This window comes from Cyclopterus lumpus, chromosome 9 (assembly GCF_009769545.1).
Source record: "Cyclopterus lumpus isolate fCycLum1 chromosome 9, fCycLum1.pri, whole genome shotgun sequence".
NCBI classification, from domain to species: domain Eukaryota; kingdom Metazoa; phylum Chordata; class Actinopteri; order Perciformes; family Cyclopteridae; genus Cyclopterus; species Cyclopterus lumpus.
In genome coordinates, this window is record NC_046974.1 from 11,182,965 (window position 1) to 11,293,893 (window position 110,929).

Genomic DNA, 110,929 nt, shown 5'->3' on the forward strand with positions numbered 1-110,929 from the left:
ATTCATGTCTCTGAGAAGCTTATTTGAATTACATTTACTTCTTCAAAAATAAGTATATTAATAAGTTTAATATTCTATGCTATTTTATTACTCTCTGTTAGTCTATTCCATTACTTGTTGTATATTCCAATCTACTCTATTACAATTCTTTATTATCTGTAATGCGGTATGTTCTATTCTGCTCTATTGGTTACTCTTTACTATTCTATTCAACTCTGTTCTATGCTATCACTCTTGATGCACTCTGTTGTATTGTTCTCGACGCTATTCTATTTTGCATCACTCTGTACTTTGTTTCCAATCTATTTCTCTCTATTCTGTTCTATTATATTGTATAACCCCCAGGGATATTCTATTCTATTCTATAACTCTCTATATTCTATTATATTGTTATTACTAACTACTATATTCTATCCTCATACTTTATATTATATATTATATTATATAACTTGCTACTCTGTTATATTACTCTTCACTCTATTATATTGCTTCCTATTCTATTCTATTACTGCCAACTCTATTCTATTACGTATACTCTATTCTATTACTCCCAACTATATTCTATTACTTATACTCTTTTCTATTACTCACAACTCTATTATATGACTTATACTCTATTCTATTCTATTCTATTCTATTCTATTACTCCCTATCTGTTACATTCTATTAATTATATCAAATCTAATACTCTATATTATATGCATTGTATTATTATCTAATATGTTCTATTATGTATTTAGTTTAATTTTACTTGATTACTCTCTGGTGTTTTATGATTATGATATTATATTATTTTCTATCCGATTAAGCTAAAACATATTAGATTATATTCTGTCACTATATTTTATTCTATTCTATTGTCTTTACTCCTATATTCTTCTCAGATCTATTCTTATTCTATTATTCTCTACTATTGTAGGCTTTACTCTCTTTTATTGTGAGTTCTATTACTCTCTTATGTGTTCTATTATGTTACAGTCAGTTATATATTCCATTCTAGCCTGTCCCTCTCTAGTATGTTCTATTATATTGCTCTCTATCCAATTATACTAATATGTTCTATTATATTGCCGATTATATTATCTTCTATTATATTACTATTATATATCTGCTATCTCTCTCTACTCTCTTTGTTTATATTCTAATTACTAACTGATATATTCTACTATATTATATTTCGCACATTTCGATCCGTTTTGTTATACTCCAATCAACTCTATCTCTAATATTGTTGTTTTGGTCTATGGTCTAGTTTATTCTACAACCCTCTACTAGTCTTTATTCAAGTCAATTCCATTATATTACTCTGTATGTTCTATTCTGCTATATGAGTTATATTTACTAAATGATCTTTATATGCTATGTATGCTATCACTCTCTATGTTGGTACTACTGTTGTTTTCTATTCTATTAAATTGATATCCTGTATCCTCAGTTATATCCTCTTTGCTAGTTATTTTCTATTATGTCATTCTCTACTGTATTCTATTACTTACTAAAATATTGTGTTTTATTACTCTCTCCTCTATTCTATTATATTTTATTACTCTCTATCCTGTTTGTGTGTTTCTTTCAATCATTTTATTTTTAAATTTTTACCTCACATTACTAGACAAAAAAAACAAAAACAACAACAACCAACTATACGAACAATCAGACAAGGACAGAAAAAACACACACATATCCTGTTTGTTTCTATTACTTTCTATTATGTTCTATTCTATACATCTACTTTATTCTATTCCTTTCAATTATTCTCTGTTATGTGCTATTCTATTCTATTACTCTTAAGGACCTTCTGTGCTTTTGTAAGTATACTATTGTCTACTCTAATCTACTCTTGTTCCTCCTACTACTGTAGGTTGTATTCTAATATTTGCGTATATATTATTTTACTCTATGCCAATACACCCTTGTATATGTTTTCTTCTGTCCATTATATTACTCTAGCATGTTCTTCTCTATATTCTGTTACTCCCAATGCTATTTTATTATATTCTGTCACTCTCTTCTCTATTAACCTTTTAAGCCCCATGGCGCCCAATTGGGTGCCTATTTACACATCATAGTTAGACTGTGTAAAATCTTACAATAAACATGAGCAAATATATTGATGTTGTACATCAAATTAAACAAGAGAACTTGGGCTACAAGACTCAGTAAGCCATTTCCACACAACTAAAACACCAACTGAAAGAATTATGAAAATATCCTAATCATCATTTTGTCAGGAGTCAGCCCACTCAGCATGTTTCCGGAACTAGCAACCCGTAGTTCGGTGCTATCAGAAAAAGCCAGAAAGCAAGAGGACTCCACACAGATTCTAAATGTCTTTTCAAAATCCTTCTGCACCAAAGCATCTCTGAGATATGAGCCAAAGAACACAGCAACATGAATCGATTTAGTGCTTACAGTCACAAATGTTGCTTATTTTTGGCTTTTTTTTGGGAAAAAATCATTTTTCTTCTTCTAACCAACAAAGACTGCTATATTTGGATGTATTCAACACTATAAAAGTGAAATATATGGTTTGGTACATGAGAAAATTCAAATTGCCCAAATGCCCATTTCGCCTAATTTATCTGTATTAAAACCTCTCTAACTTGGTTCTGCTTTACTTTTTCAAAGTCAAACCTTGCAGAGAGACTGATCACATGTTGTGCTATGATCTCTGATGTGCTTTTCTGTTTCTGTGCATCTTTCAAAGAGATAATCATCCTGAAAGTGCTTTTTTTTCTAGGCGAACCTGGAAATTCAACTTTTGCTGTCTTTCATCTTTATTTACTCTTAACCAGTAACATATATACTAATATGTACACATCTTAACAGAAGCCCACATGTGTTGCCTTTATTATAACACCAACATTATTCAAATAGCCTTTGTGGTTGCAGAGCTACACCCTTTTTAGTTTGGGTATGTTATTTCGAGCAGAAACCTAGAAAATGGCTTGGGGCTTCCATTGCAACTACTAACTGTTGTGTTCTATTTATTTGCTTTCACACTCTACTCTATTCCATTCTATTAACTATATCTTCTACATGACTCCTCTGTGTCTATTTTTTTATTCCAGTCTACTCTAAAACACTTTATTATGCTATATTCTGATCGCATTTGTTCTGTTACTCTCTCATATGTTCTATTGTGTTCAGTTAGTTATTTACCACATTATTTTCTAATCTATTATATTACCCTCTATTATATTATACTGCAATTACTAACTACGTTCTATCTATTCTGTCCCACTCCTCTTTTTCTATTGTATTCCACTCTTCTCTTTTCTACATGGAGAATAATTGTGGTGATTTCTGTCTGCACTGTGATTTAAAAAGCCCAGAACACATTTAGTGAAATGCAGCATGTCCGCTCCTACGTGCATTCTGATTGAGGCTTGTAGTGATATTTGCGTATAACAGAAGCACCGCCTCCCTCTCATTGGACAACGGCTATGTGAGGGCGTGGCAAGGAAAGATGAGAGTTGCAAATCCATGCCCTTACTGGGAAGACATGGAGCGCTATGGACACAGTCTACACGAATCAAGTAGGAATCTCAACTAAAGACATATTTCTTCAGTGAAGAAACAACCGGTTTGAGAGGCTGAGAGGAAAGAACGGGTGGCCCGGTTGAGGATGGAGTGTGCATTTGAAGCACAGAATCTGATCTCCATTTCTTTGAGAAAAATCCAAAGCTCCAGGACGCAGAGAGGAGGCATCAAGCTCCACAAGAACTTACTGGTAACATACGTACTGAGAAACGCCAGGCAGTTTTATATGAGCAAAAACTTGCCGCAAACGCAAAGGACGCATCAATATGAGGATGTAGCGGCAGTCCGTGAAAGGCAAGAATATTTTGAATTGAATGGGAGCTTAACGGAGTTGTCCGATGACTTCTACTGCAACTTTACTGGGGCTGAGTCGGACACTTGGCACTGCGGAGCGCACCAGCCCAACGGCCAGCCCACCGAAGTGGCGCACCAAGACGCATCTGCCTGCGCAATGCTTTCACCAAGTGACTCCGACCTCATGGTTCCCGAAGCCTGTTGGAGTTGTGCAGACAAATCCTCCTGGGAGTTACCTATCCCAAACCTACAAGCCAACCAAAAGACTGTCCTGGACTTGGACACGCATGTGGTGACTACTGTCACGAATGGATACTTCCACTCAGACTGTTGCGCGCAGCCTAAACAGCCGCAGGGCGCGCAGTGCTACACTAAGAAGCGAAAGATGGACACAAGTTATCATATTGTTGATCCAGAGTTTTATTTGTCAGACTTTGGGCCAATGCCATGTAAAAGGATGAGGACTGAGGATGATTTACATTCAGACTCGGACCAGTTGGACAGCACAAACATCTCCAACCTGATCTCAGTGTTGGGTTCAGGTGGACTATCTGAGTTTGTGAGTTGGCAGCAGACGGACCTTGAGCAAATATTCGCCGCTCAAACAATTTGTTTAAAACATACACTGTTAGCAGGCAGTGGATGGACCAGAGCAATTGAAGCATTTTGATTTGTATGATTGTTTTTCTTTGTATTGTTTTATGTTATTGCTTTCAAATAAACCATGACACGACTGCAGTTCCCTCCTCTGTTATTGAAACATGTTGTTGAAATGTGATTTTATAGAGCAATCGTGTTAATGTTTGTAACATTTCTCGTGCCAATTGATATCATTTGTTCACACGGTATAAATGAATTGTACCTTTCATTTAAACCTTATTTTTTGGTGATTCATTTGGGGTGCTGAAGTTTGTTTCTAGCCTATTTCCTGAAGACACGAGTTAACGCTGTTTCTCTGGAAAGACGTTGGACGAGCTCCATCACGTGGCCAGTAAAGATCTGTGCAGCCTCGTGCACCATCTCAACGCAGAATGTCATTCTGTAAATGTATTATTTATTTCAGGGACTGCTTTTATTAATCAATAAAACCAACATCATTTAAAAACACACACACACACACACACTGATGTATTGGCTTTAAGTCGCGACTTCGACTCATGATGAAATATATCACTGCATGTGTTGTGTGTGAACACGAGTGGGTGTATGATAGATATACATCTGAGGCTGAGGGTTAAAATGACCTTGTATTTTTTTCTCCATTGCTATCATTTTATCAGTCGTGCGTGTTATCATACAAGCTATCTGTCATGTATGACAATGCATTGACTACAACTAGAAGATAAATATGAAGGGTACTTATGGAGTAGGACTGTTTTCCTCCCCTGCTAAAATAAACACAATGATGAAATAAGGCATCTTATTATTGCTGATTTTTTTGTGTACACTATTTTTGAAATGGCAGGAACGCACGTACCTAACTGCACTTGGAAAAAAAAAAAAAAACAGGACTTTTAGTGGAGAGCTCTCTGTTGTCTTTGCTCGGTGGGTCCGAGGGGGGCGGATCTCTGAATACACAGCGAGCTTGTCCTTGAGACATGACTGCCCGAGGGTCTCCCAGCTATATTCCCGGGACAGACAGACACTTTACCGCTTCTGTTTGACAAGATGTTGGGTATTTTTGTCAAGGCCGCGGTGAGTCTATTGCTTTGCAGCCTACACGCATTTAAACTGCGTATCAACAAACGCAGCGACGTTCCGTTTGGTTTTACGGCATCAGCCTGAGTGACGGTGGGTGGAGCGCTGTCCAGGACAGCAACAATATGACAGTATAAGTTAAAATATAACTCGCGTTTCACGAACGTTCACTGCCCATTTTCTCTGGTATGACACTTGTTGCGGAATAGTGTTAATTTAAAGTGTCATTTAGACGTGAGCGTGATGCGTAACGTTGGCCTACCTAGCCTAACTTTAGCCGTTAGCATAACGGTGCCTTGACTTGTGGCGTAGCAGACATCGTTTTATTTGCGACAGAGTCCGCTTCAGTGTTTATATCCATCTATTTATATCCTTTGTTGGCATGAAGTGTTAAAACACAACAACGCTGCAAAGCATGGTATTCACAGCGGTTTTATTTTGAAAGCGTCTACCGGAAGTTCGTCGTTGTATGCCCAGAGATTTGACACAAATTAAAACGATGTCCATTAATCTGAATGATTTATAACATTATTTCCGAATGCCTTCGTATTACCACTGTTAGTTTATAAACACCCATGTATACATCTGATCGGAATCTTATCATGAATATAGCAGATGCCTATTGGTAACCACCATGTGGGCACAGATAGGCTGATACATCTCGCTCTCGTGTGTGTTTAGTTTGAGCTACCATTTCAAAGGTTCAACTGTGTCAATCCTCTATTTATAACCTTTTTCGAGGTGACACCCCGGTGTCCAAAGAAATAGTTTGGCTGTTTTAGGGTTGTTTTGGTGTCCGGTTTCACAGTTTAAATCACCTCACTGTAAAGTATATGCCTTTTTAAAAAAATAATTAGAAAAGTTGTTCACTACACTTAATCCTCTTCTAACTTAAAAACCATTGAGTCGTTTACTTTTCGAGGCTTTGATCGCATGCATCTAATAGTTCACAGCATGTTGACACATTGATTTGTGAGGCACCATCAGTCAACGCCGATTCATGTTATGGTTCAACTAGAGAGGTTATCACTACAAACTTTGACTTTCATATCAGGGCAGCAAGTCTACAGTGTGGCCAAGTGGTCAGTCAAAAATATTTGAACAAAGAGCATTTGTGACAATAATGGAAAAGGAGAGTTTGTGCTCATTAAGATCGTGTATTCCAGCTGCGGCCTGGCATGGTGAAGACATGTCACCTGGTCAGACCAGTAACACAGATCCCAGAGAGGTCCATGATGCACCAGGAGGGTTTACCTAAGCTGCCTGTGCCGCCCTTGAAGCAGACATGTGAACGATACCTGGCTGCTCTGGAGCCCATCGTCAGCGAGGAGGAGCTGGAATACACCCGGGAGCTGGTGAAGGAGTTCCTCACGGGTGGTGTTGGGGAAAGGCTGCAGAAAGCCCTGGAGCGACGGGCAAACAAGACAGACAACTGGGTACATATCCGGGTGTATTTAGCTGAATATTTTGGTTTACAAGACATCTTTTTGTTTGTAGGCCTTCCTTTTTAATGGAGAACTATAGAAAAGCATTTGATATCCTGCTTTCTGTCTACTGCTTTTTTAGTTGTCAGAATGGTGGATGCAGTCAGCCTATCTAGACTGCCGTATGCCGGTGGCGGTCTACACCAGCCCTGGGGTTGTCCTGCCTCGCATGCGCTTCCACGATCGACAAGGACAGATGAGGTGAGAAACAAGGATCCACTGTAACACCACAGTGACTACACTGTTTGTCTCATTAAACAAATCAAATTGTCCAATTCTAAGCACACTAATAAAGTTGTTACCGAAATTGATTTACCGTGTGTTGAAATACAGTGTAAACAAGCTCATATGAAACTGGAGTTTCAAGCCGACCTTCGCGCAGGGCTGCGTCCACATGCTGGCTATTTAAAGCTCTTTAGCCACTCATAGCATTGCTCAGCTGTTTTTGAATACTGTGACCTATGGGATATGCAATGGACATGGTGGCCCGAAAATAAATACTTCAGGGAAGCTAATGGCAGAGTTTAAGAGGAGACAGGTACAGTAGGCTCACAATTGGTCAGCCAGTGACACTAGTAGGTCATATGAGATTACTTGTGAATTTCTCCATTCAGAGCTGACGACTGATAATTGTTGTTCAGAATCACCACATGTTTGTTAACAACACAATGACATCTTCTGTGCAGGTTTGCTGCCAAGCTGATTGCAGCGGTTTTGGAGTTCAAACAAATGATTGACACGTGAGTTTGCCTGAAATCCCCATTACTTTCAGTTGATTTACAAAACTGCAGATGTATAATATGAGGTGCTGTGTCACAGTGATACCCTGCCTGTCGAGTACCTGAGTGGGAAGCCGCTGTGTATGGACCAGTATTACCAGATCCTGTCCTCCTGTCGTATCCCTGGTCCAAAGAGAGACACTGTTGTTAATCACACCACTGGGAAAACACCTCTCACTCATATCACTGTGGTCCACAACTTTCAGGTACTCTAGATGGCACTGCTGTTCTTCTCCATCTTGTAACACATGTTGTAGTATCCTCATCACTGGTCCAGTGGCTAAATATATACTGGATCTATGGCTGAATTACCTTGACCCGGTCTTTCCCCCCCAGTTCTTTGTCTTGGATGTGTACCACAGCGATGGCGCCTCGCTGACCGTAGACCAGATTTACATGCAGTTGGAGAAGATCTGGAACTCCTCTTTGCAGACCAACAAGGAGCCTATTGGCATCCTCACATCACAGCACCGCAACACCTGGGGAAAAGCCTATAACAATCTGATTAAGGGTGAGCAGAGCGGAAACCCAAACTTCCAAGAACCTGTGTCGAAACGCTGTGTTTTGATAGATCTATTATCTTATTTAGAATAAATCAAGTCGTAGAATCTCGGTGAGTATTTGGGGAAAATGTTTATCTTACACGCGGTTGTTCTCCTCCTCCTCAGATAAAACAAATAAGGAGTCAGTCCGTGCCATCCAGAAAAGCATCTTCACAGTTTGTCTGGATGCTCCGATGCCGCGGGTGTCAGACGAGCTGTATCGCAGCCGTGTGGCCGCCCAGATGCTGCATGGAGGAGGAGCTCGCTGGAACAGCGGCAACCGCTGGTTCGACAAGACTTTACAGGTGAGTGTGAGACAAATGACTTTACATTCAAAATGATCACCTGCACTGTGGTAAGGGTTGAGCATTTGAATGTGCTTGTCAATCCTCCTCAGTTCATTGTTGGTGAAGACGGCACAAGTGGACTAGTGTATGAACATGCACCTGCTGAGGGCCCACCCATTGTGTTTCTCATTGATTTCGTTGTTAGATACATGTAAGTTTCTTTCAATTCATGGATGAGTGTTCGCCGTTTTTAAACAAAAATGGACTAAATGTTTTGTGTATTCTCAATAGGTCGAGAACTGAAATAGTTCGCACTCCCATGGTTCCCCTGCCCATGCCTATGAAACTGCGTTTTAACATCACACCTGAGGTCAAGAGAGACATTGAGAAAGCCAAACAAAATATGAACATGTATGTAAAGTGCAGTTCTGATCATTATGATTGTCTCATCATCCGTGTCAGTCATTTAGTTTAACTCACTCTTTTCTTTGTTTCCTCAGGATGGTTCACGACTTAGATGTCAAGGTGCTTATGTTTTCTAATTTTGGAAGAAAAACCCCCAAACAACACAAGCTGAGTCCAGATGCCTTTGTGCAAATGGCTCTTCAACTGGCCTACTTCAGGTAAGAAATCACTTTTCATAGTTGCTGAATCATTTTTCAAATGATGCTGGACATGGACATATGAAAAAGTGTGCTTTCAGTGCTATAGGGGTTCAATTAATAAGACAGGCGCTAAAATAGAATACATGTATATTCAGTCAAGCAGTATGAGACAAATAATGTACTTTTTGACCATTAAAGCATATCATCATGTTCTAGTAGAAACACCAGATATAGGTATGAACCTGAAACCTGAAGCATGATATGTCGCCTTTAACTGTATTACATCCTATATTCAGAGTCTTGTTTCTTTTATCCTAGGATGTATAATATTTGCTGCTCTACCTATGAGAGCGCATCGTTACGAATGTTTAAATATGGGCGAACAGATACAATTCGTGCAACTACTACAGACTCGGTTAAATTTGTCCAGGCAATGCAAGACCCAGCGAAACAGGTACTGTTAAAACACCAGAATTCATAATAAATGTATTCAATAAAAAGCCGGTTGACTGAACAGAAAATACTGTCAACAGAACGCAGAGAGGCTGGCGCTGCTGCAAGCGGCCGTTGGGACACACAAGGAGAACATGTACAACGTGAGAGTTGGAGTTTATCGACATAAAAGTGTCAAAGTTTTTTTTATTCCACCATTCGATTAATGAAATCTCTACACATTGACATTCAACTTAATTTCAGGCAATTCATGGACAAGCCATAGACAGACACCTCCTTGGACTGAAGATGCTGAGTATTGACGAGCTGACCTCCATGCCTGAGATATTCATGGATACCTCGTTTGCCGTGGCTCAGCATTATAATCTCTCCACCAGCCAGGTACATCTGTACCCAAGAAAATCAACAGTATTATTACTGAGCAAATAATTGTTTGTGGTCAAAATTTGTTTGCTTGCCCTCATCTTTCCCGTCTCTGTGTCCAGGTTGGCTCCAAGACAGACTGTGTGATGTGCTTCGGTCCAATGGTGCCAGATGGCTATGGAGTGTGTTACAATCCCATGGATGAGCACATCAACATCGCCATCACGGCCTTCAACAGCTGTGACGAGACGAACGCGGCCAAGTTTGCCCAGGCTGTAGAGGATGCTCTGTTGGACATGAGAGCTCTCCTGGAAGACACAGCTACGGCCGAGCAGTGATCCCACACTGGAGGCTGGCATGGTGCTTTTGTCCTGGCGGGCTGCGCGGGAGCTGGAACTGAACCGGTGCGGCGAAGTCGCTGGCAGAATGCCACGCTGACAGAGACGCACAGTGTAATGGGTGTGCTGGGGCTGAGGGGGAACCTGTCATCAGAGGGTTGTGGGAAGTGCAATGCGTGACTGCCTTTGTGATGAGAAGCAATTCTTTATAATGGGAGTTCTATATTTTAATACATTGTGTTATAGCTACATTTTTAATTAATATAAGTTGTTGATTTTAATAGAATATAATTTATTCTTTATTTATACTTTACAAGTCCCTGGTGCAGTCTTCAAAAATAATACTGTCCTCGCTTGACTTAAAGATTTTTAGTCTTTCCACTAACGAAATAGATATTAATGTTTGTTCAAAAACATGTGAGTATTGTAAACTAAAGAAATGTGGAAATCTGTTCAAAATATTTATTATCAAAGACGAAAAAAGGAATATTCGGCTCTGAAGCTCCCTTTGGAATGCAGGTAGTCTCCATGAAATTCAATTTCAGCCATATTTCCAGAGGAGTGCCACTGAAACAGCTGACGGCCTTTAAACACATTGGTTTTTAAGACGTCCATGTCCCGGATCTGAGTAAGTAACACAAGGCAAAAGTAATGCAGCAGTTATTACACTATAACATAAAAACAAACCATTTTGAAACGATGGCAAACAAAAGATGTCCGCACCATGATGTATGTCGACTGGGAGTTGGTGGCGTTGAATACTGGTCCTATGTGTAGCGCTTGGATTCTGATCTTGACTGCGGGTGGGGCGTTGATGAGCACTCGACAGGTGTGGTTAGTGTTGGACGTTGTTGGATTCTCAAAGACACCAGTGGGGGAAAACAGCTGAACGTCACAATCTGTGGGGCGAAGCCATAAAACGTTTCATCTCAACGCAATAGTATGAACGCCTGTCAAGTGAAATGCAATCCAATGAAATGGCCAGGCAATGAGTATGACATCTGAGAAGCTCAAAGATGTAACTTTTTGTTGAGATTGTGTCAGATGCTCATTCTTCTTAAGCAGTTAAAAGTGCTAAAACAATTCATAGTTCATATACGAAGTGAGAGGACCAAATAAAAGCACAGTACAATACAAACTGTTGCAGCTGTATTATATATTGTTATGACGATATTTTGGCTTTACTGTAATTATTGCAAGGCTCTTGTATTGGATTGCATTACACTGCAAGTGTTCACAATATTGCGTACTCTCTCTGTCTACTTATAGTTTTGAACCTTTATGTTGCAACATTGGGCTTCATGGACTTATAGCTGCAACCATTCAAAAAAGCAAGTAAAGCCTCCTCTCATCCGATCTTTGGAGATGAAGTACATGTCGGCCATTTGGATAACAAAGAAACACAAAGCCCTCTTACCCTGGTGGTGGCTCTTCTTCAGTTTTTTGTGTGAATTGTAGGTAAACACAACTCCGTTCCCGGGGGTGAGCATTCTTTGGCGCACCAGCAGGACGTTGGTTCTGGTTGTCAGTTCACTAGCCCACTACCTGCTCGCGACTTCATCACCAATGCCATGCGGTCAACAAATGCGACATACTCTTCTGCAAAAACATAGAGTGACGGGTGTTTTATTAAGCTGCAATAGTCCACGACATAGCAAATATCCTCATTTTATATATTATATAAAACATACTTTTTCTGCAGTTCAAAGAGCCAGATTCCACTTTAATGTGAATGACCTCATCGAGGGGGCGACCTATGGATACCAGGCAGCGGCCAGTCACGTCTTTCAAATCCACCGTGCCCGATTTCTCCAAGAGTAGCTGTCCACATGCACCTGGTGAAAAGCAGACACTGAAATCATATTCCTGCAGGGCTGCCTGCAGCGCTCACTGAGCATGGGGGTAGTTTATGTGTACTAACTGGGTTTAGATTGTTGGGGTGCTTGTTGGAGTGGCCTGTGGAACGGGTATTTGCTCTGTTGGACTTGGAGAAAGATGATCCAATGGGTGCTGCGGCGTAACTTTAGTGGTGACCTCTGAGGTGGGCAGAACGCAGCCGCCCAAATAGCAGCCCTGGATGGTGATGGGTTTAGGCATGTGCATACAAAACAGAGGGCTGAGGGGCTCCGGCTTAGAGGGGCCCATGCAGGACACGGCTCTGGACTGGATCCCATATCCACACGGTACTGAGCACTGGATCAGCAAGATATCACAATAAACCTGATTCACATGAACATGACTGGGAACAAGAAGAAGAGTTCTGTGTCCTGGGAAAGAAATTGCTCATAAAGAGCCAAATCCCTGTGTTTGCAAGTGCATTTATATAATAGGCAGCTATTCATATTTTGCATTTTCAAATTGTTTTTGAAAATTCCAGATAGCAATTCGTTTTCAGTTATTTCCACACAATATGAAAATCATTTGGTGTTACAATATCATTGCATGGTAATGCAGTTTAAGTGCAGACTGATTTGAAAAGTCTTGCATGGCCCTTTAAAAGAAGACTGTCTCAATATTGACTATGGTAATAAGTAACACATAATTACATAATAATGAAAGTGTGTAACACTCATTTGGCTTTGTTTGAATGTTCTATTATTAACTCTTTATATTAAGCAGTGCTGCAACTGGTGATTCCTTTCAATGTTGATTAATAGGAAGATAATCATATTCTGTATAAAATGCCGATACAAAATAGATTCTGATTTCTGCTTGACAAATTAATACATTCATCAAAAACGTTACCCATTCATTTTCTGTCAATTGCCTTGTTGATTGATCAACTGATTGTTTAACCTTGATTCTAATCTAGTCGTCACAGTCCGGTCCGTGTACCTGGCTCCATGCTTTCACCTCCCATCTGAAGGTGCAGACCTGCACCAGGCAGGGCACTGTGGTGGCTGGTTTCACAGCTGCATAGCAGCTTTCCTCCGGCACCGCACTCTCAGTGCCGAGAACAAATTGGACACAAGACACAGTCCTCTGAGCTACACCCAAGTCACAGGACGCTGAGCAGGGCGATGCACCGAACTTCTTCCACCTGGACCAATTACAGTATTTTAATAATTTTACCTTTGCAATAAAAAATATTATAGACGTGTGCGTTTATGTGTGAGTCACCTTGCTGGGGCAGCTGTGGTTGTTACATGAAACCACTGCTGGTGGGTTTGGGAAACTCACTGCACTCTGAATCCTCCACCACCTCCTCCTCCACTTCTGTTTCCACAGCACAGTACAGCACCCTGTTGGCCACCCCTCCTCCACATGTTACACTGCAGACTCCTTGCTTAGAGCGCCACCTGGTTGTTAGAAAAAATACTTTGCCGCTGTCCTAATTTTAAACAACATCATTTCTTTCTCTAAAATGGATACACATCAGACTACATACTGAAGACAAATATGAGATTCCCTTCTTTATATTATTATTCTATTATATACTGCATGTGAATGTCAGGTGTAAGTATAGTGTCTCACAGGGGGGGGCAAGGAGATGTGTTGCAGGTCTCAGACTGAGGAGGAGGTTTGGTAGAAGCATCACAGTGGATGTCCGTCACCCTGAGTCTGGTCTGGTGGTCCACGCAGGAGAACCACACCTGCAGGGTTCCTACACGAAGCATCAAGCTTTGTTGACCTTATCTGATGAGCCTGAGTGAAGGTGAGTACATGTTTCACTTACCATTGCCACAGGTCTTGGAGCACTGGCTGATAACAGGACTCCAGACATACACAGGAGCCTGTTTAGAGCGTGGCGACACACCGACTTTAGCACTTGGTTTTTCCTGGTCAAGAAAGACAATGTTCAGACACCCTTCACCTTTTCAAATAAGAGAGAAACCTTCCGAAACCTTACTTTACCTCTGCCTTAGATTGCCATCCAATGGGACAAACATCAACAACACAGGGCACAGAATCAGTCGGTTTGATCTTCAAAGAACAAACCCGTTGATCCACTTCAACATCTTCACACATCTTCTGGCCGGACACATGACACGTCGCGTTAGCTTCTCCTGGCCCGCACACTGCCGAACACTCCCCTGGCTCCGACGCTCCGCCATCTGGAAAGATACATTAATAGAGTTCCTTTGATTTTGAATATTTGACCCATGAAAATAATGATCATTACAGTGTAGGCTTCATACCTCGCAGGGCAGTGTTGCAGGTTACATTTTCAACTGTATCTGGAGGCGTGTCAAGGTGGGCATTCAGAATTTGAAACCTTTACCACATCTGCTCCGTGTATTTGAACACATCTTACAGGACGCACACGCTCTCCTTTCCCCACAGGAGGCACTACAAGACCCAAATGTCCCCGTATCCAGCTGTAACACAGTCAATTATTAATGTATAACCATTTGTGCTCAGCGTGTGTGTGTGTGTGTGTGTGTGTGTGTGTGTGTCACACAGAAGGAAATAAAACAGCATTGAGTATGAACCAAACCTGGGGGGACAGGGGGACAGCTGACAGGTTGTGTTGAAGCAGTACGGGCGGGAGGAGGTGTTTCACAATTGTGTTCCTCCAAATGGTTATTGGTGTCTTCATCTACACAGACATAAACCTGCTTCTGTACACCTGTTCAGAAAGTTAATGTGTAGAGAGAAAGTAATACTTAGTGAGATTTGGGGTGATTTTTAAACCCAACATTTTAAAATATTTTTGCTTTTGTTCTATTGTATGGAACCATTAGTTAATCAGTTCAGTTGACATTCTATGGTATTTGCCTCTGAAAACTTGTGCGAAAGAGAACAATAACAAATTCATTTGGCATATTGAACACTGCTTGTCCTTATAATAGACAAACACTGTAAGTATGAGATAAAAGCTTGCTCAAAAAGGTCAATTTTGGTGCACATTATCATACAAATGCCTCATCTCATTTGTAAAACCCATTGGCTCCTAGAACAAGGGAGCGAAGACTATAATGTGCAATCAGCCTATGAATTTCTAATGACATCTATCATCAAATACATTATTATGCTGGCTTACTTTTTGGTGTTTTTAAATATGACTCGTGATTAACAGTTAGTTACCGGATCCACAGGAGACAGAGCAGGGTGTTGTGAAGACAGCCCATTTTCCGTCCGATGAGATGTCTGTCAAGTCGCTGTTTCTGATAGGTACATAGAAGTGGTAGCTAATGTTTGGATTAGTTTTCTCTCCGTATTCTTTTCCATATTTGCGATAGACCTTCAGAGACAAACACTCAGATGTTGATCACACAGTTTTTCCCATTTTATTTAGTATTTGTTCCTTATGTTGGCTAAAAGATGCAGCCTACGAAAGTTAAAGTTTTCAGTTCTCAAAAGTTCACTTCTTGAATTAATCTAATTATTTCTCAAAATGAATGTTTTTCTCTCCTGACCTGCACGTGTATTTCTTCTGACAGCGGTCCCGGCAGCAGCAGCTCCTCCATCTCAGGCAAAAGGTCAGGGGTCAGGTGGAGGTGGTACTCTAGGTGGTTATCATCCAGTGGGAGGGGTGGGTCGTAGTCAGTGCCATGTTGCCCGTCCCGGACACAATGTACCGATCACCAACCATGACCGCTGGGGACAGAAACGCCAAAAAACAACTCAAGATTAGTACCTGTTAATTCTGTTGTAGAAATCGCTTGTAAAGTGATGACCTCACCCATGTGAGTGAAGAGAGGTGCCCTGTTGACAATATAAACCTGCGTGGCATTCACTGGCAGAGATAGGAATGGGGTATACTCTGAATAGGACAGAAATAAGAAAAATGTTTTTCCTTAAATGAGTAAACAATTACCAAAATGAATTTTCTGTCAGTGAATGTGTTCATTAGTTATACACTGTTGTTTGCTATACCTCTGGCCTGACCGCTAGTGTAGGAGTCAGCGGTCAAACTGCAGGAGGATGCATCTCCACCACACACCCCGCACACATCCCTCACTTTCCCAGAGTGCAGCACACCATCACAGCCAAACAGCTGATCAGAGACAAACAGTGCATTTAAAAGCTGTTAGACTGAGTGTGAAGGAGTACGATTGCATCTGCTTTGTCATCTACTCGGTCTTCTTTACCTGGCATTTCCCTCGAAGACAAGCAGCTGTGGAGCCAAAGTGAGGTGGGCTGTCGGTCTCACAGCGAGTCCCATCAACAAACTGAGAGCCACGGCTTACTATGAAGTTTTCTCCTTTTGACTGGCACATATATCTGCACTGCTCATCCCCTGGTTATGATGAGAATGAGTGTTCACAGACAACAAAACAATAACAAACGTTAGACATTAAAGTTTTGCTTCTTTACATATGGGAAAGAATAATATTTCGGCCCACCTTGTGCAAAACCTATAGCAGGGATCCAGGTGTAGAAGGTGGCAGTGTTTGGTAGCAGGTAGAGGGGGTGGTGGTCTGTTTGGGAACACTGCTCTGCCATGAAATCCAGCTGGGTGAGCTCACATGCCTGCAACAACATGTGTGGTAAGACAAAGAAAAGCATTTTGTCTGCCCTGGTATCAGTTTGCCTCCTCAACCCCCAAACCACGAAGAAAGTATTCGTGGCTCGCTTTGACCCAAGCTCAACGACTTCTTTCCATCTAATTCTCCAAGTTGTCCCATCAGTACTTATGTTTCTGGAGACTTGTAGGCTGCAAACTGCCAATACAAGATCAACAAACAGTGGGAGGATTCTGGGTACAGTGACCCACTAAGTCAATAGTATTGACCTACTGTATGGAGGCCCAATGTAAATAGTCAGAACATACTTGCTGGTGACAAAGTCCAGCCTCAATATCCGATCCCTCACAATCATTTCCACCAAAAGCAGGTCTGAAAAATTAGACATTATACACTTTCAGAAAGTCATCTAGAAGCTGTTCACTTTGAAACATCAATATCTTCAGCTCTGACTATGACTGATGCTTGCATCACATGTGTTACCTTGGGTTATTGCATTTCCGTGTGCGGTGAGTGACTCCCCCACCACATGTCCGTGAGCAAGGGGAGAACTCAGACCAGTTGGACCAGGAGCCATGCACCACCACAGAAGAGCTGAGCTCATCTAAGGACACGCAACGCCCCTTCAGACACCACTGGAGGAGAGGAATGCACCTCATGAACAAACATGCTTGGGCCTACTTTGACTAAAGGACACTCGATGGTTCAATGGGGGAAGGGTTGCACCAAAATGACTCCCTAATAACAGAGCAGTACCTGATTAGGTGCACACTCTGTCCCGTCCAGCAGTGGGACCAGGAGGCGTTTGCAGGAGCTGTTATCATCGGGGTTAATGTGACAGGACAAGACACGACAAGCTGGCTGATGAAAGAAGATCAAAAATGACTTAACATGGGTGTATTTTTGATGTGGAATGCCACCTGGTGGTATCAAGCTGCTAGTACAGGTGACTAACCAGGTCAGGATTGGTGAAAGAACAGGCTCTTGCAGTGCTACCAAAAGCTATACGACACTGGTCATCAACTCCGTAGTATAGACCAGGCTTCCAGTCTTGTAGGGAGCCTCCCAGTGCTGGCAGGTCCTTTACACACTCAGCTTCACCGTCACTGGGAACACGTGACATCTCATTATCATGTCCAGACTCTGGCAGGTTTGTTTCTAAACGACTCACAATATATCGCACTGAGAGTTCCTATACTTAAGATGTAGTAAAGTTTTAATGAATTTTAAATCAAAAGCAAATATTACTTTATGAAAATGTGACAATGCAATCAGTTAAAACAACCTGATGTTAAGCTATGACATTCAAATGAGTCCCAGGTCTGCATGGTGAATGAGCACAGCTGCTCAGAACTTGTTGGCCCACCTGAAGAATGTGAGCAGCTCCTGTCTGCTGCAGGAAGACCAGGTCAGATCCACACTGTTGTAGCCGCCATCAGAGGCCATTATGAACCCACTCCTGCTGCAGGTGTTTCCTACTCCGTCATGGTAGAGTCCAAAACTGGATGAAAGTCAATTGAATATGTTGAATTTACTTTATTGTAGGAATCCTTTAAACGTCTCCATTGTGATGCTTTTATCACGAAACATTCCGAATGCAGTTCTCAGTCCAGTTTGGGATGCATGTATATGCATGTTACCTTCATCTTGACTCTCAGGATCTGCTATATTAAAACCATCTGCCAAACGGGGTCCAGTACTGTTACTGATCTACAGTGGAGGGCTCAAAGGGATTCACTTAGCAATTCTTTCAACAAAGCTGCATTAAATTGCACAATGCAATTACATCTTGGGTCTCTAATTTTCTAAATTACAACACACTTATATTAACTAATATACTAATTATAAGGCCTCGAAGGAAAAACAAAACCTTAAAAAAAAGTAACATGAATTTATCATATATCCATTCTTGGACACATGTCTTTAATTGTATGCTTCCAAACAAACTTGAAGACTGACCAAGTTAAGGCAGCAATTATGTTGAATACATTAATTGAAAACGTACCAATTGAATACTGTCCCCTCTTTCCTTACAATTAATGCCAAGTTACATTCTTCTTTTGAGGAAATTCTTGGAAATACTTTTTGAAATTACAGACCTTCAAAAGAAAGTGTCACCTAATGAGGTTTATTAGCTGTGATGTAACTTTAAAATATATATTATAGATACTGCAGATTCCTTGATGATCCTATGTGTGATTCTGCGTTACCTGTGGCCAATCTCATGAGTGATGGTGATCCCCAGGTCAAAGCCCGTGTCCTCTGTGATCACACAGCTCCATTCACTGGAGCAAGCACCACCCAGCTGCGCTACACCCCTGACCAGACTGTTCCCATCAGGCAACACCAGGTCGTACCTGTTGGTGATGGTAGACATATGGTAAAGAATGGTTTCATAAATTATCAAGAGAAAATCTACCCGCAATGCAACCAGCTACATGTAACACACCGTGTAATGTATAACAGAAGATCAGCGTGGAGTGGGTCTGTATCGTTTGAGGGGTTAATCCTTCGGCCCCAGTCACACACACTTCTGAGGGAGGAGGTGATGTCGGGAGACATTTGGATCTCTGGCTAGAAGAGTGGCCACAATAACAAAAGGTGGTGTTTATTGCTCACACTTAATGTCACTCTGGATAACATGAATGGTACACATGTTGGAGCTATATGTAGTTACTACTTCTGAAATCTGTTCAGTTATGAAGTTGATTCATTGGACTTATAACAGGGAGCCAGTTACCTCTGGCTCTGACAGGATGATCATGCGGACCAGGTGCACCCTCATATTGGCACCCAGGGCGGTGTCTCTCAACAGCTCTGAGGCCTGTGTGGAAATTGGAATAAAAGTCAGATGAATACACAGTATTTCAGCAGGATGTTCAGAGTGTACTGAGCCTATAGTATTGCAGTGCACTCTAAACGTCTGGATATGTAAACACTTCAACAACTGAATGGATTATTTTCCCCATCTTGTGTTGCTTTTACTTATCTTCATCATGTATTTATTGCTCATCATTCAGCCTAACAGTGGCATTAATAGTGTTGGCTTAGGTTTGTTATACCCATGGGTGGAAGTAACAAATCACATGTACTCTCTTTACTGAAAAAAATTAGTATTTCACTTTTACGGAAGGATTTTTTATTTATTTTTTATCTCAAGTGTTGAACTTTGCTACCTATTTCATAGGTTACAGAGTAAAAACAAGTCACATGGAAAAGTCCTGACAAACTGTGTGAGCATGAAACATAAGGAGATATAAGATAAGAGAAAAGCTGCAGATTTGTCTGCGGCCGCATGAGGCCAGAGCTCAGGAGAGGACGCACTGGGCTAGCAGACTGAAAAACTCGCTCAGGGGCAACGTAGCTTTTTAACAGCACAACAATTGTAATGGCATGATCATTAGGCCTAATTATGTCATTATGGGTCAAGGTTTGTAGTTGAAATAAACTAAACTAAATGTTGCATCTATCCTCTGCATCTATCTAAATTAATCACTTGATCCACACAGTTAGCATGCCTGACCCAATTCAAACACACAATTTATACGTGGCCAACAGGTGCGTGCTGGGTCAGCAGAAATGAAAAATCGTGTTGGTTTGGACAGAAGAGTTTGATGTGTAAACTACAAGTTGACATGGTAATCCACTTAGTTTTGTAGTGTAAATAATATTTTGGATTTAGTAGGTATAATTATGTGTTTCCCCATTCCCTGTTTAAATATGTAAGGCAGTAACATCAACTTTAAAGTACATCTATCGATAGAAAGTAAAGGCTGTTGTGCTCAGTCTTACGATGTTGAGGTTGGTGAGGATGTAGCGTTCTGTGTCCTGCTTGTGGACCTGCTGGACATCAGGCCCGACCACTACCAGCAGCTCCAGATGTGTGATATCAGGCATCAGCGCCCAACGACGCAGCCGCCCATTCCCTGTGGACAAGGAGAAGGAGACAGTACAGACAGACACCAGTAGTTACTGTATCACAGAGAGAACACATTCATTGCATTATGGATGAGTCTTAAAACTGTTTTACAGTTCAGCTAAAGAGAGACATACCTGAGGCATCAGGAGATGAAACTACGTCTCTTTGACTGGGGGGGTGATGAAAATGCTTTAGGAGGACACAAACGTTTGATTTGGGGTTATTTTTAAGCACCATTTTCATTTTATTTTTTAAATACAGCTTTAAACCTGTGTAACCAAATTTAGAAGACACACAGCTATTTCAGAGCTTTGTTTTTTGTGTGACTGCCGTGTAAACCCAGTTATGACAGCTGTCCGTGGGTTTTCACAGGGTGATAAACAGTTTAAAGTTGAAGAGTTCAATGTACTTTACAGAAGTCCCGAGCAGTGGAAGCACGAACCGCAGTGCTCCTGTTCACCCACAGATGTCCACCTACCTCGTCCAATGGAGAATTCATTAGAGCGGCGAAACCAGGCCGCAGTGACAGCAGACAGAGCAGGGTCGTAAAAAACATGTTTCCCTCTTCCTGTGGGTCGGCCTGCTCTGCTTTAACACCAGGACAACATGTGATCCTCCTCTTCAGCAGGACAGAGCCCAGCTCAGAGGCTATGAGTAACACGTGCTTATGTAAACATAGGGACAAAGTTGATGGCTGGCATACGTCATTTGCTACTTTGTGACCAAGAGGACAGATCTCATTGATTGGGTTTTCTTTTTTTGTAGTATGACTAGTGTGTATATTCTTGCATTTCATAACTGAACGAAAACTATTACAATCCATCAGACTTTTTGTGTTTCCGACATGATTTGATGATAAGAGATAGTCAGCGATGGCAGCTGTATTCTTTATTTAGTAACCAAAGTCCACCTTTAAATAAAAGCCCTATTTATATTTAGTCATTCACCGCTGCAATCACTGCTCCATTAAGCCAAATATCATAAATATGGTAGTGTGTTGTTTCCTGTGTTGGCCTTTAGAGGGCAGACATGATCCTGTGGTTGGACTATATAAAAAGATGGGAGGAAACAAGCACACACACTCCTCCACAAGAGTGTAAATAACATCCCTTATGTCCATGGCAGACACAAAACCTTGTGTAAAGCTTGTTTCTTCATTTGGAAGGCATACGATTCATACTGGGAATAATATAACAAAAACAATAAAGCTTAAACTGACAAGCTTTATCCTCTGGGTCACTGCTAAAATCATTATCTTGTATTCCTTAATCTGGGCCAGATGATGGACTATTCCCTCTAGATTAAACAATTAGTAGATATTTTATTTTAATAACATGTTGGCAGGAAAGACATGTTTAAATATATAATTGTACTATTTGCTTTTGATGATACACATACTGTATACAATGGGCTCTACATATTTTAACACAGCTTGAACCCATTTTCCCTGCTTTGATTATAAATGCTCAGATATAAAACCAGATTGATGTTCACCTTTTCAGGAAAGAAGATTCCAATGTTGTTGGACCATACTACAAAAAGGGTTTGACCCTTCTGCTCCTTCTGCTCCTCACCATCCCCTTCCTTCGTGAGCAGGGATAGTTTATCTCCATAAAGCTAGGATTCAAGCCCCATCTGCCATTAGTCTGCCAGATATCTGCCAGTTGTCAGTCTGAACTAACAGCTGGGTGTCACAGGCATTACACCAGCATCGCTGCTCCACTAAAACCTCAATGTCCTGTTGGACTTATCGAGCACAACAGACTGCGATAAGTGTTGTTGGATCCTCATTACCCATGTCTGTTCAGAGCAGGGTAGGGATTGTATATTAATGGTCCTAAATTATATATATCTAGCCATATGGGATACTCAAGTGGGCACAACAGATGACGCCTCGGGAAAGTGCTGTTTGATTGTGGTTATTCAACAAGGAGGAAGTTCCCATGGAACAAAGTTCATTGTAGAAAATCTTTGATCTCAGTTACTCTGTTAGTAACTTTCCATTTTTAATACGTTATTGTTGAAATCTATAGTTAACATTCTTTAAAAACTTATATTTTTATAACCTTTTAGACAGACATCAGGCAAACTACATTTTTAATCGTGGAGCCCATTGTCTCAGTGTTTCATGTTGAGATGCATTTAAGTAGAGAGAGAAACATAAAAGGATTCTTGTTCATCTGCTGGCCTTTGTTGTCCCTCCATCTGTCACACTGTTGTAAATGATTCATGTATGAAAAAACTAGAAATGTTCACCTGCCTCTTTGTGACAGCCCATCACCTCAACTATTTTTGTTTGGATAATGTATGGAGGAAAAGCATCGTGCTAGAGGAAGAAAGAAAAGTATTACAAATGTTAATTACAGTAGCTAGCATAGGAATATTGCTTTCCAAGCACTGAGTGATTAAAATAATCGAATCTCTTGCTTTTTCTTATCTTGCAACATATCAATTGTCTCGGTTAAATCCAGCACGCCTTTCATGTCTGACTCATTGAAGCTGCCCTTTTGTAAGGTATGCGACTATTTATAAAACTGCCAGAGTGATGGATCAGGTGTTGAATACAAGTTACAGCCATACATAGAAATATCACCATCAAATGGTCATAACATCCGTTTTTCAGATATATGGATGTTCCTCTCGTTATCTTGCTTTGTTTATGTATGAGTGGCTCTGTCTTCATGCTGCAATATACGAAAACCAGTAAACTCTAGAGTACTTCCTCCTGCTGATGGAGTTGTTACTACCTTCTTGTGTTTTTGCTGCTAATGAAGACACATATTGTGTTGATGGTACTGATTGTATTTGCACAGTTTACCAATAAACATTATGTCCAATATGTCCAATGATTTAATGATCACAGTGTCTGATCTCAAATAGATGGACAAAAATCTCCCAAGTATTTAAACTAAATCGTTAAAGGGAAAAGTACTTTTTGTAATGTGCACTTGCATGATAGGAGAGAAAAAAGAGAAATCTTCAAAGTCTCTAGAAACTATGTTTCATTTATCAGTGATAAGCTTTAAGCAAAATCTTAGAAAACAGCACCCTAAGTGCCCTAAGTAGTGACATATAGTTAATTTGTTTGATGACTGGAAATAAGATAGATATTGGACATAATGTTTATTGGTAAACTGTGCAAATACAATCAGTACTCTTAGTTTAGCTCAGTTTACCCACCATCTATGACAACAACCCACAGAGCTGGAGTTGAAGATAAACTATGTTACTACAAATATTCACGCCTGCTATCATGTCTACAGCATAAAACGATTAGAAAGCTTACAATAACTTATCCCATTTTGTTCTGGCCTCTTTCTCTTGTCCTCAGCCTTGTTCTCTCTATTCCTATGAGACTACTGGAACTGCAGTTGACTGTAATAAGGGACTGCAGGGAAGAGCACTGAATACTAAAACGGCCAAGCCACACAGCCCGCAGTACATTTCGATCCAACCCTCCCATGACTGGGCAGACGGCTCCTGTCGGGCTATAGAATGATAGTGGAGCAGTTATTAGTGGATAAATGCTATTACTGAACATCTGTCGGCATGCCGCGTATGCAACCATCATTTTAATAAGCTGCTCATGACAAGGTCTGATTGCAAAGTTTGGACTCAAGCACAAGTAACACAAGTATAAGCTTGAGTACCCAATGAGACTCGAGGGAAAATGACTTGTTCTTGGATTCTTCATCTAGCAATCAATATCTGTGAAGTCTGCAGAACATTCATCTTTTGCTTTGAACCAATCTGAATGACTTTCCTTCTCCTCTAGCAGGTGCAGTAGTATGAAGTCATTTTTCCTCATTCTCATGCTATAATGTTTCTCAGCTGGCCTTGTGCTCTCCAAATCAGTAATTTTAGCAGGCTATGTTTAGATAAACTCAACCTGATTTTTCCTGCTATGCTCTCATAATTTGGTATCCCACTGTCAAGCTTTCTAGACTTCTCTTTAAGTCTGCAGACTTGCTAGATACCTTTTAGAGATTTTTTTGAATGGCGACCAAAATAATTTACAGCAAACCTCTGAAATAACCTAAATTACATCACTCTTAAATCTCACATCAGTTTCATTGTGCTGTAGAGAAGAATGTCTTGTGTGGCTCTGATGGAAAACTGTTGGGAATGGAAAATGACCCTTAAGATGCCATCATGTGGAGATAATGATGTCATCAGGGTTGTCTAAATGATACTTACAGTCTTTGTTAAGACCTTGTGGGTTAGGTTTGAAAGACCTGGGAATTTTACAAACTGAGTCTCCTTTACATTGCATACTAACACGATATTGTGTAAATGAGAACTGAACAGATGTATTAGCAATAATTAGTGTGAGATTTGCTTACTAGACATAATCAACCTCTCCAAATTGCATTGCAACTTCTCAGACTGTCCACTGACCTTTAAAATAATTAACCTTTGTATAAATGTATTCCAAAAGCATAAAAATAATACTGGAAAATATTGAATTGAGTGAAAGTTGTCATTTGAATTTACAATTGTGATAAACGACTTTATCAATTAACAGCAACTCTGATCGGTATCATCGTGATGACACCATCATGTGATGTAGAGAAGACATATTGCTTGAGTATACTTCAGTGTGAACAGCCTGCTGGTAATGTAATACTTAATATTGAATACTGGCAAAATGCAGTATGCAGTTAGTGTGGAATTTTAAACACAGGGTCAAACTTTGAAGATTATTGTGTTGCATTATGGTAATATGTTTGGAGCTTGACCCTGACTAAGGACTACAACTCAGGATACCGTAGGCTGATAATGATACAATGTGTATAGTTGTGACATTAAATATGGCTGTCCGCAACCTTAGTCGACTAACACTCATACGATTTTATTAACTAACCGATAAGTTGATTTTTGATTGACAGATATGTAAATCTGTTGACTAAGGCCAAAAGACAAAATAGTCGACTCATCTTCAACATTAGCTACATTACATCCATACAGCCCTTGTCACATACCCTAATCATGAAGTCCAATTTGTAAAATAGGATAATAGCTTGATCAATAACATAAATAGGCTACACAGGTGCTGTAATTGGCTACGTTAAAAAAAATGCCTCAAGCCACAACATAATGAGAAACAAAAATAAGCTATTGACGTGATAATAGATATCACGTTAGATATCATGTTACAGAGGGAATATATATATATATATATATATATATATATATATATATATATATATATATATACACACATATATATATATACACATGTACCATATCTGCATTTAAACTGTCCCAAAAAATGAGACCGCGCGTTAAAAAAGTGAGTTTGGGCACAACTCACTTCGCCGTTCCCCGACGTGACACGTGTGGAGGCTCACGCGGCGCACAAAGAGTCCTTGTGCGACCACAGCGACGTCAGCGTCTCTCGGGCCCCGCGCCGAGTTGGTCGGGGCCAGCAGCAGCAGCAGCAGCAGCGACGTCACTCCCCGGCGGCGGCGGCGGCATCAGAGCACCACGGACGGCCATCCGCGCAGCAACGAGTCGCTCCCGGAACTCGGCGGAGGAAGACGGCGCTGGTCCACGGCTCTCCGCCTACGAAGGGACCGCCTGGACGGACTGCGACTTAGCCGCCTCTGGAGCTCAGGTACACCGGAGACGCTTTCACGTGGACGCGGTTTGACTCATGTCGAGGAGAGTTTCATGTGTTTTTATTTATTTATTTAAATAAAAATGTTGTTCGTGACGAGGAACAGCGTGGGGAACCAAACGTCGCGAGTACAATGAGTAGCTCCCCGCACCGCGGGACGCTACTGTGTTGCTGTGGCACTCGCCAGGCAACGTCCCACCTGCTGCTGTCGCCGCTCTGTTTCTTTTACTCCTGTCAACCAAAACAAAATACGAAGATATGGAAACGGGGCGCTCTGTCATTATGCTTTTAAATTCAGCCATTCATTTGTGTCCTGATTTTATGTGCGTATGTGTTTTTTTAATTTTTTTTAGCTGTGCTGTTTTTTTTTAGCATTGCTGAGACTTGCGCTCGAGTCATTTGCATTGTGCTTGTTCACAGCAGGTCACTTTGATAATAGCCCCTGCCCCTCCAGTACCAGCACTCCACACTGGGCCTTGTCTGTGGGCTATGTTCGGCTGCTTTAGCACACAGTAGAACGGTCCTTGTCTGTTTTGAGTGTTTTTCCATTCAAGTGCTCTTGTGTGGCTCTCATGACAACCCAGGCCATTTCCACTCAAACACAGTAAATGCTTGTCATTCCCTTTTGTGACTGCTGTCTGTCTGTTTGTTTTCATAGTGTCTAAGTAACACCCAGGACCACCAGGCTTGAGCAAACACAAGATGGTGATGACCAGTGTGGCATCCCTCAGAAGGACATCACTGGCCATGGACACAGAGAACAGATGTTTGCAGTGAAGGTGCCTCGTGCATACTTTCCTATTTTGTGGCTTAGACAGCTGCTGCGGTTCGGCATCAGTGCATGCCATCGCTAGGCTGGTGATACAAAGAAATTCCATTATCCCTCTCCTGTCTGCTGTGACAGGGAGGAGGAAATCACCATACCATGCTGTTGTGAGAGCAGGAAGAAGGAGGGGGAATTATGAGTCAGAATGGAGAAGAAAAGAAAACTGTCACTCTTCAAATCCGCCTCTAAGCTTGGTAGACAGCTCACACTTATTTTAAGACTACGACCAGATCCATTTTCAGCTGGCATCTAGAACTGTAGCACTATGTGGAGACCTTGCTTCTTTTGGCCTTCCATCAATTATTGCTGAAACCGTTTTACCTTTTCTCAAACGGTTACGTCTGTATACATTCCAGGGATTGGAGTTAACATTTTGAGTGCAGCGAGGTGCATCCAAGGCATTGTTCCAAGGCTCTTTTCATTGTATTTTAGTTAACACATCTCCTTATCTCAGCTGTCAAGAGGGAGGATTCTTTTCTCCAGTAACTTACTCTGAGCAATAGAGATGGTGGTGGGAAAAGGGGGGGGGTGGGAGGAGTGCGAAGAACAGAGAATGACTGTGAGGGAGTGAGCGTGTTTAAAAACGCAGCCACTGAGTGACTCTTGTATCCAAGGACGAAGGTAGCAACGCATCCAACTGCCACTCTGCACCCACGGACTGCTCTGAAGAAATGAGGCAAACACATAGGCTCTCAGCAGCGCTCATATAGACACTAAACAACTTGCCGGCCCTTCTTCACGGGGCCCCCCCGGGGTTTGACTTGCCTCTCTGGAGTGCCAGGGCTGATGACTGAGCAAATCATGACAGCAGCTAGAGTGAACTACACAGAATGTTAGACGCATTTGGCTTGGAAGGGCGTTTCCTTTTGTTTGTCTGTTTTTTTACAAAACAAACAAAAAAGCTTCTCTTGTTTCACCGGCGTCTTTGCACCTAAACTGGCTTGCTTTTGTGTATGTTTTTGGCCGAGGAGCAGGCTGGAGAGGAGGTAGTACCGGGTGCTGCGTGCCAAGGTGGACCTGGAGGTGTGGAGGAGAGCTGAAGATCATGGGTAAATCAAACAGCAAGCTTAAGCCAGAGGTGGTGGAGGACTTGACAAGGAAAACCTACTGTGAGTACCTTCACATCTTTTTCTTTTTGCTTGTCTTTAGAAACAAACTCTTTTCATCTGGCCTGTATGAGAATAAAAGAACATTGTGACCAAAGGTAAAAGACTATATATTGTGTGAGGAATCCATAAGATTAAGACTAAAATATCAGCTTGGAATAAGCTCCCCGTTTTATTTTAAATGTGTCGCGAATTGTGATTGGTTATGGTTTGGCAGAAGTTGCAATAAGCATCTTTAGGAGGGATATATGATATAGGATCATGGAGTTACTTAGTTTGTTAGCAGCTATCGGGCAGTTTTTTTTAGATGAGGATGTGGTTTTATATGCATATCGTGGATCCTCTGTATTATGTGAGTACAGAGACGGAGATGGATAGATTAAGTGAATTGGTGTGATCGGATCGCAAGTACACAGATTTGTGTTCTTGTCAACTTGTCAGGACATTGCGAATTGACGGCGCTTGATTTCCTCACCTTTAGCACTAATTTAGTTGACGATCTTCTGCTTTACGAAGACATATTCTTCCCCTCTCCAGTTTTCAATAACATTTGATCAAAAATGATCAAAATGATCTTTGCTCGTAATACACTATATTAATCATTTGTGTGTTATTTCTGGCATACAGCATTATTATTATTTGAGCAGTACAGTGTGCAGGTGGGGGTGGGAGTTGACATCCACTGGCTGCCTAATGACAGTGTTATTTGTGTGGTGGGTCTCTTCAGAGCAGAACCTTGGAAGGCTGTGGTGGCAGGAAATTGCTGTGGAGGAAGATTGGGCTTCGTGCTGGGCTGCTTATTGCTGTCCTCTACTCTTTCTTTTTCTCTCTCTCTCTCTCTCTCTCCCTCTCTCTCACCCTTTTGCCCCGTCTCCTTTGCTTCATCCCCTAATTGCCCTCTTTGAGCTGGGAATGGAATAGTATAATTAGTATCTTATCTGGTTAGCATCGCTGAGAGGGGCACCAAGCTAGGGATCATTTCCCTTTCTCTGTTGTTGCCTGACTTGAGACTCTATCATTTCTGCTTTCCTTCATTCTGCTGCCTCTTTCTCTTGCTCTCCCATGAGACGCTTTTTCTGCAATTTTAGTCCATGCTTACCTCCTCTTCTTGACAGATTGGGGACTACGTCAATTTAACTGTGCCTGTGTCTTTTTCTTTCTTTCAGTGATAGAAGAGTAATGTTAGGGTGTTTCCCCCCCCCCCCCCAGCAAATGATCCTATCTGTGTTGACAGGCCACTAACAAGGCCAGGCCCCGAAATATGACCTGTTCAGTTAAACATTGGGCTGTACCAAGGTTCTGGCCAGCTGCTGTTTTTCCTGTTCTTAGTGAAAAATGGTTGCAGCCTCACTTGTACTTAATCCACACCAGAAAAGCTTTCTGTTCTGGCATCACATGGAAATGCCAGCAGTCCTATTAAAATGTCTGCAGGATGTAGGCTCGGCCCATGTAATGGCATGATGATTTTGTAAGTTGTCAAAGTGTTGCAGAGTGCAAGCTGGATGTGTTCTCGCAGACCCTACAGGGTCAACCAGCTGAGTGGGCTCTCCTGTAATGGTCTGATTGCATTATTGCCCATCGCTTCCAACTGACTTATGTAATAAAATGTTTTATTAAATCGTAGCCATGAAAAATTGCCTCAATATTTGGCTACATTGATTTTTGTCGCCAATTTAACGGTAGCTCGGCTTGGTTGACAGCCAAGAGATTGACCCTGACATTCATTGCCCAGGAAAGGGTCACATGATGGGTTTATTGGGGAAATGATGAGCAGAGCAAATAGAATCCGTAATATATGCAGACAAGCGCCACCTGGCCTGGCCTTCTTATCGATAGCTCCTATGATTCTGCTCCAGCGCTGCAGTCGTCACATTATGGAATAAACATGTGGATTTCATGGTAAAGCGTTGACTATATTTGGTCATGGTTACCATTTGCAGTAACCATGACTATGAGCTGCTCACGGTTAAACATTACAGTAGAATATATTATCGATTAACTAACTAGCTGTTTGTTGTCTAAATATGGCTGTTGCTTTGCCCCAGGATGAACAGAAGTGGTACAGTAGTAGACGGCGTCTATCCTCAGACTTACCGTGCCATGAATACACAAAGTCTCTCAACCTGGTTAAACTAATGTAATTGATTTTCAGTCCTTGTTTTCATTAGCGACCCTAGGGGCCGAGAGGCTGAACATTGCTGTGGTTACTTGTGAGAAAGTAAAAAGCCGAGGGAAAGCCATGAGGGATTGGTTGATTAGATCCTGGCAGATAATGGTGTTTGTGTGGGAATGATAACACATCCTGTGTCCCAAACTGTTCTCTAAATCTGTGGCTGACCTTCATTCCCTCAGTCTTGTGTTATCTTTGTGTGGCTCCACGGGGCTTTACTCATACTTGTCCTCTACTGTCCTGGCCAGCAGATCATATTTTACATCTCCTCTGATTGTATGCAAGAATCAATGATAATTGCACGTTGACACCGAGTGTGAATATGTGAGAAAATTGGGCCATAATGATTAACAATGCAGCTCCTCTAACAGCATCGTGCTTCTTTTCTTTTTCTTTTTTTTTAGGGCAGCTAAAGTTTTCCTTGAAGCTAATGTCACTCTTTATTTCTCTTGCAGTTACTGAGAAAGAGGTGCAACAGTGGTAAGTGTGTGCATTCATTATTAATGAGATGTGTTTTCCATTTGTGATGTGAGGTGGGGGTCTTTTCTTGTGTGAAAAATTGCAAAACCCACATTAATATATTTTGCCCAGGATTTGGTCCCTTGAGTTCATGGATATTGTATTAAAATGTGATTTGAAGCCATTTCAGTCACTCTACCCTGAAGACGGATGCGTTCTGAAAACAGTGACTTGGAAGCATTACTGAGACTGGATGACTTTGAAGGCTGATAGCACTGATGCAAACGCATACATGTTGCATTCCTCAACCCCTTTTCATCTAAATGTGAAAGGGATGTCTGATAACAAAGGAATGGCCGGATGCATACGGTTGTTTCACTTTAAGGCAGTTAATCACTACATGGCCACATCGCCTCCATAAGGTTGCCGATTAGTAATCCTCCCTGTCGGATTCTCCACCACTTATTATTATTATTATTATTATTATTATTATTATTATTATTATTATTATTCAGTGTGACCTGCACCGGCATCCTCTTGCAGAGGTCTCACCTTTTTGTGTGATCCCAGCCTGAACTCCCAGCGCTCTAACACGTACTTGCATACCTCAAAATGAAACGGAAACGCCTCAGATCGCGATAAGTTGCACAACTGAGGTGAGAGTGATCATTACTGCGAAGATGTGAATTTCTGACAGTCACTGACAAGCGACAATGCATCTTCATTTACAGAGACGATTGAAGCATGAGCGTGGTCATCACCATGTTTTTGCTGCGTGCTGCTCTTGGACTACTGTTTCTTTGGAAATTAAAAGCAAAGAATAGTGTACATCGGAAGAGGGAGCACTGCAATGAAGCAATTACTCTTCCATGTTCACACTTCAGTTCTCCTGTTCAGTTGGTTTTGCATTTCATGGCCAAATTCTGCATGCATGAAAAGAACTCTGTCTCCGGAGATAGTCGCAGTCTTTGTCCACGGTTAGGGGACAACAGGGTGAAGGAGCCACACTTACAGCCTAGCAGCAGTGGCAGCAGCAGCATTATATATCACTGTGCATCGGCCAGTCAAGAGCCTCCTAGGTGGCCTGTCTCTGGGGCTGACTGCACTGGGGCGGAATTCCCCCCCCCCTCTCAAACCTCCACCACTCTGGCTATGCAGCCAGCTAACTCACCATCAATTTCTCACTGTCTTTCACAGCAGAGTCCTCACTTGAAGATCACCAGCAATCAACACGGCTGAGTGTGAAGGATGGAAGGGAATTTTACCAGGGGAAATGCCAGATGGCGTGTAATTAGAGCGCAGACATAGAAGAATTAGCGGGGTTAGATAAATGCCTGTGTTGTGCATTAAATTTGTCTCCCTTCCTAATTTTCCTCTAAGGAAACATCATTAGTATGCTCGAGGCTCACCTGAAGTAGTAGCAAGAGAGACATCCGGCGCAACTCTTTAGCAAACCACTATGGCAGATGCCGAGGAGTAGGAGCCAGTGCCAGTAATGCATACTTAAGCTTCATGCTGGCCCCCCACTGTGATCTGATGCACTGTCACGTCTGCTATGTTCCTGCAAGTCCAGCGCGAGTTGAACTTAGAGTCCAGTCTGTGTATGTGTCTTAGCACCAGTGTCACCAAGTCAGATTTCTTGGAACATGATGTGTTCTTGGCAAATGAAGGTGATATTATAACTCCACTGCCAGTATGTTAAATGTGGTAGTCAGCCTGACATGTTTATTAATCTCTGACCGGCCTGTTACGTTGTGGCTAATGTATGCACCAGGTTTTGAGAAGTCAGAAGAATGTGTGGAATAAAAACAAGACTGGTTCTTCTGCATCAGTTTCGGTAAAAATTTAAAAAAAAGTCTCCATCCTGACAGTTATAGAAGTGCAATGCGTCCATAAGGTGGTCTTAAATTAGTAAAGACTGATCTTCAAGGACTCTCAGCAAGGAAATAAGTCCTATAAGTGATCTAGTATTGAACCATAATGTTCTGTGACTCTTAATAAGCAGTATAAATATCAATATTCCCCTATTTAATGACAGCTTTTTGTTCACTGTGACTGCACCTTTGACACAAAGAATGTGTCTTTTAAATACTATATAGATACACTGTGACAAACTAACCCTATGCTCTCTAGCTATGCTCTACACTGTATGTTTCAGTAGCCGTTTATGTTGGTTGCTGGATATAATATTCCATAGTCACACATTAAAGTGAGTGAAGAATTCAGGTGACATGGGTCTGTATTGGATTATGATGTGTATTGTGTGCTCTGCACTTTGAATTCCAATTAGATTGCATTCTGCATTATAGTGGGGAAGGCTTTAACTGTACTACACATCTTTAAATACTTCGTGTGACATTCACATGGTTTTGCTGAACTTCTTCTCGGCATCTCACCATCCCTTTGACTATATGAAGCTGGCTTCATTATCTCGAAGGCAGATTAAAAGTAAAGAATTTAACGGGAGTGAGGAGCCAGAGAGTGAGAGGAAAAGATCTGCCCTGGCCTTCATTACTTATCCAAGCTCTCTCTTTCTTTCTCTTTCTCTCTTCTTTTCTCTTTTCCCTCTCTCTCTGGCCGTAATTACAGCCCAGCCTTATTCTGAATCCGAGACGAACATGCAGTGCTCCCTCGTGCGTCATTTTTGCTGTTGATCAAGAGCAAAAGCTTTTTGCGATGCTTTTTATAACTAGAGTGTTATTGTGTCCTCCTACTTCTCATCTAGCATTTATTTTTGTTAAGACCAACACTCACTTCCTCTCTCCCTGACCTGATACGGTCGAGTTAGACTTCGTGGCTGCTGTGTTCCTTTTTATGAAGACGCACGAGGAATCTGCCTACCTCTGAGTGACGGCGCATGAAATCGCTTATGAGATGCTTCTATGTATAGGCTAATAGAGATATTAAGTCACTCTCTAGATGTGTCGTTTCTAGGCGTTTCAGCCTAGCATATTATCAAAAAAGGACTAGAGAGTAATTTGATCAGAGTTAACCACTCTTGCCTTGCTATTGGATTCGGGCGATCGTCTTGGCAAATGAGGCAAATGGATTTTTGTTCATCCACACTCTTTCAAACTGAACCGGCATCTTTGGTTCCACTCTTGTCTTGATTATGTATTTTCGTCACATTATGAATGTTATTTTAATTATTTAAATGCTATATCTGCGTCCTTTTCCTTTTTGTTTTTCAGGTACAAAGGCTTCATTAAAGATTGTCCCAGTGGGCAGCTGGATGCTCTCGGCTTTCAGAAGATATACAAGCAGTTCTTTCCTTTTGGAGATCCCACAAAGTTTGCCTCCTTTGTCTTCAATGTCTTTGATGAAAATAAGGTTTGTAATCAATTTCATATGTTGTATTGTCCTATGACAAAGCATAACATATATAATAATAATACAATATACAAATATTATTAATAATAATTAAAATAGTCAACTGACTTTGTTACTTCTGTCTGGTGTTGCTGCTAGATAAGGAATATGAAGGTAGTCTCAAGGCCCTTGTCTCGGCCACAGGTTACACAGAATAAAAGAAAAGAACAGAATAACAGAATCTAGAATAAAAGAGCAACATGATATAATATATATTTATTATTCCATAGCCCTTTTTGCTTTTTTGAGTGAAAGGAATTGCATACTATCAGGTTCATATCAGAACATGATTATTTATTAAATATTTGTGTGTTTCAGACACCTAAATTGTATTGAAATTCTTGGCCATTGTGTTTGCTAAATATACAGTATAAGGACTTGTTGGACATTCCAGGTTTAGTAAACTGTGTTTAGCACTAATGTAATATTATTAGTGCAATCAAAAACATTTTGTGACTCTGACCTTAAGACGGGGCAGATATTGGTAGGTGATGCTCACTTTGTGGTGCTATCAGGGCCACAGTCCATTCTTTGTGAATTCGCCCATCAGCCTGGAGCCAAATGATTGCGATATTTTTGTGCTTTGTATATTTTATCAACTGTAAGTTTAGTAGACAGAATTGTAATATATTTCTCAAGTATTGAAGGATTTTTATATCAAAACACTTCTTAGATCCTTTGACAATTTGTGAGCAGATGCAAATGATTCAGTCCGAAAAAAAATGATGAGTCATTACATTAATAGTAACACATTGTAACTTTAGTTTTGTGCCAGAAATCAGTTTCCAAGAGTGTTTGCCAATTTATTTTTCTAAAATTGTATATGCATGTTTTCTTTCTTTCTTTTTTTTATATTTGAAACTCCTGTTTTATGCGGGCGCATCTTTTAAGGATTTGAAGATATGATGAGGGAGCACGTTTGAATGAGGCCTGTTGAAACTGTTAAAAGCAACATTTGTATGGAATAATCCACCCCATTGCAGCAGTATGAGATTATTCAAATTGTGTTTAGGAAGACAAACTGTGGATGAACAGCTCCTGGGATGGCGGGGAGCCCCTGGAGGTTTATTGACTCCGTTAACAGGCGTTGTGTCAGGAAGATCAGACAACCCCTCCGTCTGATGTTTATCTGTGACCTTCATTAGCGTTAGGCACCCCATAGTTGGAGAATGCATTGATCTTAAAAGTATTTATGACTTATATAATCAGCCATGCATAACTTCAGCATTGTCTGGCTGGTCAGATGTCTTGTCGAGATAAATTTGTCTGACCCCAGGCCATGAAGAGCGCTCCTGTCTTCTGAAAGCAGATGCTGCACTTGGTTACAGGTCGGCAGCTGCTGTCGCAGAATGTTGGGAAATCTTTTTTTAATGCAACACAATCCTTTAGTATCTGAAGACTATATGAATTGACCAAAGCCTGAAGGCTCCGCTACCAGGACGTTGATATATAAACATTGCTTGTTATCCGCAGGCGGTTTTCACTGTGTGACTGGCACGTCTTTTATGCAGAGCCTTTTAAGCATTTAATTTGAGTAAGTCTCATGAGGTTGATGGAGGCTGGAGGTCATAACTCGGTGAGTTGGTCTGAATTGGCAGCGTTTGAGTCACTTTGAGCCTTTCTTTATCCATGTTAGCAGACATTTCTCTCCACTGCACAGAGTGTGGCCTCACAGGAACGCTGAAGGCCACAACGTTGGGAGGGTAATTCAAAATGTTGAGCTCCTGTGGTTCCATGCAGTGCGTGGGAGCTCAGAGGAAATAAGTGTCAGAGTATTTTCTACCTTGTCAGGCAGAATGATCTGCTATGCCCTTTCATGATGTTCCCCACTAGTATATAGTGATTATTTGTGTGCTGTAACTTTAGGTCGATGAGCCAGTTGCATCCATCTCACTAATGACCAGAGGTGACAGGTTTCTGCCTCAGGAGAGAGCCAGGTGTAGGGCTAAAATAGCAACTGACTTGGAGCAAACGTCTGGCCCCGTTTTCAGAAGAGTACAGCTCGGACATCATGAAAGACCAGCGAGGAAATCATGAAAGAACAACGATGTGTGAAGAAAGATCCTCATCTTGTCTCTGGGCCATTCTCTCTCTTTTTCTCCCTCCCTCCCTCCTCTCACTGTAGGATGGACGCATCGAGTTCTCTGAGTTCATCCAGGCCTTGTCAGTGACATCCCGGGGGACTCTTGATGAAAAGTTGAGATGTAAGAAGATGCACCCTGCTTTTGACATTTAAATGACATGATTCAGGACCGACTGCCATGCATTGCATGTGAAGGAGCACTGTTGGTTTTAGAGAACAGCAAATAGGGGATTGTAGGCATGCAACGGTCAATATGTTGCTGACCTTTTTCTAAAAATACACCGAAAACTTGCAACTTTAGCTGTAACCCTAAGTTTTAAACCTGAAACAAAGTGTATATAAGTGTGTATATAATACTGCGGTCTCTTTTGAAAGGGTAACAGCCATACAATGCTGCTGCCTGTCTTTCACCACTTCCAAAGTCCTGTTGAACACGTGGGCTTGGTCAAATTAAAAACGTATTGTATTTTAATGTCACAGTAGCTTCCTGATCACAGTATGTGCTCAACTATCCTAATATATTTTAACATCTTTCTCGTTACAGGGGCTTTTAAACTCTATGACCTTGATAATGATGGCTACATCACCCGAGATGAGATGTTGAACATCGTCGATGCCATATATCAGATGGTGGTAAGTTTTACCAGACATCAGACATCTAAATCCAAAATGTTTGAATGGTACAACGTGTAATTATTCAATATTGTAGGGGAATACTGTGGAGCTGCCGGAAGAAGAAAACACACCAGAAAAGCGAGTGGACCGCATCTTTGCAATGATGGACAAGGTTAGTATTTCATTTATTTTTTCAAGATTATTTTTAAGGATTTTATAAGAGCATGTTGAGTGAGATGTGATAACCTTGGCCGTTGTCAAGGACTCTCAACCAGGTGAGCTTGAGGTCACCCTCACATTAGTATTTTAATATCAACATGCTATCAAAAGACTGATGTGATAGAAAGTGATAACGCCCTAGTTTCTGTACCATTTGATGTGACTATAGTATTACATCAAACTTTGACTGACTGAAACAAGTGCAATGACTAGATTAGTTTACCTTTTTTAGGAGGACTAAGTCTGCCTTTGTTGCCACCCTCAGGGCTTTGAAATGAACACTGTTAAGTTAGCTGCGGCCATCACAGCGTCACTAACACCGCCTGCAGTCTATAAACATCCCATATAGTCTCTTCCACTACTAGCCCTCGGTGCTAATGCCCATTCCCTCAGCTCCAAGAATCTGAGTTTAGTGAAAGATGAGATGCAGCGTGCATGGGTGTGTTTGTCGGCCCATTGGTCTAGCTGTGCAGCAGCACTTAGTGATTTGTATTGGCAGAGAGTGGCTACCATCCGAGTGCACTGAACCAGAGATCAGTATAGAACAGAAGTAACATGATTTAGCTGTAGAGACTGTTTTGCCCCCTGCTGGTAATTCCATGCTACAGCATTACGGGGCTTCAGTTTCATTGTCTCTTGTTCCTCTTCCAGAATGCAGATGGGAAGCTGACTCTGCAGGAGTTTCAGGAGGGTTCAAAGGCAGACCCTTCTATTGTTCAGGCATTGTCTCTCTATGATGGACTTGTGTAGGAATGTAAGGTGAGTGGGTATTAATGAGCTAGTACATGCATGTTTCTCTGCTTGGGTGTTTTTTCAACCCCAGGCTGTGCTTCAACTCAATGTGGTACTGTCTAATTCTTAGTTCATCAGAGGAAATAATACAAGAAAGGAAATTCAGTCTGTGGGCTGAAACCAAAGTGAAGAAACTACTTTCTGCTCACAGTTTGTTTCTATGAATTATTTAAATGGCCCACTTGTTTGCTGGCAATCAAATTGTCTTGGAGTGCAGAGTGAAGAGCGAAACAGCTCTCACTGCCTAATGTAATGCACCGGCCACTGCCAATTGTTGCTGACATCCTGCTCAGCGTTTTGTCAACTGCGAAGTGAGCTTGTAAAGACATATTTTAGTAATGCAGTAGCTCTGTTTAGGGATTTGTCTTGCATGAACACACCCACGTGTCATGACACCACTTACTGTCATCTATTCAGTGGTGATCGTTCTTACGATTTCTCGGATGGATCCATCTCTGCAGCCACACGCCAGTCCCACACCATCACACCTGCCTGGGGAGGAAGCCACATTTGACCTGCTTCACCCAGATGTGGACTGCAAACCTTTTTTGTCGCACGACCGTACGGCATTCGTGTCAAGTAGCTGTTAATCTACATTTCCGGTACAAATGTATCCTCTGATGTGACAGAAGTCCAACATGTCGGCAAAAACCCTCATTTATCCGTGCTTCACTTGGCACCGTGTGAGTCTTGTGGACCGTGTACGAGCGTTTCTGCAAACGCAGTGTTGTGGTTTCCCCGTGGACGGTCTGAGGAACTGAATGCCCCCGAGGTGTTGGTGTGTATGCGTCTTGGTCACATACTGTAAACCAGGGGATGCACATGGACCGCTCAGAGGAGCTCTGCTGCTGCTCCTCCACCAGATGCAGAGACTCTAAACCCGGGAGAATCTGGAAGAATGTGTGACTCTGTGATGATGTGTACATTGTATAATGTAAATAGAATGGTAATTTATTTTCTGCTTTGCTGCATTTATGGGAATTTCCTCACAAGAATGGAATGAAGTTTTATTTTTTAATCCAAGTTGTTGAAACGTATTGCACTGTATTTTTCCTTTTTATTGTGGGATGTATTTTTTTTTTTCTCCCATACCGAGGTTTCCTTTTCCTGAGAGAACAGGTTTTTATTTGAAGAGTGTTTAATGAGCCGGGAGTTTTCTATGGTTCATTTTACTATGTTTGCAGTCGCTGCATCCTATTGTGTTTTTACTTCCCCGTTCCACTTGCGTCTAGTGTCTGCAGTGTTGCACAGCCGCATCCTGAACGACATGACCAACCAACACTGCAAATTCTCACAGCTTGCATCTGAACCGAGGCTCACTATTTCCTTTGAGAGCATCACACTGCCCTCTCAGTCGGCACACACAGAGCTCTGTTCATTGAGAGGCACACACAGACATCACTTCTGGTTGTAAAACTTTTATGCAAGCTTTGTGGTTGCAATTGTCTACTTTCCCGTGTCAGGCCAGAGAGCATGTAATGATGCCATTTGTTTTTTTCAGTCTTGAATTGTTTTAGTTCCAGCATTTAAGATGTTTTATCAGCGTCACTGATTTGTATGCCTTATGCAAATGATAATTTACTGAATGATAAATGTCATCTACTTGTTGATTAACAGTATAAGAGCACAAAATAAAATGTATTTAAGTGAAACACTTTTCTATTACTGCATTCTTGGTCTTTGAAACTGATTAAAAATACTCTGGTTTATGTGTTTTATATCACTTCTCAAGGCTATAATCAATATTCCACACACCTGGTGTTCATTAAAAATCATCCCTCCCGTATTGCAGAGTTGCTTCACGTGTGTGTGTGTGTGTGTGTGTGTGTGAGAAACTTTGAAACACAGAATCTTAAACTTGCTCTTTGGTGTAATTCTGTGTTTGTTGGTTGTATTATGAAGTACATAACACATGATGTCAACCGGCTTTCTGTTTTTTTTTACTTTCTCGAACAGATTCAAGTGATATCAAGAGGAGGTCAGGAGGGTCCAGAGCTTTGATTCAAGCCTGCTCTGTCCTTTGGCTACATCTTTGATTTACTTGGTATTTTACTTTTGTGGTTATAAATGTCCCTGCTAACTTTCCAGCAAGTGGAGAAGTTTTGAAGTCCCACATATTCTGGGTCCCTTCCAATTAAACTTTGGAATAAGACAGTGCATTATTTACATTAATACAATCTGGGCTGCCTTCCTCTGTGTGGTCTGATCTCATATGCCACAGCGAGTCATCGAGTGCATAATAATCAATAATCCAAATCAGCAACACAGTAAAAAAACACGTCAAGCTATTCCACCCATTCATTTGCCAAGGGGAGATTTCTCAGAGTGGGTTATGTATAAAATTAGATTGGTGTCAGCTGAATATAAACGATGGCTATTTATAAAAACGAGGCTGTTACTGAGACAATGTTCTCGGCGGGTCCAACATACAGCCTCCAGCTTCTGCTGCGAATGTGCGCAAAGCTGTTCCAACCCGCGTCTCTCGGGGCCCACATCGATTACGGAGAACATTGGATTGAAGGGCCATAAAGGGTTAAACTCTGGAAGTCACAGTGGGGTCGAGGTACACTCACACAAGCACGCGGTCTCAAACAGAAAATCAGGTTGAGTCTCGGGAACCTTTAATACCCATCTCCGCCCCCGTTTGAAGCGTCAGAGCACCAGCTCTCCAGGGGCTCTCCAACACAGAGCCAGTCCACACGCTCCTCCAAACTTTACGCACGGATGTATTCCTCTGGAAGTATTTTACTCTGGATCTTCACTTGTTTCAGCTGAGCCGTATTGTTCCACACATCCTTTCTACCGATTGGAAGCAGTTCCAGACTTTTAACAGCTTTGAAGTTTAAACTTTTAAAACTTTCCTGAACTTTTTTTAAAATTTTTTTTATGTGATTCGCCTTATTCCAGCAGACATATGCAGTAAATCTATATTACAAAATGACCGGTGTCTTATTAAAGTGGCTAGTCCTGGCGCTGTGCATCGGCGCGCACAGGCTCTTGGCAGTCCCCCGGGCTGAGGAGGAGGATGGATCCGGTGACAGCGCCTCGACCCTGGCCTTTGTGTTCGACGTTACCGGCTCCATGTACGACGATCTGAAACAGGTGATAGACGGCGCCTCGCGGATCCTGGAGAAGACCCTCAACCGGAGGACCAGAGCCATCAAAAACTTTGTCCTGGTCCCCTTCCATGACCCAGGTACTTTTTGACCAACTACACTTAAATATAATCAGCTATCGTTGAGTGTTTAATCTTGAATCGTAATATATTGAATGCTGAATTAATGCACGTAATTAAGATTTTGCTATTGAACAAATCAGCCACAAATGGTCAGATTGTTTTGCCAAGTCCAAGCAGCACAGCAGCCTGTAGACTTCTGTGTGAATGATGACAAACTCAGCATGTAGGGACATTAACCCAACTTTTTTGTAGCTGTCATTTATAGAGTTTTACTTGAAGAGATCACAGCAAATTGCAACACATCTCAGGACCTGTCACACATGTTGTAGCTGTTTCACAATAAGTACACTTGGGACACAGAGCAGCACATTGAACTCAAAGACATCCAGCAGGAATATATATATATATGTATATATATATATATATATATATATATATATATATATATATATATATATATATATATATATATGTGAGCTTTTAGAATGAGGAGTCTGTGGGACAGGTAAGGCTCTCCACCCCCGGCATCGACCCTCATATGAGAAAGCTGCAGCTTGAAAATAAGAGTGTTCTAATGGGGGAGGGTGTTTGAGCACTGATGAGAAGCATATGCTGTCTGCTTGTGTGTAATTACCCCACTCACCCCAGCCCTCCCTCAATTCCATCCAAGCCTCCGGAAAACCCTCGTAGCCCCCCAGTTTACCCAGTCAGGGGGGTAGGGGGGGGATGGTGGGCTGCACTAATGCCACACATTTTGTCTGTGTTTAATGTGCGATGCCCTTGAGGACCTTGTAAACTTCCAAGATTGCAAAGAAGCTACAGTGGCTGACGAAGAAGCGTGACAGTGTTTTACAGTCACTCATGAGGAGGAGACAGGGACTTAAAAGCCTCCCCTGTTGGAAAATAGATGAATGAGTTAGAAATGTCCTCAATGTGACACATTGTCTGCCAGCTCAGTATCATTTGTCTCACAAAGAGACTTCCAAATAGTATTTGACAGTCAGAATAACAAGCGCAGACACACACAGAAATCATGAGGCTCCACCCTACCTGATACGGGTCTTGTCTGTAATAACTTTAGTGAAAGGCTTGTGTTTATAGACAGCAGTGTTCTATAGCTAAATCAATGCGTCCTCTGTGTATTGGTTAATGTTTACTGTTCCAGGATTTGGCCCCAGAAGGCCTCCAAGTAAGTGTCAGGCCCCGGCAGGTTCTTATCCATCATGTTGGAGTCTGCCGCTGCTTGAAGAACACTAAAAGATGCTGACTACAGCTGCAGAAAATTGTTATCCAGCATGATATTCATGTCTTGCACGAAAGCTACATGGCATCACTCTGGTCCTGATAAAGTAGACACATTTGGGCTTTTGATGATGTAGATGTTTTGTCTCTGTTCCCAGAGGCAGAACAACTACATCCTTTGTTCTCATATAGTTGATTTGTTTGAAGCGTTAGACCACTTTTCCGGCATATGGTATTGCGTAGCAACCAGAACATCTTTCTTAAGCTGAGCAGATTCAATGTTGTTTAAGTCTCTCTTATGATATACATTTCAAAATCTCGCAGAAATTGGCCCTGTGTCCATTACCACCGACCCAAAGAAGTTCCAGCAGGATCTGCAGGAGCTGTTTGTCCAGGTGGGAACCAGAATGCATGACATGATTATTATATTGGACCTGGGACCATTGTATTGTTCCACACTAATCCAAGCTACAGCTGTGTAAACTGCCTTTGCTTCAAGTAAGCCGATGTAACTTCTACTGAACAGCAGCAACCGTGTCCACCAGGGACAATAATGTAATAATGGTATAACGTAGTGAAGAGGAGAGTCATAAAGTCAGCCAACCAGCTCAGGAGTATCAGTTACACAGCAATATGTATCTTAAGTTTGGTAACATTAGCCACCACAAGCCACTGGCCACACCAGACCAAGTAAGGCTGGAGTGGTAAAACTCCCAAGTGAATTGCATTGAGCAAGGGTGTGCTTTATTTTATCGTGTATATGACGTTTTCATTTCTAAAAGGCATATATATATATATATATATATATATATATATATATTAATTTTTTTTTTTCAGAAGTTACTTAGTGTTGCTTAAATGTTTTAAACATGTTAATGTTAACCATGCCCTGTGTCCCACCTAAATGGGACGCTATTCCAAAAGCTGAGGTTTGACAGAGAAGTTTGCGTATGAAATCAGTATAAATGCAGTTTAAAATGAGCTATTTAGAGTTTATTTCTTCTGGGGGTTATTTGATCATGTGTGATTCTGTCACCCAGGGTGGGGGGGACTGCCCCGAGATGAGCATAGGAGCCATAAAGAAAGCCTTGGAGGTTTCCCTGCCTGGATCCTTCATCTACGTGTTCACTGATGCCCGAGCCAAAGACTACCGCCTGAAGAGAGATGTTCTGCAGCTGGTGCAGCTCCGCCAATCACAGGTGCAGTCCTAGAAAGTGAAACGGGCCGTGAGCGTAGAGATGTTCGTTGGCAGTTTACTATCATTCATTACACATATGATAGAGGTTCTTCCTTTGCAACAGCTACAGCACAAAAAAACATGTATGCAAACATTTCATTGGTCTTGTTTAACTCTCCCATAATTATCTAAATGCTGTTCAGGTGATTTTAGCAGGAAAAGGGTTAAATCTAAAGGTTTAAAAACAAGTCCTGGCCTACAGAGTGTTGAGTATCTTTGCATTTATTACATGCTGTAACAAAAGGAATACAGTTGCATGCTGGGATAGATCTACATTTCAATGAAGCTCCCCGACCCTCAGCTGAGGAGGGCAAAGTCTCTTTAAAGTTACTTTAGTCTCAGCCTCTACATGAAGCATGACAATGAGCATTAGCGTCACTTTAGAGTCGACTGAAAAGCGAGATCTGAGAAAACAAACACTTAGCAGTAGTAGTAATCCTCTTAACTCTTCCTGCCCCCCACCCCACCCCACCTCACCCCTCCATTCCCAGGTGGTATTTGTGTTGACTGGGGATTGTGGAGACCGCTCTCAGCCGGGCTACAGGGCATATGAGGAGATTGCGGCCACTTCCTCAGGACAAATCTTTCACCTGGACAAGCAGCAGGTCAACGAGGTAAGGGCAAGGCAGTGCTTCGACTGTTACCTTCACCAAACCCTTGTACATGTATTGTGCATCTACAGATTGAATTAGTATCAAATACATTAGAATCAGAACCTTTTATTGCCAAGTATGTATCACATCCAAGGAATGTGTCATCCTACTGGTTCTACTAATATAAAGTATAATACAGTTGTTTATAGGAATAAAGCATATATCTACTATAAATGGCAGAAGACTGCTGAAGAGAAACAAACCTCTATTTGACCCACTAATGTATATTCATGATAGCGATTTCATTTAGTGTAACAAAATGATTACAAAGCAGATATTAAACTTCCTGTTCATGTGATACGGTTGAGTGACTGTTTTATGTTGGAAGAAGACCTGTAACAGAAGCCCTGTCTAAGAAGCCAAAGACAGCAGGGCTCACTTCCCCGGCAGATGTAAAAGAAGCCAGAGTTTCCTCTGGAAGAGACACTGGTATCCTACATGTCAACACAGGAGATGGCTAGGCAGCGTTGCGCTGGAGCCAGCAGCTCTGCACACTGGTGGCCCACTGAACCTCTGAACTCAGATGTGTTTAAGTGTGTGTGTGTGTGTGTGTGTGTGTGGGGGTCTGTTTCCTGTTAAGTCATGCATGCATGTAACGATACAATGCCAGTGTGTGGGGCAGCTCGGTTCATTATCACTCCATAATCCTGCCAGCTGTTTAAAGAGTATTTAAATGTGATATTTGTGTTGCTGTATTAAGGAAATAGGAGACCGTATTAAGGGAATAGGAGACCAAACTCCCTTTTGCCCTCACACCACCATCCCAGATGACTTTGTACGAAAAGTAGCCTTTGACATGTTCTTAGTGTACTGTTACATGTAAACATGTGCATACTTATGATTACATTTATCTTGGATCCACATTGAATTACTGTATACCAGTGGGTTTTCTCGACCTGTGTGATTATAGCTCTTGGGTGGCATGCTTTTAACAAATTAATGCAAATCCTTTAATCCTTAAAAATCTCAGAAGTACCCCAAATCTAACCAAAATATTCCCTCTTAATAGCAGTTTAATAAAGCAGTGGCCAAATAAAAATATACAAACTCTTTTTGTGGTCTCTGGGGGAGAGGGTGGAGAGAAAACAGACTGCTTATTTGACTCTCTAATCCCAGGATACGATCTGTCACGGCTTCCCTCCTTCCAACACAGCTGCCCAGTGCAGTTGCTTCCAAGTCCTTTAACAACAACTCATTGTCAGTTCTAAGCATCGCCCTCGTTATGCTCTTTTAAATTTGACCGTTTATGATTAACCAAAGGACCCGCTAACGAGCGTACCCAAAGCCTCACCAATGTGCTGTCAAAATTCATGCTCTGTGCTCCTCGTGGTAATGATGCCATCCTGAGATGATGTTTCAATGATGTGATGTTTAAGCTTCCAGATAATGTCTCTTGTGATGTGAACGGATAAACAGGGTTTTAAATATCATGTAATGTAGATGCGGCTTATATCCTATAAGCCGCATATTGCCCATATGGTTTTCTCATTACGTGTATGCAGTAAGTTTAGGGACTTGGAATGCTTGAAAGACATGAAATCAAGAAGCCCAGGTAACATTTATCCTCAGTTAAACCTGAGTGCGCTAAACAAAGGCCCCGTTTATGGAGTAGTTGCCTTCTCTAAAATACAGGCCACTTCTGACGGGCAAAGCCTCGGCAGGTGTGTCGAAACTCCCACTGAGAAAAGAGCAGGGGTCCATCTGGGGCTGATTCACACTAATAGCCTTGATTTGTAGAAAGACATATTTCTGCAAAAGTCGTTGCGGTGTTTAGGCCTGAATAAAGACTAAACTGACCCCACGCGACGAGGAGTTCTGGAGTTTAACTACTGCACGGCCACGTTTTTCTTGAGCAGGTAAAGCATCTGGAAGAGTGAGGGGACTACAGCATCACCCCAGCCTTAGCTAACCCGTCTTCTCTGGCCCATCTGTCATGCTTCTATGAATAGCAGAGGGGGGGTCCTTCCTGTAACAGCCCTGTAAGTCTGCTCAACTGAGACATGCCGGATGAGGTTTCACAGGATTTCAGATCCTCTGCATTCCCAGTAGTTGAGACGGGGAGTGGCTGCAGAACTCAGCGTGCCCCTCCAGACCCACCACGGCCCGGTCAGCAAGTCGTCCCATCTCTGCACTCCACTTCCTTTTATCTGTGGTCTGTAATGCCGACTCCTCTCTGCTCTCTTGGATAAGAAGTGGTCTCTATCCTGAGGCAGATGTAGGTCACTTCTTTCGCAGTTTCCTGCTCGGCTGGTGATGGCTGCACATGTGGCAGACATTACAGCTGTTTCCAGTTGTAAAACGGCGAGAGGAACCAGCTGCTGTCGGCACCCAGTCGACCTGATAGACAAAAAGCAGAGGGCTGATAATTAAGGCTTTCCATGTTACAGTCTTTGCTCGTTTTTGTAAATGTCTTAAAATGTGTTGCCGCTGGCTCCGTCTCCAAGGGTTCGCTAAAGACGTGATTCCAGTTTGTTTCATTACATACGCAACTCAGCCATAATGCCTCTCTAGCTGAGGTCAAAATAAATACTAGACAGCAGTTGCTTGTTAAGCATTTGAAGATGGAAGACTTTTGGTCTAATGTGGCCTCTGAAATGAGACTGCGAAATATCAGTGGGCTTTTCTGCTTCTGTTTTCATTTTAGAGAAAACAAAAGAAAAACTGTATTCATACTCAAAACAATGGTAACGATTATCCCTATTGAAATTCTGTATTGTCTGATATTTCTCTGGAGAGCCTCTGAGGGACATTTCAGGACTCATAATTGTTTTTGCCAATAAATATAATCAAACTGTCCACCATTATTCCAGAGTTTGGGTAATCTTTGCTCTGAGTTTTGGAATGACTCATTTATTTATAAACTAGCAAATCTCCTGCAATCCTAACGTATCGCTGTCTGGCTTTATCTGGCTTCTTTGACCGATTCAACAGAAGAGCTGTGAAACAGCCGTTTCTGTCCATAAATTATCCTGCACATGAGTCCGGTTTATACTGTGGCATGTACAGTTTAAGTGTATTTCTAAAACAAAGGCACCACTGCTTTCTATTCCGAGGAACAAGCCTCATGATTCATGAAATCTGGGTTGCAGGAGAGGGGTTGCTGCCTGACAAACTTCCACAGTAAAAGACACTCCTCTGGGAATACATGCTTGAGAGTGCAGAAAACTGTATGTTATCAGTTTGACAGTTGAGCTGTTTCACTTTTCCTTTGTTTAGGCAAAATCCCCCTTAATATTTTTGCGATGAAAGAATAATCCAAAGACGAAGAGCCAGCCTTCTGCTCGAGCAGGGAAGGGGGTTTGGGGGGGGGGGGGGGGGGGCACAAGTGCGTTCTTCCTCCCCTAGTCCTGTCTTTAAGTTAAGAGGCGATCCCCGACAGTTTGCATTTGATGGATTCCAGCCTCTCCCAGTGATGAATGTGTCTTCTCCAGCGTGACATGTCGCTCTGTTTTTCTCCTCCTGTCAGGTTTTAAAATGGGTAGAGGAAACGGTCCAGGCCATGAAAGTCCACCTGCTGTCCTCCAACCATGACAGCGCCCAGGAGAACAAGTGGGAAGTGCCCGTTGACCCTAGCCTTCGAGAGGTCACCGTGTCACTCAGTGGACCAGCACCACAAATCGAACTCAGAGATCCCTTAGGTAGACACCCCTTTATTACTGTTTTCTTTCTTGCCATATTGATTAACAATACTTTCAGTGCACCCAAACAAGGGAAGACAATATAACTTTGAAGAGCTGCTGTTGTTGTGTACTAGGTCGTCTAGTTGGTGAGGAGCAGGGCCTGAAAGAGCTGTTGAACATTCCCAACTCTGCTCGTATCGTTAACCTGAAGTTTCCCAGACCCGGGGCTTGGAAACTGAAGGTACTGCTCTGCTGAATTCTTAATGAATATGTTTCTTTGACATTTCATGACAACGGCGTCATTTAATGCTTTACTTTCTTTCTATAGGTGAGCTGCGGTGGGCGTCATACTCTGAGGGTCACAGGAGTCAGCAATCTAGACTTCCGGGCCGGCTTTTCCAGTATACCTGTTTCAGAGTTCAACCTCACCAGAGAGAGGCCGATAAAAGGTGCCGCATATGTTTCTTAGCTTCTTCATTCTTATTGAACCGAGAACACGCACAGACGAAGACTTCACGACATGCTCTGCCTTTTTCTCTCAGGACTTCCAGCCCATGTTTTGCTGAAATGTACAGGCCTGAAGCCTCCTGGTCAGCTAAGCCATATGGAGCTCATGTCAGGCTCAAGCCGCTCCCTTCGCACGATCCCCGTGCCTGTGCCCTCTGATCTCGGCCAACATGGACTGTGGAGTCTCCCGGAGTTCCGTACCCCCTCGCAGAGCTTCTTCATCAAGGTCACGGGCAAAGACGAGGAGGGGTACCGCTTCCAGAGGCTGTCCAGTGTCTCCTACACCAACATCGTTCCAGGCAAGACATCCCCCACCCTGCAGACACATCTCCCCAAAGCCTCTCAGTAGTGCCGTGTCTCTCACACCTCATCAATCTTCCTGGTGAACTTTATTCTTGGTTTCCTCCCTTGTGTGTAGATTCCCCAGCTGTGAGCATGCCTGAAGTGGTGAAGGGCTTCTACATGCTGCCCGCTGTGATCGGCTGCTCGGTGGAGAGTGACATTCCCTACAAGCTAAGATTCACTAGAAGTGGGATCACACTGGGAGAGGAGAAGTTCTTTCAGTGAGTCTTTGCTCAGTTCGCTCAGCACTCTCTAACATTTGGCACACCTTTCAGATTCAGATTCCTTCAGATGCTCCAGCTTAATTTGCCCAGTACCTGCTGTAAAACCGCTAATTAGGTCACTCACTCCTCTCACCAGTGAGCATGTCTGTAAAGCATCAGTGCTGCTTGCTGAGTTCTATTGGCTCATCAGGAAACATGTAGACAGTCAATTATGTGAACATTACATATTCGATTGTGTCATCTTACAAAATTAACAATGCGTTCTATTATTTCTCTGTGTTCTCTGTGTGCTTTGAATTAGATTAATGAAGTGAAGCTGACTTGTGGTGAAAGCATTTTTTTGTTTGTGTGTGTGTGTGTGCCAGTGATGTTAATGAATGTGATGTTTCTTTGTATCAGGGGTTCTGCCATGGCATCATGGGAGATTGCCCATGCGTCAGCCGAGGATGAAGGCCTGTATGAGTGCATAGTGCAGAGCAGCGCAGGACAGGGACGTGCCTTAACACAGTTGACTGTTAGAGGTATGTCCCACACACGTACAACAATGCAAGCACACACACCTCCTGAGTCGTCTTGCTTGTATGCATCACAGTCACAGCAAGGCTTTGAAATAAGTTCCAGCCATTCTTTATCTCAGATCCGTGGCTAAAATACCGACATGACCGTCAATTTGTATTTAAGAGTAAACTCTTTCTGTGCTGATAACACCAGTTTGATGTTTTGGTTGTGTTTCCGAACTAAAACAGAGCCTCCTCCGGTCTTGAAGCCTGCAATAAATGTGACTTCCTCTGTGGGAGGCGTGGCTGTACTGTCCTGCCAGGTGGAAGGCTCCATGCGCCACAACTTGACCTGGAACAGAGCAGGTCATACCATCTGGGCCCGTACGGGGAGGGTGAAGTTGCTGTCCGACACATCCCTGCAGATCAGCGGGGTGCAGACTCAGGATGCCGGGGAGTACCACTGTGTGGCCACCAATGCCCACGGAGACAGTAGTATCACCGTATGGCTTGTCGTCCCAGGTACGGCAGGAACAATACCCTGCAGGTCATCTGCTTAAACACTTAACACACTGAGGGCCTCATGGCTCCTCTCAGGCCCCCGTCATCTGTTTTCCATTATTGGCTTAACCTCCTCACTGTCGGATTGAGCCACTTCCAAGTCAAATCATCAGACAGATTAATGCTTGTATACAATTGTGCCTTCTACTGTGGACACAGGCTCAGATTTGTAATAGACTTAAAAAACTGTTCCAATGATGTCAGACATAGTAAGGGCTGGTAATTGTATTGTAGCACAAATCAATAGCAGTCTACTGTTGTAAAACATGTGATAGGGAAGTTAGAAATTACATCATGCAGCACTGACAAGGCACTGAGTCATCGAAAGCATTTTGCCTCTCTTTGCCTCCAATTGTAGAGGCTCCTTCTGTAGTAGTTCATCCCCAGAGCCAGGTTTTCTCCCGAGGGGACGAGATCCGCCTTGTCTGCTCGGCGTCCGGCTTCCCTCCTCCACAGCTCTTCTGGAGCCACGGAAACATGTTCCTTACTAATCGGCCGAGGTAAGGGAACTCTCAGGCCACTCAACATCTTCAGCACACAGGACTCAGAAAGTCATTACATTCCACTTTAACTACATGTGTAATTGCCACATCTTGTTTGCATCACTTTGGAGGTTTACATCCACTAATGTGAAATATTTTTTTCTAAACCACAAGCACTTAATATGCCTGTGTAAAATACATATTCAAAGACATATTTCTCTCATGATACCCAAGACTAGCAGAAAGTGTTCGAGATTAATTGCCGTTTTAACATCTGCACATGTGATCACGAAGAGTCAACAAACAAGAATTTTGTGGATTTGTGGATACAGGTTGAGTCAAGACCAACATGGAGTTCTGGTCATTAGAGGGGCCCTTCCAGAGGATGCTGGTGACTACACATGTTTGGCAACCAATGAGGCTGGCACTGCCTCTCAGTCTGTGTCACTTATATTTGCAGGTAAGTCAAGATATTGCATGTTGAGGGTGCCATTGAGAAGACATGCTGTTGTTGGAATGATAATACCATTTGGAGTCTCTTTCTTTCATTTTTTATATCCGTCCTGAAGAATAATTCCTGGTGGCATTAATTTTAAGACTTTTTGTCTGTGTTGAAGCATTCGTTTTGAATCAATGTGTGAATGATATCCAGTGTGGTTTTGGCCACATGCTGCTCCGACTCACACAATAGGATATTTCTCTTTTTGTTTTGTGAGCGCTGACGGTTATAGGCCTGACGTTTCAGTCATGGCATGTCAGTTCGTGGTTGACAGAAACCTCAATGCTGATGGACTGTGGCAGCCTCTTCCTGGGTCTTACACACACTTTTGTCTCTGAATGTCATTTTTAAAAACATTGATCTGTCAAGGCAGCGAGAGCCTTGTGAGATAGATCATCTCATCCTCTCAGCTCTTCTGTCTGCCTGCTCCATAGAGCAGCATGTGTGTAAAATGTAAGCTTAGTTTTTATATTTACCTCAGGTCTATTCTGCAGCCTTTATTGATTTAAGCCAATAATACTTTAGCTTCGTAAGCTTTCTTTTCTATCCCCCAGAGATGCCTAGAATAACAGTGGCACAGCAGGTCGTACTTGTGTCTGTTGGTGGGGATGTGACTCTGGAGTGCCAAGCCACAGGCATTCCCCCTCCTCTCGTCCACTGGTTCAAAGGTAAGTTTAGATGAAAAACAATGTGTACATACGAACAAATGAGGAAATATCCACGAAGAGACCAATAGGCTTGTTTTATGTGTGTTTCCAGGTGAGCTTGAGGTGGGCTCTGCTCCTTTCGTTGTGCAGGATGAACACCGCGGGACCCTGCACATTAAAGGGGTGCAGGAGGTCGACGCTGGTCAGTACAGCTGTATGGCAAGCAGCTCTGCTGGAACCTCCGCTGGCACCATCAGTCTGGAGGTTGGAGGTGAGATCACACCTTGGTGTTCCACGTGAAGCTTATTTTTCTCTTAAAAATTTACAAAAAAGGAAAACCCACTCTTCCCTCCACAGCGGGCCCATTGTTCTCGGAGGCACCGGTTGACGTTACAGCTAACGTAGGGGAGAATATCACCCTCCTCTGCGCTGCCCGAGGTTTCCCGCAGCCGATGGTGACCTGGCGCAGACAGGACGGCAGGCAGATTCTCACAAGGACAGACAGCCACAGTAGAACAATGCAGTTGGAGAGCGGACATCTTCTAATCCACAGTGAGTTATCCATGAAACACTAGGCACAGAGCTTTGGTCTGCAGTGCAGGCTAAAGCAAATTCATGGTTGCCTTGCACGGACTGGCATGACTGAAATTGCCTGAGTGATTATATATAGAAGAGGTGCAGTCTTTCATATTAAATTCAGCTTTTCTTAAGAGAGCGGGGCAACAGGATGTCATTGCCATGCCAAAAACACTTATTTAGGTTTGTGAAAGCCTTACCTGAAAGAAAAAGTGCCACACCACCTTGATGCTGTTAATACTTCAGCAAAAGGAGGTGTCCCTTTGTTCAAGTATTTCTCCTTCATTGTGGGATTGTATTCCCATCAGGGCAAGGATTTTAAGTTGTGAACTCTAGAGGCCTTTCTGACTGCAATATGACTAATCTTGGCCACTGAGATGATCCTTTGTGCTCCTGGGACTAAATGTTTATAGTGTGCATACTAGTATATTGGAGAGGAACAGACATACTCGCATGGGCTGCTTCTGTCACTGTTTCCATTTAAGTTGTTGCCTTCTGACCTAATTACCTCAATCTGTTTCAGATTACTTTTTTTTCTTACCTGCCATTGTTTTAGAAAATGTCTCTATCCAAACTCCACCATCCCTCGCCCTTCTGCTCTTCACTTTTTGCTTTAATGCTTAATGTCTTTTCATCACCTATTTAAACAGCGGCCTCACTATCCAAACACCAAGTGAATCCTATGCTGATGTTCCAACATGTGAACTCGAGGGAATTTACAGAGTGTGTTGGCAGGCTGGCAGCTGAGGCAAACACATTAATCCCGTTATTTTCTATTTTTAACTCTTAGTTAATAACATTAAGACTGGGCTGTAATTGCTATTAACATGGACTTATGTTTTTCTTTCTCAGTAAGAGTAGAGGTGCTATTATCTCAAATGTAAAGAGTGTGCTGTGTTTCTAAAGAGGTTGATTTGAGTTTGCTCAGTGTTGGTTTATTGTGTTTGACTACAGGTGTCTGGCTAGATGATGAAGGGCTGTACATCTGCGAGGCCAAAAACCAGTTTGGAACCATTAAAACGGAGGCTAGAGTTGGTGTCGCTGGACTGGGTAGGCTTGTCTAAACTTTCTTATCTTTCTGCATTACCATACATTTTAGAAACAATGGCAGCAATTCCAAATATACTGTGGCCTTCAAATATGTACACGTTCTTGCTATTGTTTAGTATTTACTGTATGTCCTGACACTTCCTTTTCCTGCAGAGCCCCCTCTCTTGGCCCAAGGTGCCCCAATCATCACCACTGGCATCGGTCAGTCCTTCAGTATTCCTTGTATGCTGTTGGATGGCATACCTCTTCCAGAAAGACGCTGGTCCCAAAATGGAAAACCTGTAAGACTGACTAGAATTTCACTTTTAAATCTCACACATATGCTCTATGTTCCTGTGTAACAGCAGTTGTTTTTCTCCTGCACAGGTTCAGCTGAATGGAAGGATGTTCCTGAGGAGTGATGGCAGTTTGTACATTGAAAGAGCAGTCCCAAGGGATGCTGGGACATATGTCTGCACTGCGGTGAATGTAGCAGGCTCCGTGAACATCACAGTCAGTCTGGAGGTCCACAGTAAGAGCACATGTGAAAGGATCTGTCAGACATGTTGAGATTTTATTTGCTTTCTTGCTGAGAGTTCAATAAAGAGCCAAAGCAAAACTGGAACATCCGGGTTTTGTTCCCAAGAAAACTTCTCTCATTGACATTTATTACTAATCAAGCAACTACAAATCTGTGTCGTGTGGCTGAGATCAATACCTCCCCCACGCTGGAGAGTGGTATCAATCTTTTCGTCTGCATATTTATGCCTATTTCCCAAAATGTCAAACTATTCCTTTCTGTTCCCATTCCTGAATTCAGTGTCTCTAGTATTGAGACCATAGATTATGGTTTGGACAGTCAGGTCAACTATGTGCTGACTCAGCATGGAAAACAACAGTATGTCTATAACTTGACCACCTGCTGTCATCATAGTGAGAGGGTTCATTTATTGCGTGCTTTGATGAAAGGGTCATTTTGTTCATGGGCGCGTAATGACAGGCCAGATTACGGTTCATCATCAGTTTGTAATGAAGAAATGCCTTGAGCGCTGACACGACTGGATGGCTAAGACCAGCGATAATTCTGTGGGCACGCTTCTTCACGGCCAGTCAAACAGCTGTGCTTTGTGACCTATTTCTTTCACAGTGCCCCCTGAGATCAACGCTGGTCCATACCACTACATAGCCAATGAGGGTGTAGCCATCACACTGTCATGCGAAGCCAGCGGAGTTCCCAAGCCAAAGGTTGTCTGGTCCAAGGTAGGATGTCACACTCGAAATCTACTTTTCTTGATGATTGCTTTGGCTGCATCCCATTCACCCATGCATGACTAATTGGGTAGTTCTTATTTCCACTACATTATCTAATGAGGATCACACTTGGCATTCAGGCCTGCAATGTGATGGGAACTACAGTTTTCCACTGGAAGTGTTGAGACAAACAAGCTTTTAATGTAATCAGCACTAGCATAATCACAGTGATGGTAATGGCAAATATAATCATTTAGTAAAGCATTCTCTTAAGATTTACTACATAAACCTTTTCCAAAGTAATGTCAAAAAGGAAAAAAAGCAGGTATCTGTGGCTGTAGCAGGCCTGTAATAAACCCATCCAATCATTTAATTCCGCTTGCATGAACTTATTTGATAGCTGCCTGTGCACTCAATGATGTACAGTAGTCGTATATCGTTTGCGATGACGGCACTCTCGTGGACTCCAGCAATAGTCAGGCAGTGGGCATTCATGTGTTTTTGAAGTGTTTGAATGAGGTAACACAAAGGAGATTGAGCTGGGTGTCTGGAAAAAATCCCAAGCAGTGATCTTTGGGATGTGAAATCCAAAAACATACCTGCAATTACCACTTATCGCAATAGGTGCCGCGAAAAAGATCAAAACAGAGGTCCTCAGGGTAGTCACTTCAAGATAAAATGTTATAAAAAAAACATGATCACATAAAAAAAAGATGTATATACATATACAGTATATACATTTTCATCTTGGCATATTGATGCCACAACATGGTTTCTCCCTCTGGCCTTATTTTCCTCAAAATACCACCAACAATAACACTTTGCATTTCAATCAAGATTAGACCAGGAATTATGTAGCCATGGCAACTTTACCATATTGCTGCTTGACTGTGAGAAATCACTCAGGATTGTGTTGCACCTGAAGAATCTATTTAAAAACCTTTCTTGCAGCACCTTCCAGTACAACAGTTGAGTAAAATAGAATCATATCACAAGGAGAAATTCTCAAAGATGATATGCCACCAGACGGAATCGGTGCAAAGTCAACATGTTTGACCCACGCAGAATGCAAAATGAATGAGCCTGTCCTCAGATTAATTGGCAACAACATGATCATTAAAGGCACATTAATGACATTTACACAAAATGATCACCTACAGACAAATAGATCACTCCAGAATAAACACCCCACATCATTACAAAGTCAGCTTCAACTGAGACAGATTTTTCTTCCTTTCTCATATTTATTATATACTTATTTTCAGAGGAGTACTCAAGAGTCGAGTACAATTTATTTTCTTGTCAGATAAAAGTGAATCTGTAAAAGCAATTTTATGTTCAACGCAAGTGTGTGTGTGTGTGTGTGTGTGTGTGTGTGTGTGTGTGTGTGTGTGCAGCAGGCTGCTTTCTCTCATGTGTGCATTGGGGATAGAGAGTGAGTTAAAGGCGTGCTTTGTAATTACATTAGACTTCAAAGGTTGGGCTGTAAACTTTAAACCAAGCTTAGTGTCCCTACGCTGTTGTGTGGACAGCTTTTATCTCCAGTATATTCTGTCTGGTCTTATGCCTGCTGTTCCTCCAGGGGAGGCAGCCTCTGCCCAGGGACCACTCCTCTCCTTTGTCTGACCCTGATGGAGACCTCCACATCCCCCACCCTACCAATGATGATGCAGGCATTTACATCTGCACCGCCACCAGTCCTGTGGGCTATGCCAGCAGAGAGATCCAGCTCAGTGTCAACAGTAAGGCAAATAAATGTTTCACCACAGTCACCCAAACATCGCAGTGTTTGGTTTAACAGAGGATGGCGTCTGTTTACAGACTGTATGATGTTTGACTGTATGAGAAATCTTCCTGTTTAGGGATACAAAGCAGGTTGAACATAGTGAGCATGGCATTCTTACAACTTCTTTCCCTCGTTTCCAGCCATGCCTAAGATAGTGGGCGTGAGTGGCCATGACAACACGGTGAAGATGGCTGCAGAGGTGGGGACAGAGGTTGTTCTCCCATGTGAGGCCCAGGGAAGTCCCTCTCCACTTGTCACATGGAGCAGAAATGGACATCCAATCCCCCTCGTCACAGCTGGGTAAGAGGAAGTCTTTCCTCATTCTTGAAAGGATGCAGTAAAATGTGTTCAACATCATGTAACAACATTTCTCACCATGCCTTTCCTCTGACTTGGCTAACATCTGACTCAGCTTTTACAACGGTCACTGACTGAAGCTGGCTGTCATTCAAAGCTGCTGCTAATGTTTGGAGGTAATTTAGTGATGACTTTTGAAGGGCAGCAAGGCAGAGACAGCAACAGTCTGCCAGAGGAGATGTGTGCGGGCTTCACTGGTTGGATAAACTGAGGAGGAACATCTGGTCTAACATGGTTCGCTGATTCCCGGCTTTCATGTTTGGTCACTCTGGGTGCAGACAGGCTGGGGACAGATGACAGACAGACTCTCTGGGCCAGACACCATACCGAATGGTTTTGGGTGGAAATAGAAGAATGACGGAGTGGGTTGAAAGCTGCGGTGACTCAGATGCAGTGTGACTTGTGTGGGGCCAGGAAGAAGGAAAAGGGTGGGGGTGGAGTGGGGGTGCCAGGAAGAGGGGAGGAAAACGAACTGACAGAGGAAGAGATACAAGCCCTGTCTGCCTGATGTTCGGATTCCCTGGGGTGCTTCAGCAGTAAAACAACATGCTGACTCTTTACTAGTCCTGTCTGATGAGAATAACACATCTCTGTGAACAGCCCCCACATAAGCCCTGGCTTTGCATATGCAGGACCTGCGGAAACAAGCACTCTGTGAAGGAGGGAGTTCATTCCCTCCAGCTACACTCTGTGGGGTCAGAGGAAATGACCAGGGGTGCTGATTGTTGAAATAACTCACATCAGTGGGCGGTACGATTTCTGCCATAGCTATATGTAAGGGAGGGTAGGTCAAGACACAGAGCTATTCAACACTCTGGGTTAATTCACTCTGCACCCAATCCTGATGAGGCCTATTTGTCCCATTTAGTGTTTGTGTCAGACTGTGTACACAGATGACTTGACACCACTGTGGGGTGATAGGCGAGAGGGGTGGTTCATGTCTTGTGTGCTTGAGCTGGTGTCAGCTTTAACTCTTGCATTGCCACGCTGCAGTCTGAGACGTGCAGATTTACCCCATTTGGTTCATTACATTACATTTCATTTAGCTAACGCTTTTATCCAAAGGGACGTACAATCCTACCGTAGACACAGTTACAGGGAGAAATTCGGGGTTAAATGTCTTGCTCAAGGACACATCGACTAGGGCTAGCGGAGTCTGGGATTGAACCACTGATCCTCTGATTGAAAGATGGACCTGCTAACCACTGACCCACAGTCGCCCTTTTTTTGGTTCCAATGTTCGATGTTACTGTCGCTCCTAAGGCTGTTTGGGAAGCTGGGGGAGCGACATTACACCATATGTGCAGCTGAAATAGAAAGCTCTTTGTGCTGTAAGCGCATTTCCACTTACGCAAACATGTTTTTGTTATAATTCAGTTGCTTAGCAGACACACTTATCAAGGATAGATCGCAGAAGTGTGTTTACATTTGGGCATATTAAGCATTTACACAGCTGGAGAGCTTCTGGTGCAACTCAGGTTGCCACACACCCCTTTAAGTTGCTGACCTACATGTAATACTTTTAACCTACATGCTGCTTTTGTTTTTGATACAAATCTTGTTTTTGGAGTGGATGGCAGTGCATGTGATCACCTCCATCTGTCTACTTGTCTGTGACAAACATCTATATCTGGAATGGATGATTTGGCATACATTTTGCTTTCCACATGGTTATCCCTCAGGAGGAGGAAACGTATTGATAACGGAGATCTGCGTAGTAACCTTCCACGTGGCTCCACCACCATGACGAACCTTTGATAATTACATAATCTGTATTTTCTGACCCTTTGGTAAAAAACACACAATAGCTGATCTGCACATTTTCGTTCCCAACAGTAAGACATTTATTTTTGAGCCTATGACCTTTTCTATGGTGACATCACCAGTTCAAACTTGTGTTACCCTTTCATACTGTAATTACCCAGGACAATGGTAATTGTGACAGTAACAACTCACAAGGGAGATTACGAGGCCCTGGCTCAGGTCCACACTCCACAATGTGCTTTCTTGTTCAGAACTTTAATCCATCACTAGATCCATTTTTCTTTCAGACAAACAACACAAATGCAAAGACGCTATCAACAGCCTCAAAATGTTTTAGCATTTTTCTTTTTGTAAAATGTTTCTTTGTGTTGCTCTCACTTTTTCTCATGCTTTGTTTTACATTTTGGACCTAGGAAATCCCATTTAAAGTAAAGACAACCCAATACAATAGACAATGTAGCATTAGGCTCCATTCTTTTCACGAATTGCTTAAAATGTGAACATATTATCACATTAATTTACATACTAATGAAGCACTTTATCAATGTGCTTCTGGCTGTTGCTGTACTGGGAATTCAGTGTCTAAATCAGTTTACAGAAACTGTTTTCATCAACTCATCTACTAAAAATAGTAACAGAGGCAAAACTGCAACTTGAAATCCTGCCAGACTTTCGAGGTTCATCAATACTAAAAACACTGGGCAGCCTTTATACAAAGATATCTGCTCATATATACTGTATGTATTCATGCTTCACAATGTAAATGGGACACAAGAGGAAACACTTTCTCACGTGAACACAGTGGCTGTAGATCTTCGGTGACTCATAAAGTGTTGTATTTTCTCCATCCCTTTGCCCTTGACCCCTCACTCTCCCCAGGTTCACTGTCCTACCTTCAGGCTCTCTGAGGATCACTGATGTGCGCCTGATTGATAGTAAACTGTACACCTGCACTGCGGAAAACCCAGCAGGCAACGTGTCCCTAAGCTACAATTTACACATTCAAGGTACTGTGCGGTTTCATTAGAAACTTCTTAGACACTTTAAAATATAAGTTTTCAAAATGCTGTCAAGTTGATGGATTCCATGAGAACACGTCACCTTTAACAAAAAACACGTGTTTAGGAGATGTTGATGTTGATTTAGGATGTGTGTTTTTGTCCTCAGCTAAGCCCAGAATTCAGCCAGCACCTTCCCTCCTGAAAGCCCTGATTGGCCAAAGAGTTAGTCTGCCATGTGTGGTCCAAGGACAGCCAAGCCCTGAGGTCAGTTGGTTTCACAATGGACTTCCTATTGGGGTCAAGAACACTACGCCCCTCAGGATCCAGCAGGTCAGCCTGGCTGACCAGGGCACTTACCAGTGTGTGGCCAGGAACAGCGCTGGACAGGAGACCTTGGAGATCAAGCTGGAAATTCTTGGTGAATATCTGCAGTTCAGCTCTAAAACCCCTTTTTGTTCATTTTGAGAATAATTAATACAACTCTGCACTATAAACAGCATATTGTGAATCATGTAAAAACCTATTTAAACTACTATTGTGTAGGTAGGTAGGTACATGAAGACATTCATAGTGTTGCACTCGGCTCTTCACATAAAAAAAAAATATATTGTTGTTGTAGTAGAATGAGAAAAAAACTGCTATAGAAAGGAGTTCAGACCCCGGGTCCGTTCTCACCTCCGCACGGCTGGTCATGGAGTGGGTGTGAGGCTGTGTGAACGCCACATTGTGGCGTTCACACAGCCCCACCCCTTTAATCCGGCTTCAATAAAGTGTGTGGGAAAGGGTTGTCCAAAGCTATTCAACCATCTGACAAGCCCTTCTGATGGAGGGAGTATACTTACCCATGAAGCAGTCCTTTAAGCCTCTATCAACTTGTGCCATCACTTATGGGGTGCCGCAGTGGTCTGTTCTTGGTCCATTTCTATTTACTTTATATATCGACAACATGATTCTTTCTAATCAGTCCTTCAACATCCACTTCTAAGCAAATGATAGATGCATATGCACCTGGTTCTACCCCAACCCAATGATCTTCAGTCTGCAGTTCATGCTCTCCAGATATAAAACCCCTGAAATGCCAATTACATGTGTACGTACTAACCATGGCAGAGCTAGTATAACCAAGTTATATATATTTTTATATTCCCTTCGGAGCCTGGAAAGCTGTATCATCTTATGTTGTTAGAATTAGTTTAATTAATTCTCTTTGTCACATGATTAGCCAGAGAGTTAACATGTCTCAAATCTAACACCCACAACAGTCCCTCAGATGCTCTGAAGGCTTCTCACTTACTCATTTACCTGAAATCTCCATTAGCAATCTGTTTAAAACTCATTGCACTTTATATTGAAGGGTCATTCTATCAACTGCCCTTGCATTTGAACCGGCACTTAACATATGTTTCTGTCCTCACAGAGGCCCCCTCCTTTCCAGAACCCGGAGATGCCGTAATGGAGAAAGTAGCGAACAGCAAGGTCATCATCCCTTGCCCTGCTGAAGGTACGAAATGATTCACAGTTGAGTTAGCCTCAGACTGACTGAAAAGAAAAGGGCAATTAAAGGTCTGGAGTTAAGAAGGTTTACAGTGTGTGAATTAAGTTTTCAAAGCGATGTGGTTTTTTTTTTCACCAGAGACATTTCCACTTTAAATGTAGGGCAGACATGTTTATTTGTGGACCATCAAAGGATTGTTTCACTGTGACTGTAGACTTTTATTTGTCAAACCAGAGAAAAGATCCTTGCCAATCTTAAAAGGCACATCCTCTTTTTCTCGCAGCACCCAGAGGTACGCTGTTGTCTCTATCTTTTTAAATCTCTGCGTCTGTCTGAAACAAGGTAGCATCCTGGAGGGATGAGGAAAGCTCCCTATTTTATCCAAACACTGAGTGTCTGTGAATGTCTGCCAATGCACTGATGGATACTTAATGCTCTGACAGCCCGTGCAAACAGGTATTGTTTTGTGTGTAGCTGTGTCATGGTTACCAGCACGGTGAGAGGAGGTGAGGGCCATGTCCAATGTGGAGCAACAGCTGGGACATCAGTCTGCATGTTGCCTCAGTGAGCAACATCTGCTTTCTTCTGCAACAGGGCCTGCTGGGAGGAATCCTAATTACAGGCTGCTGCTTGCAGATGAAGGACAGAGATGTCTGAGGCACACCTTGAAGCAAAGGATAAGGAAGATGAAGCTACACTAGCCCTCCTTCCATCCGAGGCACAGGCAGGGATGAGGCTGTACCCGGCCACAGAGGGCTCACACAGAAATGCTTGAGGCTCTTGATATCCTAGAGAGGCCACAAGCAGGAAACTAGGATCCCCTTATTGTTCTCTTGAGAGCTATCTGTATGAGGGAGGTAAAGCGCAGTCTCTGCCAGAAGGACATTATTAATTCATCAACAAGCGCATGGCATTTGATAGAGGTAATTATTTGAGAAACACATGGAAGAGATAATCTACGACTTCGTCAGTCCCAGCAAGTGAATTCAAAGTCTACTAATGAGATCGGTTAACATCTAAAACAGAACATCTGTAGGCATTTCCTTCCAGCAATGAGATAATAAATTTGCTTAGAGGTCCTTAACTGTAAACATGTGTTCAGAGAGGCAACGGACAATAACATCACCTTTTGTTTGTGCTGCGTCTCTTTTGGTTAGTATTATTTTGGATTGAGGTAGGGCGCAGTGTTTGATTTCGCTTCCTTGTATGTGGTGTTTGTATATGTAACACCTCTGTAAATAGACAGAGCCATGACATTTGGATCGCTCCACTGCACTGATCTTTCTTTGCGACTTGCTGGTTTGTGCTGTTGCTTTGGGTATGAAATTCTCCAGCTTTTTCCCCATTCCACTTTTCTCCTCTTGACCATGTCCACCTCTTTCCTACCTAGTCATCCACAGGACACATCTGTTTCAGGCTCCTGAATGTATGCACCAGTACCTTTGAACTGCTTGTCCGACCACTCCTATTCTGACTGCTCAAGACTCTGTGTCTGGCAATAAATCTTGATGCTAGTGTTTTAAACTGTGCATCTTACATATCTCCAACATACTGTGCCCTACTTTTTGATGTGACCTTGAAATCTTAAACTCGCAGGCTACAAGGACCCATTTTGGCAACGTCTCCCCTGCTGTCGAGCAGATAAATGTAAAGCTGTCTTTTTTCTAGACTGGGCTACTTGCCCATTAAGTTCCCCTGTAGAGAAGCAGAGAGATGGAAGTAACTTTTCTTTCTGTCAGACATGATCAATAAAGCTCAGTTTATACTCAGTCACAATCCTTTTCTTGTCTCCGCACCTGCAGGGTCACCTCGTCCCAAGCTGCGCTGGTTCAAGAATGGCCTGGAGATACAGCCTGAACAATCAGAGCTTTCTGTGGCGAGGGATGGAGCTCTCGTAATTAGAACAGTGTCTGCCAGCCACAGCGGGGACTTCAAGTGTGTGGCGACCAATGAGGCAGGCTTTGTGGAGAGAAAGACAAGGCTGAAAGTAAATGGTGAGAATTATGTTTCCCTTATTTTGCTTCCTCCTAACAAACTACCTTTTAACTGAACATAGTGCAAACAGAAATCCTCCTCTTTTCCTTTTGTACTTCTGTAGTTCCCCCAGAGATCCAAGATGATGGGCAGCCACTGAACCGCACTGTCACCTTGAAGCAGCCTCTCACTCTAGGCTGCGATGCCTTTGGGATCCCCTCCCCTACAATCACCTGGACTAAAGATGGACATCCAGTGAGTTCTTTCACCCTCAATTGCCATTTTCAGTGAATGTAAAACTTGGGCTGCATGTTAATATATCGTGTCAATATCTAGCTGTACAATGCCACCAAGTGGCCATTGCTCTAATTACAAATAGACACCATGGATGCACTAAACAGATTTCTGTACGTCCAGGTGGACAGTCCTGGGGTGTATCTACAGAATGGGAACAGGCTGCTGAGAATCTACCGAGTTCAGCCAGAACATGCAGGCAGATTTGCCTGCAAAGCTCAAAACTCAGCTGGAGAGGCCCAGAGAGGATATCACATTGTGGTGCAAGGTGAGCTCATAAACAAGCTGTCACTGGCTGACACTGGTATTTAGTATATACAATAATAAAGGGGGAAAGCCAGATGTAAGGATACCTACTACAGCAAGTACAGAGTTATATATGTGTACTCTCTCACAGCTCCGCCAGTGATCTCAGGAGCATCCAGGCTGCAGGACTTAACTGTGGTGCTGGGCCAGGAGGTGGAGTTTCAGTGTCGAGTAAGCGGTCGACCACCACCCAGAGTGGAATGGAGCCGCGACGGAGAGTAAGCATCACTCTCAACAGTTTATCATGTGACATTCAGAGAACCACACACCCATAGTATTACTAATTCGATCGACCACTCCTTCCTCTCTTCAGGGTTCTGTCTCGCTACGGAGATCCCCATGTGGAGTTTCTGGAAGACGGCCATGTGTTGAAGGTGAAGTCAGTGAGACTGAGGGACCAGGGGCTTTACCAGTGCCTGGCCAGTAACAACGCAGGAACTCAGATGCGCCAGTTCAGACTCACAGTGCAAGGTATCTACTATATTTCAGACACATACACTTACGACCACACTGGCCTGAATTCAGCTTGTACTCTCATTTATTTTCTTTCTCTGCAGAAATAAATCTAACGAGTAAGACAAAAAGTCCTTTAAAAGTCATCCGGATATTGAGTTGATTTCTTTTTCCAAAGTTTCTGTGGGACCAGTGTTGTTTTAAGAAAGAAAAATACTGAACTTGATATTTAATTCATGTGTGGACCTCGCCTGGTCCATGAGCACACATTGAATTGTGCTGTAATTGACGAAACTATTGCACACTACGTTTCTGTTTCACAGGATCTCATGCGAAAGGAATCATGCCAATTCCCCGAGGATCTATCCATCCTGTACTATGGGCCAGTTAGACGTACTGCCTGTTAAACATTAATGTGTTGTCTGTCTTTCTCCCCAGCTGCCCCCACCATCAAGGGCCCCAGTGAGACCTCGGAGGTGTCGGTGGTGCTGGGTTTTCCCACAGTCCCTCCCCTGTGATGTTGAGGGCTCACCCACACCCAGCATCACCTGGTTGAAGGACAACCAGGCCATCGTGTCCAGTCCCCACTCGACATACACACATGGCGGACAGGCGCTGCGACTGGGCTCAGCACGGGGAGACAGCGCTGGCCTCTACACCTGCAGGGCCATGAATCCAGCCGGCACCGCCATCAAACATTATTCTCTGAGTGTTCTGGGTAAGAGACATCTACGCCACTTACACATTAAAGTAGCTGAGAACTTTTAATGAAACACCTTTATTTGTTCCACCTCTCACCAGTCCCACCACAGATAGAAGGCGACTCTACATCCTTAAAATTTGGTGGTCAGGGAGAGAAAGTACGGATCAATGGGAGTTTAACTCTGTCCTGCCTGACCAAAGGCTTTCCAGAGCCCACGGTTAATTGGTTCAAAGACGGACAGGTTGGTGTTTCATCCTTATTAGCTCTGCGTCCTCTTAAAACCACAAACATGTACTTGTGAGGTGAGAGTAAAGTTGTAATCTCTATCAGCCTCTACTGGCAACCGGTAAGAATTGCAACAACCTCAACAAAATGTACCTCTTCTTGTACAAGCCCCCTACACTCTCCAGGTTTTGTGCCATGAGTGAGCTAGTTCCTTATAACAAAGATGTAGAAGAACAATCCTGTGATGAAAATGATGTAAAATACTGCAGTGAAACTGCTTTTGTCCTGTGGGTTTTTCCTGTGTTTCATGTATTTTATGTGCAGCTTAATTTCGTTGCAACATCTACTGGTCAGTACTCATATGTGTGCATCTTCTGCAGGGCCTCCAATAGAGAGCAGCAGATAAAAGCACAATGATTAGCTGGATTTTGTATTCTCTGGGGTTACGTATTGTTTTATTGTATGCATTATTTGCAAAACACAATACAGGTGGGAAATTACATTTTAAAAGCCAGATATTTGATCACTTGACATATATCGCAGAATCTTGCCTTTCAAACCTGATATAGACTGACTACAAAACTACATATTTTGATGTATTTTCTTTGTCTTTAGTTGCTGACTGGAAACGTCCATGCTGGCATTCAGGAGAGCGGCTTTCATCCTCCACGTGGAGAACGCCATGCTGTCTCATGAGGGGCAGTACACCTGTGTGGTCACCAACTCTGCAGGACAGGACAAGAAAGACTTCCATGTCACCATTCAGGGTGTGTTGGGTACAATCTGCGTATGATATAACCAAATCAGGATCATGATTGGGTGTTCAGTTGAAATGCCAACCGCTTTTCACATACTATTGGCCAAGTTAAAATATTTGGTAAAGTGTCATTTTTTTAAATCGTATAATTAAAATGTTTTGGAATAAATCAAATCTTCATTCAATAGAAAGTGAACTGACCCAAAGATGCTCTTGTCCTGCTAGTTCCTCCGATCTTTCACCGGGTGACTAACAGAGAAGCAGCCTGGGGTCTTGGACACGAGGATGACGATAATGAGGACATGGTGGAGAAGCGGGAGGTGGTCCTGGGCCATCCAATCAGCCTGTCCTGTGAGAGTAATGCCATCCCCCCTCCCAAGCTCAGTTGGTACAAGGATGGACAAAAACTCACCTCTGCCGATGGAGTGGTACTGCTTCCAGGTCAGAGGGAACTTCTCCCTGTGTGATCTTAGTTGAAAGCAGTAGTGTGGTTGTTATCTTCATATTCATAGATACATCTGCTGTTGTACGTTTGTCCTTTCAGGCGGACAGGTGCTACAAATCGCCCAAGTGCAGAAAGAAGATGCTGGAAAGTTTACATGTCAGGCTGTTAATGAGGGCCGGAGAGGATCGCATGCACTTTTGAACTGGAAATCTTAAGTAAGAAAAGCCTATGTAAATAATGTATTTGTGAGTAAAACACATGCAATAAAATGTGTTTATTTTGAAGTGATTCAAATACTTTTTTTTGATGCGGACGTCTGTTGTGTCTCTCAGTCTCTCCTGTGATCATGGGGGCATCAGAGGAGTTTATGGAGGAAGTGGGAGCAGTGGTCAACAACTCTGTGGTGCTTCACTGCGACGTGACTGGACACCCGACTCCAGTCCTCTCCTGGCTGAGAGACAGGCAGCCGGTGCACACAGACTCACAGCACCACATCAGCGAGGATGGGACCCGGCTCCAGGTTGATCAATTGACTTTTAGACAAATTCCAGCTTGTAAACAGATCCAACCGTCACATGTTCTATTGAGGAATAACACTTTAATCCCATCTTTCAGCTCCTAAGTGTCAAGGTTTCAGACATGGCTGGCTATTTGTGTGTAGCTGAGAACAAAGTTGGAACAGCTGAGAAGCTCTTCAGTTTGACAGTGAGAGGTAAGAAAAGTGCATCAGGGCGTTACCACTACCTCTGTATACTTCCACCATGTGTGCGGTTATTTATAATGTATGTTATCAGATTTTCTTTTATGAGTCATGTCCTTTAAGTGTACAAAACACAGTTGTATCTCTTTCAGTGCCTCCGAGAATAATTGGCCTTAAGGAAGAGGACGTTAGTGGTATTGAGGGCCACATGGTGTCAATGCTGTGTGATGTCCAAGCGTACCCTCCTCCAGAGATCACCTGGACCAGAGATGGGCAGGTCCTCCACTTCAACAACGGCATCCACATTCTGCCAGGTCAGATCACGGCCACCCGCAATACCCAAATAATTCTTATGTCAGGAACATTTCCTTTGTTTGAATCTAATAATGGTCCAGATAGATTATTTAATAACTATATATATATATATTTATTTATCTATATATATTTTTTAGGTGGCCAGATGCTTCAGTTGCCCCGGGCAAGACTGGAAGATGCCGGGCAATATGTATGCACAGCCACCAATTCAGCAGGCCAGGACCAGAGGAGCATTCTCCTCAGTGTTTACGGTGAGCATACACATGGTGACCCATCTGCACAATTCAGCTACATATACAGATGATCAAATCTCAAAACATTGTCTTGGCTAAAAGAAATCTGTTTACCGCAAGCCAGCTGTGGCCGAGGATAACTCATGAGTGAATCATAGCGATTCTGAATGAATCAAACTGAGATCATGGCCCTGTCTTTATGTGCAAACCATCAGTTCTGCCCACCCTGAAGCCCCGTGAGGATGCCGAGTCAGACTTGGTTACCCCGCAAGTTGGCTCCTCGGTCACCCTGCGATGTGAAGCACATGGTGTTCCTGAACCTGAGGTCACATGGTACAAAAATGGGCTGCAACTGGCTGCAGGGAAAGGGCTGAAGATGGATCCTCACCAGCTGGAGATCATAGGAGTTCAGGTCGGGAAGAAATGCGTTTACGTCATATGTTTGAGGCTGCAAACAAAGTCTTTTAAGGACTCAGTGGCTCATACTGATTTTCAGACTTACACACAACATATTACATGTATAAGGCTTACGCATGTTACTTTTACACTTTCATTTCGATTCATTCAGATTTGAAAAGACTAGTAAAACTGGAGACTCAACTGCATATGTGACGCGATACCTTTCTCTGACTATGTCTATTCTAAGTTGGTTTACCTGATTCAGAATGCATGCACCAACTAGCATAGCAGGAATGAGCCCCTTATTTGCCTATAGCTTGCACTCAAAATACACCCTCTGTCTCCACACTGACCTTCTTTTTTGTTTCCTAGATGCCAGATGGTGGCACCTATACATGCAAAGTATCCAATGTGGCTGGACAGGTGGACAGGACATTCAGACTGACCGTTCATGGTGAGAATGCCTCTTCTACTTAACACTTTAAAGAACTTTGTTCAAAAGGGAATGTTTATATTCTCCAAATATATGTCCACAGTTCGACCTCTCCTGGACGGGCCTCTGCAGGAGTCCCTAAACTACACCCTTGGCTCCCATGTGACTTTACTGTGTGAGGCCTCAGGGGTCCCTTTGCCCAGCATCACCTGGCTCAAGGAAGGAACTCCTATTGGTAGGAGGAAGGCAATGAAAAGGGGATTGGAATAGCTGTGTATGTGTGACAGCTAGTGTAAGTGAATGTGTTTGCTGTCCAGAGAGCAGTCTGCAGTGGCAGTGGTCCGTTCGAGGGAACAGGCTGGAGCTGGGGCCCCTCACTCTGTCTCATGCTGGAACGTACACCTGCGTGGCCAAAAACAGAGAGGGACACACACAGAAAGACTACACACTCACAGTGCAGGGTAAAGTACAATTTAAACATTCAGCTAAATGACACATTCTACTCATAGAGTGATTTTTGGTGGCATTTATCTGTAATCTTTGTCCTACTTAGTATCGCCGACCATCTTGGACTCTGAACACCCATCTGATGTGAGTGCACCCATGGGCGAGGAGCTGACCCTGGAGTGCAGAGCAACTGGAATCCCCACACCACGTCTTAGCTGGCTGAAAGACGGAGTGACTTTAGAGGGATCAGACGCCCATCACATCACGTAGGTCATATACATTCCCCCCTTGACTGCAAGGGTTTTGAACGCACACAGAATGGTATAAACCAACAGTTATGATTATAACACATTTTATGGAGCACATTGTGATCATTCAAAGCGGCTGAATTTGTTTCACAAGCAGCACAATAATAGATCAATGTCATTCCCAATAGATTTGGAAAATAAAATATGAATCAAGGTCAAAGACAATATCCATGGCCAAAGGATGTGTGGACGGACAAATGGACAAATGGCTAATTCCATCATGAGGAACAGTAATAGCAGCTGTTTTACAGCTGTTCAGCAGCTTCTGTTGTTATTGCAACTGAATCAGCCAGAGACAGTGTGTGTCTGTGCATGTGTGTGCGTGTGTGTGTGTATATGTGTGTGTGTGTGTGTGTGTGTGTGCAAGTGAAAATCGTGGGACGATGATGTAAAATGGTGATGATGGGAAAACGATAACATTCAGACGTGGGTCGGATAAATAGTTTAGACAGGGAAATTGGATCAAGTAGCATGTTGTTAATGTGAAAACATACGTATTTGTAACCTGGCAGTGTGACCCCTGATGGCAGCACTCTAACATTACTGAGGCTGACTCCAAAGGATTCTGGGACATACACCTGTTTGGCTGTCAGCCCGGCTGGACAGGAGAGCAAAATCTACTCCCTCTTCGTACTCGGTCAGTTTGAACATGTTCCAGATGTGTATCTGTGTGAGTGGATATGTTTCTGAAGACTTGCATTGATTTAATTTGACTTGTCACAGTCCCACCATCCATCTCTGGTGAGACCACTGTCCCCAGAGAGCTGCAGGTCACACAGGACAGTGTCGTGACTCTGGAGTGTCAGACAGCAGGAACCCCTCCCCCTCAGATCAGCTGGCTGAAGAACGGACGCCCTCTGCTTCTCTCTCCTCGCACGCGCCTCCTATCCGCTGACTCCGTGCTGAGGTCAGTTTAGAGAAACTAAGCCGAATACAAACGGGATCAGTGGTTCAGAGATAACATGTTTATAGATGAGGTAATGCTGAGTGTTCCCTTTACTTCATGAAAAAGGATTTCCCCTGTGCAGCTGTCTGACTCTGGACTGTACACATGCGTGGCACGCAGTCGAGCTGGTCTTGCCGAGCTCAGTTATGATCTCCAGGTCCAAGGTACAGTAATAACATACCACCGACTGATTTGCCCTTGTACAGATATTTTTGTGATCTGAGGGTTTTATACAGATGTTATGTGTGTGGTCCGCAGTGCCCCCTGGTGTGGATCATGTTGAACCAGTGGAGCCAGTTTCAGTCGTCCAGGGGTCCTTGGTGACGTTAACCTGCGAAGCGCGGGGCGTTCCCCCTCCGACACTGAATTGGATGAAGGACGGCCAGCCACTTTCTCTTCACCGCAACTTGCTGCTGGATGGACAAGAGACACGGCTGCAGCTGCCTGACGTAGCGCCTTCAGATGCGGGCCTCTACAGCTGTGTGGCCAGTAACCAGGCTGGAAGCAGCACAAAGAGCTTTAACCTCACTGTGCTCGGTAATCCCAAGACAAAATGTATATTCAATGTAAAGTGTTAAAGAGTGTAAGCTCCTTGAACAACTGAGCCAACACGCTCTACTTTCTAATCCAGAGCCTCCAAAGATATCCAGCTCCAGTTCAGCAGAAGAGCTGATCATCGCAGTAAATAGTCCACTGGAGCTGGAGTGCTCGGCTGTGGGAGCCCCACCTCCCACCCTCAGCTGGCTCAAAGATGGTCGCCCCTTGGAAGGAAGTGACATTGTTCAGCAGGATGGACAATTTGTCAGGATAAGCAAAGTTCAGGTAAATTACAAACCGACAATATCTGATGATATTGCAATCTTTTAAGCTGCAGTAGTCAATTCATACATAGAGTAGCTGTGAGCACATGCACTATAATAACAATAATAATAATAATAATTAACGTTAACATGTCCAGTCTTTTCACACAAAAACAAAAGGCATGTGAAATGAAGCTAAACGATTAAGTTTACTTTTAATTCAATGTATTCTTCTTAATAAATTGTTTATACAGTATGTGTGGTGTACATCATAGATATACAAAAGTTGCACAAATGCATGAGCATTAATCTGTTTACCTAAAATCTGATTAAAAACAACTGCAAGACTGAAGTTTTAACGGGATCAATCTACGCAAATAGTGTTATGCAAAAACCACTCAAGCTGATTAATGTTGTCTCTTTAAAGGTTGAGGATGCAGGTCTGTACACTTGCTTAGCCAGCAGCCTAGCTGGAGAGGATGGAAAAAACCAGTGGGTCCGAGTCCAAGGTGACACAATCGGTTCTTTTGTGTTGTTCAACTTGGTAGAAATATATCATGTCCCCCCCCCTCTCTTAACTTGTCTTACTTGCACCTGGGACTTGATGGATAAATCTCTGTGTACATTCTGAAATAATAATCTGTGTTTGCACAAAAGTAAAAACAGACTTGGTCTGGCATTAACATTTTCCAGCTAGGGTCATGCACAGTTATGCACGGAATATGAGTTATATACATGGTAAAAAGGCATTTCCATGTGTGTTGATTGATGACACAGACAGCTTTGATTTATAATACATTGTACAGCATCTTTATCCCATTTCACCATTTGTTCTTGCTAGAATAAATGGTGCCTCGAGAAATATAATAAAACCGCAAATCTGTTGAGAATATTAAATTGCTGAGATTAATGCTCCAAGTAAAATTCCTAAATTCACTACACCACATAAACCTCTTTCTTTGTATTGTTATGACCTACCCAGCTAAAATGACTTTATATCATATTTGGTGAAACACATTCCTTACTTTATAAATCTTGCTCTTTGTGGAAAACTGAGGATATATTTTTAGTGCAAACTCAAGGGTTGGCCTTATCTGTACCCCATGTCTTTAAAAAGCAGCACTTATAGGAGGAATTGTTCGTTACATTATTCAATCTTGGGGTGAAACGTGTTGTAAGTTGCCTCAGTGAGGTCCATCCGCTTTTTAACCAGTGGTTGTGTTTCAGTCCCACCAACCCTCCATGGCTCTGGCGATGTGAGGACATTGACAGTGCCAGTTAATGGACATCTGACCTTGGAGTGCCTGGCTGACAGTGACCCTCCTCCCGATATCGAGTGGTACAAAGATGAGGCCAAGCTGCAGGTACGGAGTCGAAATCGAAAACATGTATTGAACTAGAAGTCATTTCCTCTAACTCACACATTTCCCTACCCTCCTCTTGTTATATCAGCTTGGTAGTCGTATCCAGCGACTGGCAGGGGGTCAGTACCTGGAGATACAGGAAGTCAGGCCTGAGGACAGCGGCCAGTACAGCTGTGTGGTCACCAACATAGCTGGAAGCACCAGTCTGTTTTTCACAGTGGAGATTCTCTGTAAGTTGGCCTGTCAATAATGATCTGCTTTTGAATAAAAAATGTTAAAAAGTTTGACATGCTAAACGAAAACCACTGTATGGATACGTCACTTTTAATTTCTCTAGTACCACCAATTATAAAGGAGAGCAGCTCATCGGTGACGGCACATGTTGGTCAGGATGCGGTTTTACTGTGTGAAGTTGAAGATGACACTTCAACGACGATCATGTGGAGGAAAGATGGCTTCCCCTTAACTCAAGATAACAATAAGTGGGTCCTAACTTTTTATTTTCTTTGAACAAAACTACTGTGCAATCTGTCCTTGTTATATTGTATTGCCCACATGTAAAATGAAATACATGAAATACATAGGCACAGATTAAATTAAATTGTGTACTTGTTTCAGGTACACAATGTTGTCAGAGGGCTCCCTACGTGTGCATGCGGTTCAGTTGAGTGATGCTGGTCGCTACTACTGCACAGTGTCCAACCAGGCTGGCTCAGCTCACCGCGGAGTGGACCTACGGGTGTTTGGTAAATATAGCAAAGAAAAACAAAAAGTTACACGACAACTCTGGAGGTGCCTTTTCCCGAATTTGACCATGGGTCCCTGTTTTGGTTCTGGATTATAGTGCAACTATTTGAGGATATCTTTTAGTGCTAAAAACCCATTGAAATACAGGACTATGGTCAACATCCGTGATTCTGTTCTGTGTCCTATCAGTGGGTCCTTCCATCAGTCCGGGTCCATTCAATGTGACAGTCACCACAGGGATGAGAGCTGTGCTGAGCTGTGAGACAACAGGTATACCTCCGCCTGAAGTCACCTGGAAGAGAAACGGCACTCCACTCGATATCAGCCAGCAGCCTGCTGCATACAGGTAAATACCAAGCTCTGGCTGGAATACCTTTAAATACAAAATATGCACACATTATGAATCCCACAGCCATTAAAATTTAAAAGCTGACCACGTTGTGCCGTTCTGTCCAGGCTACTGTCCTCTGGGTCCCTGATTCTTTTGACACCATCCGATGAGGATGAAGGTTACTTTGAGTGCACAGCTGTCAATGATGTTGGGGAGGAGCGCAGGGTCATTGAGGTCATCATGCAAGGTATTCATTTTGGTACATCTTTGTACAATAAGCAGACAGTAGTGTGTCATTTCAGACACTTGAATTGATGAATTTGCTATTTTCTCTTTTAGTCCCACCATCTATTGAAGACGATGTCACAACACTCACGGCTGTGAAAATGTCCCCTGTGGTGTTGCCTTGTCACGTACAAGGACGCCCTCAGCCCACGGTCACCTGGACAAAGGGTGGTGCCAGACTGGGTGCCAGAGGAGGAAGTTATCGTGTCCTTCCCACTGGTAAGACAACATACCGAGAAGCTTTTAACATTATTATGCATCACGGTAAACTGGAACAAACAACATATATTTTGCTCATTAAACTATGTATCTTATTCATTGCAATGCAGGAGTGTTGGAGATAACTGCTGCCGTGCCAAGCCATGCTGGCAGGTACACATGCTCAGCCCGCAACCCGGCTGGAGTGGCTCACAAACACATGTCTCTCTCCGTGCAAGGTAGATAGCTGCATGTTACTGTGTAAAGACTATATGTTTGAACACATAGAGTATGACAAAACATGTAAATATTAGTATACAACAAGGGATTTGTTCTTCCATGTATTTAGAACCCCCAGAGATCAGGCCAATGAAAGAGGAAGTACAAGCAGTGTTGCATCATGGGACCGTTCTGCCTTGTGAGGTTCAAGGCTTCCCAAGACCTTCTATAACCTGGCAAAGAGAGGGAGTGCCCATATCGACAGGTAATGACATCTAAAACCCAAACACAACACTTATTTTATAAACAGATTTTTACGTTACGTATGTGCTGGCATTTGATATCTGCCGGATTCATGGAAAAATACAAAAATTAAAGATTAACATTCCGTTGACTGTGAGAACAGTCTTAATACTTCTTAATATTATCAGGTCTCACCGTAATTCAGGGGACATGATCTGATTTTCATGCTCATGTGACGTGACTTTATTGCTTGATTACAGGTCACAGGCTTGCTGTGCTCTCAAATGGAGCTCTGAAGTTTTCTCGTGTCACACTTGGTGATGCGGGGACTTACCAGTGCCTGGCAAAGAGTGAAGCTGGCGTCGCTGTTGGCAGGACCACACTCGTCCTTCAAGGTAGTTGTGGACTTTCAATCTCACAGATTGGAACACAATGGGGATATATTTCTGTTTATTTTCTAGCAGTCAAACTGGTTATTCATAATTAAAGTATTTTGAACACCTATAATTTAATTAATATGAATATACAATTTATCTCATGTTTTCCCAGTGCCACCCGTGCTGAGTGTGCCTCGGGTAGAGTACACGGCAGTGCTCGGCCAGCCAATCAGTCTGGAGTGTGTGGCTGACGGGCAGCCCCAACCTGAAGTTGCTTGGCACAAGCAGAGGAGGCCTGTGATTGACGGCACTCATATCCATACCTTTGCCAATGGAACCTTGGCAATTACTTCTACCCAGCGCAGTGACGCAGGCCTGTACACATGTACTGCCAAAAACCTCGCCGGCAGAGCCAGCCACGACATGAGGCTGGTTATTCAAGGTAAGTTAAGAGTGCCATTTCATATCATATAAAGATTGAAAAATAGTAGGTTTATGTTGAATTAATTCCAAATTCTGTTGTTGCATTTCAGTCCCGCCCATGATTCCTCCTGCGCAGACAGACCTGTCAGTCATTCAAGGATTTCAGGCACTGCTGCCTTGTGCTGCTCAGGGTTCACCAGAGCCCCGAGTGACTTGGGAGAAGGATGGTGCAATTGTGCCCAAGCGTCCAGGCAAATTCACTGTCTTGCGATCCGGAGAGCTCATCATTGAGAGGGCTGAGGTTAGCCTGAGAACTCCTCACTGCATTACAAACCACCGTCTCTTTCTAGTTCTGGGCATACAAATCAGTTCTGATTTCTTTCTTCTCTCAGTCAGGGGATGCTGGCATGTTTACATGTGTCGCCAGCAACGCAGCAGGCTCTGCGAGACAAGACATCCGCCTGTCCATCAACATGCGGCCTGTTTTCAAAGAGCTGCCAGGTGATGTAACCCTGAACAAAGGGCTGAGTCTGGCCTTGTCCTGCCATGCTCAGGGAACACCGTCTCCTGTCATCTCCTGGACTGTCAACAACAGTCCTTACACAGGTATTCTCTTTCTTTACACTGTGAGCTGCACGTAAATATTACCAAAGTATTACGGTGCCATTGTGGGAGAAAGAAATCCCTCCATCTTCTGTAGATCACAGTAGGATGAAATAGCAATCAATCTTGTTTAATCTAATGCAGTGAATTCAAACTGAACTGACTGAATACACATATTAATATTCCAGGTGCCACTGTCGATGAGGCTGGCAGGAGCTCTGTGATCGTTGACAATGTGACCCTGACTGACGCCGGGACCTATGTGTGCATAGCAGAAAACAGCGTGGGCGCCATCCGAGCGCTCTCATTTGTCCGTATCAGAGGTGAGTGTCTTTTCAAGGATTATACGGGGCTATCCGTTTAAAGGAACAGTGTGTAATATTTAGGGGGAATTAATTGGCAGCAACGGAATATCTTATTTATAACTATGTGTTATTCAGTGTATAAACTAAGTTTTCTTTAGCTTAGAAAAAGCCATTTATATCTTCGTAGGGAGGGTCTTATTCCACGGAGTTCGCCATCTTGCACCGCCATGTTTCTGCAGCCTTAAATGGATGCTGGCTCCAGTGAGGGCCATATATATATATATATATATATATATATATATATATATATATATATATATATATATATATATATATATATATCTGCAACATATATGTAAACAAAAGTGATATGTAAACAACGGACATGTAAACAAAAGTGAGACCTAATTCAATCGGCTACCGCCGCAATGTTTACACCAGCACAGCATGAATTACGGTCCAAAAGCTATTTTTTTGCTAAACTTCTCCGCTGACTAATACAAAGCAGCCATTACATTTTACATTTGTTTCTAGTGAGATATGAATAACTTATGCAGTGATTTGTTTTTTGTAAACATAACTGTTGCTGCTCTATAAAATATTTTAAGATATATTTTAAATACAAATTCTAATCTTGTCTCGAATAGTTTTTAAAAGCAATTATTAGGTTATTGATGAGAGTAGCTTCTAGATGTACTAAAATCCTAAAGACAACTCTCGCTACCTGAAGGCCTCCGTAGTTTGCCAAAACGCTTGGAAAGGGAGAGGGGTGAGCTGAGGGACATTTTGGTTACTATCTGCAACACACGTCTGGATGACACTAAATCTTACACACAGGGCCTTTAACCTTCTAAAGATACTGTACAGATATGACCTCAATGATCTTGTAAATATGTGCTGCGTGTCTCCAGAGCCTCCGGTGTTAAAGGGTGAAGCTCACATGTCTCAGACGGTCATCCAGGGTGCTTCTGCTATGCTGAACTGTCCAGTCCGCGGAGACCCCAGCCCAGTGCTCCGCTGGCTTCGGGATGGAAAACCATTGCTCCGCTCCATCCGAATGCAAGCGCTTCACAACGGATCCTTGGTCATTTACAGCATCACTGTAAATACAGAGCTCCCTTTATGTTTTGTTGTGAATTTCCTACATTTTAATGCATTTCTCTCTTGACCAGTTTTGTGAAACCGAGTTTGAATGATTAAGCCCCCTTGAGCAAACTTTTTGCATCAAATAAGTAATGTCTTGTAGAACAATGGAGCAGTATTCCTCCTATTCATGCTTCATCTGCAGTCCCCTTGGGTGGAAACACAGTGTATGACTGTCCTGCAGCTTACTGTTCCCACCTAAATCCAATTCAGTTCAGTCAGAAAGGCTAACAGCATTAGCAACGGAGGGAGGCGCTGAACAGAGAGCTGGATGTTCCCAGACTCTCCCCCTCTTTCCTTCGCCTGTAACCTTGTTAGGTCTCTAAATGCTGCTGTAATTGCACAGCCTGCAGTTGAGACTTTCTCACAAACAGATGACCGTCCTTCCCACGGAGCACGTTAATGTGAAATTTCCCCTCTCTGGCCCAGTAATATCTATTATGACAAATACTTTAAAGTCTCAGCTGCCCAGTAGGAAAAGACCGCCTTTTTTGCTTTAATGTCAGCTTTCTGTCACCGTGAAACTATATGCGAAGACACAGTTTTGCTCCGGAGCTTTGTGGCCCCACCAGGGGAAACTTGTTCCTCAGGGTGCCAATTAAGCCAAACTCGCCTCCTCTACCCGTTTGATCTACAGGCTGCAGATGAAGGGGAGTACCAGTGTGTGGCTGAGAGTGAAGCTGGAACAGCTGAGAGGACCATTACTCTCAAGGTTCAGAGTGAGTTCTGTGGTTATAATAACACACATTGTCATGGGGTTTGAAAAATAATTAGGAAAATATACACAACTACACATGCCAGTAGCATCTCTGAGGTAAGCTGGCTTCCCTATAATAACTATTACAAATAACTACTTTTGCCAGACCTCCACATATTCATGCATGTTGTCTTCTTCTCACTGTCAAATTTGATAAGCTCATTGTTTGTTATTTTTTGCAAATCATCTAGACTCTGCTGAATTCTATGTTTCTCTCTCTCTCTCTCTCTCTCTAACACAGTCAATGGCGGCTTCTCGAACTGGGAGGAATGGGGTCCATGCAGTAGCACCTGTGGACAAGGCTTCCAAGAACGAATCAGATTATGCAACAAGCCAGAACCAGCCAATGGCGGCCGATCATGCAGTGGTCCCAGTATCGATTCTGGGAAATGTCAAGCTGGTCTGTGTCCAGGTATAAATACTTTATTGTTATGCCTCTGTGCCGGGGACAGCCAGGGCCGGAAGCATTATGTTTTTGAATTGTCCGTCCTTCCATCCATCCGGTCCATTCTTGTAAACCGATATTATTGGAGAAGCCTGGAAGGAATTTCTTAAAATTTGCCACAAATGTCCACTCTGATTCAGATGAATTGAATAGATTTTGGTGGTCACTGTGAACTCACAAAACATGTTTTTGACTCAAATTCAAGAATGCATACGGTAATTTTGACAATTTCACACAAATGTCCAATAGGATAAATTGATGAAGTGGTGACATTTTGAACAGACATGGATGTAAACTGCAACTTGACAATGTCGGAGGCATACAACTGCGAGGTCGTAATTCCAGTTTGTCCTCCTTCACTTTTGACAGAAGCTGATATTTAGATTTTAAATTCCTTCTTTTGTTTCATAATTAACGTATTACGATCAAGCTATTGTGTGTACGGATGAACATAATATTATAACTTTCAGACAGTGTTTATTCAAATCAAAAGGACATTTATGAATGTGCGCTAAGGGTATTATTACAGTATCTGTCAGGAGATAAATGGCACATTTATTTATTTACAGCTAATTTGCACCCGTAGTCCCTGGGCAGGTAACAAAAAGCAGTCAATATATCTACTGAAAGATAATTTTATGAATAATTATAAATTATTCAAGCCCATGTCTGTTTGGTGATGAAAGGAGAGACTCCTCGCAGGACCAGAGGCAGCCTGATCGGCATGGTGAACGAGAGGGAGTTTGGTGTGTCCTTCCTGGAGGCCAACATTACAGACAATGTGGACGAGGGGAGCAGCACTCTGCAGGCACATCTGGACAACATACCCCCCAGTGTGGGTGAGTGATAGCACCTTATAGCTCCTGGTGTCAATAGAGAATAGAGTTACTCACCGTTTTAATTTAGTATAGGTTTGATTGAAATTAAAAGGATGTAAAATAGCAAACTCTACTGATCTAATATAGTTTTCTTTTAAATAGAAAAGGTATAGATTCATTATTTTTCAGGAGAAAGAAAGACTGTATTACAGGAAAACAGAGAAGTTCTGTCTCTTTATGATTTTTTAATTAAGAAGTGAAAACAGGAGATCATTTTTGGGATGTGGTCTATGTGGAGACTGCGTGCTCTGTTAGATGCCAAGAGCTGAAGCTGTTTCATTGTAGGTCCTTTGCTGCGGGTGCTGGTGTCTGCGTTTGCTCCCATTTACTGGACCACTGTGATGCAGAGCGGAGCATCCAGTAATGGCTTCTCTTTCACCGAGGGCCAGTTCAGACAGGAGTCCCAGCTGGAGTTTGAGACTGGTAAGTTATGCCCAAAACCAGTTTCACATGCAGGGAAGTCAATAAAGAGTTTTAGCCAAGGGATATTATTTTAAGTTGCTCAACTGATCTGGTACATGATATCATATTGCATTTAAAATCATGCAGATGGATATATATTACTTATGTATTCAGTGTTTCAGTGCAAATATACACATTTCAGTTTTAGTCAGAATTTGTATCTTGATTCTCTGATTGTTCTTTGTAGTTTGCAAAACAACCAGCAGATGGCATCACTGACATTACTGAGTTTACACATGAAGGCTTTTCATTGTAAATGACTGGTCATTTTACTGTTTTCTTTTTTTTAAACAGGGGAGATCCTCCGTTTGACCCATGTTGCCAGAGGTCTGGATTCTGAGGGAGTTTTATTAATTGACATCGTAATTAACGGATTTGTGCCTCCTTCATTATCATCATCTCATCTGAGTCTACAAGTGCGTTCACTGCTGTCATTACATATCTCGCTAGAGTTCGATGACGTAGGTAAGATCTCCTCTCATTCCTCTGGCCGGATTTCTTTTGTGTCCCTCAGGAGTTCGATGAGTCATATGTGCAGACGGGCCAAGGGCAGCTGTACTCATGGTCATCGCAGACCCACCAGAGAGGAGGAAGCCCCATGATGCTGCGCTGCAATCACACCATTATTTATGAGGGCCAGGAGGAGCGCCAGGGCCCTCTGCTGCAACTGCTCAAGGTCTCCGGGATGAAGAGCGTCTACAACATGTTCTCTCTCACTTTGGACTTCCATATCACTGCCAGCCTCCTCATACCAGGTCTGGGGAGAATTGCAATGTTTTATCACTTCATTATATACAAATGTTGGATCTAAATATTGCAGTAGCGATGAACTGAACTTTTCTGTCCTGCAGATGGTTATGGAGACACTTGCCCTAAAGGTTTCATTCTTGACACAGCCTCCTACTGTGCTGGTATGCTCTTTACATATTGTGTGTATGTTTCATTTATCTTTGAACTGTTGTCCCTGTACCTGTTTAATTATTATAATTCAATGTGTCCTTATTAGATGAAGATGAGTGTGCGCTTCAGTCTCCCTGCTCTCACTCATGTAACAACATCATGGGAGGCTTTTCCTGTGCCTGCCCCTCTGGTTTCACCATCTCTCCGGAGACCAACACATGCCAAGGTAAGACAGAAAACTTAAAAAAGACAAAAATGACCAGATATACAATATAAATGGTTTAAATGGTCTTTGTCATCTTCATCTAATCAATTTGGCCTCATACTTGTGTGTCACTTAAAACCAGATATTGATGAGTGTTCCCAGGGCTCCCACATGTGCCACTACAACCAGCAGTGTGTCAACACAGTGGGCACATATCGCTGCCAGGCCAAGTGTGGACCAGGATTTAAGCCCAGCATTACAGGAACCAGCTGTGAAGGCAAGTCACTCTAAATCACTGTTAAAACTGGATGTACAACATTTCATACAGAGGACTAACAACTTATTTTGTTGTCCACATCCCCTTTTTTTTTGTTGAATCCAATTATATTTCTTTCCGCAATAATCCATTAAGACAAATCTCATTTCCACACATACAGTATGTTGTACCGTATACTGGATTGATGATGCCAGATGTGTCCATTGTGTGTTTCAGATGTGGATGAGTGTCAGGAGTCTGCGCTCTCCCCATGCCAGCATCAGTGTCTCAACACTCTGGGCTCCTTCCGCTGCATCTGTCACCCTGGATACCAGCTGTCAGGACATCGCTGCATCGGTCAGTCACCTTAACATGGTGGGACTCCCACATGTTATTAAATGGACAGTTAGCCCTACAATCTAAAATAAACACGTTTCCACTTACCTGTAGTGTGCTGTAGTTGTGTTATCCAAATGTAGTGTTTGGGTGCTTTGACCACTAGCTATCTAGTTCCATTATATTCAAGAGAAGGTAGACATCTCCACGGCTAATATATTAGGCAATAAAACATTCTACATTGATAAATAGCACTAGAGGTAAGAGGAAACATATATTTCTTTGAGTTTTGAGTGAACTGTCCCTTTAAAAGCTTTAAGTCACGGGAAGTCAATATTTGTAATTTTCAAATAAGGCATGTTCAAATAGGATGATTTGTTGGGATAACTAACAGCTCTGTAATTTCCCTTTTACAGACATTAATGAGTGCACGAGAAACGTCTGCCCGGCTCACAAGGAGTGCCGCAACACAGAGGGAGGATACCAGTGTTTCGACAGCTGCCCAGCTGGCATGACCAAATCAGAGAATGGAGCCTGCATGGGTTAGTGGCTTACAACCACTTTCTTTAGTTGCTAAATGTAGCATGAAGCCATGATTCCATTCACTTGCATCAACTCATTTATGTCTTGAGGGGCTCTTAGAAGACTCCTTTGAGTTAATGGATTAATTCATTCTCAGATATTGAACATGTGACAGTTGGTAGAAAAAGCATTAGTATAAGAAGTGGAAGCCAGCAGGACTGTTGGTGATTGTACTGGCAGCTTCCTTAGACCTCTTTGCGTAACACAAGGTCAGATTTCACAGGATTACTTAAGGGCACAACACAGCAAGAAGTCGCTGCTTGTTCTTCACACGGAAAGCTAAACCTTTTCTATAAAAGTCCAATAATTGGTACTCAGAGAAAACTTTTAACTGAAGACACAAAGACCCTCTTTATACCAGGAAGCAACCGAGTTATTGATTGTGTGGTTTTCATTTGAGTAAACTCTAAAGTCCCAATAGCACCACTGGTAGGATTTTTGTAATTTTAATAAAGGTATCACATTACAATACATGTCATTTAGCTGACACTTTTATCCAAAGCGACTTACAATAAGTACATTCAACCATGAGTACAAACTCAGAACAACAATAATCGAGAAAGTACAATTTCTTCAATAAAGTTAAACTACAAAGTGTTATCAGTAAGAGCCGTTTAAGTGCTACTAAAGTGCTACTACGGCTCTACCTTCCCTATTCAAGGGTCAAAAAAGATGTGTTTTTAGTTTGCGACGGAAGGTGTAGAGACTTTCTGCTGTCCTGATGTCAATGGGGAGCTCATTCCACCATTGAGGAGCCAGCAAGTATCACAGTTATATCTTGATTATTTTTACATGTCTCAGTATTTTAAAATGATGATAAAATTGATCAAAAATAATGTCAGGTTTAGTGGTGATATATTGTTGTTTACTGCTTATTGTTTTTAGATGTTGACGAGTGCCAGGATGGAAGTCACATGTGTCGCTACACTCAGATCTGTCAGAACACAATCGGAGGTTACGGTTGTGTGTGTCCCAGAGGTTACCGATCCCAGGGAGTAGGCCTGCCATGTCTGGGTAAGGCATCCATGTCGGTTTTATTAACTCTCCAATAACACTCACACATGAGAATTTACTTGATTCTTGTTCTACTTTTTAGACGTTGACGAGTGCCAGCAGACACCAAACCCTTGTGCCTACCAGTGCCGCAATGTGCCCGGCAGCTTTCGGTGCCAGTGCCCTCCCGGCACTGTGCTGCTTGGAGACAGGCGCTCTTGTGCGGGGCTGGAGAGAGGGCAGACCTTCACCAACGGCTCCAGAGTCAGAGCAAGACTCCGCCCACAGCTGGTGTCGTCTGTCGGCAGGCCGATCCTCTCCCGCTCTCACGGAGTGTCCCGCATCACCAGACAGAGCTGTCCAGTGGGCTACACCAACAGAGACGGCACATGTGTTGGTGAGTGTGCATCAAAATGATCAAATACAGCACAAGTCCACGTCATGCCGTCTCATCAGCCTCTGGATTCTCACACATTACTCTCTGTACAGATGTAGATGAGTGTCTGTTTAGAAAGCCGTGTCAACACCAGTGCCGAAACTCCGTTGGCAGTTTCCAGTGCCTGTGTCCCCCTGGTTACCAGCTCTTACCCAATGGCAAGAGCTGTAAAGGTAAGAGTTTCCCCAAACTGGAACTGGAACCTTCTTCCTCCCTTGAATTGTTCGCAGCTAAGGTCCTATCTCCTTTCTCGTCCTCCAGACATTGACGAATGTGTAGATCAAGGCATCCAATGTGGACACAATCAGATGTGTTTTAATACCCGAGGGGGATACCAGTGTCTGGATACTCCCTGCCCTGCATCCTATAAGAGTGGACGAAGCCCTGGGTAAATTGCATGACTAAAAAAAGTGTTGCACAGTATACATAAATATATTAGGCTGTACATGTTGCTTATGAGTGCAATATTTTTTAGCTGTGAAAAATGTTTAATACTAATATGTCAGTGGCACTTTCCTGTTGATTTTTAAAGGACATGCTACAGGCCCTGCTCTCTGGATTGCGCCTCAGGAGGCTCTCCTCTGCTGCTGCAGTACAAGCTGCTCACTCTCCCTTCTGGCATTCCAGCCAATCACAATGTGGTACGTCTTTCGGCTTTCTCAGAGTCAGGCGTCCTGCAAGAGCGTACGTCTTTTACCGTACTTGAGCAAGAATCGGTGACGGGTGTGATGGGCCGGGTGTTTGGCATCAGAGACGAGGCAGGCAGGGGCATCATCTTCACTCTGCGGGCTCTGAACAGTGCAGGACTAGTGCGCCTCAAGGTGCAGGCCACCACCATCTCCCTGCAGGGCCGCATAACCTATCAGAGCATCTTCATTATCTACATCTCCATCTCGACGTACCCGTACTGAGCCACTAGCAGCTTTACAGATGACTCTCCCAGTGGCCTTTGGATGCCTCTTACCGACAAGGCATTTCCCCCCCAAGCCCTGTGCCTCGGACACATTAGGCCACGCAAAGAAGCTCTAACATACAAGAGAAGGTGGGCATGGTTCGTAAGTGAATCTCATGATACCCTCACCTGTGACTGAAATGTCATGGTGGAGAACATCCTGTTAAATGTTCACGAGGTTCTGTTGAATTATTCAGAGAGCAGAACGTACTATGTTGAAGAAACTCACAAATATGCTGGATGAACAAAATATTTTGTTAATTCACGAAACGTCCTATTTCGGAAGAAAATCATTCTAATAATTATCTGACAGAATGTAAAAAAACAAGCAAGCACTGAAGTTATTTAGTATCCATGAGGAACTACCAATTATATGTTCTGCTCTCTATCATTATGTTTGTTTACTTTGCAATGTTATCTTATTCTGGGACAGATTTATTCTCGTATGAAAAAAAGTTTGCAGCCGGCAATACAAGTCGAATACAATACAGGTATTAAACAGTTAGAAAATTGTACAATTTTTCCCCCACTATTTTAATTTATTTAAGTCATCTGTACACATCAGTTGTTCAAACAACTGCCAGCGCCAGAAGGTTTGAGTTAACGAGGATCTGCGAGCGTCGTGGTGACAAATCTTCAGAGGCACATTGTAACAGTGTCTTGTAGCTTTCTCGCTAGCGACATTGTTTCATCTATCGTTTGTGTTTTTGTACTCTTTTTATAACATTTGTATCACGTGTGAAAGTTTAAAGGTGCTCATCTGAATGTACTTGAGTGTTTTAAATACTCTGCACAGAGCTGGACTATATATACACTATACACTAGAGCTTTAACGATTAGCTGACCGATCGAGTAGTTAATCGAAAGAAAAGCAATCGCCAACTGTTTTGACAATCAATTAATCATTAAAGTAATTTGTAATGCAAAATGGTGGAATATGCTGTTTTCAGCCTCTGAAATATTGAGTTTTCCTGATTTTTGTGTTTCGAATCATATTAAACTGATTGTTTTGGGGGTTTGGACCTACAAAAAGACATAAATACATCACCTTGGACTTGGAAAAACCTTTTTATAGAACAAACAACAAAGACAAAATTAATCTGCAAATCTAATAAAAAAATAAGTGTTACTTTCCTACTATACACATTTTAATATTCATTTCAACATTTGAAATAAATGGTGTTCAGTAATTAAACACTTACATGAATATACAAATATAAATGATCTGAAAATCTTAAAATGCCCACAATTGCTGTATAAATGTTTGCCCTAATCCTGCAGATTGAATATATATATTTCCCTGTTATTGTAAATGAGTCTCACGTGTAGAAATAAACTGGACAACAATGTGTTATTGTCTGTTATTACCATACCACCGTCTCAGTCAGTCTTGGTTATATATCATTGTAAAACCTGGACTAACATTTTGTAAACAGCATTTTGCAGCTGACAAACAATATTACTGCAAGCACAACCTACAGAGAATCTATTTGTCCACATTGTTAACGAATGACATATTAACCATGGTTTTGAGATCATTCCCTGGCACCCTCTGACCCAAGCCTTCAGTAAACTTAAAATATTGTTCTTACTCTGTTAGGACTTTGTGATCTCTCTCTCTGACCTCTCAATTGGTGGTCTTTTGAAGCAAATTAGTATATAAAAGGTTCAGTGAGTGCAACAACAAATATGTGCAAAATATATGGAGTTTCATCTTATGATATTGTAATATTGATCAAGAGTTGGGGCCTTTGCTCTGTTTGTATTGTTGCTCTCTGAGCTGTCATCACTGTCATATGTTGAGCTGCTCTCTACCCTCATGCTGCGTTCACACCAAACGCGTTGCGAATATTCGCAACGCATTTGGTGTGAACGCAGCATTGGTAGATCAATCTTTGCAGGAGGGAATTTCAACATAACCCCACTTATGGATACATCCCTGGTTACCTGACAATAATCTTCACCGCTGTCGACACCATTATATGGGTTTGGGTTATTTCAAAAGAATCAACTGACAAGGTTGAAAAGATTGTACAGTTTGGCATCTGTAATACAGAACTCCTTTTTGTTGTTGTGCATTTCTCTGTAATGACGAACAGAAAGCTGACCTGAGCCGAGCTCAGTGGGTGTGTTTGGGGGGAGGTTGCCTCCAGTTGTTATGACTTTTGCTGTTTCTGCTATGTGGTCATTAGCTTAGCCTGGATGTTAGGAATTACAAGTGATTGTGAAAGAACAACTGTGTATGGGTTTAAATATTTTAAATTATATATTTTAAAAAGTTACTACTAGTAACTAGTTTTCTCTGGGTTTACTTTTTTATTTTTTTATCCAGCATACAACAACAAAATTATTAGAATCTTGAAACAAATATAATGTATAAAGGGAATTATTGTTGCTGTGGCAGTTCAGCTGGACCCTATATAATATGTGTAACATGTTTTCCATTCATCTAAATAGAGATCATTTCTAAGCTACTTTCTGACAACAGTTTTTCCAATCAAACAGCTATTTAACATTATTATTTTGGGTGTATGTGAAGCTAATTAAAACAATATGTGCTATGTCTTTAATATGCCTGAGCCATTGGCAATAATTAAAGCAGCAGTTCCTGTGTAATCTTTATGGATACATGTGACTAGAACAACCAATGGTTGCAAATAATTAGAAATAGCATTAAAAGGAAAATACGGAAAAAGAAACCAGCATTGCTTTCTGCTAAAAACAGCAGGACTGCACACCAAATGGAAGCAAGTCATTCATTAAGGTTCCATAAACTCCAACATTCAAGACTTCCTGTAACACATGTAAATGCACTGTGAGGCAGACTGGAGGCCTTTTCCTCTTTTCTATAAAACCCAAAGTATTAGTGGGAATGAATGCTTTGGGCTGAGCGATGGCTGACAGTACTATCTCCCCTACTGCTTTACACAGTCAGCATGCCAGGAGAAATGGGGACTTGCTGTGCTCCACTCACTAATGAGCACAACACTGCTGCCTATTAGTAGGTATAAGCAATGGACCTCAGAGCGTAACCATTATGGCCAAATTAAACTTTGAAACAAAAGAATTCTTCAAGTTAAAGTTGTCAAACATTTCACTATGTCCTAGATTCTGCCTGAGATCTGATGCCTTTTTATGTGCCAGATCAGGACCACAAAGTTCTCTTCCACAGCAGGACAGCATGTTCAAAAACCTAAACCTTTTATCATTTTATAGCAGGTAGCTGGTTTCGGCAAAAAAGCTTTGATAAACGTACTGTACGCTACCCGTCCAGCGCCTAACAGCACAAGGACAGTTACCTGGTGAATGTTAAGGATCTGGATGCTAAAGAGCCATGAATTTCCTTCAGGAGTTGGTGAAAACCGAGGTAAAGGGAGAGTAAATATTAATATTGCAGCTTTACGATGTGTCGTCTAGTCTTCCTCACTGAATTAATCAAATAATCAATGTAACAAAAAAATCTGAAAGGCATGCTGCAGTTCAGTATTTTAAATGTGGGTTGTGGGACATTTTAAGAAATATCTGCTGTCAAAGAACAGCCAAGTTACAATATGAACGTGACAAATCGTTATTCAACTAAACTTTACATGAGGTCAGTGTTTGTTCACTGAAGAAGTTGGATTACATTTCCCAGACATTTCTTTGACAATGCACAAAGGGCCGTCATCTGGAATCCAAACCAGTAATGAACATGAGTAATGCTGCCTCAGCTTCAAGCTATCATACCTCTACTGTCTGACTAAGTGTGGGGAGATTGAGTAATACTGTGATGTGGTGACTGAACTAATGCTGGAAGTGGAGGATGTGGAGGATGTGGAGAGCTTGTCATGACTCCATGAGCAAGGTCAAAAGTATAGCTTCGGGCAAATTAGAGAACCTGTGTTAGCATCTTTTAGTTTGCTAGCTATATTTCATCGCCAGATTTTTAAACATGTCTGTGTCATGTTCATAATTGGTTCTTTGAAGTTCAGGTGAGATTTGAGTATTTTGAGAACAATCCCAGGTCCGACTCCTTCAACAGACCTGTGTCCGCTCTCCAGTCTGTCCTGCCTCCTTATTGGCCAGATGTTTCAAAATCATTCGAATAAATAGAATTTATTCGCACACACTTTGACGACATAGCACTCAACTGTGGAGACAAATTAATGACACTGGAGTATATTTCCCAGATGACATATTTCATTTCTCTCTTCATATGGCTGAACTGCCAATAAACGTGATAATCAACATACGCAGAGTGTTCTTCTTTCCCACAGCATTACCCTATGCCCTACTGGAAATAACTTGTGCACAGATGAAAAGGACGCAATGGTAATATTTACTTGTCACCATGGCAGCAGTGTTATATAGAATACATAAAAATCTTGGAAAAGCAGGGCAAATAAATTAAGTGTGGAATAATGCAGACACGGCAGACAAACGATAATTTGAGGTAATTTGTGTGTTAGAAGACTGCGAGGTTATTTATGATGCATGTGCACTGACATGACAGCTTTGGGTTGAATCTGTATTTTTAAGCCTTTTGTTGAAGGAGAAATGTTCTCTTTTTTTTTATAGAAGCTGATATCTGGGGCAGAAGTGTCACATTCTGCATGAGCTCATGGAGATATGCATTATGAATATGAAACACTACTTAAAAGAAGCACTGCCCTCAAAGCACCTCTCTCAGTGAAGCAATACGAAAAACCAGCACAGTGTGTGGTATCCTCTTTGACATCATTCTTTTCAGCCAGCTTGACGATATTTCCTACACACGTAAGCTAACAGCTTGCCAAGAACATCAATGAGTTTTTGGACCAGTGTTTACCTTTTACAGCCCTGTATACGACTTCATATGTCGTAGGTCTGTAGAATATGCCGCCAATGATATCATCACTAACAGTTGCAGGGTCTCACACACACACTCTTCCACCCACCCACAACACAACGCTCCCTCGTTCTAATCGTCGCCTGCAGGAGCTGCAGGAAGACACCGGCCTGCTGCTACCTGGGATACAACGTTCATGTGTTCTACACATAATGGTGTGTAGAACACATGTGGAGCGTAGCTGTTGTGTGAGTGCATGCTCTTGCTTCACTTTTAATGTGGGCCAGACGCTGACTTCATCCCCACATTGTTTACCACAGTAGTTTCATCCGTCCTGCTTCTCAATCTGCCAGCCCTGCTTCCTACCATTACTCCCCTAGAATCCCAATGCGGGGAAAAAAAAGGTACTTGTATCAAATCCCAATATTTTGCAGCTATAGATGGAAAGACGTAAAAAAAAATAAAAAAGACCACCACATGCTTTAAAAGAGAGAGCCCGCATCGTTCTTTGGTTGCATTCCTTACAACGTTTCAAAGCTACTGTTTTGGGTTCGTTTCTGCGGTTAATGTCGTTTCCATCAGCCCCGGCATTACAGCAAAACTACAGACGCCAGAGTCGCTTGTTACTCACACACATCTTTTTCCAAGAAAATGTACTTTCAAAGCTCAAATGAATAAAAACGGCTCTATAAGAATTAACATCAAATAAGACAGTCATAGCAAGCTGGTAGCCCCCTAACCCCCTAACCCCCTAACCCTAACCCGTGAAGTAGAACTCTGAGCACAGTTAAAGCTGCTATAATCGACTGGTTCACCCTCACTGCAAGCAGCTGTGTTTTTAGCAAAAACCTTAAAACAGACCAAGTGAATGCTAAAGATGCTTTTAGATGTGTAAGTCAGTTTTCCATATGAACATGAAAGGAAGGAACATGCTAGTGTTCTGTTTATTAGCTTATTTCCTCCACATGGCCAATATATCTCTTAATGCAGGTCTAAATAATAAACTAATTAAAGAATTGCATTAGCAACTCTGCCCCTGCACTCCACTATGCTCAACATTTGACAGAGCAAGCAAGTTTTCAATTTTCCAGACCTGCAGTTGTTCACTAATCACTCTGCTGAGATGTATTGCCCTGTTGGACAGGTAATTGTCAATCCTGCTCCAGTGATTACCCTCAGACACAACTCCTACTGTGTAGGACCGGTGGTAAACAAGTACTTTCTCACGCCAAAGCGAGAGCACCTTAGGCCATCTACAAAAATACCACTGCGGCAAATAGTCACATGACTCCACCGCATGTTGAAATGGTTGAAAGAATGTTCTGTAGCAGGTAAACTGTTGCCTCTGTATATTATATCCTTTCCCCAATAAACATGTTGTGGTGGGTTCTGTGTAACAGACATATGGTATGTCAAATTACAAAATCAAGTATCTCTAAAGTACAAATATATTTCTGATTGTCATATATATGCTATTAAAGAATTAAAAGGACCATTCTGTGAAACAGGGACACCAAACCACACTTGTTTCCTGTTTGCAACCAGATGCCCCATGAGCCCTGTCTGTAATCACACGGTTGTAAAATGGCTTTTTTTACGTTCAAGTTGTTCATTTTGGGTGTTTTCAACAGCTGTTTTCCAATCTGCAGACGATTGTGTGACTTAGTGTCTCTCAACTGCAAGATAAGCTTTAATACACAAAAATACATTTGGAACATCAAAGTCAGCAAGTCACAACATGCTTAAGTGCAACACACTTCGTGCACAGCCCTGGAATGGGATGAGATGGAAATATCATGGTCATAAATAGTTTTGCAACGCAGAAGTAAAGGGAAAGCCAAAAACAGCCCTGCAACTGTCTCGATCCTCCCACACAGCGGCTACGGAGTCACTGGGGTTCATGATTGAGTGACCTGTCGCATTAGGATTTGACTCCCATCATTCGGAGGATATATTTTACACAACACTTTAAACCATTTATAGTAGGAAGTCTTATTTCCAAAAGAAAAACTGACAATAAAATGGTAGCTAATCCAATAAAGTGTCCACAACTCTACTTAAGGAGCAGTTGTAGCTGTAACTGGTTTCCTGCCTCTGATAAGAAGTCAGACACTACACAGATCACTATCAAATATGTGCAGTGAATATGGATTCAATTGCTGGGTAATTGCAAACACAGAATTACCTCATGAGAAAAGAATTGGCATTCATAGTAAAACTATAACAGTCCAATAAAGGCATAATCCACCACTTCTAAGAGTCAGTCAATGTAGTATAGTTTTTTGCAGAAGACTTTTGGTTACCTAATAGACACCATCCCACACTATATGAGCACATTATTTGCCTTGGCAGAGTCATCATTTTATCGCCTGATATTTTCTGTGCTCTGGCTCCATTTGACAGTTTATGAGTGTCTAGAAGGTATTGGATCAGAGTTTTTCTTCCTGGAACCCAGCGCGCTGGTGCCTGACTTCCAGAGAGACGTGACCTCCGGCGGTGTGTGACCCCAGGAAATGGGGTGGTACTGGAGGGGCTGACAGCCATCCATCACAGCCGGCACCCTGGCACACTTGGAGCCCGGCGAGTGTGCTCTCTGGCTTTCCTCTCAGCTCTGACCATTTCATGCTCTTTGAAATCCAATACACACTTATATTTAGCTTGTCCTCTCCACAGTTTACAACAATAACATAGCCAAAAAATGCCCTCGACTTTAGTTTGAGACATACAAGTTTGTTTGTTAAATACTACAGTCCATGGCAACAAACTCTAACTGATTTGCAGTTTCTATGATGCTGCAAATAACATGTACTGGCACACTGAGGGGCCACAGAGATTAACAACTAAAAAAGAATGATAGATGAACGTCAGCTGTTGATAATAAATCAAGACACTCGGGTAAAGATGTTGGAATTGTATACTTTAAAGAACCAGTTAATATAGCCTGTGCCTAGAATCTTTCATCAGCTCTATCGTATATCAAGGTCACAGCTCACCAGTTGTAAGCACCAGAATATCTCTTGTATGATGTGTGCAAGCAGGCATTTTTCAGCAACACAAAATACCTTTATCCTGTTACACATATCAAACCGTTGCATGTTCCCAGTGTACCCATCTACAGCTTGTTTAAAATCCAAAATGCAGTTTACAATTGTCAAAGACGAAATAAAACAGCAAAACATTTGAGAAGCTGTAGCCATTGAATTTTGTGCATGTTTGCTTTAAAGAGTTACTTTTATCGGTAATGAAAATCAGAGCCGATTATTTTCTATTCATTGACTAATCAAATAACTTGTGATTTCAACTCCACTGCAGACCTCACCTTTGCTCAGCCAGTTTAGTAAAAGCAGCCCACCTTGAGGACACGTGTTGGAAGAAGAATCTGTAAAACTTGACGAAGAATGACTGTTATCCCCTTCAAGTCTGTGACTCAATGTTACTACTCTAATTGCCTGAGGCTCGGCCCTCTACAGTCATTTATTATACACCGCGGGTGCTGACATAAGCCCTGTTCTTTTACAAGCTCCATGCCGGTTAGTGCCGAGTCCCAGCTCCAGTAAGTGAGGAAATGTGAGCTTCTTGTCTGTATGTTTAAAGAAATGGAAAGTATTAGGTGTAAGACTCAAAACAAACCGGTCAAGTACTCTGACCTGACTTTAACTTTACTCTCTGGGACATTCCTCCAAGATGACCTCATAGGGGACACCAGCCTTGGAAAGCAGTAAAATCTGTCTCACTCGAGATGGCTTTTCCATCAGCTCTCCGGCTCTCATTGTTCAGGGCAGGGGTTCAAACCTGCAGTCTGTGACCCCACCTGGCAGCTTTTTGTAACAACTCAGATACGGACTCTCACATCTTCTACTTAAACTCTCCGTTACGGTCACTACGAGCTAACTTTATAACCATGGGGAGCTATGAGGCTAGCTACTGCAAGCTGTTTCATTGTGGCTCTTGGTTTAAAATAACGGGGACAATGGGAATGCACAAACCACTCTGAACAACAATGATTCCTACTATAAATTCACATATATATATTCAGCTATAACAACTAGAGCTTTAATCTATTCAATATTTGTATGAATGAATTCTAATGACACAAATAAAAAACCTAGATGTAATGGTCTTTTTAACCGAACACATGTAGCGGTATTATTCCACCTCGTGCAGTGTTTTTCTTCTGCCCCGAGTGTGTCTACAAAGCTTCCTTACCAAGGTTTGCTCTGCTCTGGTGGGTTCAGTACACGGTGGTTTGCCTGTGGAAGAAGAAAAGAAAGTGTTCATGCTATCATTAAGGAAACATTAAACTACAAGGATGAAATCACAGAATAACTTGGCTGAACAGCTCCTTTTCCTTCCCCGGACACCAACTCTACATGCTGAACTGATAGCGTCCGTCTAATGCCAAGGGTGCTGTACACCCTGGAAAAACAGTGATGGTTGAACAAAGTGGGTATAACTGTCAGCTCGATCCTGGGTTACCCTAAAGGACAGAAAGGGAACTAGGTTTAAGAACATTTAATAAATCAAGTCACTGCAGAAGAATGGCAATAACACATTATTTCAGTGCCTGTAAATACAATGGCAGTGGTTTTGTGAGCTATAATACATACAGTGGATAATAACTTATATCACAAGTCAGTTATATATTCAGTCAGAGTAGGGCCTCGCTGTTAAGTTTAATGGCACGTTACATGTATAATATATAGACATAATCAGAGAAGATGCAGATTTTGGAGTTCATCCACAGTCAGAAACTAGCCATGAGCCTCTTCCGCTGAAGATAAACATTCAAAGTTACATGCTGATATAACAATCACACTGTCACACACAGTCTTTACATCATCTGTGATCGTTTACTGGATAGAGTAGTGTAGTAATGTCTGTCTGGGGCTCTGGCCCTTTAATGGCATTGCTTCGCCTGCCCAGTGGAAATAGCTGACTAAATATTGGCTGAAAGTACATGGAAGCTGTGACCAAGAAACATTAGGTACCTGTGGTTTATATTTTTCAATTGAATGTATTCAGACAAGAGAGGTATAATGCTGAGCTGGAATTCTTGGAATTAATTTACTGTGTTCTTCTTATCTACAAATGGGTCTGTAATCAAGGACAGCATCTACCATAAAGAGCCGCGCAAATGAGAGCTTAGGTTTGATTAACTGTCGGACTAGAGCAAACCTGAACCTGTGCAGAACAATAAAGCTACTACCTAAATATCATCCAGGCAGGGGCACAAGAACAAGGCTCTTAGAACAGAAACCTGCCGCATTGCTCTGGAGGAAAAGCTTATACATTTCTACTTGTGAGACAATTCAGTTGACAGGCACACTATTGTTCCAAAGTGAAACTGGCAGTTTTGCCAAAGGAAACTAATAAAAGGTTTAATGTAATTGCTGCTGCCAGATGAATGTAACTTTTGGGTAGTTTCAGTGGGCATTTTACGTCCCCACGGCAAGTCCTCTGCAATGACATGTGACATTTACAACGATCCGTCAAATGGACAATAATTAGGACTTTGTGCTCTGCCACTTGGAGGAAATTAAACACTTGACACTCTAAAGTGTGCACTGTACGCATTCATCAGCAGGGAGCCAGTGGCCCAGGGGTAGCAATTCAATAGTGAACAGTGACCCTTGTTTAACATTATGTCGCACTCTGATGAATGTGCATTGGCCTTGGGCTGCCTTAGAGACGGCGGGCGGGGGTCAATCAGGATAGGTTTGCCAGGCCTTGATTCAAGTAAGGCCTGATGATCAGTTACTGTTGCAGTGAATTAAAGAAATGACACAAAGTGTTGTCCATGTGTCGGTTTGGTTCAACTGCTCCAATCAAAACAAGAACTGAGGGTCAACTTGTTCATAAAAGGCCACCAAAGAAGTGGATGAACTACATACAACATATAAAGACAGCTGGTGGTGTCCAAAATAGGAGTGCATGACTGGTGGTCTGTTGTAGTCTGACCGTCCGGTACAAAGAGTCTGAAGACACTCAGCCAAATCATGAGCTCAGCACTGGCCTCTGAGAGCAGCCTGCACTAAGTGTACACATGTGTTTGTTCAGAAGTGTGGGGTTATAAAGTGTCTCGTTCTCTAATGTGGTTCAGGAAATGGCTCACTGCTCCACTTAATGCGTGTTTAGGTTATGGTAGCAAACATTTTGTAGCCAGATTTCTCCACACTATAAGACTTGTGGTATAAGACTCTTATAAAGGATCCAAAGGCATGCAGCCTTCTCACTCTTAGTTGTAAAACTTTCACATTACGTCACTGCAAGCTGTTGAATCCAATAAACTATAGGAGGATATCGCCAGTTCTCCCTCAATAGCTCGCTTCTGAGAGCTTCAAGATTTGAATCTCTGAAGCAGACATTGGTTCTCTTAATAACTGATCTTAAATACAAATAAAGCTCTAGTTTGGCAGCTGAAACCAGGCACAACACATTATCTCATGTGCAGTGGAAAAAGCAAATCCTGTTCCGTGGTTCCTTTGGTTTCCTCCTGTGCAATATGGAGCTGGAAAATATTACTGGGGGTGGAAGAACATGGGAAACAACAATAGAAGGATTCCTCTTCCATCCTTTGGGCTGTGATTTGGAGATATGCTTTAGTCTGCAATTTTAGGTCACCGCAACTACCTACTTGGCCCCCTTCCTTTGCTACTCTTTTCTACCTCCCTTCTATAGTAGGCTTTTGTTTTGGCTGGTGCATGAAGCAGAATGATAGGAGAGCAGCTCACGAAGTGAACAAATCCCTCAGGTAACAGTTTGGTCAGCGTTAGCTGGCATTACAATAAGTTGTCTTTGCTCCAGATCATTTCAAAGATGAATGTTCACTGAGCTTTGAGCTTTCAGGTGACTCTTCCATCCTCCTGCCAGTAGAGTCGTAAGAGATGACACTGATGTGTTATGAAGTCCTGCTCAGCGTGGAAAGCTTTTCCTGTGTAAAGGACTTCCTCTACACACATGGAGAAGTGATCAAAACATGGAGGCAAATGGAGCAAGTAGGTCTTCCTTCAAAGCAGAATGATTGCCTTCTGTTTTTGACATTAAGAAAGCCAAAGCTTTCCGGCAACTGATTAACTACTGTTTTCGCAGAGGAAACCATAAGTAATGATTTGTAAGCTGTTGTCTAACAAAAATCCCCACAGGGACAGTAAAAGAAAAATATAATCTACATGTGCTTCCTGCTGTGATGAGTTGTGGAAAATGCCTCATACAAGTGTGAGGCTACTGAGAGAAGAAAGATGTCACACAAAGCAACGGAAAACCCCCAGTTACAAACACAGGTACATTATTGACTGTTAATTACAGGGGTGGAAGTAACCAATTACACTGGGCTACTCTCTGATCAACTGTGTGAGATTTGAACAGAAGAGATAATACATTTAAAAAAGCAGCTGCAGAAGAGAAGAAAGAAGCTGTGGGTTTGTCCGCGGCCACAGGAAGACAGCGCTCCGGAGAGGAGACACTGCTTTATAAATGTTTGTGTTCACTGCTGGCTCGGGGGTCGGGGGTGTGGTTATAATCAGTATTATTAAACCTACACAGTTAGAGAAATGTTGGATCTATCCTTATTAATAAAACCCATCATGTTCGGTGTCTGGCTAACATGCTAACACACTTCCACGTTGAGGGACTTTCACCTTCAGTGAGGTGTTTGAGGACCTTCTGCTGATTGAGAGTGTTCATCCCGGATGTGACAATAGAGCCTCATTAAGCTCGAAGCGTTTTTAATTTGAGGTGCGAAGCGGGCCCAGCAGGGCCGAGTGAGTGGACTGGTTATACTGGGACCAGCAGGGCCGAGTGAGTGGACTGGTTATATTGGGACCAGCAGGGCCGAGTGAGCGGACTGGTTATACTATCAGCTCTCTGATGTGGCTACAGCCAGGCGTTTCCCATCATGCACTTGGCCATGTGTAACCTTTCCGGCTTGTGGTAACAGCAGGTTTATTCCACATCTGCATTTATGACAAAGGACAAAAGTAGGATGCTCATCTTTTGTGGACAACAGCGCACGTGTCACGGATCGAAGACCAGGGACCCAAGACAAAACGGAGGTAGTAAGAAATAATCCTTTACTGAACAGAATATTTTCAGGACAAGACATGAACAATACACGCTGGAGAAACACAAGACAATCTGGCAGAGGACAAGTGCAAGTGAGGGAACCTAAGTAGTGAGTGACTAACGAGGGAATGGGCTGCAGGTGAGATGGGCGTGAGAACCAGGTGAAGGGAATGAAGGATGATCAGGTGTGAATGACCGGGTCTGAAATGACAAGAGAGTTAATAGACAAACAGATCTAATGAAAACAACTATCAACAGAAAGAAGGTGTGGAGCTGAACTGTTACAGCACGCTCTGCCTAGACAGACGGCATCATGTTAGTGATAGGCTACTGGAATTTTTTTTACTGACAATAAAACACATAGAGAAAACGAAGAGTTAACTTAATAAAAACATGGCGAATATAATTTAAGACAATTACTATCCAAACAAATAAAGCCAGCTCAACTTCGATGTACTTTTCCAATTAGTGTGCACTATCACGAGTAGATACGATACCTATTAGCGAATCCTCTGTTGCTTTAAGGATTACCCACAGTCCTTTGCGTCTACTATTCAGTACAGGTCCAAATTTACAGCAGGTGGCATAGTTTTCCCATTTAGCGGGATATAACCTAAATAATTTTTTTACACGAGCTGTCGGTGGAGAGCTACTGCGCAGCCTGGCTCCAAAATCTGCGGCCGCCTCGCTCTCGTGAGATTATCGTTGACCACGTGTGCATGACGGAATCAAGTAGGACACACATCTAACCGGCATGCATTGCGCGTGATCGATTCTGCGCAGGACTGCCTCATCTCGAACGAGCCTTTCATCGCTGACCACGTGTGCATGAAGTCAGAGAAAGTCGGGATCAGAGCAAGCCACGCCTCCTCGCGAATGACGTTCTACACATATCAACACACAAAACCCAGGTTTTTGTTAGGAAAAACATTGCAGCTGTTATTTTTGAGCATACATTATAGACCAGTTAAAATGGCAGAACAAGGAGACGGATCTAACAACGGTAAAAATCAGCGACAAATAAATTGTCGTATTCCTTCAAGCGGAGATCAACTTCGTCTGCGACATATTGCCTTTTTGCAACACTTAGCTATATTGATGAATAGGTTACCACGTTTTGAAGAGGCCAATGAAAACCTGAACAACAATGCTATTGTCAACAATGAGAATATTGTCAACATTGAACACAATAGCAATGGCAACAACACAGAAGATGCAACTTGCAATAGCAATCTTGAGCACAGTAATGATAACTCAGAAGAGGCTGGTACCAGTGCTGGGGTTGAGGTTGGAGTCAGCCAGGGAGATGATGATCCCCTGGCTGGAGGGTCAAGGAAGAGGTCCAGAGAGGACGACGGAGAGGACTTCTATAAGAGAAGCAGCAAACAATGCAGATGGTGGGACGAGTTTGCTGACAGTGACGATGACAGCAACGACTGCAATGATGCTGAAGTTCCTGAAGAAAATCCTCTGCCTGGTCCATTCAGGAAAAGGACCAGAAAGACTAACAGAGTCGAAGTAAAGGAGACCGACAAGGAGCAGGAGGAGAAGGAGGAGAAGGACCCACGTCCAGGCAGGTCTAGGAAGAGGTCGAGGGAGGACGATGAAGAAGAGGATAAACCCGCCAGCAAATTTAAATGTTGAGATGAGAGACCGCCGATGAAAAAATGGCACACACAATGAGAAAGAAAAAAGTGTAACATGTGGGTGAGCCACAGTCGTCCTTCAATCAGAGGATCGGCGGTTTGACCCGCAGCTCCGCTAGCCATGTCGCAAAACACTTAAACCCAAATTGCTCCCGTAGCTGTGCCTGCAGAGTCAAGTGAAAGTGTATGGTTTGCCATTGAAATGAAAAGCAAACCAGAACTGACCGGATCAACTGGAACGCTGAAAAAAGCGTTAAACAAGTCAAGTTTAACGACAGGAATGTTGACCTGTGTATACACGTCGGGGACCTTGGTGTCCAGTGCACAAAGTGATCCCAAAACGGGAATTGTAAATGAGCATAGCTGTTTATACATGGAAGTGGACAAGGATTTTAAAAGGCGTCTCCGTTGGGCTCCAGTCTGTGGCTTGGAGCATGCGTGTCATGAATGGGCCTGAATCACGCCACCGGTCAGTTTTTGATTTTGCCAGAGACACATAGGGAGAGGATGTTGGTCCCAGAGTATAGACTGCTCAGACACAAACAATGCTCGTACAACCTGAGACACAGCAGAGCGGACAGCATCATCACCCATAAAACACGCTTCTTCAATAGCTTCTTCCCGGCCACAGTCAGACTGATGGCAACACAAATCCACTGAAATATGTTCAATAACCCAACATTACCTCACTACACTTATGTGTAATATGTGCCATTTTATTACTTAAAACAATATAATTTAAAACTGGCTAATTTAAAATATGTGCCATTTTATTACGCATTGGGTGGCGATTTACACATTATAGTTAGGCTGTGTAAAACCTTACAATAAACATGAGCAAATATATTGATGTTATACATCAAATTAAACAAGAGAACTTGGGCTACAAGAATCAGTAAGCCTTTTCCACACAACTCAAACACCAACTGAAAGAATTATGAAAATATCATAATCATCCTTTTGTCAGAAGTCAGCCCACTCGTTTCCGGAACTAGCAACCCGTAGCTCGGTGCTATCAGAAAAAGCCAGATGGCAAAAAGCAAGAGGACTCCACACAGATTCTAAATATCTTTTCAAAATCCTTCTGCACCAAAGCATCACCGAGATATGAGCCAAAGAACACAGCAACGTGAATCGCTTTAGCGCTTACAGTCACAAATGTTTCTTATCTTTGGCTTTAAAAAAAAAAATCAACAAAGACTGCTATATTTGGATGTATTGAACACGATAAGTAATATACAAGTGAAATATATGGTTTGGTACATGAGAAAATTCAAATTGCCCAAATGCCCATTTCGCTTAATTTAATCTGTACTAAAACCTCTCTAACTTTGTTCTGCTTTACTTTTTCAAAGTTAAACTTTGCAGAGAGACTGATCACATATTGTGCTATGATCTCTTTGGTTGTTAACCTTTGCTGTGCATCCTTCCAAGAGATAACCATCCTGAAAGTGCTTTTTTTTCTAGGCGAACCTGGAAATTCAACTTTTGCTTGTCTTTCATCTTTATTGTGTTATTTATTTAACACATATAATAATATTTACACATCTTAACAAAAGCACACATGGTTTGCCTTTATTATAACACCAACATTATTCAAATAGCCTTTGTGGTTGCAGAGATACACCCTTTTTAGTTTGGGTATGTTATTTCGAGCAGAAACCTAGAAAATAGCTTGGGGTTTAAAAGGTTAAAACAATATAATTTAAAACGGTCTAATTTAAAACTGTACCCCAAACTGTACATACTAGCACCTCTCTTGTCCTTGTAAATAGTACCACCCCTCTGTATACATCACCACTTCTGTACAGTGTTCTCTTTTATATCTTGTATTTTTCTTTTCTTTCTTATAATATAATGTTATTTCTGAAACGTTGGTCCAGGCACAAATGTCTAATAAGAATCTTGAATCTTGAATCTGGAGCCTGTAGGCCGGTCAGTTGCACTCCTGCAGTGCAAAATGTGTCCTCAAAATACACGTCTGATATTGTCAGTCATTTACTTCCTTCTGAAATGAGTCATTGTAGTCGGCCTGTGGGTCTGTGGTAACGTGTGATGTGCAGTGCAGGTTACGTGCAGCCATAAACTGCAGGAAAGGAGACATTACTTGTTTTGCCGGATCAATTGGGAGTCGCCACTTGTACACATATAGCAAAGAATGAGGGCACTGAGAAATGATGCAGAGAAAAATACCTGCATATCCTTCAGGCTGGGGGAGGGCCTGGTTTCTTACCACTTTGAGGCCGTCAGGGGTGGAAATGAGATTCATGCGCAGCAGCAACATAAGATCTCTCCCCATGAGATGTATGGGACAGTGTGGAGAATACAAAAATGCACACTTTGTTTGTACCTGGGTGTCATCCAAATCATGCATGCAAGACAACGGCACAGTAAACCTTTCTACCGTGGTGAGGCCTGATGTCCCCTAAGAATACACACACTTACCAATCATTTTAGGTTTGGGAGAAAGGCATTTCTCCTGTATTACAGAATGTGTTGCACCTGAATCAACCGAAAACACAAAATCCCTCAAACCAATTTTGACAACCGTTTCTGGCATCATTTTATATGCGTCAGTTGAATATTTGACAGCTTTGTTGTGACAGCCGTTCTATTGTGCAGTGGAGTGTGTCTACTTTTTCCTGTGTGTGTGTGTGTGTGTGTGTGTGGCCAGCAAGCAGCTCTTCATTGCAGGCAAGCACATCATTGCATTTTGCAGCAGCGGTGTCTGTGTTGTTTATACTACCTGCCTCCTCGTTCTCCTCAGGACTGTCACCTCCACCGACACTCGCCGTTCCCTTGTTTCAATCCGCCTGGTGATGGTTGTGGCCTCCGCCATCGCGTTTGAGAGGGCAATCATGAGTCCAGTGTCCTTCTCTGTCGCAATGGAAACACCTGCCTGGTGGCGGTTCTCGGCCTTGTCGGTGTCCCCTTCCTCCTTCCCTGCCTCCGCCTCTGATGTGAGAAGGGGGTCTCATAATAATAATAATGCATTTAATTTATATAGCGCTTTTCGTGATACTCAAAGACACTTTACATAACATAATTATAACATCCTAAAAGCTAAAAAAACAAGAATAACTAAAATTACAGGTAAAACAAATAGGGACTTTGTCAGTTGCTCGGACCCTAATAAATAAAAATAATAAGAACATAGAGCAAACAATTAAAAGCAGTTCTGAAAAGTTGGGTTTTGATTTGCGATTTGAATATGGAAGCTGTTGCTGTTCTTTTGGCCTTTCTGCTGCCATTTCCAGGACCATGAGTTGTGCGCGGTGGGCTTCATCTTTACGCCTGTTTGTCTTCATTTTGTTGTCACATTCTTTTTGGGCATATTTAGCGTGATTTCCTTCATTCTGGCGTCCTCAGTCCCGACGCATGTGCGCATGACGATTTCAAGGATGTCCGTGCGGATTCCTTTAAGGCACCAGTGTTTAAGCCGAGTCTCCCAGACTCCGTCATTTTCGCTTTCTATTCCTGCTTCGGGTGCAGTCAATCTGTTGCATTCCTCCATTGCTTGCATCAAACAGTGGAAAGTCTCTGCATGATTCATCAGGTTTTTGTTTGCATGCAGTTATTCTTGTCATGTCAATTTTCTTGTGGAAGTGGGTGTTTATTGCATGACACATTGCTGTCATGTGTGTTCTGTAGTCGGCATCCAATAAATCAGGTTCAGTCCATACTCTGAAAGCGAGTGTACATCTCTTGGATCTCAGGGCCGAATGGGTTCAGGTTAAGTCCTTCTCGGAGCCCTGTCCCGGGATTGTACGTTGTTCCTTATCGTGTGCACATGGCAGAATCGTTGAGTGAGGATTTTGGTGTAATTACCTCACTCATTTTTAGTCATCATATCTCCAAACGTTCATTAGCCAAGTTGAGGGTGGGGAATTCGCAGGATCTCCCGTTGGAGTGGAGGTGGACGGGTGTTGAGGTGACCATAAATCAGTTGGAGTTTTCAGGGTGAGTGGACTGAGATTAAAATAAAGATCTGTCCCTGGAGGTGGACGAGGACGTGTCGGAGGTTGGCGGGGTGAAGACAGGTGAAGGTTAACGGTTTGGGCTTGATGGCAGTGAGTTTTGATGATCAGCTGTCGGTGGCAGTCAGTGAGGCGGGAACAGGTATGTGTCTGATTTGGTTCCAGTCCTGTGGGTAAGGGGATAAATGGCAACGTGTGGATCAGGTGGCTTCACATTAGGATCTTCAAGATCTGCTTTTCTCTCGCCCTCTGGCATCTTTTTGCTTTTAGCTCGTTTCTCACTTCTATTCGCTTCCTCCTTCCACATCTCTAAACATTATTTGATTTTATTTTTTTCTATTTTCTCTAAATCCTTCACCTTCACTGTCTTTCCTGCTCTCAACTTACTCTCTGCCTCCAATAATCTCTTTTCTAATGTCTCCAGTTGTGATAAACTAAAATCCAAATCCAAACTTGGATTCCCAAACATCCAAACATTCTGTACTAATTTCTCCATATCTTTCCCCTGCGTTCCTCTCATCTTTCCCTTTTGGTTTATTTTATCGTTCCAAACGTATCCCCGGGACCCTCGACCAGGTCTCCAAGACCTTTTATTTGGATTTCCAAAATCCGATCTGATTAACCCAGTTAATCCCCTGAGAAGTCCCCTGGACCCTCACACAGGTCTCCAAGACCTTAAAGTCGAATTTCCAAAATCCGATCTGACTAACCCAGTTAATCGTGAAAACACAGTTTTCTGTAAAACTATACCAAATTTTGAATATCTCAAAATAGAAACAGCTCACCCGATTTATTTTGTGAACTTCGAGTTTGGCCCTCAGTAGAGGTGAAGATGAAAGCTCTCCAGATGATCAGTCGCCTCCCTGGTCCGGTTCCAGACGATGGCAAAGTGCAGTGCCGACCTACCAGGCAGGTGGCATCGCAAAGGAGGCCGGACCAATGAGGCCAGGCCTTTGAAGCAGGAGGCACAGAGAAGGAGGCAGGGCCATTGGGAAGGAGGCCAGGTCCAGGCCAGGGGCTGGAGGCAGAAAGCAGGGGTCAGGACATTGTTGGGCTGTCTTGGCTGATATGCCTCTTCAATGTCGCATGGGGGTCGGGAACAGTGCCCGTGGACTGGCAGACCGGGGTGGTGGTTCCCATTTTCAAAAAGGGGGACCGGAGAGTGTGCTCGAACTATCGTGGTATCACACTACTCAGCCTCCCGGGGGAAAGCTTATGCCAAGGTGCTGGAAAGGTGGCTCCGACTGTTGGTCGAACCTCAGATTCAAGACGAGCAGTGCGGATTCTGTCCCGGTCGGAAATTATAAAACAAACCTTCTCTGAAAGGCTCAAGACTCTTTAAAAGGAATATTATTTGCACACCAAAACATTTTTTGGGATGTACCCTATAGCACAATATTGTAGGCAATTCATGATTCCTTCTTCATGATTACTGAGGTTAATGTCAGGCAGTAAGGTATAGCAGTATAGTAAAAGTGTTTTCCTGGCTGCTATCATTAATTGCATAAACAGTAGGGAAATGAGCTATGCAACACTTGCTAGTATGCAACACCCACATCTTGCCAGCTATGGTCTGTTTATGTGATCCCCATCAACCCGTTAAATCTGGAAATATCATTTGGCCATGTTATATTTGCCAAGTGCTTGCATTTACCAATAACTGGTAAACAGATGAGATGAAATAGACAAATAAAAAACACTGCAAGGTGTAAATGATGGAGGCCAGGCATACAATACACTGTTATTGTTAGATAGATAGATAGATAGATAGATAGATAGATAGATAGATAGATAGATAGATAGATAGATACTTTAAGGGTAAATTTGTTTGAAGCAGCAGCAAACATGTTTAACAATATATACAATAAAATAAAATATCAGGGCAGGACATATTACATTTAAGAAACTTTCTATCCGCTACACTGTGCCCACAATGGGGGGATAACAGTTTGCAGTGGGTTTTGCGAAAAGCTAACGGACAGACCAGTACACGCACTGCTGCGTACCTCTCGGCCAATGCTCTGTGGCTCACTTTTATTCAGAGTGTTTGGTTAACCACTAACAGCTAATGGAACTACACTGCTGCACCTTTCTGCAACTCAGCCGCTGCTAAGTGGGCAAACAGCTTTGTGAGTTTCATTTAGTCATTTGCAAGATTGTATGAGGTTTACTATACGATAACTTCAAGCCGATTGTTTGCCCACATCGCTGCTTGTTTTTTTGTTTGAAAAAATGTGTGTTTTACGACGATTGGTGTCAAGAAAATGTTTAGCTAGCAATAATACTTAGCCTTTAGTTAGCATTTTGAGTAACGTGGAAATACACTATTTCACAAGTTCTCAAGGCCCACCAAATGCAACATTAGTCCTGGTCTGTGAGGAGGCAGGAACTCACAAAAATTCTCTGTTTACCATATATTTATGGAGAATGCACTGTTTGAGCCCACGTGCGTTCAGTCTTCGGAAGGATTCACAAAGACAATTTGTGAAATGGAACAGCTGTTCTGGAGGCTCAACATCTAAGACACTTTTTTCCTTTATATTTGTCTCCTGTTGTCAACTCTAATAAGCCGAGGAATAAAAGGAATACATACAAATGTATGCTGTGACTTTTATTGGCAAGTGTTTTGGAGCTCATTAGCAGAGTTACTGATTAGCCTAATAATACATTCTTGGCAAAAATGTTGGTTCAATATTTATAGCAGGGTCAAGCAAACACAGGCGCTTTGTTGAAATACAGGGATGGGAAAGGCCACACTTGACTGAATTCGGTCACATAAACTGGAGCGAGTACACCCTGGACGTTTCAGGTCAATGGCTTTCACTTGGAAACCTGCTTATTAATAAGAATTATGTAGTCAAATGCAAAAATGGATACAATTGAGAACAGGACACAGTACATGGATCAGTTTTGATTTGTCTGTTTTGTCTGTTTGTTTCAGAAAATACTCTCAGAAATCAGTAAACTGATTTTGATGAAGGCAAACCTAAAAGATGCATCCCAACATGCTGTTCATTACGAATCATGATTGGGGTGCTAACATTTCAAGTCAAAACAGGGGGGCCGATACTATAATATTCTAGTTAGTACAAGGGCTAATTTGTTTATTTGTATGGGATGTTTACAACTGTATTTGATCTATGGGATAGTAATTGAAGAAAAATATTGTTTTGTATTTATGCATGCATTTAAGCGTATTCTCAGAAAGAGAGAACACGAAGTCTGTAGACTTTGAGAGGCTGGCTTTCAATATTTCCATTAGTTTCTCCAAGTACTGAACCTCTAAAACACTTCCAATCAACAGACCCATCTCAAGTCAGGGTTGGACTGTATAATGTAATTCAACCTCTACAATATAACTATAAAGCAAAGAATCCCTGTCTGTCTGTGTCTGCTTTACATATCTTGAGAAATGCTCATCCAATCTATTTGGATGTATTGCTGGGGACCCCATGGAGAGCTTTGTTGAATTTGGACTGATTTGGACACGGAACTTTGAATAAACAAGCAAACAGCGCTCTGTGTCACAGCGGGAGCCGAGCTCCAGGCCTCTGCAGACTTCAGCATGTCGTCTGCAGCGGGACTTTACAGGCCACTGCCAATGGACTGCTGTTCACTTTCACTGCTGGATGTTGGCTATACCAACATTATAATCACACTCTTCAAGATCTTTCAGTTCCCATAAACATAATTCAACTTTGACAGTCTTATTCATGATTTCTTCAACATGACGATTCTCTAATGCTACTTAGGTCAGTGTCAGGTAGAATAGTAACAGTGTTTAATATCAGCCTGGGTTTTTTGCGGTGGCACTGCTGCCGTCAGTAATTCCATAAACAGTCGGGAAATGAGCTATGGTCTACCTTAAGCCAGGGTGCCGTTCCAATCATTCCCTAGGCTGTCCTTTCCCCAGGATATCAGTCATTAAATGTAGCAGACCTGAACCTAAATACACAGCTCCAGAATGCACCGTGTGCTCCAGCACCCAGCGGCTTGAACCGGAGAGGAAGAAGCTACGGTTCCTGTGTTAACATGGCTTTACTCCATGTCACACCTGGCTGGGAGGCCGGTTTGTTAAAGGATGTTGCTGTTACCAAATAAATGTCCAATACGATTTGGCAGAGCCAAGGAGATGACATTTAAAGAGTGATCACTAAACCAAACATGTCACATAAACATGTTGGATGACCATATTAAAAGGATCCAAGATTCATGATTTGCTCAAAGTGTAATTTGAAGATGCTAACTTTCATTGCTGTACATGGCTGTCCCAATTGCAAAACATATACTCAAGAGCATCAGACACCATATAGTATGCATATTATGTTGAATGCGTAGAGTAGCCTGTATTTTCTACAATAGGGCAGTTTTGTAGGGAATTCTTTATATTTCCAGACGTAATGGTCATTGTGCTGAGAAAGTTGGTCAAATATGTCACTGACATAATCCACACAGAGTAAACTTCACTGAGAGCTGTGTTTTTTGAAACCTAAACTCTACAACTGACAGGCTCCCCTGATGACAGAACTGTGTTTACCAAGAATTCAATTCAATTCAGTTTATTTTGTATAGCCCAATATCACAAATTACAAATTTGCCTCAGAGGGCTTTACAATATGTACACATACGACATCCCTGTCCCAGGACCTCACACCGGATCAGGAAAAACTCCCCAAAAATAAGCTTTGACAGAGAAAAAAGGGAAGAAACAGAGGAGGATCCCTCTCCCCAGATGGACAGATGCAATAGATGTCATGTGTACAGAATGAACAGCATTTACAAAGTTACATAAACACATTACATGAATATGACAATGTATGAATGGAACTCCAATCCATGAAACAGAAGGAGGTAGAGAGGAGGGGGGGCGGGGCATCAGCAGGGTCAACGCGGGAGGCCGGCTCACCAGGCATCAGACACCGCCAGGTCCAATGGACCTAAAGAACACTTTAGGACTCTCCTATATTACAACTAGGTCCTCAAGAGTCTATGACAGGTCATTAGACTGCTCCCTAAACTCACATACTACACATTTAGACCAACTGCCAGCGCTATTCACCAGCACATTTAGTCACACATCATTACTTTTTCAAGTCCTTGTATGGCACAGGGCTTTATTTGTTGTTCTGTCCTGCTTCCATGGATCCCAAATCATAACACCTGTTAAAAAGCCTCTACCTATTGAGTGGGTTTCTTTGGATTCTTTCCAGATGATGTAAAGACGGCCCTCTTGTAAAACATGTCTGGAAACCATAAACTAAAGCTTTAGCACTCATGACAAATATGTATTGTAAATTTAATCTTTAAATTCCATCCTACAAGGCATGATGTCAACATTTTGGGGCAGCTGTAGCTCATGGGCCGAAGTGTCCTTGAGCCAGACACTAATCCTGCAGTTGCTTACTAGGCGCTTCACTGCAGCCTACTGCTCTAAGAATGTGTCAAATGCAGAGAAGAATTTCCCCACTGTGGGATCAATAAAGGATACATTATTATTATTATTACTATTATTAATATACAGTATGTAGGATACTGAGCTGCTTTTGGGGTTTGATGCTTGACAGGCTGCAAAGGGATGAGCGACGGGGGGAATGTAGTTACCTTTTAATTGAATCTAACACAAATAAATGTGTTGGTCACTGCATACGTGGCCAGATCTGCTAAGGTTATTCGCAGCTCCAGTATTGTTAGCGATATATTGTTAAATCCCTGAATTAGTTATTTTGAGTACCGGTATATATTTGAGACTAATGATGTCTGAATTCAATCGTGTTCCTCTGAATTCTCACACGTTCCATATTAACTAGTCTCATTTGGTGGTTTCTGCACCAGTTGGGGTGAGTTTGACAAAATCCTGAGCTAGTCCCATTCTTTCCACTCAGATCATAAAACTAAAAATGTTCCTCCTAACAGAACAGCCCTTGTAGGTCTAGCCCCCAGGCCAGTGAGTCCTACACGGCAAGGCCAAGGAATAAAATCTTTCCACGGCACATCACAGAGGAAAGTAAAATATTCTAATGTGTTGCATTACCATCCACTTCATAGTATAGCCACAGGGATTAAAAATGGCAAAAAATACCTTTTACAACAACAATATACTAAAGTGAATTCACAGTTGTATGCAACCGGGGGTTAAAAGGTCGATACAGGTCACCAGAGAACCATCCATCATGGCTGGCAGACAGGAACACATGCTGGCCTTGTATGTACGCGTGTTTAAACAAAGCTCACTATGGTGGCCTCACACCAAGCCACTCACATTGGGTGCATATAGTGAGCAAAACACAATCATATTCAGAAATGGCCGACTGCCAAGTCTGTTTGCACATACGGAATTAGCCTTTTACAGAGGGAGAGATATTTCACCTTTAGTAGATTGCACTCAATAAATGCTTCTTAATCCTTCATTTGCGTTTCTATCCTTAAAAAATGATTTGTAGGTTTTAAGAAATTGACTAGTTTTTTAAAAGTTTTGTTCAGTGGATTTGTTTAATTACAAAGAAGATGTAATACAAACAGTTGCCCTGATAGCATTAAACATCTGCTCATGGAAAAAATTCTATATAATACCTATCTGTCATTCTGAAGTGTTCCTTATTTTTTTCAAAGCAAATTAATTGTTTTCTACTTTTTCGACAAAGTTGCCGGTTACAGTTCGTTTTTATAACACATTTTTAAAGCTGCTCTTTCTTCACTTCCTCAAATCGTTGTGAGCTTGCTTTATTTAAACTCACATGGAAGTTGCTCTACAAATTACTAGTTTAGCAACTCTTGCCTCTATGTGACTATTATTTTAGTTAGATATTCTTTCTTCTGATATGTACTTGACTTGAAGTGCATCTTTTAATAATAACCGCAAAGATAGTTCATTTAAAATAATTACCATAATTAAGTTACATTCCGTCTCAAACTCTATGTTTTTATTGAACTGGTCATTGTACAGAAGCGTTCCCCTTGCTCGTCCCAGGTGACCTGGTGAGCTCTCTCAACATGCTCATTCATTTACCAACATAAAAGCCCATCTGTGAAACATTTCCAACGTCAAGCCACTTTCCATGATCCTCTCCCAGGTGGTGCTTGCAGCTTTAAAATGCATTGATTTGTTACTATTTCAATGGAGAACTAACATTTCCCCCCCGGCATTTTTATGATACGTTGTTCTTCCACCTGCTGAGGATTAGAAATGGAAAGGGAACTAATCACTGCACCAACACCGTGGTTTTGGATGCCATCCAATAAGTCACTCAAACATTGAACATTGAAATGCAGCTTAGCTTCCCAGCCGCTGAGTAAGAGCACAAAGTCAGCCGCAAAGTCAGCTGCAGTAGTCATTGAGGAGAGGAAAAAGAGAAGAAGATGTGTATAAATAATGAAATAATACCAGTTGAGTGTAACATGTGACGCATGAGAGCTAAAGTTGAATCACGTTTTCTTTGATCAAAAATCTCTTTCAAGGGATTATCTTGTCAAACGTGTGACTGTTCCTTCAGTCTAGCTTAATCTTGGATGTTATGAAATTAATTTGTCCACTTCTTGCTGGTCCAGTATGTCCTGCCAGGAACTTTGTCGTCTCCAAAAGCCAGTTGTACATTCTCACTGCATCATCGGGAGAAACATTTAGACGTATTGGAAACATTTAGACGCTTCCGTTCACTTTTGGAAGAAACTGCAGCGACCGTGGAATAAATCAACGGCCGACTGCCTTTTAAAGACTGAAGCACACATGATCTGAACAAGGAACTCATACATGAATGTGAAATTAATATAATCATTTATGTAATATAAACAAGGACTATGTTTATTGCACTGACGAGGTTCTTCATTATAAATAATGCATTCTTAAAAACTACAATAAGCTGTTGCTTTCACTTAAGCTGGTTGCGTCTTTTGTAGTTTAAATATTTTCTTTCACTTGCTATTAAATTATGCCCCGAGGATGTTGCACCAACTGACACCAGAAAGGTTATATGCTACCTATTCCAAATAGCTTTTAGTTATATTACATTTATTTTATGACATGAATGTAAACTGTACATAAGTCACGCATCTAAGATGCTTTGAGGCCAATATTTAAATCTATAAGCTTAAAGGGAATGGTAGATGGAAATTTACATTACTACATGGAAAACGCTGATTGTACAGTTTATATGAGCACCTGAATAGTTGCATACATAGAAAACTAATATAAAGAGTAAATTCATACTATAACTGCAAAGCTTCAGCTATTGACTTGTGCACCATGTTCTCCCTTTTTTAAACTATTGCCTGCTATTTAACACCTCAATTTAAGCGATGTAGCTGAAGCTTTGGCACATGAGAGACATGCGTGTCTAGTTCA

General features: G+C 42.4%; 5 protein-coding genes across 8 annotated transcripts; 4 read left to right on the forward strand and 1 right to left on the reverse strand.

The window, feature by feature from the left end:
• The first annotated feature begins 3,491 nt into the window (after window positions 1-3,491).
• On the forward strand, window positions 3,492-4,894 carry LOC117736506 (immediate early response gene 5-like protein). The gene has a single exon (XM_034541882.1). The coding sequence runs from the start codon at window positions 3,629-3,631 to the stop codon at window positions 4,505-4,507; it is 879 nt and encodes a 292-aa protein (XP_034397773.1). The 5' UTR covers window positions 3,492-3,628; the 3' UTR covers window positions 4,508-4,894.
• Window positions 4,895-5,371: 477 nt separating this feature from the next.
• LOC117736814 (carnitine O-acetyltransferase-like) lies at window positions 5,372-13,482 on the forward strand. The gene is made up of 14 exons (XM_034542390.1): window positions 5,372-5,532; window positions 6,702-6,971; window positions 7,102-7,220; window positions 7,706-7,759; window positions 7,839-8,004; window positions 8,135-8,309; window positions 8,467-8,645; window positions 8,738-8,838; window positions 8,919-9,038; window positions 9,128-9,250; window positions 9,551-9,686; window positions 9,766-9,828; window positions 9,929-10,066; window positions 10,171-13,482. The coding sequence occupies exons 1-14, from the start codon at window positions 5,506-5,508 to the stop codon at window positions 10,384-10,386; spliced, it is 1,887 nt and encodes a 628-aa protein (XP_034398281.1). The 5' UTR covers window positions 5,372-5,505; the 3' UTR covers window positions 10,387-13,482.
• Window positions 10,855-22,513, reverse strand: adamts13 (ADAM metallopeptidase with thrombospondin type 1 motif, 13). Its single transcript, XM_034540794.1, is given in 32 exon segments — window positions 10,855-11,010; window positions 11,110-11,285; window positions 11,804-11,945; window positions 11,948-11,985; window positions 12,078-12,221; window positions 12,308-12,407; window positions 12,439-12,579; window positions 13,222-13,458; window positions 13,532-13,685; window positions 13,861-13,990; window positions 14,063-14,154; window positions 14,237-14,441; window positions 14,825-14,956; window positions 15,415-15,571; window positions 15,747-15,859; window positions 15,862-15,927; window positions 16,013-16,093; window positions 16,207-16,327; window positions 16,422-16,570; window positions 16,677-16,803; window positions 17,105-17,168; window positions 17,280-17,431; window positions 17,553-17,653; window positions 17,748-17,902; window positions 18,163-18,297; window positions 19,007-19,153; window positions 19,246-19,370; window positions 19,537-19,620; window positions 20,589-20,722; window positions 20,850-20,904; window positions 21,194-21,363; window positions 22,510-22,513. Coding segments are annotated over 32 exon segments (3,987 nt in total).
• A 3,476-nt stretch (window positions 22,514-25,989) lies between these two features.
• ncs1b (neuronal calcium sensor 1b) lies at window positions 25,990-39,764 on the forward strand. 4 transcript variants are annotated; one of them, XM_034541439.1, is made up of 10 exons: window positions 25,990-26,332; window positions 26,994-27,114; window positions 28,136-28,270; window positions 30,893-30,917; window positions 34,088-34,226; window positions 36,391-36,469; window positions 36,893-36,981; window positions 37,058-37,135; window positions 37,834-37,941; window positions 38,392-39,764. In XM_034541439.1, the coding sequence occupies exons 3-9, from the start codon at window positions 28,207-28,209 to the stop codon at window positions 37,930-37,932; spliced, it is 573 nt and encodes a 190-aa protein (XP_034397330.1). In that variant the 5' UTR covers window positions 25,990-26,332; window positions 26,994-27,114; window positions 28,136-28,206; the 3' UTR covers window positions 37,933-37,941; window positions 38,392-39,764. The 4 variants fall into 4 exon arrangements, with proteins under 4 accessions (XP_034397330.1, XP_034397332.1, XP_034397328.1 ...); XM_034541441.1 differs by lacking the exon at window positions 26,994-27,114 and having other exon boundaries at window positions 26,078-26,332; XM_034541437.1 differs by lacking the exons at window positions 25,990-26,332; window positions 26,994-27,114 and adding an exon at window positions 27,764-27,993 and having other exon boundaries at window positions 38,392-39,630.
• Window positions 39,765-40,911: 1,147 nt separating this feature from the next.
• On the forward strand, window positions 40,912-85,449 carry hmcn2 (hemicentin 2). The gene is given in 85 exon segments (XM_034542466.1): window positions 40,912-41,170; window positions 42,719-42,789; window positions 43,435-43,593; window positions 44,123-44,245; window positions 47,751-47,922; window positions 48,039-48,145; window positions 48,233-48,353; window positions 48,447-48,710; window positions 48,830-48,974; window positions 49,377-49,498; window positions 49,724-49,996; window positions 50,394-50,535; window positions 50,850-50,977; window positions 51,571-51,684; window positions 51,776-51,934; window positions 52,021-52,215; window positions 53,194-53,289; window positions 53,443-53,570; window positions 53,656-53,800; window positions 54,416-54,528; window positions 56,102-56,261; window positions 56,446-56,605; window positions 59,306-59,433; window positions 59,594-59,845; window positions 60,845-60,928; window positions 62,725-62,916; window positions 63,021-63,151; window positions 63,314-63,458; window positions 63,588-63,714; window positions 63,810-63,967; window positions 64,388-64,455; window positions 64,457-64,667; window positions 64,751-64,893; window positions 65,493-65,534; window positions 65,536-65,644; window positions 65,860-66,075; window positions 66,179-66,252; window positions 66,254-66,274; window positions 66,276-66,294; window positions 66,412-66,599; window positions 66,695-66,791; window positions 66,932-67,093; window positions 67,232-67,345; window positions 67,543-67,739; window positions 68,099-68,180; window positions 68,263-68,394; window positions 68,477-68,620; window positions 68,713-68,872; window positions 69,427-69,551; window positions 69,638-69,821; window positions 69,927-70,024; window positions 70,119-70,397; window positions 70,492-70,682; window positions 71,088-71,169; window positions 71,888-72,024; window positions 72,113-72,254; window positions 72,362-72,506; window positions 72,643-72,770; window positions 72,961-73,117; window positions 73,228-73,349; window positions 73,442-73,606; window positions 73,717-73,824; window positions 73,935-74,069; window positions 74,308-74,442; window positions 74,597-74,866; window positions 74,958-75,148; window positions 75,240-75,453; window positions 75,639-75,773; window positions 76,667-76,857; window positions 77,536-77,617; window positions 77,897-78,067; window positions 78,787-78,939; window positions 79,264-79,401; window positions 79,735-79,856; window positions 79,955-80,195; window positions 80,292-80,351; window positions 80,447-80,566; window positions 80,688-80,822; window positions 81,039-81,158; window positions 81,554-81,679; window positions 82,605-82,733; window positions 82,816-83,109; window positions 83,202-83,321; window positions 83,410-83,536; window positions 83,681-85,449. Coding segments are annotated over 85 exon segments (12,603 nt in total). The 3' UTR covers window positions 84,060-85,449.
• Window positions 85,450-110,929: the final 25,480 nt, after the last annotated feature.

What these genes read in the sequence shown, in the direction of transcription:
- LOC117736506 (XM_034541882.1), top strand. Translation starts at nt 3,629, where the DNA reads ATGGAGTGTGCATTTGAAGCACAGAATCTGATCTCCATTTCTTTGAGA.
- LOC117736814 (XM_034542390.1), top strand. Translation starts at nt 5,506, where the DNA reads ATGTTGGGTATTTTTGTCAAGGCCGCG. An exon ending in GATCGACAAGGACAGATGAG is followed by an intron (nt 7,221 to 7,705) that starts GTGAGAAACAAG and finishes TCTTCTGTGCAG; the next exon opens with GTTTGCTGCCAAGCTGATTG. An exon ending in TTCAAACAAATGATTGACAC is followed by an intron (nt 7,760 to 7,838) that starts GTGAGTTTGCCT and finishes GCTGTGTCACAG; the next exon opens with TGATACCCTGCCTGTCGAGT.
- ncs1b (XM_034541437.1), top strand. Translation starts at nt 27,948, where the DNA reads ATGACTGAGCAAATCATGACAGCAGCTAGAGTGAACTACACAGAAT. An exon ending in TAGAGTGAACTACACAGAAT is followed by an intron (nt 27,994 to 28,135) that starts GTTAGACGCATT and finishes GCCGAGGAGCAG; the next exon opens with GCTGGAGAGGAGGTAGTACC. An exon ending in TCTTTGCAATGATGGACAAG is followed by an intron (nt 37,136 to 37,833) that starts GTTAGTATTTCA and finishes TTCCTCTTCCAG; the next exon opens with AATGCAGATGGGAAGCTGAC.